The sequence below is a fragment of the Python bivittatus genome, unplaced genomic scaffold, assembly GCF_059951505.1.
Source record: "Python bivittatus isolate LINGU-HERP-01145 unplaced genomic scaffold, Pbiv_v1 ctg000250_np1212, whole genome shotgun sequence".
Taxonomy (NCBI): Eukaryota; Metazoa; Chordata; class Lepidosauria; order Squamata; family Pythonidae; genus Python; species Python bivittatus.
In genome coordinates, this window is record NW_028277057.1 from 221,836 (window position 1) to 348,001 (window position 126,166).

At 41.8% G+C, this 126,166-nt stretch overlaps 1 protein-coding gene across 5 annotated transcripts; it reads right to left on the reverse strand.

Moving 5' to 3' along the window:
• Positions 1 to 24,369: 24,369 nt before the first annotated feature.
• RPS6KA1 (ribosomal protein S6 kinase A1) lies at positions 24,370 to 120,282 on the reverse strand. 5 transcript variants are annotated; one of them, XM_088140909.1, is made up of 24 exons: positions 119,935 to 120,282; positions 103,406 to 103,450; positions 62,994 to 63,047; positions 60,840 to 60,911; positions 52,604 to 52,720; positions 52,382 to 52,463; positions 52,033 to 52,113; positions 51,170 to 51,249; positions 48,446 to 48,552; positions 46,490 to 46,527; positions 46,190 to 46,332; positions 42,638 to 42,708; positions 41,393 to 41,481; positions 41,033 to 41,097; positions 40,531 to 40,633; positions 38,996 to 39,123; positions 38,389 to 38,514; positions 37,612 to 37,701; positions 36,753 to 36,911; positions 35,557 to 35,718; positions 34,362 to 34,438; positions 31,999 to 32,116; positions 30,244 to 30,381; positions 24,370 to 28,746 (listed from the first exon to the last, which is right to left on the reverse strand). In XM_088140909.1, exons 1-24 carry the CDS (start codon positions 120,007 to 120,009, stop codon positions 28,624 to 28,626), a joined length of 2,343 nt encoding a protein of 780 aa, XP_087997035.1. In that variant the 5' UTR covers positions 120,010 to 120,282; the 3' UTR covers positions 24,370 to 28,623. The 5 variants fall into 5 exon arrangements, with proteins under 5 accessions (XP_087997035.1, XP_087997032.1, XP_087997033.1 ...); XM_088140906.1 differs by lacking the exon at positions 60,840 to 60,911 and having other exon boundaries at positions 119,935 to 120,280; XM_088140907.1 differs by lacking the exons at positions 60,840 to 60,911; positions 103,406 to 103,450 and having other exon boundaries at positions 119,935 to 120,280.
• Between the last annotated feature and the right edge of the window lie 5,884 nt (positions 120,283 to 126,166).

Consider the following 126,166-nt stretch of genomic DNA (forward strand, 5'->3'; position numbering starts at 1 on the left):
AAGCTGTACAAGAGAACTTTATCTGAATGATACAGCAGCAACCAGTAATATTTGCAGCATCTCTCTCTTTCTCTCTCAGTCACATGTTCACTTAGTGACCACTTCACTTAATCATCTGGTCATTGGAATGGAACTCAGTTGCTAAACAAGGAGTGAATATGCAGTGTTCATGGAACCAATTTTCAAAAAGAAATACAAATGTAGCACTCTAGATTTGCCAAAAGCAGCTGTATCCAATACATAGATTTCTTTCTGTAAAACATGAAAAATTATTCTCCAAATGAAACAATTTTTTAAAATCTGTCTGGTGCAAAGCACATTATACAAATTTTATGTCCTGATGGTGCCTGTGTATATACATAAACTACTACAGAGCAGGGAAGGTTCATAACTCTCAGAACTATTTTAATGGATATCTGATGTTTTGGGGCAACAGCTGAGCTGAACTGAGTTGAGAACCAAAAGCCATTGGGTAAGCTATGAAACGGAAACATACAGGAGCATGTCAGAAATAGAGACAACATGGAACTGCATTCAACTTTAAGCAGTCATTTAATTTTATCCTGGGTACAATTCAAAATACTAGTTTTGATTTATAAGACTTTGAAGAGGCCTGAGATCATAATGCATGAGAAAGAAAATGCTCTGTGAATTATAAATGCTTAGTACCATCTTGAACAAACATGTCGATGGACAGCACAACAAATCAGGCCTTCTTGGTGATATAACACCCTGATTACAGAACTCCCTTCCCCAAGAAGCCCATCAAGTTTGTTTCCTTATTACTTTCAAAAGATTAATGAAGATGCTAAAAGATAGCTAAGATGCTATCCTAGATTGGAACCGAGCAGTTTGAAGGGGTGGTATATATCAAATATTTTATCTTTTCAAGCCATGTCTATTTATTGCCAACCACACAACTAGCAGTGGAAATGTTACCCCAACTAATTTCAGTGGGAAGGGGAAAATAGCCACTCTATATTGATTGTTGTCTCCCCACCTCATCATGACATAGCATGAGATATGTAACTCTGTTCAGCACCTGACAGCCTATATTACTGCCATCTTCACATGTAGCTCATAATTCAGATTATAGTTTAATATTATATACATTGTCTCTCTTCGATCTCAAATTTCTCAATTTAAATGAAGCTCACAAGGAATATTAAACATGACACTAACAATTTAGAAAAGGATCTCAAAGTGACTTCCAGTGCAATTATTTGCTTGTTTACTTAAAAGTAAGTCCCACTGTGTTCAACAGGCTTACTCCCAGGAAATTCACACACATTTCCAAACAGAATTACATATAAAAATGCAGTTTTGTTATCTTCTGAAGTGATAGAGCATTTTAATCATATCTTATCAATTACAGTGATAACTTATTTAAATTACTAGAAAAAAATCAACATTTGTATCTGAATATATCACTTCATGATAAAACAAAGTCACATTTTGGATCTTAAAATGTTTCATGCTTTAACCATGCAAATGTATACAGAGGCCTCCATTACAAGCTTTTTTTTAAAAAAAGAGCCCAGATGTTGGTCAGAATTAAGGTTACACCAAACACATTCTATCCTGCTATATTCCAAACAAAATGAAGCAGACAGAAAATATGGACAAGAGGATAGTAGGAATGGAGCATTAGGGAAGAAAATTTTTACATAATCCTACTATATTCAGGTTTACTTCTAAGTACATACATTTAGAACTGTACCATATGAAAGAACACCTGTATTCAAAATATTAATAATAAATTTAATACTTAAGGAATTAATAGTAGCATTCCTTAGAGTTTAGAGATAAGAGCACTGGATGCCTTAAGTGAATGCAAGTGTTTCAGTTTCAAAGGTCATTAAGAGGAAGTGTAAACTTTTTCAGCAAGAGTTACTGTGTATATACACCGGCCCTAAGGCAAAAGGTGTTGAAATTATGTATTCATACAAATTAACAATAAGGGAAGGTAGTGTAGATAAAATGTTTTCAATACAAAATAGGCTGCCAGGTGCAAACTCCAGAACACCTTTTCTAGATGAGTGGAAATATTTTGTATCACTTTGCCCAATACATCCCCAAACCATATTTGCTGAATTGACACAAAGGTATAGATGTAAGGAGTAATCAGCAAGAGAGAGAGTTGGGTGCTTTGCCCATCTGATGTCAAGCTGTCTTCTAGTTTTGGAGGTCATTTTAAAACAATTTTATCCCAACCATGCTTTCTTCTGAAATGTCATAAAGAAAAAACAAGTTAAAATATGGGGGTGGGCAGGTGGGCAAAGACATTTGTGGTACAGTTTGGTGTAGTGGTTAAGGCACCAGGCTAGAAAGCAAAAGTGGTGAGTTCTAGGCCCATCTTAGGCATGAAAGCCGGCTGGGGGACTTTGGGCCAGTTCCCCTCTCTCAGCCCAACTCACCTTGCAGGGTGGTTGTTGTGGGGTAAATAGGAGGAAGGAGGAGTATTAGGTATGTTCATCGTCTTGAGTTATTTATCAAAATAATAAAGGCAGGATAACTTTTTAAAAATTAGCAAAGGGGGGAAAGGATTAAGCAACCCCTCCTACCCATCAATTGATTTTAAAAAACCCTCCAAATCTTTAGCACTATGGGAAAAAGTGAATCCATCTCAAAATGTACAACTAGAAGAGAAATTATAACTGTTGATGTATATGGCTTAAACACTGAATTTGCTTTATTTAATCATTCATACAGGTTCTTCCAGAAGAAAGGAGCTTATCACTACTTATAAAAAATGTGCAGCTTTAAGTCTTAATTTTTTTTTCTGGTAAGAAAAAAGGAAAAATTAAGTAGAAAATCATACAAGCAAATTAAAAATATCATTGTCTGAATATCCTATAAAATTCTATCACTACAGTAGACTTATTGAATAGTGAAAAGCCTCATCTTCTGTCATCTTTTAATAAAAACTGCACACATTGGAAAGGAGTAAGAATGTTCTCAGTCTGGACTTAGGGAAAGCCCTATTTTAAGGAAGAGAGCCTCACAAGAGTCACTTACTTTTCAAACTATAAATTTCCTATGGCATTAAAAAATAATACCCCATGTTTTGCAAGACATTAGATAAAGATATAAAATGTAATGGTTTAGTGTTAAAAATGCTTGATTTGGGGTGTCCTGAAGGGATGGATTCTGAGCTTTTCATGTTGCTATAGTGCTGTGACATGACACGCTATCTTCTATGAAAACTTCCTCTTCTACATTGCCATTAAAGATACAGCAATTGTAATACTGAAGGACTGGACCCAATTTCTAAACAGAGCAGGCAAAAACTATCCTGGAATATGGAAAATAATATTGTGAGGGAGGGAGGGCGGGAGGAAGGAAATTTCTGAACAGGATAGCCTAAGGCTAACTTGTGTTTATATAGATTAAACTGGCATAATTCCTCATTCAGCAATAATTAAAAGAGGCTACAATCAGTAACAAAAGACAGAAGACAGGTATGGAATCAACACAGTTCACAACTGAGCTGCAATAAGCTTCACTGTGAACACATTTCCTTTACCATGTTCCTTACATACGTACCCAAGAACATAAGCAGAACCTGGTTGCATCAGACCAGCCTTGACTAGTCACAGTGGTCAGCAAAAATACCAGTGCAAACTTTTTAGGCGAGATCCAACCATAAATAACACTACAGAACTTTTTCATCTGACAAAAATAAAACTGAATAGATATTGTGGGATTTTCTTTTTTAGTTACTAAAGGGCTGAAGGAGACTGAAAATTCAGCTTTTTCCAATTAAATGAAAAATGAAGACAGAAAATCAGCTGAAAAGATTTTAATTGGACATTTTAAAAAAGCACTAAAATCATGGGTTGCCTGTTTTATTTATTGCAATAATTAATATAGTGCCCAGTTCAAATGGCTTTGAGCAGTTACAAAATTAGAAACAGAAACAATCACAATAATAGAACTACACCACAATAGTCCTGTGCCACTCAAAATATCTATCCTGATAGTATAAGATCTTCAAAACAGCACAGAACCTTAAAAAAAAAAAAAAAAAAAGAACAATTTAAAGCGTCTCTGAATATAAAGCTCCTGAAGCCCCTTGTCTGTCAGTAAGCCCCCTTGGACACAGAATTTACTTCCAAATAACCATGCACAGAATAGGATTGAAAAGCTATCATAAATTATTTAAACATGTAAGTGATAAGGTCATGTATACATGACATCATATATGTATGGCAAATAGGTTGAGTAAACAAAGCACTACCTCTTCCTATGGGGAAACCCAGATGCTATGTTATTGAAAGCAAGAGACAAACTGCAGGCCATGGGATTTGGAGTCCTAACTCTGGAAAACATCATAATTACCCCCAATTTGGAACTTGTATTCTTGAGCAACCCACCAAGGATGGCATGAGAATGTCCCTATTCTACCTCTTCACTTAACTTGGGTCCTTCTTTTCTTTACATTATGCCATTACTTCTGTGGATTCCTGAACTGCATTGCCAACAATCTAGGATAATCAGCAAGACGACACTTTATTGGTGCCAGTTTTCCAAAAGCCAGTTGCTGCTTTGTAGCAGCTGCACGATAAACAATGCAAGCAATAACCAAAGTATTTAGAATATGAGCATGGGGTACCCATTTTCTAATAGTGGAAAAAACTTAAGGGCGGCATATACTTTTGGTAAGCAACAGAACTACAGGTTAAAGTTTCTGCAGTTTTTGTTCATAGCTCAATTTTGTCTGCAAACACACCGAGATTAATGCACCATCCCTTCATTCCTGAACATTTGGGTAGGTTTGTTTGTTTGAATCAGTCCTCTTCTGCACACCAATCCCTGGGAAAAACCAAGAACTGTGAGGATTCCCCTTCCCTTTCTTTTCTGCCAATTGGTCAGTTAATTTTACAACACTAAATAATCAATTTCATAACTTCTTAGTTCACAATGTCAGTTGGAAAAAGTCAAGTCAGCTTGACTTTCTCTGCTTTTAGATGTAATATGCCTTTTCCTCTAGCAGAATCTCTTAAGAAAAACTGACAGAATCAAGCATTTGAACAGGTTTTGGCACTGGCCCAAAGGAGCACCTTCAATGTTTATCTTTTCTCCTTGGCAAACGAGTTGTGAGAAAATGGTGGCTGAAGGATAGATTGGACTGGAGAGTGCACTCTTCTGTTTTGTGAGTGAAATGCTTGTCACACTGATAAAACACCCCCCAACATCAGCTCTTTATTTTATTTTCTAGTTTTTAAGTAGTGGTTAAACCAGTTTTCCAGTTCAGATATTACAGGAAAATATAGTTTAATAACCAGAAAAAAGCAAACAAGCAGATATGCAGAGCAAGAAGGAAAGAAAGAGGCAAGAATGCAACAGTAATTTCTTTGCCCAAAATCAACACTGGAATGAAGAAATGCTGGGTTCATACATTAAACTACATTGTAATGCAGCTTGGTAACTGTGTCACCCCAGCTACTATGGTTAGGAAACCGTTGTTTATATATTAGCATAGGAGTCCACAATCTTTTTGGCTCATAGCACATTTGGAATGTTTATTTATCATATTTATCATATTTATATAGCCGCCCATCTCATACAAGGTGACTCTGGAATGTTAACCACATGTTCTTGGCACTCCTGTAAAATGGTTCTGGGGATGGGTTTCCCATCCCCAAAGTGGCAGCCATAATTACTTACAAAGCACCTATTTGCCAGAATGCTACCTACGTTTCCTCTAAACTCCCCCTTCCGCAAAATGTTCTCTACTCTTGTTTTCCTTTTATCTTTTCCTGGAGATGTGGGGATATTTTCAAAACCAACCACTGGGCTATAGCCATTCATCATTTTAATATTTTAAGAAAACTTATGAGACCCAAGTAGGACTCTAAGGAATTCTTGAAAATAAAAATTGAAACTATAGGCTGTTACTTTGCTTTGCAGTGTATTCATTTCCCGATTCTTAAATTACAATAATTTTGACCGAAGTAAAAATTGGGTGGAGGCAAGAAGATTGGCAGACAACAAAGATGTTTGTGAGCACACTGCCACCCTAGGACACCTTATTGGAGACCCCAGGCTTAGCATAACACTTACTTCCTAAGAATATGAACCTATGAAATTATTTAAATGTAGTTAAAGTATTAGTAAGTTGATAAGTGACAGTATGCAATATATTTATCATAAATCAACATACTGCAGTATTATATCCACAAGAGAAAATGCCCTATTTCAGAAGATAACAGATGTACTAATAGAAGAGCTAATTAAAACCAATAATTTAAATTGCTTTGGTTTATAGTAATTCATTAGATAAGAAACCACTGTAGTGTTATGACGCAGCTGTAACATCACAAAGATGCAGGAATGCTACAAAATAAAACCAAAATATACTGTTGCTCTCAATTGTTAAATCCAACTAAATCACAAGAGCGCAAAGCAACACAGAATACACAAAGTGAGTGCTAGCTAAGCTGACTTATTTCTAGAATACAAACGTGTTTTTGTGTTATATAGTATCTGGAGCACTAAGCAGTTATTCTAGTGAAATCTGAGCACTGCAGCACCAAAAAAATAAATTTTGAAGAAGTTGAAACTTCAGGCATCTAAGGCCAAATTCAATGTAACATATTATTAGCTATGATTTGTCTGCTCCTCACAAATAGAACTTTCAAAATATGAAGTCCTGCTTTTCCTAATTAGCGCTGTGGGGGAAATTGAGTCTGTGGACTTATTGAGTGTACTTATTTGGGTGTTTCTTTTGAGTCCTACTATCTATCCATCCGTCCGTCCGTCCATCACAAAGCAGGCTTTCAACCTGTCAAATCTAGTACAGTTGCTCATTACAGATAATTTAAGAAGTTCAAGAATGGAAGAGAATGGGAGAATCAACCATTCCTTACCACAAACCCATATTCATAAATATATTTATACATAAAGCCATATTTATAAATATTTTAAATAAGCAAATTACCTCAGCAATTGGGGCTTAAGTGCCCTCTGAACATGAGGTTACATGCTATTTGAGGCTGCAATACTTTACCACAGTGAACTCACTGCTACTTGCTTTAGTGTAGGATAGTAAGAATTGTACTGTTAATCAATGGCTTATATTTACAGACTGCCTTACTCATAGTAACTCTGGATAGCATACAGTTAAAAACTATCTAAAACAATGCAACGAAAAGGCAATAACTTCTTCCTTGACATTCTTTCATGGATATACTTTTTAATTTCCATGGGATTTTTGTATTTCTTTAATCAGCTGTATATTTTTATTAAACCCATCATTAGCATCTTTTCTGTTACCTTATGCTGCTATTTTCCTGACAATCGCTTTTTAATTCTCACTTCTGCTATGGACAGAATAATTGTTCAGGACCAGATCAAAAGCTTATTGTGTATATTTATCATCCCCCCAATGGCTATCCCAATGCCTATGGGAAGTCCACAAGCAGGATATATAAGTGAATTCCCCAGCAAATGGCTGATATTTAGAGACACATTGCTTTTACCACTTGTGGTGGTATGCGTTATACATATCCACTCAAAGATAGACTCCCTTGGGTCCAATGAGAATTGCTTCCATATAAGGATATACTGGATTTCAGCTGAGCAGAACAATCTTTCCTGCATTTATGAAGTGCAGGAGGATGAGATGGAGAGATCTCCTGCAGGACAACCTATTGTCCTGGCAGAGCATCAGCAATTCTACTGCACTACTGTTCTGCTTTGGACACTGTGGAGGTAGCTATTCCCTTCCCACTAATTGCAATTGAAGAGAATTTGCTATGCTATGGAAGGTTTACACACATCACCATTTTTTGTAACATGTCAGATATGTAAAAGGGCGAGGGTACATTTTCACACTGCCTCTGACAAGCTCCATGCATGTCCAATTTCCCCCCAGTTGCTGGGCAGTGTAATAGTTGCTCCTTGGCTGAAGTAATGGCTTCTAGACAATAATTTCATTTACCTTTTATGTCATCTCTGCTTCTTCATATCTTGCTAATTTCAGCATACTAAGATATAAAAAAGGATCAGACATATTTTATAAAAACAATACAATTTTTGGAATGTGAAATACAGTTGATCTAGCTGAAACTAACAAGCAAATGATTCAATCTGGTAACAAAATCAGGCCATAATCTTAAACATATGTACTAAATCCCATTGAACTCAATAAAAGTTAGTTATCATTAAACTTGCACAAGATTGTATAATCAGGCTTGCAAAAAGTTGCGCTATAAAATGTGGTATGAATATCCTGCAACTGCTAAACATTTTATTGATTATAGAAAGATAGTGCAAGTAAAACAAGAGTATAATTGAAAGATATATCAAAACAATTGGATAAGAGATTAAGATGATGTAAACAGGAATGCGTGGCCAAATACAGAGAATAGCTTCTCTAACTTTAGTTTCCTACTATTATCTTTTCTACATGGGGTGCAGAAGCTTCTCATAGTTTGTATCTGGTCTATTCTCTCTCCCTCACACACACACACCACTTCACTGCAGATTTTTGCATTTACATTAGAATTGCCAATGCACTTTCTAAAGATACTATCAAACTTGTTGAGTCAGGATAGATTCAATAAGCAATTGTGGATCTTATTTTACTATAGATTTTACCAAACAATATTAGAATATCATGTTCAATTTTGCACAACAGGCATATTAAAATGCACTTGTGAGATGGAATAAGACTGATATCAATTTTTAACAATAAACAACAACATTCAAATAAGAGTTGCATTTGAAAAATGTGATACATGAGAGAGAAGTCTTGGAAAAAACATTCTATTCTAGAAAGGGTATCTGCAGAAATTAAATGGCTGAAATATGTAGACTGAAGCTTAGAAACCATAATTGCTTGTTATTTTTAGTTTTACCACAATATGTTAGTTATTCAAGGCCTATATTAACACAGTGATTAGGATAACAGGAAAAGAGGCACATCAAGGGCCATGAATATTGGCCCGTATGAGGAAGTCCTAGGCTATTTCTGCAAGAATTATGCTATACAAACTTGATTGCATTGTCATAAGATTAACATGTTCTTTGAACAATATCCAAAGCACTGTTAATATCCTGAACTATCTTGTTATTCTGCTAAACTAGAGGATCGATTCCAGCAAAGATTAGAGCTTGACTGGCCCAGAACTGAACAATCCATAGAACTCCTTGATAGGGTTATGCAGAATAACTAGGCTCTGTGCAAAAATGGATTTTCCAAATCATTCCAAACACTAAATTGATATGATTCAACCATTTGAAATAGTTTTTGAGTTGAAGCATTCCAATGTTTTAAGTCAAAACATTATGATACTTGAGTCAAAACATAATTTCAAATGGAATTAACATTTTGAATCAAAAGGACAATCTGAATTGCAGCTGATCCACACATGTTTTGCCCTCCCTCCACAGGATGCTTCCCATACTATCCTCCTATGAAGGCTTTTGGAATCTGGCTATGTTTAAGGCCGATATTTGAAATGTGGTAATTGTATGAAGGGAAGAGGAGATCGATCTAAGTCTTTGTCACTATAATGGTTTCAGTTTCAGTTTATTATTATCAAAGATCAGCCAAAAATGCAGTTCAGTACAAAATACAATTTAAAACATAAATAACATATCCCAACAAATGCCATTAGTACAAATTAAAACCCTAAAATCTTGTGTTGCCAGTAAGCAAGATAGCAACACTTTGCAACGTGCAGTTCCCCATAAGTGGGAACTCAATAAACTTTACATAAAAGAAACGCTGCCCTCCAAAAAGGTGAGATGTACTTTGAAGGCTTTAACAAATGGATCAAGTTTACTATAGAAAAACAAGTTATTTTTCAAGTGCAGGAAGAAATGTAAACAGAGAAGCCTTAAACATGTGCTAGGGATGGAGTAGGAAACGGTATCATTTATGTATTCAGTTCATATGGGCACCCACTCAACAGGCAACTCTGGGCAGCTAACAAGGCTTAAACACATACAAAGAAAAATGACAAAAGATACATAACTAGAAGAGTCAGGTCTTCATAGCCTTCTTGAAGAACAACCAAATTTTTGGGAGGAGATTGTTCCACAGGTAAAGCACTGCAGTAGAGAAGTCAGTAGGCAGTGTGATTTTATGCATGAGGTAAAGATACTTGTTAATCAAGCTCAACTCCTGATGCCTGCATCCATCCTATACATTTGGGGTAGGGAAGTTATTTTGTAGTTGCGGTTGGTACAAAGTCTGGATTCAAACCAATCAACTGCAAATAATCCAAAATCAATTAAAATATCTCCATCTACCTGCCATTCATTGCTCTTTTCTTCCATGATCCCCATTTTTACTGCATGTAAATCTGTAATTAATTTGTTAGTTTAATTTTCAAATATAGAAAAGACAAAATAAAACACAAGACTCTCATAACAAACATAAACACCACTACATTAAGCAATTAAGCCCAGAGTCGCTGGGAGTCAGGCAACATATAAATAATATGCTAAAGGAACTAATGGTCTAAGTATAAATGTTCAATAAGCATTCTGCAATAAAATATCTATTTTATCCATATTCTCCCTAAATATTTTTCTAAGACGTGGACAAGATTAACTTAGAATATATTAGCATATTCATTGAGTCTCAAATCACAAAACAATTAAGTTTACTATTACCTCACTTCCCCTATTAGATTATTGTTCCAGAGGATGTATCAGCTCCTCCTCCTCCCTTCTTCTCCCTCTCATCCTAGCGTGTGATTCCTGTGTGTCTCATTTTAAATCTCACAGCCTCTTAATTTTAAACTACATAGTCCTTATTACCCAGCTGTAACTGGAGGAAATAGGGCAAAAGCATCTATGAACCCACCTGGCCCCACATGAACCCACCTTTGCCTGTAAGAAGATATGGCCCTCTTTGTGAGGGTTTCATCACTCCTATTCTTAAATACATATATCAGATTATTACTGCTGATCACCAGTTAACAAGCCATTTTACTTTGGTGTTATGTATAAAAATAAAAAATCAGAATGTACGAAAAGTACTCTCATGAACTGAAATATATTTTGCTCATTAATACTCTTTTTCGAAGAGAATATTTTTTACAGACCATTGGGCCCTTTATTATTCATGACACTCTTCCAGCAAGATATTACATAATTGGGATGCTTTCATTGTGAGAAAATAAGCTTTTCTAACAATATTAAGATAGTTAAAAAGTAAAAATTGTCTTTAAAAAATAAACAACTCTGCAAAATCTTTTATGTAAGTGTAAGGCCCCAGTATATTTGGTCCAATGTTCAATCAATCCTATGGCTATTTAATAAAAACCTATCTTGCTGGCCATAATGGGACTCACTCCTGTGAACATATATGCATAACTAGAGGAAAGTCATTTTAAACTCAATTCTGGAGAGTCACACTGAATACTGAAATCAGTGACAAGGTCCACATGCCTAACACTAAACCATAATGAGGTTTACTAGGTTTAGCAAGTTGTGTGAATATTGTGGTTTGTAAGCCACAGTTTGATTTAGCACAATATGTGAAACCAAACAACTCTGGGTTAACTAACAAAGCACAGTTAAGCAAACAGTGGCTTAACATAACAGAGAACTCAGTAGGTTCACCTTAGACCTCAAAATTGTAGTTAGGGTCTTAACAACAACTACTGTATCCCTTAGGTAATAAATATTATAATTCTAATATGGAGCTTCATTCACATGACACATTTCACCTTGTTACTGAATTAACCAATTTTCTTGGTTCGTTCAACACACTGAACCACAAACTAAAGAAGCAGGCTGAGATTGCACGACATACTAAATCTCAAAATAAAACACACACACACAGGCAAAACCAAAGTGAATATTAATGAAGCTTAACATACTTGACCATACAGTTGTTTGGCCTTTGAATTGGTTTAACGTATATAAATACATCCTATGTATGTAACATAGAGATACACTACCAATAGCATTTGTCATATTCATCCTGACGATGTTAACAAGGCCTATGCGCTTCAGCAAATATCCACTATTTTTTATTCACATTAGCAAGACTATTTTACAGTGCAATCCCCTTATGTCTTTTCTCAAAAACAGCCTCACTGAATTCATTGGGATTTACTTCCCAATAAAGGGTTTAGAATTGCAGCTCCAATGGTGATTAAAAAATTGGTAGAATTTATTTGTCCACATGAGCATTAATGGCATGAATGGAATCTCCCACTTCAGTGTTACCAAGTGTAATCCAGCTATGTTGAGAGAAAACGCAAAACTGGTTAAACATTCTCTCTAGCTACGCATACATAACCTGCAAGCATTTCATTAACATTTATGATTCTAATCTGTGTTGAAACAACTTCTTCTGTGCTTCAACAGATGGGGGAAGGGGAAATAATTGAAATATACCAAATATGCATTAAGAAACAAAAAGCTTATCTCCTATTTCTAAACTGTCAAATTATTTTTATAAAGAAAAGGTTAAGATACATTGTGAGCCAGAAGAAATTATAAAGATAATTGCAAAGACTGAACTTTTTAGCAAGGATACTCTATACATTAACTGTATATCTGTAAGAACAATACATTAAATACAAATTAAAAACCACCACTGCTAATTATTATGAAGCAGCTATATGTTTGTTTCTGAAGCAGTGAGCAGTTGTGTGCGCAGTGAGCTGTTAGATGTGACAACAAAACCGGCTGCACGCAGGCAGGGTTGGGTCTAGGAGTTTTTGGCTGGTAGAGAAAACCAAACATAGAAAAAGCTGGGAGCCTTCTTTTCAGGGCTAATGGGAGGGAGGCAAGTCATGGGAGCCTTGCTGGGGGATGGGAATAGTGGAGGGGGAGGGGGAAATGCACAGCAAGGCCTGAGAATTATCCTCAGTCCTCTGCTCTGTTCAGCAGGACTAACAGGAAGATGTGAAGCCTTTGTAGCTACAGATGGGAGGAGAAAAACAGCAAGAATCAGCTTGAAAATTCTTAGGGTTTTTACCCTATTTCTCAGGGTTAATAGGGTAAACAAGACATACTAAATCAGTAGAAAACAAATCTTCCAATCATTTTTGCCCCTGTCTTCTAGCTAGTTTAATTGGAGGACGTGAAATTCTGGTAAAAATCCAGAGTTAGGATTTGTGGAGTCCTAGTGCTATGCAGTGGGCCTGAACAGTCTTAATTTTCTTTATCTGGGAAACACACTCAACATATAATTAATTCTGGATGGAAATAAAATATCCAGCAGAAAGTGGTACTGGAGAACTATTTTATTCAGAAAGGGAAATAAATCCAAGATTTTTTACCAAAAATCAGTATGTATAATAATTTTAACTTAGCTTGATCCCCATAAAAGAAGGATCCTATGCAACTGTATATTTCAAATATGACAAGATTGGACTCGCCTGTTTAAACTGGAATTTAATGAAGAAACCAGAAATATAAACCTATAACTTTTTTTTCTGCAGCATTAATGGGAAGAAAGGGTAAGTTCAAAAGGAACCACAAAATACATTAAATACCCATAAACTAGTCAACAAATTACAACAGTTGTGTTTCTACAACATGCTAAATCAAAATAAATATTATGGCCGGATTCACACAAACACTAAGCTGTAAGGCTATGTTTGTATGATATGTTAATCATGGGCTTACTTACCTTTTACTCAACCTAATTTCCTGAGTCCACATAACATATAAAGTAAACATGCTGGCTATCTTTGCACAAAGTGCTTGGCTAAAATGTGATTAAGCACTGTGATTCAATGCATTATCCTCAGCTGTTGTGATTTGCAAAACCATGGATTATAGTTCAGCACACCTTGTGAATGCAGTCTCATTCTTACACATTAACTATGTCTGCAATTCCCTTTAAAAACACTACCTTTTAAAAAATCAGAGTGTGTTTAAGTAAGTGAAAATCTAGGCGGCCAAATTCACCCCAGCCCATTTATAAAGTTGTCTAGCTTTTGCCCAACAAAACCTCTGAACCCAAAGACACTCACTCTTATTAAGCATTTCAGCCACTTTCTCCAAAGCTGAGCAATAGGCCAACAGCTCTGTAACCTTCTCTGGGAGTTGTGCACTGACAGAACCCTCCCTTTATTATGCACCTCAGTTGCTGTTCACAAGCCGAGATACAGGGAAACAGCAATGAGCCACTGACACACCTAAAAAACCGGGCTCTGCCAAAGAAGCCTCTGTGGGAACAATGCAAAAAGTCTCTTCCCTGCTTGGCTGGCGGTGAAAATGAGTTCAGGGGAAGTCCTTGGCTCTCTTTGGAAATCTGGCCCCCATTTAAACAAACAAACTCCTACCTGAGTTCTGTAGGACTTTTGTCTGCTGAAATATGCCCAAGGCCCTTTCGCTTTCAGCCCCCTTCCTTTCACTTTAATCTTTCTGGTTGGGTTGTGTTCAACTGAACCATGTTTTCCCGAATTAACCCTGTGGCTTGAGCTCAGGCGGCACCCTCGAGCCGCAGAAGTAGCCAATTACAGTTTCGCCGTGAGGCGGCTGTGAAGCCAGCCGCGCGCGCCGGACAGAGCCTGCCCCGGATCCAAGGGAGAGAAACGGCCGCGCGTGAAAGGGCTCCCTCAGCCCTTCTCGTGGCTTTCCCTTTTCTCCGTTCGCCCTCAGACCGAGGCTCCCCTTCCCTGCGTCCCTCCGCGGCAGGCAAGGGGTCCTCCCGCTCTCTCTCCTAACTTTTCGCCCCCTCCCCGCCTGGGCTTCATTCCAACGCTTCCTGTTCGGCAACGACCGTCGCTCTAGGCGGGCGACCTGGCTGCTGGACAACGGGGAGGCCGAAACACGGGGTGGAAAGCGCCTGAAAAGAGCCAGCCGCTTCCCCCCCTCCCCGCCCCGCTTCTCTCTCGGATCGGAAGGGTGTCTACCCTGACTCACTTCCAGGGAAGCTCCGGACGTGCGGAACGTCGCCTCCTGGGGAGAAAAATACGTTTGTTTCAGTCCATCTATGGGGCAACTCTGACGTTAGAACAGTGTTTGTATTGCGATCAGGTGTTTAGCGACTGAATGCCTGCATTGGCGGCGGGGGCGATATATATATATATATATATATTTTATTTTTTTTTTAAACCAGCTACTTCTTATAATTAAAACAAAACTCCAGGCGGAAGAAATACCCCCGAGGCGGGTGTAAATAGCCCGCAGGTCCGCCGCGGCGAGCTGTAGCTCATTATTTCCACGTACATCAGGAAGCGGCCCTCCGAGGCGAGGCCTCCTGGCCGAAAGCGGAGGGGCGCGGGGGGGCTGGAAGTGGCCCACCCTGGGGCTCGTGGCGAGGAGGACGGAGACCGCCTCCCCTGGCTCTGGGCGAAGAGGAGGGCAGGCTCCTCACCGGAGCTCGCTGGCTCGGCTGGGCTTGGCGCCTCTGAAACTCGCTGAGAAGCGCCCCCGGCGAGGGAGCGGAGGGGGGAGGGCGGGTAGGCTGTTCCCAGCTCCGAGCCGCGTTTTCCCGCTCGCTAAACGAGCTCTTCGGCTCGCTCGCTCGGCTCTCTCACGCGCCCCCTCCCTCCCCCTCTCTTCCTCGCGTGCCTCCGGATGCTTCCGCCGCGGCCGGGACTCCTTCCTCCCCTCCCCCTCCCCTCCCCCACTTCTAAAACGGGCGTGTTTCCCCGCAAAACCCCGGCTTGCGGGGCGCGCGAAAGGCCAGTCCGGCCCCAGCGGCCGTTCCCTCGCCTGGAGTCGACGGGGGGCCAAGAAAAGCCGAGTTGGGTCTCGGGAACTCTTTGACTTGGTTGCCACAGGCTCGGCGGAGGGATCTGGAGAAGAAGAGGCCGAGCGATACTGCTGCGGAGCTGCTCGGCGCTTCCTGGAAACTCCCGCTTAGGCGCGGGTGGGGTCGTCAGGCGCGGGGGCGGGGAGAACGTCCTGCCCTGTGAGGGGAGTGGGCGGGTAGTCCGTCAGGTGAAGGTGAAACTCAGCCCCGGGCCGAGGACAGTGCTCTGAAGTAACCAAGCGCGGGCTTGCTCTGCGGGGCCTGCCGTCTTGGAACGGGGGGGGCAGAAAAGCGAGCCCCCTCCATTGTAAAGGGGACCACATGGCTGACCCCCCCCAAAGAAATCCAGCCCCAGAAAGAACAGCGGCGCTGGGTCTCCGTCCTCCGAACAGGCGCGCACAAAGACTCCCCTCCCCCAGCAAAAGGCGTGGGGGGCGGCACGTCGCCCCCCAAGAAGTGTCGGGGCGCTTGGCTTCAACACGAATCTGCACCCCCGATATGGAGGCCGGGGGAGGGAAGGGACCCCTTTATGGAGAGGGAAAAGCCCCCCAGTTCGGGATTAAAAAGGCGGGGGAAAGAGTAAGCCTGAACCCCAAATTAGCCGAGCGAAGGAGCCCTTTCTCCTGCTCCGCAGGCAGGCTGGACCGCCCTTCCCAACGCGGGGATCCAACTTTTCCACGCACACCTTCATCCCAAAAGGAGTTAAGCAAGCAACACACACACACACACCGAAAAAGAAGCGGGGAGGAGCAGCAGCAGCAGCCCCGCTTCCTGCAGATTTGGAAATCTAGCACAGGAGCGCAACAGCTTTTGAAAGCGCCCTCCCCGTTTCCCTCTACATTTAGTTTGCTAGTGCTCCCTGCCCCCCCTTACGCACGCACTTTCCCCCCCCCTCAGTCTCCTTTCAGAGACCTTCAATTTATCCCATCACCAAGCTGCATGTCAGCTGGGAGGTGGGGAAGAGGCTCGCTGCAAACTGCAGAGGGTTAATGGCAGAGAACAGCGCTGGGGGAGGGGAGGCCGCCTTTGCAAATGGAAACATCGGTACAGAAGCATTTAGCACAACCGGGAGGGAAAACGGCCCAACTGCAGGGAGGGAAACAAAAACTCTCCCTTTGCTGCCCTCTGGTGCCAGGTCTTGCAAACTCCTTTCAGGCAGGAAGCGAAAAATTAGTACTGCACAGTAGTGTATATGCGCACTAACTAAACTGGGGAAGCTGGGGTGTTGTGTTTTGCTTTTGGTGGGGGTGGAAGGCTATTTGGGTTGAAACAGTCCCTGCGCATAGATCTGTATTCTTGGATGGCAAGAGGGTTAGCTCAAGTTTAGATGAAGTATGTTGCCATATACTGTATCTGTATCTTACGTGCCTATTTTGTAAGCCTCTCTATCGCTGCAGGCTTTATCTGGAGTTTGGATGAGGGTTTAAATTAGGCAAGGAAAAAGCAACGGGTGTGTTGTGAAAGTGGAAGGAATGTGTCAGAGAATCAATGGTTATTCAGTGAGAGAGGGGGCTCTGTTGGCTAGACATTATTTGATTGATTACGTGCCAACTAGTCAGGGTCAACTCTTAGCATCCATATAGAAAGAACTTCTCCAGGATGATCTTCCCCAGCTTGGCCTTTCAGGTCTTCCTGTAATCAAGTTCACCCACCTGGCTGCTGGTTGTCCTCTTCTTTTTCCTTCCATCTTTTGTGCCTATCCATAAGATTCTCAGGAGAGGCCTGCACATCAGGCAGCCTACCAAGCAGCCTTGTGTGACCAACTGCCGTTTCTTGAAAAACAATCCACTGCCATCAAATATCACCACCACCAGGAAGGATCCACCACTGCCAAGGTTTTGGCAGCCACTTCCACTCCAAAAGACAGGCTACTGAGCACCTCCAACACCTCATGGGCACTGCCAATTCCAAAACTGCCACCATATCTCTAGCTGCCAAACAGCTGCTTGGTGCGGCAGTATTCCTTTGCAGCCCACAATAATTTTTAAGGTATTAATCTGACGCTTTTCTCTCTATGAGTTGTGCAGGCGTGCTCAGGAGGCTTCTCCAAACCAAAGTTCAAAAGTACCAGTATTTCTGTTTTACTTCTTCAAAGTCCAACTTTCAATTCCATAGAGTATCACAACGAAAACCATTGCTTATGCAATTCTGATATTTGTGGTGGGTATAGACATGATATGGCATCTTTTCCAAGGCCTTGATTGCTAGTCTACCAAGTGCTAGTCTGCAGTATATTTATGGATCGCTGGTTCCTTTACTGTTTATTTTATTTATATCCTATCTTTATTTTTTTACAACTAAGGTGGTGTACATAATATTCTCTCCCATTGATAGTTGACCCTAAAAGGCAGAAGTTATTAATCATTTCAACATCTTTGTTGTCAGTGCTAAGGCTAGTTGCTGATCCATTGTCATTAGTTTGGTCTTCATTATATTTAACCGTAATCCCATTTTTTCCACTGTGCTCCTTGTCTTTGATTAGTAGAGTTTCCACATTATTTGCATTCTCAGCTATCAGAGTAATGTCATTAGTATAACACAAGCTATTGATGTTTCCTCTTCCAGTTTTAAGACCATGCTCATCTTCCAATCCAGCCTCCCTCAATACTTATTCAGCATATAGGTTGTCAGTCTGTTTTGCCATGTTCCATCTGGACTATGGCTTCCTGTCCTGCATATAGGTTTTGCATAAGATTCCCATTTTCCTAAAGACATTCCACAATTTGACATGGCTGATACAATCAAGGGCTTTTCTGTAATCTGTGAAGCACATACTGACTTATTTTTGGTAATCGTTGGTTTCTCAGTTATCCAGCATGGGCCAGAATAATGTCTCTTGTTCTTTTTCTGTTTTACCAAGAAAACAATATGGCAGAACATACTGGACTGCAAGCCAGCCAGCTACATTGTAAGCAGGTATGTTGTGCTAACCCAGTTCCAGTGTGTTGTATCAACCCAGGAAGTTGGGTTAATTAAATGAAATAAGCACGTGGTATGTCCACAGCCATTGTGAGGAAACAGGGAGGGATTCTGGTATTTACCATAAAAATTAAGTTCTGGTAGAAGCTGTTATAAATGATTTATCCATCATTCATTTATAATATAATCCAGAGGCCACAGCCCAAGTAGAGGAGAAGTACCATAAAAAGACTCTTGAAGAGAAAAAAAGCTAAAAAATTAATTAGTAATATATATAAGATTTTTGTGCCAATGGGATTTGTGGTGTCTCCCATTGACTACCTTGTACAAATGACATAAATAAGCATGAAGGTGTTTAATATTATTAGAGGTGTTCAATATATGGGCAAAGGTGCTTCACATCTGGCGCCACACTGGATCCAATGCATATTTGCCTGCTGTGGTCCAAATACTGCACACTAATTCATAACTCAAATGGTTGGCCTTGGTTGCCAGTGGATATCCAAGCCCAATTCAGAGTGCTGGTGTTAATTGATAAAGCCCCACTGGCTTAGCTCCTGTTTGCAATGAAATTTGTTCCTGTTCAGGTTACTAGCCATGCCTTTTCATGTACTTCATTACATGCTCCCCAAGTATTCCTCTGTGGCCATTACATGTATTCAGTCCTTGGACATTCCCAACCACCATCTTTTAAGATTTCTTTCCCAACATTTTTGTATTACTAGAACTCTTTGAGCTCCTCTAAACTTTCCAATACTTCCCTCTTATATATAGATTACCACTCTGGCTACATATGGATCCACACTTAGAGTAAATTTACTATTAATATGTAATATGTACTAATTTACATTCTATAATAACTTGTCTTTTCCAAACACTTTCCATTGCCTCAGTATTTTTTAGGCAATAGAATATTCATGCACACATATCCAATTATTAAACCAGTTTTCTCTCTCAAAATAAGGGGACATGATAGTAAAACTGCTGATAGCAATTCAATATACTGATATTTTTAGGCTGCAGGAGCTTCTCCTTCAGTCACTGAAGCAGCCTTAAATTTAGGGCAGGGACATTGTAAAAACAGTGTAATACATTACATTCCAACTTTTCTCTTCAGCTTCATACACAAATACATAGATACACATACAAATCTAACATGTTTAGCCTAGTAAGATGTTGTAAGACGTAAGAAAGATTTCTCTCTGTTCCTGCCTTTGTACTTCCTCAATTTAATTTGACTGTGGAAGACAATTTAATTTGGTATAAGGAATATTACTGATGCATTCTAAAGTTAGATTTGTTTTTATCTAATCTTAGAACTTGGTGTCTCTTAAATGTGGATTGGGGAAAAATATTATAAGGTTTCCACAGTGAAGGCTGAAACAAGATGAAAAAATTAAACGTCCTTGTTGTAATTGCAAGGTAAATGTGTATCTCTCTGCTTCCTACTTCATGCTTTAATCATTTTGACACCAGGCTATACAGCAGTAATTTAAAATTAATGTGATTGACATTCGATGGATAGCAAAGCCCAACATGGAGCTCCACCTCCTAGACAGGATGGCTCAGGTTGAGGTTTCAATTGGTTGCTAGACTTCAGACAGCTGACACAACACCCAGCAAAACACAGCAAACAATTAATCCACTAATTTCATTTTCTCTTTAATTTGAAACCAGAAAATTGTTAGTCATCAGCTCGGAAGCATAGCTGTCTAGTCTCATGTTTCTGTGAAGAGACAGCACTTGTTATGTTGGTCAAAGTGGGAGAGTGGGTGTCACAAAAGTAGATATGGCAAAACATTTTTATTAACTGGATTGTGCTCCTTAAATATTTGAAGCACGCAGAGCCAAATGAAGTTAGTGGGTACATTTCGAGAAACAAAGAATTTTAACGAGGGAGAGAGACAATAATATAATGTGGTGGTTAGCCTTATGTGAGGCAACCGATTAAGGATGATCTGTCTACCTTTAAAATAGTTTGAGGCGATTTAACATTGTTTTAGCAGGACAGGCTCATCCTGCGTGCAGATTAGAAAGGAGCTCAGAATGTATTTATTTTCACAGCCTTCAACAGTCCTTCAATTTCTAGCCCAAAATAGCCAAGAAATAGGCAACTGGTGCTTTTTTAATGTTTTCAATCAGCTCTAAAATGTTTTGGAATTCCTCAGCCACCATGGGTAGTGATTAGATACTGTAGTGACCACAGTCCAAAATATTTGGACATGAAGTTGTCTGACCTTAGAATTACAGGATATATGAAATATATTCCAGATGTGATAAAAGAATTCCCAAATCAGGATCAATTCCTGGTACCTTCATGACAGTAGTTGTCTTAAGAGCAGTTCAGAAGTAGTGTGCCACTGTCTTCCTTTTTTTTTTCAACTTACCTGTGTAGCTTACATCCCTAAGATTTCCTGATAGTCGCCCATCTAAGAATAATTAAGTCTGGCTGTGCTAGAACAGCTAAGTATTGCTACCTGCTGAAGACACTAGGAGGTGTATCTTCTGGCAATTCCCACCCAGTCAGGCAGAGAGGGCGTGTTACGGACCCCATCAGTGAGAGAATGTCGACTGGTGGGGCCCAGGAGGAGAGCCTTCTCTGCCATTCCCTCTGCCCTCTGGAATACTCTCCCCCCAGAAGTGCGGCTAGCCCCTACCCTCCCAGCTTTCCAGAAAGAACGGAAGACCTGGCAAGAAGAGTTTTAACCAACCCTGGGAGTGGCTGGCACCCCGATGACATTCCCCGAGCCTAACAATTTTTAGTTACCATCATTTATCTTGGAGGATACTTAATATTTAGGATAAATTGTTAAATTGTTATATTGTATTTTCAATTAATATTTATCTTTTCTGTAAACTGCCCAGAGTTGTTTTTTTTAATGAGATTGGCAGTGACAAATTTGATAAATTAATAAAATTAATTAAATAAATAAAATTCACAATGGACAGTGTTGCCTCCAAGGTAAAAGGAAGTTTTTCACCTTCACTTTGCTATGGGATAAAAGTAAAATGAGAGCATTGTCTCATCCTATTCAAGAGTAAATACCATACTAGCTGTTATACTAATGTTTTCTCAGTGATATCTGTGAATGCTTCATATGAAATTTTGAAGGTACAATGGTATCCATTGTGGCTTTGATTTTGCATTTGGTACTAGTCAGTCTCTGGGAGGTATCTAGAGGACTAACTGCTCCTATTTTATTGGATTAATTTTAGGGGGGGGCTGGGAATGAGTACAAGGTACAAGGCAGGTTTCTGCTTGATTCCTGTCTCTGATGAATAACATCTGATTGTGAGACCACTGGTTGAGACCAGAAGGTAAAAAAATCCTATTTAAAAAAGGAGTGGTCCCACCTTTTTCAAAGGGGCCAGTAGAATAGCCATTCTTGAAACAAACATAGTTGAACCTAGAAGAATTTATTAATTGTAAATCGGTGGCAAACCCCCTTTGTTGAGCAATGTGCTTAATATGGTAGTGATGGACTTGGTCCAACTTGATCCAGGTTCTCTTAATTTTGTTTGCCCAACTGGAAAGCTCTTATTGGGAAAAGACAGAAGGATGTCACACTGACCATTCTCCTTGACCTCTTAGTGCAGGGATAATCAATGTGAGACTCTTCAAATCCGTATTATATGGCCCTGGGATATGCTTCTGATAACTCTTGAATATTGGTGGCATCATTTCTTAACTTGTTGAGGCAGGAAACTCTTGAAAACTATGAGAGTATTATAAGTTTAAAGACTAAGGATTCCCATGCCCAAAGTAAAAGCCATCCTTGCTTAAGTTGCATCATTGCCTTGCTCACTCTGGCCCTCAGGCTTCCCAAAAACGTTAAGCACAGTCCCTGACTCCCAAAAGGGAACTACCTGTTTCTTAATAGCAATGGTATAGTGGAGCTGTAACCCAGGTTAGGGAAGTGTGGGACTGCCTTGTAGATACGTTGCTTTGTTGTTAACTCGTGTCCGACTCTTTGTGACCCCATGAACCATATCGTGCCAGGCCTTCCTGTCCTTCACTGCCTCCCGGAGTTTGCTCAGTTTCATGCTCATTGCTTCAGTGATGCTATCTAACCATCTCAGGTATGTTGCTCATCCTTGATCATTTACAGGAGGTGATGCTGTAGATTCAGGCAGATCCTTGGATGAGAGCTACCAAACTAAGGTTCAATTTCAAAAACGTTGAGGCACTATCAGTTATGTGGTTCCTTGGTCCAGATGAGTGACTTTAGTTAGGGGAGGGGATGGAGCTGCATTTAACACTTGGTGGTACTGTTAGGTTAGTAACAGTCATTAGTGATCTAAATAACTCCTATAATGTGGAGTGCTTTTTAAAACCAGTTTAGTGGGTATTCTAGATATGCCTATATTTGGAGAAAAATATCTTGGATGCAATAATCTGTGATGTCTAAACTGCCATCAGAATTATTGTAATACACTATACATAGTCCTGCCTTTGAAAAGGGACTCACAAGGAAATAAGTAAATACAAGGCACAGAAAGAATATTAACTGAAAGCAGGTTTCCTTGCTGTATTTCAAGCTAAATAGACTGGAGAGTAACAAGGTCACTACAACAAACATATTAATACCTTTGTGAAGAAAAGTTATTCATGTACCTGGACTTGAAAATCTCATAAAACTTAAAAGGTATAAACAAAAAATGCCTGTTACTTTATAAACAGCACTGCCTGTCATTAGTTCCATGGAAACTAATTTTGTAATTTGCAAACCAACAAAATGCTATTCAGTAACTCATCCAGAGTTAGGATTCCAATTCTAACAACGGAGGAAAACCTATTTCAGCAAAAAAGCACTGAAATCTCTAATTGATATAATTGAGCAACTGAGCCACTAGATTGATGGAACAGAGAAAGGGAGCAGGTGTCCTGATTGAGGAGGAGATGGAAAGCCAAGAGGAAATCTTGGTACAGAAAAGGTAGAGGCACACTGTTGCTATTAAATCACTTTACAACAATTGTAAACACTCATCCACCCCCACCCCCACCAGTTTATTTGCCATGTATTTTACAGCAGAGTAAGATTGACAGGTTTCATAGGCAAGTCTGTCCATGCAGCCTCTAAGGCCAAAAGCATCCAAAATACAGTTGGTAATTGAAATAATTAAAATGCTGGCTAGTACAGTCTTTCTGGCATGTCCAAACTACTTGACAATATTTTATCATATTTAATTTGAAACTAATATAGGATTTCCTCATTATTAGCTTATATATAGCACTTAGTGTGCAAGAAGCTTTTCATTCTTTCTTTTATTGGTTCTTTAACTATCCTTCAATAGACCAAAGAACCTTAATTTTCCCAGCCAAAGTATCCATGTTTTGACTAGCAAATCCGTCAGGTTAGTATCTTCTGTGGCCTCAAGGAAGTAAACTGAAAGTGATGATTTATAAATGGCAATCATGTAGTCAATTAGCAAGTTCTGGATAAAAATGGCAATCATAGTCAGCAGGTTCTGAATAAATATATAAACAAGCACATTTTAAGTTTAACTTTTATATGAGTTAATCTGTGGACCTGCCAGTTACTATGTTCTGTCAACTCATCTTCCCAATTTCTTGGTCTTAAGAGTGAAAAGGAGAATAATAATTATGTGTGTGTGTGTGTATTTGTGTGTGTGTATAGGAGTTCTATTTGCATACTATGGAGTCCTATCTACACAACATTTTTGTTGTAGTATCTCAGTATAATCCCACTAAGATATGAGGAAAGTCTCTCTGCTTGTGGAAACAGTGAATCATCACACTGATGTGATCTCAAATAAAAATTTATATCCCATCAAACTGAACAAAATTCAACTCAAGCTGATTTACAACTATTTAAAATAACCCATATAACAAATATTGTTTAACAAACAGAAAACACCTGTCAAGAGAGCACAAGCTGTAAAAACAGATCATTCTGAATTTGAACAGGTTCCAAAAAGTAACATCTACTGTAAAACTGTTTTCAAGACATGCATAAAAATGGGCAACTTTCTTTAGGATGGCAATGCTTGTAAAATATGAGGCATGGAAGATAAAATGGACTGTAATAAAATTCAGATGCTTTCTACCAGGCTTAGTTGAATCATATCTGCTGCTTGTAGCCTTCTAAAATCAGAAGCTAAGACTATAAAATAGCCATTACTTCAATACCTCCAGTTGTATTAGACTACAGCTCCCAGAATTCCATGCCAGCAGAGTCAGTTGGCATTGAATTATGTAGAAATAAGACTTCAAGCTAAGAAAATTACTCTTGCATGATCATTGTTTCCATTGATTTGCAAAAAGCAGGTGACCATTACAGTTTTTCTCTTTTGCATAGTGCTGACGAATCCCACGCATCCAACTCCTAGCAGTCCTCTACACATACCTGATGATCAGACACAAAGCCACAGGCCTATCGCTTGTGCTTCTTCTTTCCTAAATGGAAGTAAGTTACAGTTCCCCTTTGAGTGATTATTAAAATGGCTCCTTCTATGGTCATAACATCTTCTAGTTACCATTGGAGTTTACCAGGATTGTGCACTCTGGAATCAACACAAAGCCTTCTGGTGCTGCATAGCTTCCTAAAGTTGTGGATGTTGTACCGCCAGTTATGTTACATGATAGAATCATTAGTTTGGCAGGGATTTGAAGATTGTCTAGTTCAATTATCTGCACAGTGCAAATCCTCAAACGTAAGAATGTTAACTACATTAAGATGACGTGGTCCTCTAATCTCTGTTTCTAGTGGAGAATCCCCAGTTTCCAAAGTCAGATTAGTGCACTGTTAAGCAATTCTTAGAAATTTCTCTTATACTTATCTGAATTCTGCTTTCCAACAATTTCCATGCATTGTTTATGGAGGAAAGGGAAAACAATATCTTCTGTGTCAGCCATTCAGAAATTTAGTAACATTTCTCCCCTTGATTTTCTGCACCCCAGGTTTAAACTTTCAACTGTTCCTCATCTGTTTGAAATACCACAGATAGGCAAATAGTAAAGCCTTTCTGTTCATCTGGTTTAATGCTTTCTATAATTTCTTTGTACTGTATCCATGCTGGAAACTGTTTCCAAAAAGATACTACTTATGTGCTGTAGATCAACTAGTAAGAGTTCCTCAATTAGTGAGAGTTAAACCAGTTACCAAATGCTTATAGTTGACATCAAACAAATCAGCATTATTACATACCAGAAAAACTTAAAAGATGCCAGTAAGGTTAAGCCAATAATAAATATACAGGAAAATGTTTTTTTGAAGGGGAAATAGATGGTTATTGGCCTCTGTTTATCCAAGTCTTCTATTCATATTATGTAAAAAAGGCTTTTATAAGAGAGTCACTAAATACATAAAAGAGAGTCACTAATACATAAAAAGTTATTGATTCTAAACAACATAACAGAAGTGGGATTTGATATTAGGTATAAAAAAGAGATTATATATTTCATGTGGGACTGAGTATCTGGCTCCCTATTTAGAAATGTTGCAAAGTAGGGCTTTTGACTTCCATTGATACAGGGGGTCCTCATTTAGTGACCACTCGTTCTGCAACCATTCAAACTTACAACATCACAATGAGTGGTACTCATGTCTGGTCCTCAAAGTTCTGACTGTCGCAGTGTCCCCATGGTCACATGATTGCCCTTTGTGACCTCTTTACTGGCTTCCTACAAGCAAAGTCAATGAAACTGGCAGGAGGTCACAAAGGGCCACCACATGACATCCTCACTTAATAACCTGCAGTGATTCGCTTAACAACGGCAATTGGAAGGGCCAGAATTCCTGTTAAGTGGCACAGTCACATGATGTCACGCTTTATGACCATGTTGCTTAGCAAGAGGAATTCTGCTCCCAATTGCCGTCATTATCCAAGGACTACCTATATTCCATATTCTCTACTGCTGTGTTGAATATGCTCTGTCCTATTGGGCTGTTTCTTTCAGGGAGAGGCAGGATATACCACCACATCAAATTTTTAGCTGTCTCCCCATTGCAATCAGGGTACCTGTTTTTTCAGTGATAATAAATTGGAGATGATCAGCAATCTTTCTTCAATATTCCCTACTCCAGCCTTATCCTCATATAGTGGGAAACCTAGATTAGCGAATCCAGAACGGAGAAAGCTAAACAGATGGATAGAGAAAGACAGGAGGGGTAGAAATAAATACTGTCAACAGCAACAGCAGAGTATTCAGTAAAACTCAGTATAACAATATAGGTAAGGTAGAGACAATTCCAGCTAAAAATCAGTGGTGGCAAGGCAGCTGTGTTGAGACCACCTCCCCCTCTCCCCAAATAAAAACCAAGATCTTTATTAGAATACAGCTAGTCTCCGGGTTAAGAATGCCCAGGTTACAGACAACCCATAGATAAGAATGGAGCCTATTGTAGCAAAATCTGAATTAAATGCACAATGATTTGAGTTAAATTCACAATGGTGTGGGTTCATTACACAATGCTACTTATATGGTAGTATACAGTAATACTGTTCCGGCTTACATACAAATTCAACTTAAGGACAGACCTTGGGAACGGAACTCGTTCTTAAACTAGGGACTACCTGTACCTCTTAAGTAAAAAAAATGCACGTCATTTGTAAATGTAATTGGGCAGTTCTCCTTGTCACATCTTTGCTCTTCTGTCACTGTATAAAGCAACAGACGGGTTTGATTTTACATTAAAGATCAACAGAAGTGAAAGAACTTCAGCCTTAACTGCAGGTATCACTGTTCCGGCCACACTGGAAAAAGCATTGGATGGAAAGTTGTGGCAAAAGAAGGTTCCTTTCTCTCCCCTATATATTTCTTTTGATAGAACAGACCCTGTCCCGTTTATAAGCAAATTAGACAGCCACACAATTAAACAACATGTGGCACTCTATCCTTTATAGTTTGGGCCACGTTGGAAAAAATCTATTGGGACATACTTCATTTTCTACTGAAAAGTCACTAAGTAGTGAGGTTTACAAATGGCACGATATACCGGGACAAAAAAAGGAGATCATAAGAATATGACCAGTAAGAGTGAGTCATGTAAACTTACTATTAGGTGGAACTTAGGGAACCCAACAGCACAGCTAGGATGGACAGGGAGATGCAAGGTTAGTCAGTAAAGTAACTTCAAGCTGCATGATATGATTTATTTGAAAATTCAGACAGAAACCCTGAGTTACCAGCTACACAATCAGTTAAATTAAAAAAAAAAAAAAAAAAAGGAAAAGAGCAACAAAGACTTTTTTTGGTTGCACTTAGCATCATGGAGGTGCTGGACTGTGCTGTTTGGCAGAATTACAAACAAACAAACAAACAGAAACCCTCTCCCCTTTCTCCATATAGAAAACCTGGACATCTTCACCACAGGAAAGCATTTTCTTGTAGGCCCATTGCACATTGAAAAGCTAGATAGATTTCAACTGGATTTGAGGATTTAGAAAAAGCACAGTAATTCCAACCCGTCAGACTGAGTTGTCTCCAATCACATGATGTTGAAAAGGGAAAGAGGGAAGAGGTGGAACAGAGTTATGCAGAACTGTCTTGAGGAGCAGCCACATGGCTTGGATAATAAGGAGCAGGAAGTTCAGCTTGTGCACACGAGAACTCACAAATCATGTAAAAAGTGTGTGTCTGTACAGAGGGAATCCTTTAAAAAACAAAAACAAAACATCTCCACTGGAGTGATCACGGTGAGAGAAGCAGAAGAAAGCACTGTTTCAGCTGTATCAGGTTTGAGTTGCAGAGATATCAACGTGTCTAAGGCATGGCCATTTGCAGGTAGAGGTGTTTTGCAGGAAGATTATTGCATGTTCATCTTCTTACCTACATCTACACAGATTCCTTTTTAAATAGCCTCTCTGTTCATTTAAGAAAACAACAACAACAAAAAAGACATCCATGAGGAGAACAAGAGCTAATCTTTCTGAAGGCACTTGGCCCTGATGGACTTCTTGGTGGAGTGACATTTTCCTGTTCCCCTGGAATTCCAGGGGAGTTTGTGCAGAGTCACAACTTGGAGTGAGATGGGGAATTACCCTGCATTCCCATATCACAGAGTTGTAGATGGGAGCTTCTTAACCCGCCTCTGTGCCAAGAAAGAGGCCTCAATAGGCTTCAGTTGGGGACTTGGCTTTGAGTTGTTCAATGCAGAGTATGTGGCAGCCATGGCACCCTGGAAGAGAGAAGAGCCACAGGTGTTTGTTTAAGAGACAGATATATATATAAGATATATAGGTTGTGTGCTGGGGGAGGATTGATCACCAAGGTTGACATAATTGACTATCTGCTGATAACTTAAGCCTCCAAAGCACTAAACAATTCACTATCCTAACTAGCCATACTGTTCGGACACATAGCATTTTCATTTATTTACACATTCTCAAGAATCCAACCTTTTCCTGCTGATATCTGACGGGCATCAAGTTGAGGAAGGTGGTTTTAAAATATCATTCCAGAGTGTGGTCTCCCAAGATCCCACTTCAATGTGCAATGATGATAGGAGCAACTGGTAGACTTGCTTTTGCTAGTGCCACAGCTCTTATTAATGTCACAACTAACTGCAGTTCCCCACTGAATGTATCTGGGGTAGTAAAATCATTTACTGTGTAAAACAGCTCTGACTTGTTCTTAAAGAAATGTAATGGCCAGTGTTCCTCAAAGGACTGCAGCCTTCCTTTTTTTTTTTTTTTAAATTGATGCTTTCAAATCAGTCTTAACTCCTAGCACTTCCTGGACAAGTCCCTGCAGTTTTCTTGGCAAGGTTTGTTGGAAGTGGTTTGCCCTTGCCTCCTTCCTAGGATTGAGAGAGAGTGTGACTCAGCTGGCTTTGTGCCTACAGCAGGACTAGCCTGGTACCTTAACCACTACACCAACTTGGCTTTCTAGGCCTTTCATTTACAGACTAGAATTTCTCTCTCTCTCTCTCTGGCTAGTGGTTTCCTGCTAGGAGAAGCAGGTCCTGCCAATTGGGAGACATTTCCCCTAGGAAAAGCTGTATCTAGCCAGGCCCAAGATCTAGGTGGAGGTTTTGACCTAAACAATCTTAAACAGCCTAGATCTAGAGTATCTGAATAATGGTTTCCCAGGGGTTTTCTATCATGTGTAACTGCACACACCTAGGGCAGGGAGAGGGAGCAAGAGAGAGAGGGACCTGCTGTTCCTGTTCTTCTTCTGGGTTTACTCTAGTATGTTTTCATGATTGGTTGTTTTTTTAAAAAACAAAATTATACTATCAAGTAGGGTGTAGGAACACAGAAGTGCCAATTTCAAAGGACTTCTTCACCCAGACTAGTATTGTCTACTTTGTCTTGGTGGTTTTTTTTTTTAAACATGAGATGCCATAGACGGAACATGGATTTCCCGTAATCCGAGCTATGCCAACCTCCCTCTCCCATATGGTTTCTCTTTCTCTTTCCTCACCGACCCAAGGGTATTGAGAGAAAACTAGGGCCATTATGGCAAAGCGTTTACACTTTGATATGCTATGGATTGCTTTTGAGGTCAGGAATGGATGGTCTTCACAAACAAGATCTTTTCTATGCACCTGTACAGTCATTGCTTTGTGTCTCGATAGGTACTGGATGGGAGAAGAGAATAGATCTTTTCACAGCCAATACATTAAGTATGACAGAATAGGGCAGGAAACATGCATATCTCTTCAACCCCATACCTTTACAAGCTGTACATCCTGGTGACTTAATTGGCTCTGAGGCAACTTGTCCTTCTGGGTTATCCATGGGTGTTGGAGTACCTGTTTGGCAGTCAAACGCTGATGTGGATCAACATGGAGCATCTTGGATACTAAATCCTGCAATAAGTATTCAGAAAACAGCTGCTGGGTATCATTTTTCCTTTGTAGGTTTCTTGGCTACACCAAAGTCAATGCTGTTCCTTAATTCATCTGAAAGTTGCTTCTAGTTTGTATACCTGGGAGCACAATACCTAGTTAGCCAAGAGTAACTTACTTACTTCCTTCCTTCCTTCCTTCCTTCCTTCCTTCCTTCCTTCCTTCCTTCCTTCCTTCCTTCCTTCCTTCCTTCCTTCCTTCCCTCCCTCCCTCCCTCCCTCCCTCCCTCCCTCCCTCCCACATTTGGGCATTGTGTCTGAACCTAATCCCTGGCTTGTTCTTTTTTTTTTTTTTTTTAACAAAGCAGACATAAGGCAGAGTTTGTTCTCTAAATAAACCACTAAATGGCATCTCTCATTGGTTTAGGTGCTCATTCTAGCCAGAGAAACCAAGCAGGCACCACCGCATAGCAGACCCTGACATCCTTTTCATTCACACAACAAAGTGCAAACCACCTTTTTTGGGAGCTTAAGGAATCCATAGTTTCCTTCATTTATCATTCCTCTTTTTTATTTCCTTGTAACCTTTTGATCGCCTAGTCAAGTAACCCCCAAAATTAAATCAGACAAGTTAGTTTTAGACCCAAATAACCGCACGGCTATTGGAGCCTGAACTAACTCCTGGCCAGCTCAGGGTTAACGGACTGTTAACTCTCCCTGCTTCTGAAACAAAACGACCTGCAAACATGGGGCTTCACTACAACCCCCTTTTTATTTTGCACCTTCCACTCCACCACAAGTGAGTGGAAAGAGGACAAAAAGGAGAGTAAGTAAGCCCCCCCCCCAGCAACTCTGACCACAGTGATGCTTACCCCAGTTGGATCACGATGGTAATTTTTGCTTTTCTTTTTTCATTTGCCAAAAGAGAAAGAAGATGAACCCAGGCTGCAACGCAACCTTTGGAGCAGTTGCAAGCACTTTAAAAAGAATTCCTACAGAAATGACTGGGTCATTTGTGATCACGCACTGGCAAATCAGGGAGCCGAATTAATTGTTCTAGGAGGAGCAGATGTGGTCCATCATGTTGTCCCAACAGAGCCAACATCTCTGGCTTTCTAACTCAAGAAAAAAGTGGGTGCCTATGTGAGTTTGGGGGTAAACAACAAAGGTATATAAAATGATGCATGCTGTGTTAAAAACAGGTTGGAAGATGTTTTTTAAAAGCTTCCCTGTTCCCTCTCTCCTAAAATTAGACTCATTCAATTAAACTGAATTGTGGTAGAATCGGGACAGATAAACAGCTTGTTTTGTTATGCAGTGCATAATTTAACCGTGGGACTGGTTACCACAAGATGGAGTAAAGGCTGCCAAATTGGGCAGCTTTAGCATTCCCGGATGGTGAGGTTATCAAAAGCCCCTGATCATGATGGTTAAAAATTACTCTCCAGTATCAATGCTCATCGTTACGAGCATGGACAGGAGAGTGTGGTGGCACTCCCAGAGGCACCTGGCCAGCCACAGGATGAACAGAAAGCTAGCCTAGATAAGTCCCAGTGTCAAGTCAGAGGGCTCTCATGGTCTTATGACTGAAGCTGGAAGCTGCTTTCTCACTGCCTGAGCTTAAAATGCTAAACCTTACTTTGGCCGCATCAGAAACAGTGTTCCAATTTCCTCCTCTGAGGGAAAACTTCCCTCCACCTATCCGAGTAAGGATCTCTTCGGGAGTATCACTGGGCCCATTTGCAAATGGAGTATACCTGCAAAAGGAGGGTGGGGGGAGAATGACCACAACCACCTATTTTAATACATGCAATACCACAATGTCCAATGGGAGAGAGGAATAAAGCAGAACATACAAAGCAGTGGGTGAAAGTAGACATGGGTAAAGAAGACCGGAGGACTGCAAGGAGAGAGATCCTCCTCCTCCTCCTCCTCCACCACCACCACCCCAATGGCACCCAGTTCCCAGGAAACCCATTCAACTCCTGGTAGAGATTTAAGCACATACTATTTTCACTGCCCTGGTGACTCTTTAAAATCACAGAAATCCATGCACATTCTCAGCAGAAGTCGAGATTCCCAAGAGACAAACAGAGACAACTCTGAACTGGGAGATTTCATAATTCATTATAATTATGAGCGTGTAATAAGTCACAGTGCCCTATTATAGAGCTGAATCATACGGTCTAGTCTGTTAATGATTGGTTGGGAATGGAAGATTTGCTGTGGGGCAAAGAATTGGCTGGCCTGACCTTCAGGTTTGTTCCAGTTCTCCAGTTTAACAGTGACTGCTAATAAATGCCTGTAGCAGTTTGGAGATGTACAATCATTTCCTAATTCTTAAGACATATTATAATGAGGCTGGGTGGGTTTTATCAATAGCCAACTTATGGAGAATCCTGCCTGAGAAAAAGAGAGAGGCTTCAAATGCCATGCCCTATTTTAAGCAGAACAAAAGGACTTTTCTTAATGGGGGAGGGGATGTGATTCAGAATACAATTCCAGGTAAATCAATTCTTTGCTCATTGATGGGAAGGTTAGGCTTAACATGTTGTGTGAACTCACTTCTACATTATAAGCTAGTTCCCACAACTTCTTAAGTCAACCCTTCCAAAAATCACTTTGGGTTGTGTTGACTCTAACTGCTGTGGTGCATAGGACATGACTGATACCCACAGGTGATGTGAACCCAGCAATTTGGACATATTCAGCAAAACAAACTTAAGGAAACCATGGCTTAATAATAGCAAAGTTGTTGATAGCAGGGCATATGCTTTGAAGGTTCAATCTCCAGATTAAAAAGAGCAGGGAGTAGGGAATGGAAAAGATTTCTGCCTGGGGATGCAGGAGAACCACTGTGGGCTGGTCAGTCAGTCCCACAGCATCGATCCTCTACATTTCAAGGGTAGTAGCAGCGAAAGCCAACCATGAATCAGTTTACGCTTTTTGGTTGCTGCTCTTGATTTGGAAGCAACTAATTTGGGGGTCCCTGGATGCTCTCTAGGGAAGAAATGTATGTTCCTTGGTACTCACTCTAAGATCAAACTCATTCTCTTTTGCTGCCTGTAACTGAATCATCTTGCTGATGAAGAGTTCTGCTTTAACAGGCATCTATCTCTAGCCCAAATGGGACTGATTAAGAAAGTTATTGATTTAATTTTTTAACAGCTTACAAGTTTTAATCCAATAAATCCTCAAAAAGGTGTTCCTGAAAAAAGAGGCAGTTTATTATCATTTTTTGAATACAGCAGATAATAAGTACTCTTAAACAGAAGTACCTTCTTACATATATGAGGGAATCCAGTTACGTATCTCATCTGTCACAAATAAATCTATCACAAATAAAGGAAATATTGTGCATGTGTTGTTTCAGAAATTTTTTTTTTAATCTTCAGGCACATTAAAAAATAAAAATGACTAAAACTGGTATGGTCTATCAAACTGTATTAAGAATGCTCATCTGATGTAGTGGTTACACCAGGATGGCACTTGGTAAATATCGATGAACTACAGCTCCCAGCATCCCTCACCACTGGCCACATTGGCTGAGTATGCCGTGCACTGTAGTGTAGCAATACTGAGTTTAAAGTTGCCTCCCCCAAATTAAGAATGCTGCCGAATCTCAAACAGGAGATTCACTAAAGCAATCTCAAGCTAGTCGCGCCTATCAGTTGCATTCACCCCCTCTGTGCTAAGCATGGCTTGCTGGGTTCACATTGTGCACTAGACCATGACTCGTGATTCACAAACCATAATGGCTAGGTTCACACAACAGACTGAACCAAACCCAAGCCATACAATGGCTTAACTCAATATATGAATTCAGCACAATCTTTCACCCTGTCCTGCCTCACAGAACGACTGTGAGGATAAAAAGCAGAGGTTGAGGACCCACCTATCTATCCAGCATTCTCTGGAAGGAGGGTGGGTGGAATGAAAATATAATAAATAAATACAGCTGAAACTATTGTTCTCCAACAAAACACAGTATAGCCATCTTACCCAGCTAGCATTGTGTAGAGAAGGATTCCTAGGCTCCAGATGTCACAGGCCTCATCATAGCCTTGACGTTTCAAAACCTAAATAAGAACAAGGAAACATGGAGATATAATTATCAACCCTAGGAAGAAGGGGAAAAACATTGACAAGAAGGGAAAGCAATGAAGCTGGTAGTTCTCCCTGCTAATTTTTCTTAGTTCTGAAAAAGAGAAGTAATAAAAGTAGATGGGTGACATCTCCAGCAATCCAAAAATCTGCAGAAGACCAAGAGGTAGGAAGCAGCTCCATTCTGAGTTTCTCCTCTCTTATCATTCCTGCGCGTCCTGATAAGAAGATGACCAGTACTGCCTGGTCTCCTCTATCTTTACTTATCCTCTTTCCTTTTCCTGTTTGTGTCATTTAAAAAAAGCCAGTCAATTCCAATAATTTCCAGCTATTGGCTGTGCTGGCCAGAATGCTGGCAAGTATAATTTCCACCAAAGGGTGTTTTAAATACAGTATAGTTTCAAGAAAGCAATTGGTCTAATCAGCAACCATAACTATGAATAGTTTCTAAGCAGGGAGAACTACATTCTCTATACATAGCCTTCCCCATGGTGAATCTTCCAGATGAATTCAGTTTGCAAAACCAAAGATTCCCAGCTTGTTTTTTCTAGTTAAAATGGAAATGTTTCACTCCATACAAAAATGTCCTCCTTGCAACTGCAGAACATCCCATTCTTGCCTCCTAGCATCACTTCTCCCCTTTGTCTAAGTTAGCATTCTCCCATCTGCTCTTCTCAGGAGGTATGGATTACATCCCACCCAGTTCAGAATGGTCACGTTATAATCCTCCCAAACAATCTGGAGGGAGTCTGCTTGATAGAGGCCAAGACTAGTTCAAAAAGGACATAAGGGTTCCCCTAGACCTATCAGCTAAACAGAGGTAGCATTTGGAATTCCAGGTATAGAGGATACCATGAAAGTGCAAGAAAGAAAGCCATCAGAATTTTGTGATAGTTACCAAAATTCACATCTAGTTGGAAACAATCACAAGAGAAAAAACCCAGTTTCTATGTTGGCCTGCATCTCCAAGCCCAAGCATGCTGATACGATTTGGGGGAAATCTGAATGTTCCTGAAATGGATGACATTAGTAGAACAAGGATGTTTTACTTGGGAATTTGACCCCAACAAACTCAAGATTATGAGCTGCTTACCTCTGGAGCAACAAAGTTGGCAGTATAGCAAGGGGTCATGAGGAGCCCATTGTCTGCCCTCAGTTGCTTGGCAAACCCAAAGTCACAAATACGAATAGACTCAGGGTTGCTGGACTCATCTACGTAGAGGATGTTGCTAGGTTTCAAGTCTCTATGGACCACCTGTAAAGCAAAAGTGGAAACTGCAGGTCATAAGTTTGCTACTGCTTCCTTCCAATTTACAGGCAAACACTCCAGTTCCAGATGTTAAACTTTATTCTAATACAACTGCAATGCATTTATTTGCTGCTCTTTGGTTACAGAATCCCTAATAAGGATTACAAAAATAAACAGAAAAAAGGGCACAATAAAACAGAAGCCACAATGTACTGATAATTAAAGAGAAAAGGCTTGTTAAACTAATTCTGCAATGCAGGCTAAAGTCAACACTAGGCTAAACCCACAGATTTCCACCGCAAAAGTGTTCTAGAGCAGTGTTTCTCAACCTCAGCAACTTTAAGATGTGTGGACTTCAACTCCCAGAATTTTGGGAGCTGAAGTCCACACGCCTTAAAGAACACTATTCTAGAGATTTGGTGCCACCAGAGGGAAATAATCATTGTCTCTGGTTTGTATGTGTCAAATCTCATGTGACAACTGAACTTATAGCCAAGACAAAGCAGAAGCCATTGCTTTAAGGAAGGCGCGTGTGACCTCCTTCAAATTCAACGTGGCACCAGCAATTAGGTACTGACATCTGCCAAATACTTGATACTCATCTCTCCAGGTGAAGCTCCTCTGACATTTACCTTGTACTTCCTCCACAGCCTGATGGTAGTTTTCTTGATTCCACAGTCCTGATTTTTTTTAAAAAAATTTAACCCCAACCCTATGGATTTACCCTGATTTTTCCTAGTTTTGAAATTTGTTTTTGCTTTTCACACACTTCTCTTGTGCTGCGTTTTATTATATATAAGCAACCCAGGTAATTGTTATTTGCAGAACAAATTAAAATGGGCCACGCACATAAAAGTTTGATACGCATAAAAAGCAGGCAGAGCTTTGATCACACCATTGCAGCCGTCATCTTGACTTTGTGACCGTTTATATTTATTTATTTATTTATTTATTTACCAAATGCCCTCCAGACACTCCTGCCTCTTTTCCTCAAGAGGCGCAGGGAAGGGGGACAGTTCTTGCCAGCATCTCCTACTTACCCCTTGGGAGTGAAGATATTCCACGGTCTTGCAGATCGTGTGTAGGACGGAGCTCGCTTCTCTTTCCGAAAAGCACTTCTGCTTGAGAATCCTGTCCAGCAGCTCCCCACCTCTCATTAGCTCAGTCACCAGGTAAACATGTTTGCCATCATCATACACCTGCCAAATGGATATTTCTGAGTAGGTCTGAGAAAAATGACTTAACTTTCCCCAAACCATTTACAAGTCTACCAACTTCACATACTTCCAGCGTGAGGCCCGGAAACTGCACAGGAGGCAATTCTGCACAGCATCAAGATTTGCTCTACAATGTCAGGAACAGCATCTCAACAACCTTGGGGTTGGCATGTACGAGGTCCAGGCTATGAAACAGCTGCCTGCCTCTCTCTCTCTAGCAGTATCATGCTGAATCAGAATTGGCAGGCATGCCAGCAGAAGTAAGGTGGACTACCCTTTTTTAGGGCACCATACACAAAGGGTCAACTCTTTGTAACTCCTGCTTGTTTTCTGTTCTCTTCTACTTCAACAACGCACCCCCTGCAAAGAGGAGGCTCTGTTGCAGGCACCAAGAAAGAATTCAGAACTGCCTCTGAACACAGCTTCAAAAAGTGTATGTCTTCTACAAATCCTGCGAGGCCACTAATCTGCAGAGCCCATAGCTGTGAGCAGATCTAATGTGGCAGTGAAAAAGAGAGCAAAGAGTTGTTTATCCACAGGTTTACACTTTTCACTGATGAACTACAAATATTCTCATCTGCTGTCCTGCTCCAATCACGAGTGAACAAATACTTGTATTCCAACTGCTTTTTCCCCCACAAGCCCAGGCCATCGATTAGCTCTATTCTGCTATGACACTCACATCCTTCAGCGTGATGATATTTGGGTGCTGTCCGTACCGTAGGAGTATCTCAATTTCCTCTGAGGGGTCTCGCTTGCTCTTGTCTATAACCTGCAAGAAGTATATGCTTTCTTACTACAAAGTAACAGCCATTTTTAGAGTTTAGATTATGTTTGAAAGTTGAAAACACGGCATATATATTTAATTGCAATCTCTCCAATATCCCTGCAAGGTGTTATTGCTTAATTATTCACTGTACTTCTAGACCACCCAATAATCATAGTCTTGAGGCATGTACAAAGCAATTAAAACATACTATAAAATATAAATTAAGCCAATATAAAAAGGCTTAATTCATAACATTAAGTACAGCATCAATATAAAAGTAGCAAGAAAGGCAGAATGAAAAGAATGTAATTCTAAAAACTCTACAATATTTTTTTAAATTCCTGGAAATATAGGAAGGACAGTGTGATGTGTGATGCAGGCATGTAAAACATCATTTGCACAATGATGTGCACTTTATGATCTACCCCCCAACCTGAGATGCCTGTACAGTTAACGTGGCTGTGGTGAGATGTGAAATCAGGGACTTTTCAGCTCATTCAACTCTGGGGTTACATCAGTTCACACCCAAGATTTGCAAATACAGTGACATGAGCCTAAGACTTTCCTGTGTACACAATTCCAACTTTGCTCCCCTTCATTATATCTACAAGGAGGCATCCCTTTTAAACTAATTGTGAGATTTTAGAAGATTTCACTGTTCTTAGCCTCGGCAAAAGAGAAAATTCTGACCTTGACTGCGTATTCTGTGCTGGTTGCCTTGTGAATACAGCGCTTGCACACAGAATAAGATCCCACACCAATGGCTTCTTTTACCAAATAACCATCATTAAACTGGAGATTCTTCCCATGCAGCTGCTACAAGGAAAGACAATAAGGAAAATTCAGGTTTGCTAGACTATACACAAAGTTTATGAAAGTCTCTCTGTTGCTGAAGCAGGATGGAGAAACCCAGGTAAGGCTGGGTATATACTGTTTTCATATAGTTTTCCCAGACTGCTTTCCCAATTAAAGTTCCCCTCCTCACTAACCTAAATTGGCACTAAACGTCCCAGGACAAATAGCAGCTTTGGAGCAGGTTAGATCCATCAGATGCAAATAGTGTGTTGAAATTCACAGAGTTTACGTAGAATGCATACAAATCATCTTGACAGATACATAAATTGGCAACGATAAGTTCATGTACGCACGCGTGCTTGCTAAGTTAACAGACAACTTCCATGTGACTTTAGATGGCATGCAAATTGTTGCTTGATTTAGGAATAAACCCTGCAAGGATTCCAGGGAGAGTCCTGCAGCTTTTGAAGTGTTTTTCAAGAACTCTCAGGCCTTTCCTTACCTGAACTACCGAATGCAAAGGGATAGGCGGGGATTTAGCTTTCTCATCCTCTATCAATCCAGTGGCCACAAAACTGAATCCTCGGAAGAGCTGATGGGCTCCAGCACTAGGTGGAATTCCAGGGGAGTCTGGAACAAAAAAGGCAGAAAAGACTAGAACTCAACTCATTGGAACCGCAGCATGTCAGGAACTGACCATTTGCTGTTCCTTCCCCAAAAGACAGAGCTACAATAAGACATGCTAGCCCAGTGTTTTTCAGACTTGGCAACTTTAAGATGCGTGGACTTTCAAGCATGTTGGCTGGGGAATTCTGGGAGTTGAAGTCTATCACCTTTAAAGCCCTACATGGCATGGGACCAGGTTATCTAAGGGATCGCCTCTCCCCTATGACTTCAACCCATCCCACCCAATCACACAGAGAGGGCATGCTTCGGACCCCCTCAGTGAAAGAACTTTGACTGGCGGGGTCTAGAAGGTGGGCCTTCTCTGCGGTAGCCCCCGCTCTTTGGAACATCCTGCCCCCGGAGGTGCGATTAGCCCCCATGCTCCTGGCCTTCCGTAAGGCTTTGAAGACCTGGTTCTGCCACCTGGCCTAGGGTGGGGAGGGGAGGGAATACCTCAAGCATGGGGATGGCTAGCCCCATAGAGGCCTTCTGCCTTCAGCCTCAGATTTTTCATCCTCTTGGACTCTCCTCCTTTTTAGTAATGTTTTTAATTAATGTTTTATGTATTTATATATATTTATGTTTTTAATGTTTATTGTGAATTGCCCAGAGTTCCCCCATTGGGGGGAGATGGGCAGTTGAAAAATTTAATAATAATAATAATTTAAAAAATTTAATTGCCAAGGTTGAAAAACACTGTGCTAGCCAGCTCTAATATTGAGACACAAAGACTAGGATGAGGAACCCAGTGTTTTGGACCAACTCCCTTCCCCCTGACCACTGCCAATGCTGGCTTGAAGGTGAGAGTCCAACATCTGGAGAGCCATAGGTTTTCCATGTCTGCTATTTCTTCAATTCCATTAACTGTGGGAACATGAAATGCTAATCTGAGCTGTATAGAAAGGAAAGAATCATGCAGAGCAGTATTTCTCAACCTTAGCAACTTTAAGATATGTGGACTTCAACTCCCAGAATTCCCCAGCCAGTTGAAGTTCACATATCTTAAAGCTGCCACGGTTGAGAAACGCTGATCCTGATGCATCCTATTATATTTATCTTGTGAGATGCCCTTTTTCTGATACAGAGACCTTTTCTCTATATTGGGAGAGCGCACAGGATCCCAAATCTGGCTGCTGGACCTGACGTATGTAAAAAATCCATGAGCAAAGCTCCCAGAAGAAATGTGTGAAAGAACAAGTTCACATCAGGCAAGAATCTGATTCTCCATGGGTATGAATGAAATGATTTACAAATGGAGGCAAGGGCTATTTCAATGTCCTAGGAACAAGATGTCCATAGATGATGTCCATAGACCAAGAATGCATACAGGTACATACACTGTCTTGTAGTTATTAAAAGCCAAGCACAAACCTTTGGGTGTGCGGGAGGTAAATTCTTTGTCAAAATAAAAGGTATCGTCTGGGCGGCCCACAGCAGGTTTGAACGGTGGCTTGATTTCTCGACGGAAAAGCTTCTGGAGGATGAAAAATAATGCAGAAATAGGAGGGTTAGGTCAGGGTCTGGATGCACCCAGAGTGCCAAAGAGGGAAAAGCAGAAAAAAATTCAGCCACAGGCTTAGTTCTTCATGGAAATGGTGCCCAAGTAATTGGGTGGTATCAGTTTGGACATCAGGAAGACACCAAGCTGGGATCTAATTGGTCAGCTACCTGCAAAAGTTTGGAAGGCCACAGAAATTCACACATTATGGGCTCAGACCTATAGTTCCCTGAAACAGCCAGCATAACCAGAGTTGCTTCTTTCATGGTTTGCTCCATAAACAAGCCAAATCTGTATACTGTCCTGTTGTTGAAACCTGAATTTTAAGATTTTACCCAGTGAAGCAGAAAACAGACCAAAGAAGCCAATACTCACATTCCAGTCAATGGTGGAGTAGAAAGAGTGGCGCTTTATTTCTTCAACACCATCTGGACCAGATCCTGCAAGGCAAGGCGTACTCTTTCGGACAAGTTTTACACACAACACAGGGTTGGTGCATTCAGGCTGATGCATACGTACAGCAAAGAACGTGCATGTCCACCCCAGCAGCACAACCCTTCTTGTTTGGGTGCCAGGACTCAGCATCTTGATTGTTTTCAGTTTCGACAAGTTTTAACAGTGTCGCGCTATACAGAAAACCTGCTAAAAGACCCACCGAGGGCATCTGACTCCATTGCTGCGCGAGGGGGCATGTTGCACGTATGCTCAGATGCAAGGCTAGCACAAACGTCTTACCTAACCGGTTGACTGGGTTCCTCTTGAAAAGGGCTCGCAGAAGGCTTTGGGCTTCACAGCTCAGAAATTGGGGCATGCCCAGCTTTGCTCTAAATGAAAAGATAGATAGATAGATAGATAGATAGATAGATAGATAGATAGATAGATAGATAGATAGATAGATAGATAGATAGATACACACACACGCAGAAGTATGCAACCAGACATAAGTGACCAAAACAAAACCCTGCAGCACCTCCATTTTCGAACAGGCCAGTGACCTCTCTTGCTTTGAGAATCAAAGGGCCTAATAGTCACTTGGTACAAACCAAGGCTGTTGAAGTAGCCAAGAGGCTCCAAATTATGCCCCTCAAAGGCCTGGCTTTTAAGGAATGCAAAACAGGGCCCATAGTTTGTAGTCCCTGGAGCAAATTCATCTCTTAATCAAGTGATATTTTCCACCTGTATCAGGGTAGGGAGTTGCCTATTCACCTAGTGACTCCCATGGTCAGGTGCATCCAGTTATAAAACATATATATACAAAAGAGAAACCTCACCCTCTCTAGCAGCTCCAGGATGGTTTTTATCAATCTACCTCAACTTTTTTTCTCCTCCCCCTCCAAAAAACAAAGCACTGGGCTGAGGCCACCCTTCAATTTTACCTTCTAAGAAAGTCAGTACAGTCTGTAGGATCCAGCACATCCTCAGAAACAAAGATGATGCTGGGGGGTTGTTGCATCACATCAGTAGATAAATAGATTTCATGAAATTAAAGTCAAGTACAGTGAAGAGTCTGGCAGATGCCAAGGTACACTGGCAGCCATAACTACCATGATGCCTACACCTTTCCATCCTGCTGTGCCGCTGGAGAGGATTATAGCTTTTCTACACACATCAAACCTCTCTGTTATAAGAGTTGAAAGATTTATTAGTATTTAAAGATGAGTACAGCTGGGATGAATTCACCATTTTGTGGCCATGGGGTTGCCAATCAATAATTTGGTGGGAGGGACATGGGGATCATATTGGCTTCTTTTAAAGCAAACATTTCAAACTCCTCCTATCAGTTCACTTTTTCTTTTAACTATATAGATCATAAAATATATTAAAGCTCAGAAGGACAACAAAGACAGGTGTAAGTGCATAAAAGCATCAGATAACTCATCCGCTTCCACTTCTTTCCAAAGAGACACTAGTTACCAACCAGGGGTCAACCTGGGGCAAACCCTCTCCGGGGTCTGCATGCTGAGAGACCACCAGACTCACTTAAGAATGAGTGTCATTGTTTCCTTCCTGTCCTTTCCTTGGAACGGCAAGGACCCTGTCAGCATCTCAAACTGCAAAGAACAACACACAAGGAGATCAACACGCATGAACCAGGGAATTCCAGCAACAACACTTAACATCATTTTATTTGCTTTTTTTGACTTTCATGTCCAAGGTCGCTTTTGCCACCCAAGGAAGCAACAGAGCCAAAATAACTTCAGCGTTAGCATTCACCCTGGCTAGCTAGATGGGAAGGACCCTTCTTATTGGTCAGGACAAAAGATGACCAGGCCGTACCACTTCCTTTCTGTGCCATTGGTATATTTGTCTCAGGCACCAGTCTCCTTAAAATAGTTAAGGCCTAATTAACCCTAATTCTGTTTGCAGAAATTTCATGAATGGCCCTCCTTGAATTTCTCAGGGCATCCCCACTGCAAGGTTAAGAAGGAAGAGGTTAGGCAAGAAGGCCTCAAATGGCAAGAGAAAAATGAAACTTTTTTTTAAAAAAAGGAAAGCAACTTAAAACTCAGCAGGCTACTGCAGCTCCTGCTCCTTTGTGAGTACCTGCCAAGCATAAGGAAGGGATAGCTCAGAACTTTATCAGTGAATAAACTGCAGTCAAGCAAAAAATGTAATAATCGAGCCAAGGAAAAAAAAACAATTGCAGGAGATACTAAGCAATGCGGAGTTGTAGCAACGTCCACGTGAGTTATGCCAAGAGTTTGCCATCACTGGCAGCTGCTGCAGCCGAATGTGCTACAGAGCTCCCCTAGAAGCAAGCAAGCAAGCCAAGCTGAGCCCGTGAGAAAGAACGAACATCAGCAATCCTCACTGTCCAGACACAGGTGCTCGTCCTTTCCCTGCGCAAAGGAATTTAGAGCTGACTTTGGGGAAGAGAGGAGAGATCCATGAAGGAGGGACTTCAAGAAACAATTACACAGTCCAGAGATTGCAGCAAGTGTGAGAAAAATTCAAAACAACCACACCTTGATTTTGTTTAGTGTAAGGAGGGACAGAGAGAAACCTGGATAGGCTTTCAAGTTCCTGTTCTTCTACCCAGCAACAATATAAAGGCATTCCTGGAATCCTTGTGGCATCTGTTTATTGACCGGGCCTCCCTTGAAGGGCTGGCACCCTGTCTCCTGGAAACAGAGGGCAGAGGGAAGAATTCTGTTTATTAGTTTCCTGCCTGGGTGGAGAACTAAGGAGGGAGGTGGTTGCAAGGAAAGGGCAACATCCATCAAGCCTGGGAGCAGGCAGATATTTCTTGCTGCTACCACTCTCATTTGGGGGAATGGCCACAAGGAACAGCTTTACTTCACTTCGCTTCGCTTCGCTTTGCTTGACTTGTCTTGTCTTCTTCTGAGAGGAGCAGAAGATTGGACCTTCCATGCACAAAGGGTCAGCTGGGCAGGAAGTGTCCCTTGCTGCCAGCTCTTCCAGTCAACCGACTAAAGGTAACAGAAGGCCCATTTACAAAGGAGCTTCTCCTCTGCAGGGGTTCATACCAGATACATGGTGCTACAAAACTGGTACAGTATTTGTGGTTTCAAGCCAGGCCACCTTTGCAGGTAATCGCCACAAGAGGGCAGCACTTATTCAGCTAATGACCGTCCTTGCTGGCATTGCAGATGGCTTCCACAACCCAAAGGATTTCACAAGGCTACTTAGCAGCCCCACTGCTTGAGGTGATTTCAGACCTGGCGTGGAGGATCCCAGGAGGACCATTCAAGGAGTTTCAATACTCCTGCTGAAGCTGCCTTGTTGGGGACAGCTCAGGACTTCAATGTAACTACACCGGCCCTTTCTAATGTCTCCTCAGTCCAACACACTGGAAGTCTGGCTCTGAATTTAGTGTTCCCGTTGTTCTTGTGGGGCATATATTTTATGTTGTTTGTTTGAAAAAATTAAACTGCCCAGTAGCCAAAGTGCTCTGGGCTGTTTGCAATAAAACACACTGAAAAATACAATCTGAATAAAAACATATGCAATAAAATGCAAAATAAAAACACCATGTAAACTAGGCAGCTGCAAGACAGGCATTCAAAAACTAAAACAAGATGAATTAAAATACAATAAAAAGTCAGTTAAAAAACCTGGGAAAATAGAAAGGTCTTCACTTGGAGCCAAAACAATGTCATACGGGCACCAGTTGAGCCTCTCTGGGGAGAGAATTCCGTAAATGGTGTCCCCGCCACAGAAAAAGCTCTCCCCCTTGTAGAGGCCTACCTTGCCTCCTTTGGGAGGGGACCTGGAGGAAGTAGTTGATCTTAAAGTCTGGGGCATTTCCCTCTTGCTCCAGGATTACAGCCAGATCATTTCCTAGTGAAGTGTAGGCTGTAGGGTTGGTTGAGGCAGTCAATCGAGAGCAGTGCTCCCTAACCTGGAAAACTTCCAGATGTGTGGACTTTAATTCCTAGAATTCCCCAGCCAGTCCGGCCATTGCTGTGATTTCCAGGAGCTCCTCCATACATCTGGAAGTTGCCAAAGTTGGGAAATACTGACTTGGAGTCTGACATTTTTCCTGAGGGCTCTTGGGACGTTTCTGCTTAACATGACCAGCAATCTATAAGCATCATAGCCTTGTGTGCAATGCAGAAATGACCCACACGATACATAATTACTGTAAATACGTGTCTCTTGTTACAACACTCCAGATTACTGAACTAAATCTCCCCACATCCCTAGGAAGGATGACTAACAAGGAGGAGGTTTTAGACTTTGACTGCCACAGGATGCCTACACCTGGCCTAGAATTTGTTTAGCTCCATCATTTACCAGGAAGTTGGAAACAACAAGCATAGAAGTTGCAGAAGCAGGACAAGCCGAGAGCAAAGCAGGTTGTCCTAAAACCACACGACGTGACAGTAGTAAAAAAAAACAAAAAAACTTTTGTGCCCCCATTGCATCTTTACATGCCATACAGTAAACTTTTTGTGGTAATACATGCTCCAGCTTGCCTAGCAACTAACTGCCAAAGAACATTCAGAAAGGTTTGCTAAGGTATGTTAACTAGTAGTGACAGGATAAAATTGGATTCCATCTACCATCCATTTGTCAAACCACTAAAGATTGACCAGCCAGCTCTGGGAAGCAGTAAATGCCTCTGCAGTCTTTCCAGAAAAAAAAAAGCATCTTGTGACACTGATGAATGTTCTTACTGTTGACCAGTTGGTGCTTGAGAAGATGAGAATTATGCAACTCTACCACTCTTGGGGAGAAATCAATTTACTTGCAATCCATTTCAACCTGTTTTCCAACCTGGGTTTCATACCAAATTAGCTTGGGTCACCTTCCCTGAATACCCTTCTTCAAATCTCTCTTTCTCGGCAAGAGTGATCCAAGAGAGGGTCTCCACAGTGGCAATGGCCCATCTGGACCTCCTGATTCCAGTCCACTTGCCAGTGGGCATTTAGCTTCATGGTTTCAACTGCTGTGAATCTATTTGTTTTATCTTATCATTTGGTGGCTCTTACTAAAGACACAGATTCTGCTAGCTCTCTGAGAGCATCTGAGTTAGATGGTACAACAAGCTGACTGAGGGAACTCTACCATTAATACGCCGTATGACCACCAGTCTGCACTCTGGGTGTGACCCTGGCGATTCACTACTTCTGGCGCCATGTACTCCACGGTTCCACAGAAAGAATACGCCTTCTTCTCATGATCAATGGCTTCTTTGCTTAAACCAAAGTCTACAAAAAAAACAAGGGTTGGGGAGGGAGCAAGGTAAATTGATGGTGGGGAAAGAAGAGAACCAGAAAATAAGAGAAAGGAAAGGAAGGGAGAAAGACACAGATATGTTTTTTATCAAGTACAAGAAACATCAAAATGCAACAAGAAAGGGCGTACCTGTAAGTTTGATATGTCCTTCATCATCTAGGAGAATACTGTGAAAGAAAAAAACAATGTAACAGAAAAGCTAAACTAGCTTAAATAAAACCAGCAAATAAATCCAACTAAACATTGGCTTCCAAAGCAGAATGCAACTGCCTTTCTAGAAGACCAAGATTAGGGACAAGCAAAATCTCTAGTCTGAACCTAATCTTTTAAAACCCTCCTAAGAGAGCCCACACTTTCCAAGTTCAGTTGCAAGGATCTCCAGTTGGCTACTGAAGCTATCAACCTGTTGTCCAGTCTAGCAACCCAAATTAAAGCAACCCCAGCAGATGGCTGACCAGGTTCAAATCTACCCTCTGTCACAGCAGCTCTCTGGGGGATTTGGGGCCAGTCTGTCCCTCTCAGCCCAAAAGCCAAAGTGGTGTAGTGGTGAACGTAGTGTTTGTCAACCTTGTCCACTTGAAGATGTGTGAACTTCAACTCCCAGAATTCCTGCTGGCTGGGGAATTCAGGGAGTTGAAGTCCACACATCTTCAAGTGGACAAGGTTGAGAAACACTGGATGAAGGTGTTGGGCTAGGAGCAGGGAGGCCTGGGTTCTAGTCGCCTTACAGCCACAGAGGCCCACTGCATGACTTCAGACCAGTCTCTCCTCTCAGTCCAAAAGCCAGTATGGTGCAGTGTTGAAGGTGTTGGACTAGGAATGGGGACTTCCAGGTTCGAGTCCTTCTTCAGCCACATAAGGACCCTAAATGCTTTGGCCAGTCCCAGCCTATCTCACCGGATATTGTTGTGAAGACAAATGGGAAAAGGGAGTGCTATGTATGCCACTTTTAGCTCCTCAAAGGTGGAATATACATTTAACAAGCAAATAAATAAAGTTCCTGAGTATTAGGAAACATGATGCATGCTAGAAAGGGACACTTAAAATTTTAACCTGTAGAGTAAGTAAGTAAGAGGAATTGTCGATAGTTATGATCTGGTCAGGAATCTTTAGGGAGGAAGAGGGAAGCACAGCTGGAGGGCAGAAGCTTGGGGAAAGCTGAATTGTGCAGGAGCTAACACTTTTCTTCCAAAGACCCAGGCTTGGCTTGCAGGATGGAGAATTTCACTTGTATTTTCTCCAGTGGGACCACAAACTGGGGTGATCCCATAAATGTTTGTTTTGCAGCAGGGCAGACTGAAGCAGGTTGGGCAAACTGTGAAGCTAAAAGAAAGTGGCTATGACATAACACGGGGGGGGGCATGGCTGAAGGGTCAGGGCCCACCACTCGCCCATCTCCCAGAGCCCCCAAGAGCAATATGATAACATCACTGGAAGGGGCAAAATTAAAATATTTCAGCCTTTTTTGCAGAGGGAGGGGGTAAAGATGAGCATGTATGAATGTATGTATGTATGTATGTATGTATGTATGTATATAAAATAAATTTAAAAATGTATACAGTCATAGACCAAAAAGAAGTGAAGGAGGGGAACAGGAGTGGGAGGTCTCTGAAAGGCAAACCACTCAAGCACCTCAAACCCCACAATCTCCCCATTTTGGGGTCATTGTTCATGTTCTGGAGGAGCTATGGGAGAGGACAAGAATAACTCAGCCCCCTTAGGCCTATCTCTCCTATTCCCACCTTTCCTTCTTGAAAATGGAAGCAAAAATGCATTGCCAAAATTGGGCATTTTGCAGCCAAATTACAGGGGTGTAATCTCAGGGTCCTGGAGGGCCATAAATGAAATGCTGGATGAGGCCATATGAGGCCAGAGGTTGCCCAATCCTCATGTAACAGGATGGCATTGCATTCCACTAGCATTGCTACTCTAGCCTGAAAATCCCCACAGAACTATGTTGCTTGGATGAGTTAGTGGTTCCATGAGCTGTCCACTGAGTAGGACCATCCAACGGCCAATGTGAATTCACTGCCCAGTAAGACATCCTGAAGGAAGCCAGTAAATGAGCTTCTGGGCTATACATACTTCTCTGGTTTAAGGTCTCTGTACACGATTCCCAGACGATGCAAGTGACCAAGTCCCAGTGCCAGTTCTGCAAGATAGAACTTCACATCTTCTTCAGTGAACATTACCTGGGAGGAACAGAGAACAGCCAGTTCAGGTCATGCAACGCAGAAAACAAAAACAAGACTATGTATATACTGTGTGTCTGTCTGTCTGTCTGTCTTTCTCTCTCTCTCCCTCCCTCTGCATGTGAGTGTGTGTGTGCAGGGCCATATGCAGGAATGGTCAGAAATCAAGATGGCAGCTGTGACTGCAGGCTCAGAGCCCACCCCTTTCTTACATGCGCTGTGGAGTTGCAGTTGCCACCTTGACTTTTTAAACTTTTCCCACAATACCTGCGTAGACACGCAGGTGAATAAAGGCTGGTGAATAAACAAGGACTCTGTACTATGAGTTGTATTCTGCACTCAAGAATCACTTTCTTCTTTTCTTTTCTTTTTTAAACAAGGTTCTTGACTTCTGTATGCGATGCAGTGGCGACTGGATTAATCGCAGACCAGATTTTCCAGCAATGGCTCTATTTTGAGAATCCATCCCGCACAGTCAAAGATCTTTCTCCATCTCTTTTCTACCTCTTTCATTAAAGATACTTAGTCTGCTCACTTGCCTCTATTTTACAGGCATGTCATAGGAAATGCATCAATTTTAAAAGCATTGTTAGAAGTTGCTAAGCAGCAGGAAAGAAGGAGAAAACAGACTTGGAACCGACTCTTTATTAAAAGCAATTCTGGTTGTTCTGTTGCCTCCTTGCTCACATGGCACTTTATGTTACGCCATCAGGGCCTTCCTGCATTTCCCGCATCTTGCCCACCCCCCAACTCCAAGGTGGCCAGGCACTGTGTAAGAGCACAGAGACCGTTAAGCATGCACTGCTATTTCTCAATCCTTCTGCTGTGCTTGAGAGGGGAAGGTAGCTGTGTACTGTAGCAGCCTATCAAGCTTTCTGCCTGGAACACCAGAGTTTCATTCTAAGTTTGACTCAATAAAACTAAGGTTCAAAGACTCAAAGTCAACTTTGTAAAAAAAAAAAAAGGGGGGGGGATACAAGGGAAACGCAAATGGACGCACTTCCAAATAAATATACTTGGAATTAAAGGAACAATGTGATTCTCCCCCTTCCCACACACACATATACAGCACTACAACACTTCCCCAGCATTGCTGCACATTGTTACGAAAAAGTCTCTGGGCTGAAGTTATTTTTACTGTCTTGAAATGGTCTGTAATGTGAAAAATGGCCCTATGGGATTATCATGCGAGCTGCTTAGACAGAAGACCTGCCAGTTTTGCTTGATTGCTCTGTGCAGTTTGGGAGCCCATGAGACTGGGTTTGAAAACAGGCTAGACCAGGCTAAAATGCACTTAAGTTAGAATTAGGGTACAGCATGTTGTGGAAGGCTCAGCCACAAAGCTTGGCTAGATCAGGCCATCATGTGAAGAGACAATACAGTTTGTTCAGGCATTAATCATTCTGCTCTGTGTTAACCTGGAATTAGGGTTTGGACCATTGTGTGAGCCCATTATGAATAAAACATCAGTTTTGCAGGTACATGCATTTATGTCATATTTCTAAAATTTGGAGGTTGGCTTTGGACTTCGCAGCTCTGTCTATATTTCCTTTGTTTTGAGAAAAAAAGTTTATTCTATTCCTCTTATTTGTGGAGGAAATGAACAAAGGGCTATGAAACTACTTGTGATCTCTATATCATAATGTCCTGCTCTTTTCTCAGCACAACTCACATCTACACCCAGGACTAACCCCAACTGCACAGACAACCTAAGCTCTTCCTTAGGAGAGAAGTATTTTTAGAGATGCTAAATATATATTACAAGGCATTCTAAATGTCCCTTCACTGAATGTACTAGTCATCCTCATAATGAACTCTGATCGTGCAGCATCTTTATGGAATATCATTTGCTGGCCCTTTCAGCCTCGCCTTTGACACTTTTGAGGGCTGGAAACATGGAGGTTCTTTCAAATCCTGCACAGCATAGTGTGCATCATACGATTGGATTACAGAGCTGGAATGCACTGTAGGACACTATTCTGACTCTTAGGCATTTTAATGCCAAGAAGATTAGAAGATCTGATATACCCATTAAGATTAGTATTCTCCCCTGATGAGCAGTGCCAAGTGATAACTTGAGATCTGCTAACATGGAATTACATATAATCCTGCACATTACTAGACAACATCTGATCATTACCAAGGCCTCCAAAGCTTCAGATGGCACATCTATCTTATGACTGCATTTATGTATCACTCCTTTTCCTGTATGGAGCATATCTTGTTTCCCTCCCCACATTTCAGTCTCATGATGACTCTGAGAGGTAAATTAAGTTAATGATAATGACTCTTCTGGATCATTCAGTATTCTGCTGGGCTCAGCTGAGGTGAGGACCAAAATCCTCCCAGCCATCATCTGATAGCACACTTGCACTCTTTAGAACAGTGTTTTTCAACCTTGGCAACTTTAAGAAGTGTGGACTTCAGGCTGGCTGGGGAATTTTGGGAGTTAGGTCCACATCTCTTAACATTGCCAAGGTTGAAAAACACTGCTTTAGAGGGTAAACAGTGCCAGTATCCTGACAGCATTACAAAATGTCTACATTGCAGAATTTAATTCCTACCTCCAGCATCCTATAACCAGCCTGTAAGCCGTGTGGTGTGCAAAGACACTCACCTCTTTGGAAAGGCGCATGAAGAGATCCCCTCCTCGGAGGAAGTCGAGGATGAGATACACTTTCCCCTCTGTTTGGAAAGCTGAAATGCAAGGCAGAGAACAGGGATCAGTATTCCCTAAATAATTGCCTTCTCCAGTGCTGGTCCTGCATTGTGGAAGTTGTGGAAGGCTGAATTGGCTACACTCAACCAGAATCTGAGGCATCCTTCCTCAAGCTGGGTGGCTTCCAGACATATGGACTTTCATTCCCCAAATTCTCAGAAATGGCTATGCTGACTGGGGCATTCTAGGAATTGAAGTTCATAGTGACAATACACGTGCAATGACATCAACGCGGACATACGTACGATGACAACATCATGTAAACACCATCGTTATAAATTTGATTCCTGGTGCCTGAGGCAAGTATGTTAGCATTAGTGTGACCGTGTCATTATGTATGTGTCATTTGCTCCTCCTTGGCCCACACCCAAAGATGCCCATATGTGCAGTTTCTTCTTTACTTTTAATCGGTTGTTCTTAGAACATGTTTGAGACATGTACTGCTTTGGATGGAAAAGTTCCTAGCATATTAACTTAATGCTTTTAACTTTCTAAATTCTATTTCTAAAAATTGTATTAAGGCTCATGTGTGCTTGTTTGAGCAGAAAAGCAGGGCATACTAACATAAACAAACACATAAATAAATAAATGCCTCGTCTAGGAGACCAGCTGCATCTACGCTCACGCTGTTTGAGAACTTTGAGTAATTATCATCTTTTTAACTCCTCCCAGCAAAGCCCCACAAAGTAGCCTACAAAAAAGTCACCTGCCTATGATTTACATTCCTCCCCAAAATCAAGAAAACAGAGTCCTGTACTCACCATAATGGAGTTTCACAATGAATGGGTGGTTTACTTCAACGAGAATATCTCTTTCCATTTTGGTCCTTACACGATCACGCACTACCAACATAGAAGGGCCCAATTCAGGTGGAGCAGATCTAAAAAAATGCACCAGCCCCGAGACCCACATGCAACCCAAAGCCTGTAGCTTGGGGCCCACATCAGTGAGGCACAGGGGTCCTGTAAGTCAACCATTCACGCATTGGTTAAGAGGAAATTATCAAAGAGGGACTAAGAGGAAAACCAAACTAAAGGGAATCACCAAATGTCCCTCACATACTTGGCTGGCCAATAAATTTAGTTTCCTAAACACGTGGGACCACCTTACCTTTCAGAGTTGCCTTCTTTAGGACCTTCATGGCATAGAGATGGCCATTATCTGGTGGGGTGATTTTTCTGACAAGAAAGACCTGTGCAGAAAAGGTCTAGATGAGAAACAGCAGCACACATTTAGCAGAACTTTAGGAAAAACAGAGATGAGAAATAGTTTTGGAGCTGAGTGCATAGTTACATACATAGTTTACATTAACTATTAAAAATGTAGCCTCACCTTGCCAAAAGAGCCTTGTCCAAGAACTTTAAGGAGCTCAAAGTGAGATGGGTCGGCCTTCTCGGAACCTTCTTTCACAAGATACGTGATTGTATATTCTTGGACAGAACCTTCATTCTGAATGTTAAGGAAGAAAATGGGGGGGGGGGACCCCAAAACAGGGTAAGCAAGACACATATATGTGAAGATAATTGCAAATACAAAAACAACAAGTGTCCAATGATGTGCATTGGTTCTGTTTATGAAAAATGTGCAAATTCTTGTGCCACCCTAAAAAGTAGTCAGATGTTGGTAAAAACTTACCTTTATAGGCTTGCAGTGAATTAATCTAATCTGTGCATATGAAAATGCTTTGAGCATTTAAGAAAAGCAAGGCATGAATATTCAATGATAAGTGAGGGACATGCCAAGGCCAAAAGAATGCATGGAGGCAGACAGAGGAGGGGTCATCCATTAGCATCCATTATCAAACACCCCCTCCCACCCATTGGTGAACAGGAATATGGTGCTTTTTGAAATGAATTCTATTTGGCATTTCTTTAATTTCTTCCAGTTCAGGGACCAGGTGCAAAACTGATGCAAAAGCAGGTAACAGTAGAGAAACAGTAGAAAAGAGAGCACGTAGGCTTGACTCATCAAGCTGCAATTTTAAAACAGGCTTAGGTAATCCATATGTTTCACATACCCCCAAGAAAGCATTGCTATAAGGAAGTGGACAGACCTCCACTTCTGGCACAACATTTAAAAAAGGGCAATTTGGGGAAGTCTTTGCTCATGATCAGCATCAGTAAAGTTGTCCAAAAGTTTACCCTAAACCTACCACTGAAAAAATGTATTGGCACCAGATACAGCAATGGCTTTGAAGGCCTCCAGGGCTACCTTTGATTCAAGGTGGGGAAGCTTAGCCTGACAGGCTGACCTGGCAGGTAGCTACAGTTTCTGAACAGTCTTGAATAACTGGATGTCCAATTAAAATGTCCTAAAATGCCTCAGAGTAATGTCATGTCTGGGGCAGTGTGAGAAATAAAAATCAGGTCATGTCAGAATCATGTTAGTTGATCGATTATGTGCCATCAATTTGGTGTTGTCCTTTTCAATAACATAATAGATCATCCTGGAGAAGGTCTATCCCAAGCTGGTCTTCCATTTTTCCCAGCATTATGCACTTCTGAAGAAAGCTAGGTCTTTCAATAAGGTATACAAAATATGATAATTTGAAAATAGTAATTTATGCCTCAAGTGAGAACTTTGAATTGATTTGTTCTATGATCCATTTATTTATTTCTTCTTGGCTATTCATGGCATTCTCAGGAGTCTCCTCCAGTGCCAAAGTTCAAAAAAATCAATACTCTTCCTCTCCTCCTTCTTCAGCCCAACAGTCACAAGTAAAACTGTTGCTTCCATGATTATGATCTTTGAAGGTATAGACCCATCACAGCATGAGTATCTTTTGCAAGGCCTTCATTATTACCCTATCAAATGCTAGCCTGTGTAAAGAATAAGGAAGATGACCTTAATGAAAATATGCAAGAACCATTTCCTAGGTAAAAGGGGCTGAAACATTTTTTTAAGTCCAGAGCAATGAGATAACATTCAGAAGCAGCTCAGGGAGAGGCCTCCCTGATTTGCTGGAGTATAAGAAAGGGAAGGAGGTACACCACAATCAGACTTGCAAGATTCTCTTATTATAGCCAATGTCAATAAAGATAATTTTAGCCTTCCTGAGTTGATTTCTGGTCTGGTCTACCTAATGGGACTAACAATCTGTGCTGTATTTCTTGACTGCTAGTTCTTTTCTGCTGATAGTTGATCCTAAAAGGCAGAAGCTATCTACCACTTCAATTATCTTTATTGTCAGTGTTAAAACTGGTTGATGGACCTGTTGTCATCAGTTGGGTCTTCTTTATATTTAATCTTAATTCCATTTTTTCACTTGCTCCTTTACTTTCATTAATAGAGCTTCCAGATCATTTGCATTTTCAACTTCAGAGTACCATTATCAGTGTGATTCAAGTTACTGATATTCCTTCCTGCAATTTTAAAACCACGCCAATCTTCTTCCAATCCAGCCTCCTTCAATCTATATTCGGCAGAGTCAACTAATAAATAAGGAAAGTTATACAGCCTTGTCTCACTCCTTTGCTGACCTTGAGCCAGTCTGTTTCACCATGTTCCATCCAGGCTGTGGCTTCCTGTCTTGTAAATAGGTTTTGCATGAAGACTATGAGAAGTTCTGAGATTCACATTTTCCGCAGTTTGACATGGTCAATACAATCAAAGGCCTTTCTATAATCAATGAAGCAGACAATGACTTTTTTGTATTCTTTGGCTTTCTCAATTATCCAACATGTATTAGCAACAACACTTCTTGTTTCTCAGCCTTTTCTACAATCATCTTGAACATCTGGCATTGCTCTTTCCATGTAAGGCTCTAATCTGTGCTGGGTGATCCTAAGCATTATTTTATTAACATGTGAAATTAAGGATATTGTATGATAGTTTGCATATTCTAAGTCTCCTTTCTTTGGTATTGGAATGTAGATTGACCTCTTCCAATTTGTTGGCCACTGTGTTGTTCTTCAGATTTGGAGCATACTGTAATTTGATCAGAACCTTTACTGATGCTTCTTCTGTTGCTTGCCATATTTCTGCAGATAATCAATTCCTGTAGCTTTTCAACTTGGTAATTGCTGGAATGCTGATCTAACTCTATCTTCTGGTATTAGATATTTTTTAAAAAATAGGGCATATCTTTCAAAGTATCTTGGACGCTGAGTATAGTCCTTCCATCTTCATTTGATCTAACTGGCATCCTTTAAGGTACCAATCCAAGGTTGAAATCTCCTTCTGAGTTCAGAGATCTTTTGGAAGACTTTCCTTGGTTTTCCATGTCTATTTCCATCTTCAATGTCTTTACAGATGTCGTGGAAATACTGCTTCCTGTCTCTTCTAACATTTCTTTGAAATTCTTTATTAAGGTCCTTCTTGAGATCTTTGTCTTTCTTGGCTTTGGCTTCTTGGCAAATTCCACTGTTTGTTCTGATATCCACTTTAGTTTCTTCTATTTCTTGGTCTTTGGCAATCTCTTTCATATTTGTTCTTAACAACTTCTTTAATTTCATTCTATAGTTCCTCTGGTACCCTGTCAATGAGGATCAGGACTTCAAAGTGATTCCTGATATTATCCTTGTAATGGAGCAGGTATATGGAAATTGCTTGGGCTTAGCTTGATTTGGAACTTGTATGTGAGCAGTTTGTGATCTGTTTCAAGTCAATGTGCAATCAATTCGTTTCATCTTTCACTATCCTGATCTTTCCTATGTTCATGCTTCTTATGCACAATTTCCCACTCTAAGTCTGTCTTTGCAGCTTCAGAGTTTCTTTTCCTGCATGGCAACATCAGCAATTACACATCTGAAAGGCTTTAATCTAGCCACATCATAAACTTCATTACTATTCTGAAAGATCCTTCTCTCTTCCTCAGTAACACGTTGAGTGCCATCTGATCTGAGAGGCCCATCAGCCAGAATTATATCATCACTGTCTACCTACATTGTTTTCTTAATAAAATACAGGAGTGGGTTACCATTGCCTTTTCTGCACAGTATGGAAACATGCTTTTGCCATTGTCAGTAAAGCAATCAACTGCCTCCAGCATCTTCCTATATTGTTGCTGCCCAATATTGGTTTAGCAGGACAGCTGGGATGGCCTCCAAGCTTTGTATGACCCTGCAGGAAATATATACCCTTGGCATCCTTTCCTGGAGTTATTTGCTCATCCCTTCCAGGAACACCCTCCTGCCAAGATGAGGCATCTATTTGGGACCAACTCCCAATGGCCCCAGCCAGCATCGCCAATGGCAAGAGAGTATGAGCCCATGTTACGGGAGGAGGATGCATTTAACCAAATCAGGAATGAGCTTGGATTACTATATAGGTCAGAAATTATTTCTGTTATGATTAGTTGATCACAACAGGTTATGTTCAGAATATTGCTTTCAGTCAGGGAAATCCTTGGAGATGTTCACATATACACACACCTCATTCAATTTCACTTCATGCTAAATTTTGAAGATTGGTAAGAACACTGCTATTATTTATAAGACTTATATCACCTCTTTCCTCCAGGAATAATTCAGTTCCACAGTCCCAGACATGTAGAACGAAAAGATACCAATTTTGACTTCTAAATTCCTCTAAAGAATCTCTGCCCTCAATGAACAGTGTAATATTTGAAACATCACAAAAATCAGAATCCTAAGAAGAGCCATGCTGGAAACTTCAAACCAGATGTAGGGGGGCATAAAATGTTTCACATTACTGGGGTTTAGAGTTTAGGAATACAATTAAAACCTGTTTATTTCAACAGGCTTTGAGGGGTGGGGGGATTTGAGAGGGATTCCTCCTAGGTAAGAATCTATGACTATATGAGATTATGATTCTTTGACATAATAATAGTTATTATTTGTAATAGTTTATAATGCAGTTGTGACTGTTGGCAATTTTTGCTGTTTTAATCATGTTTATACATGGTAGGATTGTAAGTGGCTTAGACTGGTCTGATAACTGGAACACCATATAATGTAGAAAAATAAATGAAATAGTTGTATTCTTGCTTTGAGAGTTTTATTCATGAAAAGCCAGAAAGAAAATTTAGAAATAAAGACGTCTCAGAATCTGATATAAACCTAGATTTAACCTTGTTTTATGCTCCTCCAGTCTTCTGAGTGCCTTGCATCCAAAAAGCTTTAAAAAAACACTCCTCTTTCTTCCTCTCCTGAACTGCATTTATGTTTATCCAGTGGGTAGTAATGATGTATACGGGTTTTCTGGCCTCCTTTCTTTGACTGCGTTCCCAACCCCAGGCCTTCACAGAAGTGTGCATTTTGTATACATACATCAACTCTTCACATCACTTCATGTATCTGCAAAGCAATCAATACACCGTCAACCCTATGGCTCTTTTCACCCCGGTGTCCTGATCCAGACAGTTGGAAGGTTGCCAAATCCACGGCTTGGTAACTTGCAAGCATTTGCTGTTTTCATCTGATCCCATATGTGTGTTTTCTGCTTCCTATTCCCCACTCAAAACATCACTTTTTTTGCCATCTTCTTCTAATACTTTTGGGCGGGTGGCAAAGAATGTGAATGTTTATGCCATCCAAATTACCCACTGTACTGCAAATACAGGCTTGAGTTTGTTGCAAAACACAGTTTGTGTGGCTGGCACAAACACCACAGGCCTCTTGCCAGCATCCCCAAGCCATCTGTTCAGCCTCCTGAGCTGTTCGGTAGACCCCCACCCCCACCCCGTCTCTTGGAAGCCTTTGGTCCCTCTCTGCCTGCCTCCCACCAGCAATCCTTCCTCTCTGCTTGGGGGAGATTGAGACGATGCCAGTGCCTGCAACTGGCACAAGCTGAAAATGCCTCGCTTCGAATCAGAATCCAGTCAGAAACACACTTCCTATTAGAATCCCAGAAGGAGCGAGTATCCTCAAACTACACTCACTGACGATGATGGGGGACAGTTTTGCCAATGATCAAAGGATGATGGACATTTTGCCAAATATCAGTTATAAAAGTATGGTGCAGTGTTGGAGCAGGGCCAGGTAGACCTAGGTTCAATTCCAGCCTTAACTACAGAAGCTCCCTGGGTATCTGGGGCCAATTACCTCTTCTCAGCCCAACCTGGCTCATAGGTGGTGCTTATGGAGAAAAACTGGTGGAGGGAGTATTACATTTGTTTTCTTGAGCTGCAGGAGGAAAGGCAGGGTATCTATCTAACTATGATTACTATTATAGAAAAAGAAAAAAAAACTAAGGGACTTAGCTCAGCTGGGTCAACAAAGGCCTCTCTAGTTCAGCACGCTTCAGAGAATCAGACATTTGGAAGCAGCCATTGGAGCCACCCTCTGCTCCAGGCAGAAATCTGAATTACAGCACTCCTGAGAAATGCCTCTAGAAATCCCACAAGCAGGACATGAAATTAAGAGCTCATTCCTAATGTGATATACTGTCCCTGATCAAGCCAACATCTAGCCATCATGATTAGTCAGCTATTTATCAAGTATTACTCAGACATCAAGTCATGGTTTATTTGACTTTGCTGATCAAACTAGATTCAACCCCACAGTTGATTAAGGCTTGTTTGCCCAATTCCTGGTGTGATTCCTTTCATTTTGGGGGGGAGGGCACTGTTATTTTGCCCCCTTCCGAATTGATTAGAGGCTTAGGTAGAGCATGAAAACAAGCCAGGAAACAAACCAGAAAACTACAACCATGAGCTTCCACTACATAATTACTCTTATCAGTAAGCCAAGAACAACGTATGGTATCAAACTGTGGTTAATTGTAATGAAAACAAACCATAGTATAATTACTGATTGTCTTCTCACATTACACTGAACCAAAATCAAACTATATGATAATTTAATCTCCATTTACTGTCAAGTCATACTCTTGAATGAACTAGAATACTCTTTGACATGAGCGTCTTCTAGATGCATAGACTACAACTCCCAGAATTCTGAGCACTGGCTATGCTGGTTGAGGAATTCTGGGGGCTGAAGTCCACACAACTAGAGGGTTCCCAGACTGGGGCAAAGCAGTTTTAGTCTCTGGCAGAAAACAACTTTTTCTCAATCTTTGTCTGATGTCACTGCAGACGGTGAATGTTGGCTGCATTCCTACAGAAATGTCCCTGGGGGGCCATAGAAAGAAAGCTTCCTCATGCAAGCTACTACTCTGATTTCCAGAAGTATGATGTTTGTTTTGGTCAAAGACAACAGTCAAAAGTTAAACAGACTTTTCTAGCACCTGTTGCACAGAACTCCTTATTCCAAAGACAAACAAGGTATAGTCCTTTCAGGCTATGGCTGAACTACAACTCCCAGCAAGCCCAGCTAGCATGGTCAGTGGTGAAGGATAATGGGAGCTGAAGTTCAGCAATATCTTACAGGACCACAGGTTGCCCACTCATGTTTTTCTCAACCTGGCTGGAAGCTCAACCTCAAATATTTGGGATGTATGAGCTACAAAATCAACTTCTCAGTAAATCCTTGGTATCCTTTAAGCCAGATGTTGCAAACTGAAAGCATCAGTGTGGGGATAAATCACCACTGAATGGGGAGTCCATGAGTAAACATACACTGGGAATTAGCTGAGATCCAGCTTTTTTTTTTTTTTTTAACTGCTTCAAATACCACGCAACTCATCTGGAGTTGATCCTGATAGGCAAATGTTAGAGCCAGCTTTAAACTGCATTGCTTCTGGATCAAGGATATCCAGAAATTTTACTTGAGACAGCAAAAGAAATCCATGGTCGTGCATAAACTACCTGCATACACCAGCTCTCTAAGAGGAAAATAGCTCCAGCTTCATCCTGAATCCTTCAACAGTTAAAGTTGAAGGTGCTTTGAGATTCCTACAATGATAATCCACCAAGCCATTCCCACCAGTCAAGAAGACTCTTTCTTAGGAAGCTGCCTTCTACTAAGCCATCCCAGGAGTTCATCCAGCTCAGGATGATCTGTTCCACCTTCCCCAACTAATAACCTCCAGATGTTAGACTACAGTTCTCATCATTGGCCCAGCCACCCCTAGGCGAACTTAGGAATGAAGGCAGCTGCCATCAAATATATCCAGATGGCACCAGGATGAAGAAGTCTGATCCAGGTTCAACCCGGAAAGTTTTCCAGTCCCACATAACTGAGAGAGTAATTACGTTTATTGAAAGTGCTATGCCACAATCCAACAAAGCTCTACTAAAACAAGCCACAATAGCTTGGAATTACAGTAAGGATTTCCTGGAGCAAGCTCTAATTTCCTTATCAAATCAAGTCAAGGTGGCATGGAATGAATTCTGTAGCAACCATGGTCCATCTGACCCAACTGCTCACTGAATTCCAGCACCCAAGACTGGAATGGAATTTTAAGCTATGTTCCCCACCACTATAGCCTTTCCCCAAACTGGTATCCTTCTATTACACTAGCTGAGAAGTCCCATAATTTCAAGCAACCTAGCTAAAGGGCAGCAACTGCAAAAGTTACAGGTCACACTATCTGGAGCATGCCAGCCTGGAGAAAGCTGAGCTAAGGAACCATCTATGGTGCTGAGAGAACTACCCAAAAGAGGAATTTTTCCAAGCCACCCCAACATTCATCCTGAAGCTGCCACTGCTCATGAGCAAACAAGCACGCCTGCGCAGCCAGAATGGAGTTGGCCTGCACTACTGACCGGGTTGCTGACATTGCTAGCAGAAATCAAGGACAGGCTGCAGGCTTCGGCACGGCGTTTCCCCAGAGCCAACTGCGCGAGAAAGGCAAACAGGCAAGGAAGCCTGGGCTGCTTAGCCATTTCCACTATCCCATCCTGGTCCAAACAGCCCATCTCCAGCTGCAAGATCCCTACGTGGGGAACGGGGCTGGAGGCTACAGGCACACCATCCGATCGTGCATGCTTGGTTTCACAGAGGACTAGCTACCACCACAGGTGACTAAAGCAAACCAGCCGGAAGTGCGGAGGCAGCTCAGCTCTGCATGCAAAGGAGGTTCAAAGCACAGCTTCCTGCCTGCACCTGTAGCCAAACAGTTGTGGTATGTAAACTTTAAACACTTCGACTCTCTCACGTCCCAGTTTTATTTTTTATTTACGGCCAAGCTTTTACCCACAACTTCAGAGGACTTTGCTTCCTGAAAGAGTTAATTTCCTCTTTAATAACTGCAAGATATAGTAACTTATTCCAGGGTTAAGCAATGGGATGAACCTGTTACAATGGAATGGGAGCCAAGTTGCCTGTCCGATCTTCATTTTTATTGTGTTTCTTACATATTATTTTTTATATATAAAAAAGCATGGGAAGCTGGCATGCAGAAAGGCCTATTTGTGACTACTCAAGCCCCTGAGATTGCTCCAACACTTGGCATTAAACCAGGCAGTTTTTGGTTGACACCATTTTTTGCTTTCTGTTTTGTTTTCTTCTTTTAAGCATGAAAGTGGTCCTGAAAGCCCTTTGAGAGTCCCGCTGTTATTTTCGAGAATGCCTCTTCCCTTCCCCCATGGACTCCAGAAACATCTGTCGAAAATAAAAATAATACAAATAGGGAACCATGGCAGCACAGACAAACCATAGAGAGATTCTCTTCGGCAGAGCATTTAACTTCTTGGGAACTCCAGCTTCCCCCTTGCTCTTTTAAAGGAAGTCTTCTTTTATTTGTCAGTCGAGAAACTAAGCTTGAAATATTGTGGGCGAGACCCGGAGTTCCTCCAGAATTATGACAAGCTGCCCCTGAAAAGGCAGGCTGCTTCTGTGATGTCTTTTCTACCTCGGTGGGCTTTTGAAGGAAAGATGGAAGAAGGAGTGGGTGGACAGGGGACAGACACAAGAGGAGGAGGTTGGTGTTGGGAGCCTCCCATAAAATTCTGCTATGGAGTAGGGTCACTGCATGACAAAAGCACCTCCCAGAAAACCTCAGAATCTAGGAATGTGACGTTGTAACTTGACACATCTAGACCAGGGTGTAGGAGATGTGGCAGGGGGACTGGGGGCAGGAAAGGAGGTCTTGATATCTTAGAACAATTCCATGTTCCAGTTCTCAAGGCTCTCCCCCTATGCCCCTTTATTATTAACCACCCAGAATCGTGTGTTCAGTGGGTGGCTGTATAAAGCTAACTAACTAACTAAATACAATCTAGATCTGCCATTCAGAGTTTGGGGTGTTCTAATCTAGTAAACACTCAGAATATACACAGATGCTATAGGCTTAACACATTTGGAGGACACCAGCTCATGGAAATGCTGGGTTTTTTTTGGGGGGGGGGGATTTTTTAATTTTTAATGTTTGAAAAGGGAGCTACAATTTTAAGTGGCATCCCCCCCCATACACACACACACAAAAGCTCCTTAAAATCATTTCTTTTAAAGTGCCCATTTTGGCCCATGCTAAGATCTTCCAACAGCTAAAATCACAAGGAATTTGGCATAGGTCCTAAAATTGCTATCTGCTTCTTTCGTGAAACAGGAAACACAAATTTTTAGCAATATGCATCAGAATAGTAGATTAGCCACCTCCCTCCAGGCTGACTGGTCCTGAAAAGCAGCATCAGTCTCCTTTGCTTTTGGGATGAGGCAAGAACTAAAATCCTCATCCTACTTTTTTTTCCCACAAATGTATCAGTCTTCTGCATTTCCAAACTTGGGCTCGGACAGAGCATCAAGAGAGCCTATAACCTCAGAAGGAAAGAATGTGAAATGGCCTGTTAACTCAGCTCCAGTCCAGGGTAGAATTAAATCAATCACCTCTCAGCATCTGCCCTCTCACAAAAAGTGAGGATGCAAAACAAAGAGACTTTCTCAAGCAGTGGATCAGAATGTAACCAAGGGTGTCTTACCTTCTTCTCTGTGGTTTTCATGTCTCTCTCAATCCAAGTGGGCTCCCGTTTTGCCTGCAGAATGAACAGGATTTAGCATCTGAGCAGCCGAAACAGCAACAGGTAGCCAGACAAATTTCCCCCAAAATGTTAACCCTCTGAACTTCATTCCCAAATCACCAAAGAGAAATATGGTGTAGGTGAATTCTTGTGGTCTTCAGAATTGGCTACGTGGTGCAGGAGGCAGGATCTGTTCCATCTTAAGCTTCCATCTTGAACATGATGTTTCTGGTTTGTATTGATGCAATCAAAAGAAGGGAAGGAAAGCAAATTGCTCTCCCATGTTTTCTTCCTTGCCAGAAATGCAGTTTGAATCTTAGAACCAGAAGCTAATGAGCAAAACAGGAATCTGGGGGCCAAGGTATCCACAGAGTGGGATAAAACAATAAAGATGGCAGGAACAACTTTGCAACTGAAGCTCTGCCTGGTTTTTATGTGGGTCATCCAACTTTGATTGCACTGTTGCAGTTGCCATCTTGACTTTTTTGACCATACACTACAGACATTCCTGCTGGGGGCACCAGAAGCGACAGCACTGGGAATAGGAGGTTAGCTAGATACAGCTCTTTCATCTGGCCACAATTCCCATGTAGCCACTTCACTATTTGTGAAGCCACCAAAGTTTGCTTTTGTTTTGAGAAACCCTGCACACAAAAATGGAAGTAAATGTCCTCTCCCCAGACCTGAAACAAGTATTTGCCATCCTTAGGAAAAAAGAAATTTCTTTTCTTCCAAATGTTCCAATTAGCATGTTTGCAGTTTACAACACAGGGAACAGAGAACTCAGTTTTGTTTGTTTGAAACGTCTAGTCCTTCCAGAGGCAGAAACATGCAAGTGACTCTCTTTCCACATTACCTTCTAAAATGGGAGGGGGGGGGATATTTTTGCCAATTGCTTCAGGCTGCAAAGCATCCTAGGCCATTCCTAGTATCATCATTGTTATTATCAAAACTTAAGGTCAGAGCAAGAGGACTCCATACATATATGGTGTAGAACGCTCTGCATGGAGGCAAACAGATTGTGAAAAGTGCCCACATCTCTTTAGATGCTGGAAAGATGCAAAATCAGTGCACGCTGAGTTTCCTTATGCAAAGGATAGTACTATCCTCTCCCACCCCCCTCACCCCAGCAATTTGGAGAGGGGGCACCAGGTAACAGGAATGGAAAGTAGCAGAAATTTATTCTATGAATTGTTAACTAATGTTTCAATAGAAGAGAAGAAGACTAGCAGAGCGCATCCACGAACATTAACTAGCAGTCAGGAGACACGATGGAAACTCCTTAATGTCACAACGCATGGACAGACTCCACCATAGTTTCAACTAGGAAACTGTGAACATCCTAGACCAAGCTAAATCCAAAAACGCTAAGGAATTCCTGGAAGCTTGGCATTCAGACAAATCAGCCATCAATAGACACATAGAGATTTATATACCATTCAAAAGAGAAAATAAAAAAGCTAAGAAGGAAACCAAAAGACCAGAACACGTCCTCTCCAGCAGCCAACACCCAGATAAGCAAGGATTAACACCAGACCAACAATCAAGCAGAAAACAATACCCTAATCAAGCAATTATCAAGGAGAAAAGCACACCTGACCCACACTGGCAGAGCAAGCTACTGTAGATAAACAGAGAGCAAACCCATACTCACTAGCACTGATTATATTACCTAGTCAGGTAATGAAACATCTCCAAGCAAACAACCAAACTCAGAGAGCACCAAGGACTCCATAACTAATGTTTTGCCCTGTTAATGGGGGCAGAAAGCCGGCTCTTCTGATGAAGCAGAAGTAGATAAAAATCACTTCCACTGCCCCCACCTAGTCAAATTTACCACTATTCTACCTATTTTTAAGCCTCTGAAGCATCTCTTTAACACTCTGGATGTCTATGAAAAATTTCCCCAAATGGAAAATACTAGTTGCTTTGTACTATTTATGGGTGGGTGGGAAGATGGCAAAGTGGAGGTGAAGAACTACAGCTGCTTACAGCCACACTTGTGAACTGTTTATGAAATATCTGTTTTCTCTAACTTGGGGCGGTTAAATTGGCTGGGAATTACGGGAACTGCATTCCTACCACCCCTGAACACACCAAGTTAAAGAAGACAGTATGAAGAGCGTCTGGAAGAACTAATAAGAGGGAAGAGCAGAAACCCTAACCACTGGCAATAAACTGATAATGGTTTCTATCCTCCCAGTTATGTATAAAGACTCAGACCACCATCTTCAAAACACAAAAAAGATCAGAATTCTCACTGTCCCAGTCCCAAATTCTACATATTCTTCTAAACTGTTCTTCCTTATGGATTGTTTGTTTTAATATTCCCAATCTAGTATGTTCCAGAATTCCCAGCCATTCTGTCTATAGTTGTAAAAAAAAAAAAAAGCTGAATAATTTATTGATTACAAATTTCTTTGTTCCACTACAGCAGAGCTGTTTAACCAGCCATCTATGAACTTGGGTGGGAAAAAACATCACCTTTATTATACTAACCTCTAACTGAAATTTAGCTTGTCTTGTTACTGATTTAATGGATTGATAAAGAAGCACACGTATTACATTACTTTTTTTTTTACTGTTTTGATAATTGTATTTGAGCATAATTGGTTTCCTTTGTAATACAATCTATAGCTATGTATTTTAGTTTACGTTTTTCAATACATCCTGAAAAGGGGTCTGTAGGTTTCTCCAGACTCTCAAAGGGGTTCAGACCATAAAAAGGATAAAATGAAAATGAAAGGGGCCTTTTCCTACAGGACATTTTGGAGTTAACTTGCTTTTATTTGTACTAATGCTAGAAGACCTGCAACAGATTTTTCCCTCTCTTTTAAAAGTATCTTTTCTCCTCAACTTCTGGAGCAAAAAAGAGGTTTTTATCTGCAAGACTTCTCTTCTCAGAAGGTCTGATGTAACAGGAATCTCAAGTCTATCTTTAAAACAAAACAAATGACAGGACAAGACCTGTTTTTAAAGCAATGGGTATTAGAAGTTTATCGTGCTTCTTTTAAAACAATCCCTCTTCTAAGAGAAGCAATTAACCATGCTCAGACAGTAAGTATTCTTTGAGCTGAGTTTTAGAAGCAAAACATAAATAAAAGGCCAAATGCATGCCTACATCTTCTTTCCATCTATAACTTGCTGTTTTCAGAGGATACAGACTTCCTGAAGAGAGGACAAAAAAGAAAAGTCACCAGCTTTGATCCAAGAAACATCTGGGGATTAAAAATTTGGATTTTGCATGGAAAAGAGAGAGAGAGAAAAGATTAAGTTCTTATGTCCAGGAGAGCGCAAAACAGTTTGTTGCTTGAGACCAAGGTCTAAATCAGTGTTTTTCAAAGTTGGCGACTTTAAGAGGTCTGGACTTCAATTCCCAGAATTCCCTAGCCAGCACGACTGGCTGGGGAATTCTGGGAGTTGAAGTCCAGACCTCTTAAAATTGCCGACCTTGAAAAACACTGATCTAAATGGTACCACCATGCCTTCATTTTGCAGAGAGAAAAACAACCATTAAAAAAATTTCAGCACTGGTAAAGATCTCCAGCATATTAGGAGGCAGGCAGGTCAACTGGGCAGAAAGGGAGAAAAAGAGGTTTTGGATCCAAGAAGCATCTGGAAAAGGCTTCCAAGAGACAAAAATGGCTAACAGGCTTGAGCAGAAAGGTTACTGCCACCCTTAGTTCCTGTTGTGTGAGGAGGAAGCCTTTTCTGTTCTATAACCCTGTCCCGCTAAAACTAAACCAAGAGCCTCAAATCTCTCTGCTTTTCTTAGCCAGATGTTTTCTCTAACATAATGCTGTGGCAGAGACAGGGGCACCCTTTAAGAGAGGCTGACTACAACTCCCAGCAGCTGCAGCTGGCAGGGCCAATGGAGAGGCTTGCTGGGAACTGTAGTTGTTCTCTTTGTAATGTTTCTGCTCCACTTTTCGCCGATAGGCAGCCCCAGCGCATCTTTATTCTAAGGCACAGTGGGCAATTCTTCACATTTGTCCTATTTGTGGGCATAGGATGGTATCAGGATGGTAGGAATGTAAAATGTAAAGGTGAGCTTGGTATTAAGCTAAGCCTCAGACGTATTTGGGAATTAGCCTGCTTCATTTTTCACCTGGTATGTATATTCATATTTTCCAATGAACCACTTGATAATAAAATGGATTATTTGCTTTTCAGGAGTGTTTATTTTCAGTTTAAGAGCAAATCCATCATTTTCGGTCAATGGACTGTACTTCAGCTTTAATCAGAAAATGGTATGATGAAAAATTGACCATCCTTGTATGAAGTCCAAAGCTCTGTTCATTAATCTATTTGTACCTTCTGCAGCAGTGCGTGGAGATGGGGCAAAAATTCAAGGGTTCAATCACATGGTTGCAATCTCAACTTTTTTATACCTTTCCACCCACACAGATGTCCCTGATGATATGAACAGCATTCTGGCAATGCTGATTAAATATCAGTTGATGCTTCCAAGAAAGAAGATTCTGATACCTATAGTAATTATTAGATGTTTTCCCAGGCATTTGGGTCAGCTGAGTAGATGAGCTCTGTGGTTATTGATGTGTTTTTTTGGTGGGTGTGGCTACAGGTAGTCCTCGACTTATGATCCATTTGAAGTTATGATGGTGCGGAAAACAGTGATTTACGACTGGTCCTCGCACTTACAACCACTGCAGCATCCCCGCAGTCATGTGATCAAAATTCAGGCGCTTGGCAAACAGCACGTATATACGACAGTTGCAGCATCCCAGGGTCACATGATCGCCATCTGCGACCTTCCCAGGGGGCTTCTGACAAGCAAAGTCAATGGGGGAAGCTGGATTCACTTAACAACTGTGTGATTCACTTAACAACTGTGGCAAAAAAGGTCGTAAAATTGGGTGCAACTCACTTAGCCACATTGCTTAGTGATGGAAGTTCCAGACCCAATTGTGGTCGTAAGTCAAGGACTACTTGTATTGTTTATCTTTTGGGCACTGGGGGGGGATATGTTTGGTGCGATGGGTGGCTACTATATATACTCATGATAAGCTGAGAACTTTAGGTGCCAAAATACACCCCAAAAATTGGGTTCAGTTTATCCATGGGTATATATGGTAATACTTTTTAAAAGTACCTGGATATCCCATATAAATTCTCATATGAGCCCATCTGCAGATATGCCAACCCTCAAATTTTTAACCAAAATATCATGAAAAATGTGGGTTGGCTTATCCATGGGTGGCGCATTTTTCATGATATTTCCTTAAAAATTTGAGGGTCGGCTTATCCACAGATGGGCTTATACGAGACTATATTCAGTATATAAATAGTATAAACAGAATATAATAGAATCTACTACCACATGGTATGAAGAAATATTTAAGGCCCTTGGCAAGTAAAATTTACAAAAAAACAAAAGTGATTGAATTGAACACCAACAAGGCAAATACTACTGTTGGTGGTAAACTAATTAGAAAAAACTGTGTTATCTGCAGACAGAAAGACACGACCCCCAAAAACTCTTTAACTGGAATGAGGTTTGCAGCTCATGTTGTCTACAATGTATAAACTAGGTCATTTGTTATCAAGTTTTACAAATATTTCCATATTTATACCATCAAAACCACACAGTTGAAAGAATTTTGAGATTTGGACTATCAGCTGGTTCCCAACATAAGCAAGTAGACAGGGTTTCTCTGATCAACAGGGTGCTAAAAATTTTTCTCTCTCTCAAATCTGACTTCTCCTCACAATGGGTCCCAACAACAATTCACAAGTTCTTTTATGACTTTTTTGGTGAAATGTGGCTCTACATTCTGCACAATCCCTTCTCTCTGTTCAAGAATAAAATAAAAGCTATAGAAAAACAACATATCTATGTGATAGATGTTGTCATGAAACTGAGAAACCTGAAAGAAAAGTCTGTCAAAGGAAAAGATGGTAGGTTTCATGAGGCTCAGGTCAAAGGTCTTCTTAAAAAAGCAAGGAACATTTGCACTCTTTCTATGACAGTTGTTCAACTCATATAGAGGAACAAGGGACATCTTACAATGAATTGTATACATTCTCATGGACCCCACTAGGTAAGATTCTCTGTCATACCCATTCACTACAGTTTTTTAATGCAGAATTGCAAAATCAATGAAACGGGTGTTCCTTGATCAACTCACAAAGTGAATAAATATTGTGCAGGCAAAATAGCAGAACTGAACAGAGGAAAAAAGCTAGAGAGGAGCAACAGCTAGAAGCATTCGCCCATTTTGGAAATGTGGACATTACATTGAAGACCTTTAACCTCTAGTACAGGTTGTTGTGTACCTGTTCACACAAATTCACAAAGTTTTTTTTTCTATTATGAATATTCTCTGGACAAGTGAGAAGAACGAAATGGAATAAGCAACTCTATAATCATTGCTTATCTTGAGAGTCAACTGTACTCACAACTGTGCTGAATTCTACAATGTGCTCTTTAAAAGAAACAACCCAAAGCTATTTGAAAATTTAATTCTACCAAAAAAACAAAAAAACAGTACTTGGCAGGGATATTTGCCTAGGACTCTCAGGAAACTGAATTATGAATGAACATTAATAAGTATGTGAATTTATACAAATTAGTGTATCCTGATTTTGAGTCTTGGACATCTAGTCACCCTGCATTAGCCACAGTGTCATACATGTCACCTGACTTCATTGGACCGGGAATGGAATTAAATCACAAGTCCAAGATAGAAAAAGAGAGACTCTTCTGTTTATTTGGTCTTAAGTTTCCCATTACAAGTAAAGAGCTTAAAGGAAAATGAACGGCACCGTTTTAACAGTTAATGGAACCCACAGCACATTTTTGTGTACACTCGTGAATTCTGGGGCATAGGAAGGACAGAGAAGGACCACAAGTATTAAAGCCTGCTCAGATATCTGTTGAGATAAGCCGTAGCGGAAGGGCATAGCGAGCCTAAATCCAGGCTTCACCAATCTCAAAGTTTCAAGCATGGAAGAATTCCAAACTCTGCCTGCTCTCCTCTATACGAGCACCTGCACAGACGCTCAAATATTTTGGCAAGAAATAAGACTGCAGAAGGCAACAACAATTATCTGAATGCCCCCACCCACCCCCAGGAAAAGACAGAGGCACTACAGTTTGTTAAAAAGCACTGAGTGTGCTTCCTGTCAAGTTACAAATCTGCTCTCAAATGGGTGCATTCAAGAGATACTGCCCACAAATCCTCTTTCCTGCAGAATAACGGAACGACGAGAACAACAAACCCGCATTTTTTTCCCCTGCTATTTTCTTGCTTTTAGGCCTTTTGTGTAGTTTTAGAAACCAAAGTTTCCTTTGCATTTCAGATGAGGCCATGCTAGGTGGGCTGCTAAGAGTTTTTGTCCCAACTATTTTGGGGTTATTTCTTCAAGGGGAGTGGATGAACGACAGGCAGTTTAACTGAGAAATACTTGCTAAACCTCAGAAACAGACACGTTAAGAAAGAGTAGCAACTTCCTCCTTTGCTGAACTAAAAAAGAAAAATTGCAGCAATGCATTGCGGAAAGCAAGCAGGGGTGGAAAGAAGAAAGAAGTTCAGCTGGCCAACTGGAGCTCCTGAGATGACATTTTGTGCTTGGAAACAACCGTCTGGTTACAGGAACTCAACACCCACGTTTTAGCAGAGCTTCCTTCTAGGAAGAAGCAGAAGCACCCATGCTTAACGCATCTCAAATAAGTATAGTTAAAGGACTCTGCTCATCTGGCTTGGACCAGGGAGACTAGGATTTAAACGAGTATTTGGCTCTGAACATAGCCTACCTTGGAAGGCTGTTGTTGGGCAGGGGCAGAAGCTCTTTGGAAGAAGAGAAGCTGAAACTATTACTATCATCATTTCAGTGATATTAACCTCTTCTTTATTATCCGCCATGGCATGCCATGCCAATGCAAGTAGGCATTTGTTTCTGACATGTGCCCCACGTTCTCTCCACAGTGGTCTTCTAAGGGCCTTACGTGTGTGCCACAATGGATATGGGTGTCTGCATGCATGCAGAAGGCTGTGTTAATTCAAAAACGATGAGGGATGGGTAAGCTGTGCAACATCATAGAACGAACTGAAGATATGACTTTGAAGGCCATTTATATAAGTAAATGCTGAAAGGACCTGGTGCTAACTTCTCAAACTACCTGGGTAGTTTTATGGGAGGTCATGAAACAAAATGCTATATGCCGTTGGGTATGGGGGTTCTACATGAGAGCTGCTGAAAAGCTCTACAACCCAAAATGTTCTGCATGAACTTTGAAAAGTGCTGCTGAATTGTTCAGATCCCAACTCCAGCTCGGATCCCTTGTCCTCTCCCATCCCCTCCTCCACGATGCCCCCTGGAGCAGGTTGCTTCCTTGTTGTGTGCCAGTTGAACATTGTGAAGCTCTAAAGCAGACCTAGTGCAGTGCTTTCAAAGCCAGCACCTACCACACTTCAAAAAAGGAGCAGGGTCAGATTCCTTCCCAACTCACTGCACTCTGCTCCTGCAAATACTCAAAACATCATTTACTTGCTAGATTCATATCTTGGCTTTCCCTCAGGACCTCACAGCAGTGTCCATAGTTATCCATTCTGTCACAGAACAACCGCCCTGGGAGGTTGGTTGGGCTGGGAGAGAGAGATTGGTTCAAAACTTCCCAGTGAGCTCCTGGAGCTAAAGAAGGACTAGAACCTGGCTCTTCCCAGTCCTTGTCCAAGAAATAGAGGTAAGCATGTTCCATCTATGGGATATAAATCAAGCAAATCAATCAATGTTATCCATAGAACAAGCCTGTGGGGTAGGCTGGGCTGAGAGAGTGACTGGTTTAAAGGCACCCAGTGAGTTTCTGTACCTCATGGTGGACCAAAACATGGGACTTCCCAGTGCCAGTCCAACCTTAACCACACCACCACATACTTGGGGTTGTGGATCCTGAATATGTCTGGCTCAAATCCTAATTTCAGCTTCTGCATAATTAGATAAGAAGTGAATAAAATTATAGGAATCCAGTAGAGATTTAAAAAAAGGATAAATGCAGCAAAACATTTGTTCTTAGCCACTACATTAATTCCACCCTTGGAACTCAAGGTGCATGCAATGGCATTACTTCCACTTAGTAATTACAAGAACATTGCAGTAGATATTTGTCTTCTTATTTAGGAAATCTGCCTTTCAAAACAGTATAGAGGTTTGATTTCTTGTGAAGCATTGAAGAAGTAAGAGTTCCTGAACTTCATCTGAAATACTCTGGGTTTCACACATTTTCTCTCTCTCTCCCCCTCCCTCACAAAATTATCTGCTCTTGTTGTGCTATCTCCTGCTCTGCTAGTTTCCAAATGATATCCCCGAGACATCTAAAAACATTTGAATGAACACACTAACGTACAAACAGTCATGTGAGTCTACTGCAACAAAAGCAACCGTGAATTTTGTGGCATCTTAAAGACCACTGTAGTCCTTGTAGTGCTTGAGAATATTACCCTGAGAAAAGAGTATAGATACACCCATGGATGGAAGATGGGTAAGATAAGATCAGAGACAAGTAGAAGAGAAAGCATGAATAAAAATATATTCATCTGAAAAGAGGATGAACCAGGATTTAAGATTATTTTCCTTCTCGAAAGAAAAGTTAGACAGAAAAATAAAATCTGCCTATCTGTTTTCCTAGTTAATCTAAGATAACTCCTCCCTATTTTACAGTTTAATGAATTGGGGAAAATCCTTGCTTTTCTTCAGGAAGGAAGTACAATTCTGATAAAGAAATCCATCCCCTACAAATTCCTCTTACAAAAACTAAGTGAAAGAACAACCAGAACCAAGGGAGGGAACACATAGGAAACCACTAGTTTCAGCCCCGGGCATCCTCGTCAGGTAGTAAGCAACAAAAGAGAGTCCTCCCCGCCACGCTTGCTAGACAGCCGTAGCGGTGCAAAACAGATCTAAAGGGACAACATCCATGTAAAGAAGCATGGTGCAGCCTTGTGACTTCTTTACTTAAAAACACATTTACATCAAGATTATGGTCCAGGATCATCTCAGAGCAGGTTCCACACTCCCCATGACACTCCTCCCCAGCCACTCTACAAAATGTGTAATAATCCTGACTAGAGAATGATCTCCTTTCACTGGTTCCTCTTTACACTCCCATTCCTGGTGGTTGCACATTGACTAGCTAAGATAGGCAAAGCTTCTTGTCATCACTCCCGCCAAGCCAAGCCAAGCCGAGCCAAGCCAACTGCAAAAGACAGTCGCACTTGCCTTGGTGCGAAACAGCAGCCTCATCATTCTCTCCACAACTGCCAGGGAGCTCTTCTCCCATTGCTCGCCTGCTACCTTCTCCAGAGCCTGGACATCAAAACAGAGCACTCCCAGGCGAAGCTCTCTGTAGGTCATTTGGATAGCATTCAAAACTTTCAGCAGAGAGGAAATTGTAATTTCCCCACTGATAAACCACAACAAGACTTTCCAGCACGCAGCCTGGCTGATGAATCAGATAGGTAACTAAAAAGACAAAACAAAACATGATTTTGGGGAGTGGAGGATGAAATCCTAGCACACCCTATTTAGGGGATACTAACCAAATATACTTTTCCTGCTGTTTCCTGTAGAGCAAAGCTTGAAGCAGCTAATGCTAAAGATGCAGTGCGGGCAACCACAAGACATTGACTTTCTCTCTTCCTGGTTCTAGCAGGCAGTTCTCATCAGCCTGCTTTGTTCTCCAGGCAGGAGCTCCGAACGCCACCCTAACTCTGTTGCTGATGTTCAATGTCCTATAGCAATGGAGACTGATCATTTGTGGCTTGGGGGCAAGGGGAAATGCTGTAAGGTTTGGAGTGTTTATATATCTATAGCTATATATTTAACAGATGTTTCTCATGCCTCCTCTTTCTATGGCTTCACTTCTCTCAGTGATCATCGTCTTTGTTTGCTATTGTTCATTCATCTTTGACTTTTTCCTTCCAGGAGCTTAAGGCTGCATACATAGTTTCCTTCCTATTTTTCCCTCCAATGACCTGCGAGATAAGTTGGATTGAGAAATACTGAGTGGTCGAATGTCACCCATTGAACTTCTATGGCTAAAGATGGACTTGAACCTGAGTCTCTCCATTCCTAGTTAAACATGCTGAATGTTACACTACACTGGCATTGTTTTTTTTTTTAATTATTGCTGGGCCTGTATTTCATGCTAAGCTTTCAAATACGCATACATTTTATGAAAGATGACTTTTCACAATAGAACATAATTTGTTAGACTTTGGCTTCAAGGCTTTGTCTGAATCTAACTACCATACAGGTAGTCCTTGTTTAACAACCATTCGTTTAGTGACATTTTGAAGTTACAACAGTGCTAAACAAGCAACTTACAACCAGTCCTCGCACTTATGACCATCACAGCATTCCCTGCAGTCACATGATCTAAATTCAGGCACTTGGCAATCGGAATGTATTTACGATAGTTGCAGCGTCGCAGGGTCGCGTGATCGCCATTTGCAACCTTCCCAGCCAGCTTCCAGCAAGTAAAATCAATGGGAACTGTGTGATTTGCTTAACCACCACCACAGAAAAGGTTGTAAAATCGGGTCCGATTTGCTTAACAACTGCCTTGCTTAACAACCAATTTCCTGGTCCCTGTTGTGGTACTTAAGCGAGGACTACCTGTAGTTTATAGATTAGAGCACTACACAAAGCCAGGCACTAAGATTTATTCAATAAGCCAGTGTTTCTCAACCTTGGCAACTTGAAGATGTATGGACTTCAGCTCCCAGAATTCCCCAGCCAGCCTGGAAGTTGAAGTCCACACATGCTGGCTGGGAATTCTGGGAGTTGAAGTCCACACATCTTCAAGTTGTCAAGGTTGAGAAACACTGAAATAAACCAGTTCAGTACAAAGCATGGCCTAACATGAAATGGGAACTCAATCATTCTATGATGAGCCTGATCTCAAAAAGGTCTCAAAATTGTGGAAAGCAATAAATTATAGGCCAGTGTAATTCTAGTTAATTAATTGCAGTGTACTATCTGGTTTTACATTTCTGGGCAAGTCATCTTGTTACTTGGTTGATGTGATTTTTGCTCTGTCCTTCCTACCCATAAGGCTCCCAAGGTCAGCCACCTAAAATAAAATAATCACCACCTGGACAAACAACTAAATTTATTGTTACTGAAACTCAAAAAGCCCTGGCTGAAAAGGAAGGTCTTAACCCCTTTCCTCAAAACCAAAAGAATTGGGGCTAAATATAGCTACACAAGGAAGGCATCCCACACTTTGGGACCAACAGAGGAGAAGAAGAGAAATACAGCTTTACAAGTAAACTAGAGGTTCCTTATATTTAGGGACAGAAGGGTAACAGAGAAGACATTAGGCAACTTAAGATTAAATTAAATCTTGAGAACCCCCCATACGCCTGGCTGGTATAATGCTAAGGTTTTAGGAACCACGTTCTTAGGAAAGCTGCAGTTTTTCCAAAGCACACCAAGGTTTCTCACCAGAAATATGAGAAGACAATTTTCCTTGAAAGAGACATCTTGTCCACTGTTACTGATCACCTACAACATTAAGCCACTAGAAATACATATGTACAGGAGCATGAAATAAATGTCACTCCAGATGTTGCTGAAATATTACACCCAGCATCCCTAGGAAGCCATTCAGTTTGATGTAGTAGTTAAGGCACCAGGCTAGAAACCGGGAGCATGAGTTCTAGTCCCACCTGGCACGAAGCCAGCTGGGTGACCTTGGGCCAGTCCCCCTCTCTCAGCCCTCAGAAGGAGGAGGCAAGGGCTAACCACTTCTGAAAAACCTTGTCAAGAAAGCTGCAGGGACTTGTCCAGGCAGTCGCCAGGAGTCTAAAACTGACTCAAAGGCACCAAAAAAAAAAAAATCCATGGGAAGCACAGATGACTGTGATGAATGCTGGGAGCTGTAGTGCAGTAACATCTGGAGTGCGCTCAGTTCTACATGGTGCCACACCCATTTTAAATGGAGATGGCCCTGGCATCTCCACTAAGAGGCACCATCAAGCCAACAATAAAGATGAACTTTCTCTCGCTCAGTTCCTATGTAGCTGCTGCTAATCAACCAGTAAATCAATCATTTAGACTGTGAAGTTTCAGACCCATATATGGCCCTCTAAAACTTTAACTTCCCTTATGGAGGTCTTGGAAAAGTTGTGACTGGATGATAATTAGGCAAAACACGAAGAGTGATAGTGTTAACTGTACGTGATGAAGTTATATAATCTTAACAAACTAAACATGCATAAAATCCAACTGAGGGATTTTGGGCTCCCCTCCATTTTGCGGTCTTGCCCTCACCCTTTTTGGAGTGAGACTTCAGCACACCACTCAAAAGCCCTGAATCCAAAAAAGCTGAACAGATCTGCAAGAAACAATATTGGGCCTGGGGAACACAGTGTCTGAGTGCTGTATGTTCACTCTGGAAAATTTTTTTTTATACTTTTATACTTTATAAGTGTTTATCATTCCCTGCAGGAATTCTTCAGTTGCTGTATGAATGGGGAGATTCTCTTAAGGTAGACGTAACTAAGAAGTAGGCGGAGTGCTGTCTTGAAGAAACACAAGTTATAATCTTCTGTTTATCTATACATCTATCACAGATGATCTTGGATCAGTCATGGTCTCCTAGCTGAAGCTATTCATCTTCAATCTGGTGCCCTCCAGATGTGTTGAGATAGCAGCTTTCAAGAGCTGGCTTGGAATTCTGGGTGTTATAATCCCAACACATCTGGAGGGGAACATCTTGGGGAAGAATGACCTAATGTATCTTATAGGAGCGATGGGATGATTTAATAGGCTAACTCCATATATGAACTCCTTGGAAGAAAACTGTGATGACCCAAAACATACTTAAAATAATTTAGGGAGTATAAACTTCATCAATTCCTGGACCAACAGCACACAGGCACTACCCACATTTTAGCCCTAATGCAAGCATTTCCAGTTTACAAGTAAGATTTAATCTCAAATCAGTCTTGGCTAGGGCGATTCATGCACAGGACCAGCCCTACCATTAGGCAGAATGAGGTAGCACTTGAAGGAGCTGATTTTAGCTCTCATAAAATTGTTTAAATGTTTTATAGCACTTGATGTATTACTATTATTTAGTCCCTTACAGAGGGACTTCTGCAATGTTCATTCTCAAAAGCCAAAATAACTGAGCCAGCATTAAGCACTGTGCACCTGACATGGGGAGAATTATGGCTGCTCCATTACAGCCACAAAGCACCTTGCCGCCCTCCAAGATCTGCAGACACAGAGATGGCAAGCAGGGATGAAGACGACCACTGAACCCACATTACCACCAACCACTTTTCTTCAATGGGATCAGCTGGTACAAAACTAGCACCCTGCAATCACGCCAGTTCAGAGGTTTGGCTTTGAAACGGCATCTGTGCTGAGAGGATGAGGCCGCTAGGTAAAGGAGGTGCCCGGCAGTCCCAGCAGAAGGAGGGGGCAGAGATGCAAGTCAGCTCTCTTCCTATCAAATTATCTTGCAGATTAAGCCACTGTACTAATGTTGGTTACGAGCTGAGTTGCAAGTACAGATCAGTGTTTCAAAAACAGGAAGCTGACAGTCTGGTAAAGAAACTTCAGAAGAGCAGCTGTTCTTACCTGATGTGAAAGAAATGGTCTCTGGGTTTCACAGTGAAGGCTGCAATAGAAGAGCTGTAGGTACATGTGCCTTCTTTGACTCCCTCCCCCCCCACCCACAACATGCTAATCCCCCTGGGAAGGTATATGACAAACTAAGGTTTTGTTTTTTTTTTAAGGATTTTCCACTATGATATCCTGATTACAGAATATCCTCATCGAGAGATGAATCAACTAATTTTCTGGTGCCAAGTAGAATAATTTTTATTCCCCAAGGCATTTTAACAAAATAATTTACAAGTCACTCTTGATCCATCTGGCTTAGAGTTTTCCACACTTACTGGCAGTGTTTCAGACAGATTTCCTATCAGTGACTGCCTTGCCGATGGCCTGGGGCAATTTATACAAAGTTATAATAACTTGACAGTTGAGTCTTCAGAGAGCCAGTTTTCCATCAAGGGCAAGCCTAGAAACGTTAACAGTTTGCTCACGTCAAAATATGCCAGGTCTGGAGAAGTTGGAGATGGCTTAGTTTGCACGCAGGAAAATCTCGGAATCAACATTTCCAAAACTCTGGAGGAGTTTGGCAGCACCTTTTCAGACTAACAAGTGTTATTAAAAGGCAAATGTTTTCATGATGTTTTTATGCTTTTTAATAAAATGTGTTAGTCTGAAAAGGTGCTACCAGACTCCTCCTGCTTTTGGGTATCACAGATTATTATGGCTTTCCTCCTACAGAATCAAAGTATGTGCTCTAACCTTCCTCGTATAAATAGCATACCAACATTCACCTAGGACACCATGCATTCATCCACTAGGGAGACTGACCCCCCCAAGCTCACCAACCCACAGCTGTTGTTCATGGTTTCAAGCAGCAGCCTTGTGAAATCTTTCCAACTGGAGCTCGACCACCAATGGTCCTTCCCCTTTTAAAATATACTTCTAAAATGTTCACAGCTTAGATATATACAACCATCAGCTTATATATTATACTACTATAGTAGTTGCTTATGACTTTTTTTTTTTTAAGAAACCATTTGTACTGTAAACCAACCTAAAGTTCATGGGAAGGTGACATTAAAATGTTCTAAACTGGCCAAGTGGAAAGATCACATTCCAGGGATGGGCATGCTCCAAAGTGAAAATGTCCGCTTCTCATACCTCAAAGCCACATCTTGGACAGTTCCCAGCATGCCAACAGAAGTGAAGCAACAGGTCTGGAATAATGACTCAGAGGTAAGTAGGAACTGCCCCTGCAAAGCCCATCCCTACGTGTTGTAAAACCTAAAGGGAAAAACATATTGAGACATGCCTTGAACACCCTTGTGTGCTTTAGGCCACTGTTTCTCAAACTTGGCAACTTTAAGATGTGTGGACTTCAACTCAAAGAATTCTTAGCAATGGCCAAGCTGGCTAGGGAATTGTGCGGATTGAAGTCTGCACATCTCAAAGTAGCCCAGGTTGGGAAACACTGCTTTAGACGATCACATGCACTATGTAATTAACACATCTGTAGGCATCTATCCATCTAGAGTAAATAAAGTCTTCATCACAGGTGTCCACAGAGTACTTGAACTTCATCAAGTCCAAGGTTGCAACTGATGTTCCATCCACATTTTATGTGCAACACACATAAAGAGCAGATGGAGCTTTGATCACACTGGGAGAGCTACCATCTTTATTCTGGGACCATACTCAGTGAACAAATTTGACTCCTGGTGAAATTCATGGACACATCCATGTAGTTTTCTTGGCAATAATATGGAAGCGATTTACAACAGCCTTTTTCCCAGAACTGTTTTTCTGCCAGTTGCTGAGATATATAAATCTATAGATACACAAAGATACCGTGTGGGCAAATGATCTATTTTATTTCTGCAGAAGCAATGCATTTGGCTCTGCACAGCTGAGTTTTAAAATCTGCATCACTCTCCCCATATTACAACATGTAGAATATCACTCAGAGGATGTTTGACAGAAACGTGGAGCACTCATCATTCTTGGCCCAGTTTGTTGGGCCTTGCAGTAATCCTTCTGCACAAAGTACCTCCTACAAAAATCTTCAGCATCTCTGTATACTGCAAGAGATCAGTAGAGATTAACTGCTTTTTCCATTATGACGTTTTCTCAAACACTTAACTAGGTTCAGCCTTTGTGCTGTGTAGGAATCTTTATTTCACGTCTAGCACTCTGGGATGATAGGTCATAACCCTTTCTTGGTGGCATCTCTCCAAGTTCCGGAAGAGCACCAGCTTATCCATTTCCCGTTTCTAAGGCTAAATATGCCCATTTCTCCCATTCCTCCCAACAGGATTTCTTTTCCAATTTACAGATCATTCTTATTGCCTGTTTTGAATCAGAACATCTGACCAGTACAGAATAGTTTTTTTCTAATCATCAAAGCCACAAATCCTAAGTGCATTTTTTCCATTTCATGCAAAAAGTCTATAAGGGGTTTCCAGCCAGCCATAAATGGAGATACTGTTTTTTCCCTAATCAAAGAAGCTAATTGGGAAATTATACTTGAATTAATAATGCCTAAATTATCACCCAGAAGTGCCCTTCCTCTGAGAAGGAAATCTCCCCTAGGCAAACTTCATGGCTTCCAGAAGAATCTGAATTTTAAAAACAGCCTTAGACACTGGCACCATGACTCTGTGTTAAAAAGTATTCCATTTCTGCACAAGTGCAATTGTTAGAAATACATTAATTAAACTTGCCCTTGGCCCTAACTCCACACTGAAATAGTTATGCAGAATTAGTTAGTTATTGTACGCTGCATGTATATATAAATACACAGCTTTCAAAATCTGCCTCAGCACACTCTCTTCCATTTTTTTCCTCACAACAACCCTGTTAGGTATCTTGGACTGAGCGTAATTTGCTCCAAGTTGTCCACTAAGGTCCCATGGCTGGTTGGGATGGGTGTGTGTGTGTGTGTGTGACTTAAACCTGGAGTTCTCCTAGTCAATCATCGCTTTAACATTAGAGCAGCCATCTAATTCCAGAAATTCTTGGAGAAAGTCCTACTTTATTGTTAGAGCAACAATTAATATAAAAAATATTCAGGATTCAGAAAAATGGAAGATGCCACTTCCACTTGAGATTAATCCCCTTTTACTGATTGGTGTGAAGCTTACACTTGTCTTCAGCGGATGCAGGTTCAAAAACCACCCCTCCTAAAATGAACTGAGCATTTCCTAGGAGAACGTGTTAGATGCCTCTCTGGGCAAGGAGCAAGGATGGAATTTCCTCCCACAGTAGTTAATATTAGAAGCTTAGCCCATAGCTATGCTCTATTAGCCCATAGTTTTGCACAATTAGCTTTTCTCCCTTGGCTTTTATTAGTCTGGGATAACATACGTGTGACCTTGGTGGGCTTTTTAAACATTTTTTAAATAGCTGGATATTGGAGGAGGAGGAGGAGACTGTTTTGGTTGCCTTGAGGCAGGAAAACAGGAGAAAGTATTATACATACTAAAAAAAGATTGTCAGTGATGGGAACAGCTTCAGTGCAACTGCTTGGGTAATTCATGTGGCAAATAATGGGGGAGTGTTAACTGTACATGTGGGTGGCATGCAAATAAACATGTCAATAGTTCCTCCTGCAACTTTCTGGGTCCCTCAAATGTGTGTTTGTGTGTGTGTAACATGATCACCTCTATAGTCTGGATGAGCAAATAAGATCTGGAAACTCACCATTTTCTGGTGAGCTTTCTGCATTTCAGCTGAGAAGGGGTGGGAACAATGTTACAGAATGAAGTGAGAAATAAAAACAACGAATAAATGAATAAAATTAAACAGGCATAAACACCAGATTGCCTGCCTTGTGACTATGTAACTTTACAGACAGCCTATCAAGTTGAAAAGCTTTATGTAACAAAACTGTGTTACATCATATACAACTGTTCATGACTGAAGTGGCTTATAAGCCCAATAAAACAGAATTAAAATACTGTAACACCAAATGCAAGACTTTAGATCAGTGTTTCTCAACCTTGGGAACCTTAAGTTGTGTGGACTTCAACTCCCAGAATTCCCCAGCCAGCATGGCTGGCTGGGGAATTCTGGGAGTTGAAGTCTACACATCTTAAAGTTCCCAAGGTTGAGAAACACTGGTTTAAATCCTTACTACTTGGGGCAGTAATCAGGACATTTTATTAAAAGGCATAAGCTTTCATGAACTGCAGTTGCCTTTTAATAAAATCTGCTAGTCAGAAAAGGTGCTACCAGAATCCTCCTGATTTTTGGCTACCGTAAACTAACATGGCTCTCCTCCTACAATGTCTACTTTGGACAGAGTGTCTGTTGTCACAACACTTCTGAGTGGCAACTCTCAGCAGTGCCAGCCAGTATTGCCAATGGGACCAGGCTGGGGATTAGGGCTTTGCAACCTTGGGGAAGCCCCAGATCCTTTATTCCTGTTTCTTTCTTTTTTTTTCTTTTTTCAATATAATTTTTATTAAAAGAAAAATTTACATAAGATTAGAAACCGATGGAAACATAAAAGGAAAAGTAGAAAAAATAAATAAGAATAAAAGAAAAAGTGAAAAAGATAAATAAGAAAGAATAAAAGAAAAAGTGAACGAGAAAAGAAAAAAGAGAGAGAAAGATATCTAAAGAAGCAACTTCCAATCTTCTTTGCAGCAGTAACAAACGTAGTAATTACCATTTCCACCCTCCCAAATTACTCTTTATTCCTATTTCTGTGTGGCTGGACAGTGGCTGGAGGGAATATGAAATGCACATGAACAAAAGAGGTTATTTATGTCTCGATCTCTTATTACCAGGAAGATAATGTTGCCACAGGAAAGAAGCATTCTTCCCAAAGGTGTGAAGTCCAGCAGATCATAAATAGCATCTGTCTGTTGCTGAAGAGGAAATTGGCAACAGTCTGATAAAAATGTGGAAACAATTTGGGGGTAGAAGTGACCAATAGGGAGTCAGCTCTTGAAGGGCTGGAAACTTGGTTCCATATGGGCTTATTTTCCCTTTGTTGTTGTTGTTCAGTCGTTAAGTCGTGTCCGACTCTTCGTGACCCCATGAACCACATCGCGCCAGGCCTTCCTGTCCTTCGCTGCTACCCTGAGTTTGCTCAGTTTCCTGCTCACTGCTTCAGTGATGCTATCTAACCATCTCATCCTCTGCCGTCCTCTTCTCCTTTTGCCTTCAATCCTTCCCAGCATCAGGGTCTTTTCCAAAGAGTCCTCTCCTCGCATTAGGTGACCAAAGTATCTGAGCTTGAGCCTCATTATCAATCCTTCCAATGAGCAGTCAGGGTGGATTTCCTTTAAGATTGACTGGTTTGACCTCCTAGCAGTCCAGGGGACTCTTAAGAGTCTTCTCCAGCACCACAGTTCAAAGGCATCAATTCTTCGGCGCTCAGCCTTCTTTATGGTCCAGCTCTCACAGCCAAACATTACTACTGGAAAAACCATAGCTTTGACTATGCGGATCTTTGTCAGCAAGGTGACATCTCTGCTTTTTAATATGCTATCTAGGTTTGCCATAGCTTTCCTCCCAAGGAGCAAGTGTCTTTTAATTTCATGGCTGCAGTCTCCATCTGTGGTGATCTTGGAGCCCAAATAAATGAAGTCTGTTACTGCTTCCATTTCTACCCCTTCTATTTGCCAGGAATTGATGGGTCCAGATGCCATGATCTTAGTTTTTTTAATGTTGAGTTTCAAGCCAGCTTTCACACTCTCCTCTTTCAACCTCATCAAGAAGCTCTTTAGTTCTTCTTCACTTTCTGCCATTAGGGTGGTATCATCTGCATATCTGAGGTTGTTGATGTTTCTCCCTGCAATCTTAATTCCAGCTTGTGATTCTTCCAGCCTGGCATTTCTCATGATGTACTCTGTATATAGGTTAAATAAGCAGGGTGACAGTATACAGCCTTGTCGTACTCCTTTCCCTATTTTGAACCAATCAGTTGTTCCGTGACCAGTTCTAACTGTTGCTTCTTGGCCCGCGTATAGATTTCTCAGGAGACAGGTAAGATGGTATGGTATCCCATCTCTTTAAGAATTTGCCACAGTTTGTTGTGATCCACAATTGGCAAAAGGCAGGATTTTAATATACACGTTTTGCGCATGCCTTTCCTGCCCAAACAAAACTGATGGGAAACATCAGAAATAAAGTTCCTCATAATCTAGTAACACCACAGATGTCCCACACAAACCATGATTATCTCATGGGCATCATGAGAGATATGCATACATTATGCTAATTATGTAATCTGTGCAATTTGCATCATGCAACTAATGCAAATTATCTCATTCGTTCATTGCACTATAGTGATATGGTGAACACATGACGTGCCTCCTCTTGTCCCTCCTGTGGATAGTTACAATTATCAGACTCAACACAATGGACCTGTAACCACCATGGCCAAAGACAGGGATAAGGATCAATGGGTTGACTTGTGGTTCATTCGCAGCAGATCAGCAAGGGCAATCCAACTGTCAAACATTTAACAACTGCAATATTAAAGAGACTCCCAACCTCTAAGATTGCATTGCAAGAATCCAATCTCTGTAATTTAGAGATCTGCAGAAGATTCCAAGGCTGAAATGCTCCACAGTCACCAGAACTGTTCCACTACTGGAAAGGCGCGTTCTGACCTTACTGGAAGTGGTCCCACTTGAAAGCAGACTGCTCCAACTCTGAATAGGAATCTCAGTGGTCCAGCTTGAGAGAAGACGACTCTGGGTAAAGTCAAAAGACTTCCAGTGAAATTGGAACAGCCCATTTTAAAGATCTGCACAAAATGTTTTAAGATCAGATGCAAAACTGCATGTGTATATGGACAACCATCCAGAGACAGGGCTTAGTAGGTACTTGGCTCCACTCAATTACAGGCCTGGGTCCCCACAAGTCGTCTTTTATATTCGGTTCAAAACAACAGTAAGAACAAGATCAAAAATAAAGACTGAAATCCATATATGCTATTATGGAGAAAAGGCTGCTCAACTGTGATAAAAGACCAACTACCTGTTCCAATGACTCACTCATATAAAACTCACTGGTTGTTTTGGACCAGTCACTATTTTGGAGCCTAACCACCCTGCAGAACTATTCCAAGAATTAAAAACTTGGCGGTTTTGTAAAAATTAAACTTAAATCTCTGTACAGGTAGTCCCCAGTTTAAGAATGAGTTCCCAAGGTCTGTCCTTAAGTCAAATTTGTTTGTAAGCCAGAACAGTAATATTGTATAATACTGTATAAGTAGTATTGTGTAATGAACTCAAACCACTGTGTATTTAACTCGAATTTTGCTACAACAGGCTCCGTTCTTAACTATGGGTCATCCGCAAACTGGTCTTTCTTAACCCAGGGACTATCTGTATGATGATTAAATATTTTTGATGATAGTTATCCAAATTGTTTGGTCCAGGATAAAACACAGAATGTGAACAGGGATGCAAAACAATGCATCTGCACAACTTTTTCTTGTGCAAAACACACCGAGAACGAACTATAGCTTGCTTATATGCATGAAGCCAGCATTGCCAATGACCCTGCTTGGGTGGAAAGCCCTATGCCAGTGTTGTCCAAACTTGGCCACTTTAAGATGAGTGGACTTCAACTCCCATGAAGTTTTACATGACCAAAAGCAAAGAAGGATCCCCAGGAAGACTCTATAACCTTGAATGCAATGAGTTTTCAACATATATGTAAAAGAGGTGGTTCCTTCTTCAGCAGACCAACCCAGCAGATGAAGGACAGGAAAGAAAGCTGGCTTTAAAGTCACAAGGCAGAGTTTCAGATTAGCAAATAATTGCAGCCGGAAATGAGAACACAATCTACCACAAGCCCTCTCTTGTACTTCTGCTTTGTTTTTAAAAGTTGGGCAGTTCCACATTCCTGACAATTTTCTGTGCGCAAAAAAAAAGGTTGCTCAAGAACTCTAGCCAAGTCTATACATGCAGCAGAGTACGGAGCGTACCACTTGAGATGCAGGGGGAGAGGGAATGGTCATATTTTCAACTGCCCTGTGCATAAGCTGAAAGCCAGCAGACCCAACTGGTTTTATTCCAGTATTCCTCCTTGTTGCACTAGGTTTTGTTTTTGTCTGAGGGGAGCTTTGATTTGCAGTAAGAAAGAACATTCAGAACTAGAATCCTGCATCTTCAACCGAAATGGTACAGCCTCAGCCCCACCTTGATTCCTTGTACATGGAGGAATAGCAGATGAGGGCTACAGAAAAACAATCTGGTTCACCCAAAGCGTCTACAGACAATCCCACATTGTCTTCTCCCAATACCCAACCGGATGATTCCAAGGCAGTTCACAAGGAGGAGAGAAAGGTGTCCACCCTTGTTCCAAAATAACTGATATTAATTTGATAGGGCAACACTGTCTCACAAGCCAAAACTCTCCCACCCCACACATCTTCCTTGGTCCTTGCTATACTACCTACTACAGTTTCTGTTTAGATTTTAAACTAGAAACAATAAAACCAGCTACACAGGACCATTTTTCCCCCCCAAAAAACTTCTCTGGGCCTTATAGGATCTCTTAGGAGAAAAAATGGTGAATGGTTGCAGTCTGATGCTTTTTGGACAAGAAAATGGTCAAAAGTACACTAGGAGCCATTGATCATCCTGGGGGACAGAGGGTGGATCATCCTGTGGAGCAACACTACAAAATTGCCTTCTGCATTAGAAAATGGCAACTGTTTTGTCAGAGCGCCTACATCAAGCTCTTCCAAATTTGCTCAGATTTTCCTATAGATTTGTCTAATCCCCACGGTGAAGTCTATGGTCATCATCATCATCGTGCATAATCTTCTCCACCTTCCCCAACCTGATGCTCTTCAAATGTGTAAGACTGCAATTCCCAACATCCTTAACTGGTTTATACAAGATATCCAATTAATTAGTGCTCATACTGGATTGGGCAAAAGTTGATTAACCCCAACTTTCCAAAAGAAGGGGAACTTCCATTTCTTTACGTCGCTTGACTCAAGCGATAATGAACCAGTGCGGCGACAGTACAATCCTCTAGAGGGCAGGAGAACTCTGTCCACTAAAGAAAAGTGTCTGCAAACTTGGTTTCAAAGAATTAGCTGTTTCCAACTGAAGATCCCCACAGCCCCCATCACTGTCATCAGGGGAACTTTATGTTGGGAGAACAAAAGCAGAGACTCGCAGATGAGGGGGGGAAACAATAAAAAGGAATAAATAGAAAGTCTACACAAAATTCAAGAGAAAACCAGCTGTGCTTAGAATGGAATCTAAAAGTGGAAGAAAAGATGTCCCCTGATAGGGACAACCTAGCAGGAAGTGTTTTAGATAATAAGTACTTCACCCTGGCAACATCTGCAATTCTCCAGAAGTGCCTTATCCCTATGGTCCATATCTCCCTAACATATTGCTGCAATTTTGTTATAATTCCTAATACTACCATCCCTTTTGGCAAAAAAAAAAAAAAAATGTGTAACATCACATCCAGTCATATTAATCCCAAAAAAAGGAATTTAAACATTTGCTTATTTCACACTTAAAAATAAATAAAATTATACCTGCAGACTTGAATTTTATTTGCAAGAAAATAAAGGGCATAAGACATAAAAAGGCAAGGAGGAGCTGTTGAAAGATAATGCAGTGGGGAGACAGAAAAAGACTGTGTTGTGGGACAGAAAGGAAAATGGGCAAGAAGTCAACGCAAGTAAACAGTTGGCTGTAGCAGATGGTGATCCACGGAATCCGTCTCCCAGTCCTCTTTCCTGCCCTGAACAGCTGAATTGTATTTTTTCTAAGTCTTCCAGAATGCGCCAATAACTGCAATGCTACGAGGGGACTCAGGATAAGTAGTGCACGGTCACAAGCTTTGGAAGACATCCCCAATTGCATCATAGGCTACTGAGCACCTTTTATTTGCCCTACAAAAAGCCAAGGCTGCAACTGCATGTCAATCAATACAACTGACTGCAAGGGTACCCACAGGGTGTGGTCAGAAAAGTCAAGATGGTGGCCCTGATGGTGCAATTGAAGCTCTGCTCTTTTTTTACCTATGTTGTATGTGCAACACACATAAGCGGGTGGCGTTTGATAGCACCAACACAGCCAGCATCTTCTTGCGACCATACCCTGCAGACCACCCTGATTGATTGGATTAATATTCTACCTTTCTACCCCAAAATGGTACTCAAAGTGTCTAACAAGAAAATAAAATACAGAACAATAGCATGCACTCACTTCATCCTTCAAAAAAGGTAACTGCCAACAAAAATAAATAAAAATACCAAACAATAAGTAAAAAAGCCAAAAAATATAAAAGCTATGGTCTATTTAGGTATTACTATATTTGCAGGCCCCTTGCATCAAGACTCAAAGCAGCCCAGAATACCATAAAACACTAAAGCCATACAACAGTAAAAGGCAATAATCCTGGAATTTTAAAATCATCATATCACAAAAGCTCCTGAAAACTTTTCTCAGCTATCCTACTGTAGGAAACCAACTCGGAACCAGATACTCCTCGTTGAATCAATTTCTTCCAAGTGTTTGAGCAGGAAGGCTCTCTGGATCGTTCACAATCCTCTCTAAATGTCTACAGTAGTGTTTCTCAACCTTGGTAGCTTTCAGATGTGTGGACTTCAACTCCCAGAATTCCCCAGCCAGCCTTGCTGGCTGGGGAATTCTGGGAGTTGAAGTCCACACATCTGAAAGCTGCCAAGGTTGAGAAACACTGGTCTATAGGGAGGGAGTTGAGCTAAAGTCAGGGGGCGAGCAGAGTGAGGGACCTCTGGCTCCAACCAACCTGACATCCTGACGGAAGGGAACCCGCAGCAGGTCCCCTCAACTGGCTCATACTGGAGGGGCACCTTCTACTTGGAAAGGGGAATCTCAAATATAAGCAGGACTTGAGTCGAAAAGGACTTTAGAGATAACAGCCAACATCCTGAATTGGATCTGAAAGCAAACTGGCAGCCAATACAACTCCCACAATCTTGGTGTCATCCTGCAACAATGACTCTCACCCCTTAGCAGCCAGGCAGCTGCTCTTTGTGCCAGCTGTAGTTTCCAAATCATTTCCAGGGGAGCTCCAAATAGAGCGAATTAAAGTAGTCCCAATGCGAGAAGATGCCCAACCACAAGGTCAGAGAGGCCTGAAGGTAGTTCTTCCAATCCAACATTCTGTAACAGGGTCTGGGTAACCTTAAACAGTGTTGCTGGACAGCGTTCTGTGGATACAATAAAGGTGGCCTGAATCTTGGCTTGCACCCACATATTGTTGCACGTGCTCTTTGTCTTTGAGAACACTGCTCTCAGCATCTTCTGTCATTTCATCTCCTGGAGCTCCTCAGTTAACCAATGAGAACCACTGGATCAAAGAACAGGGAGAGGCTGCTGGGTACAAGTCCATCTAGTGCCCTTGTTGTGTCTATATTCCAGGATTCAAACAGACATGTGGTCCAGCTGCCTGCCAAATTGCTAGGAAAACCCCCAAGCACCTTCTAAAAGCCAAAAGCATCCAGGAAGCACCTAGGATACACCCTTCTCACTGGTCCCATCTCCTAGAAGAGGTTGGTGGTGCCAACAAACCTCATGGTGACCAGAAAGGGATTTGCTCACAACAAAGGAAAGACTGATAGTAATTTACTTCACTCTCAGATCATGTCCCAAATACTACAAGGTAAAGGCTTGATCAAATGTATGGCCCCCTATGTAAACTGGGTCTGAGATGATCTGGGATAAGCCCATGGTTCTCCTAGTGGCCATGAACTCCTAAGCCCAATCTGACTCCACTCACAAGTCATGGAGGTTGAAATCCTCAGAATGAGTAACTGGGGGGATCAACCATCAGCCTGGCAATGAGGATGAGCAGTTTATTATAAGGATACTGTCTACAGAGTGGACAGCATGCAAGCAGTATCCCCAGTTTGTCCTTGGAAGTGCACTTCAGGTACGTGGCCTCACATCTAGTTACATGCAGAACGGGGCATTTGCTCCCCACAAATTCTCCCAGGGGATCATTGCAACCACCTCCCAGCCTTGGAACTGTGGCTGCTGGAGCACTCAAAATCCAGATGGACTAACTTCGGATGTTGTGGAGCAGTCTCATTACAGCTTTTCAACAACAGCAGCCTAAGGCCACAAACCAGGTCTTACAGTAAGGACTGGAAGAAAGAACAACACAAAGCAAACGCTGGAATGTGATAGCAGAACCACAGATAAGTAAAATGAGGCTTGTTATGACTCATGTGGATACACCCAACACATTTTAATCTCTTAGAAAAATGGATTTTGACCTGAATCACAATAAACCAGCTGAAATAATTAATGTACAACTTTGTCACGCCTTCCAGTCGCTAACATCAGGCCACAGTGGAGTGCCAATCTGAATGAGATGAAAAATGTGCACCCAAAAATGAAGCACCCCCCTTTTTCTTTAGCTCAGTAAAGTCACTGGAACCACCAAAATACAACAACAAAGCCCCATCTGTTTCTTTGCCAGAGAGCAAAATATTCTCAAATCCAGCCTCAGAGCCACTGAGGGACTTTCTTCCAGGCCCAGACACAATGCAAGATGCAGTTTCTTTCTCCTCTAGGAGTTAAGGTATGCCGTGATCTGAAAGTCTGGACAGTGTGATTTCTGCAGGTGAGAAGGCACTCTCAAATCGAGGAATAATTCACTATAGTAGCACCTATTTCTGCAAAAGCCACTAATAATGGTTGAAGGCTTACATGGAGCTCCACCCATTTGGAAATCTCAGAAATTAGCTCCCTAACACAAGCTATATGGGCTGACTGATGCCTTTATTGAAGGAGAAAGTACGGAAGATTAATTCTGTGCTTAAAAAATGAAATACTGGAAAAGAGGGAACATGAATTACTATGGCCTAGTGACAGTTTTCGATTAAGAGAAGGGCTGCACAGAATTGAGAGTTGTAGAGCCCAGGAAGAGGGGAGAATTCAGAAAAAAACAGGAGGGGGGAGAACAGAACAGAAGCGGGGGGAAAACAACTTAGCACCTCTGAGCTGTCATATATCCATCCAAAAATCAGGAGTCTGGTTGCATCTTTCCCGACTAACAAATTTTATTAAAAGGCATAAACTTTTGTGAATTCACCGAAGCTTATGCCTTTTAATAAAATACGTTAAAAAATGCGCTACCAGATTCTTCCCGATCTTCCCTGCTACCATAGACTCTTCCTATAATGTCTATATAACGATCCACAGTCATTCAGTGAGTTACAGAATACACTGCAGTAAACCCGTGCAAAATCCTGAGCAAGTTTCTAGTCTTTGTTACAGAGGAAGAGCCTAAAAGCCAAGGTATGCTGGCTGGGGAATGCTGGGAGTTGAAGTCCATGCATCTTAAAGTTGCTGAGGTTGAGAAACACTGTGCTAGACCAGTGATTGGCCTGCAATCTCTGGCTTTGTTTCTGTAAAGTTTCTGCTTGCCTATGTTCAGTGACCTCACGTATGTACTCTTGCTTGATTTAAACCAGTAAAGACCCCAACTAACATGTAGCTTCCATCCGCAGGTGGGACTAAAAGCACACATGACAGCCACTACAGAGATCTAATCTGGCCGGTGAAAGTAGATTATCTGGAGCCGTGATGTTTGCAACCAAAGTCCCTAGCCAATGCATGTAGCCACAAATCAAGAAAATGGCTGTTAAAAGCCTTCTGGCTAAAAGCTTTCTTTTTTAAAAAAGGAAGAGACTGGACACATTATCCTTCTAGCCCTCATTGCACAGCCAACTAGCTTGAAAATAGGACAGTAGAATTAGACACCAGGGGCCAAAAAAATAGCCATCACACAACTTAAGAGTTCAAAAGCCTAGGAAATGGCTTTGGATCACACCAGGGCATTGACCTCCTTTGACTCACAGAGGTTCTCAAGATAACCGGGCTGCCACATCCGGCTTTTTTTTTTAAAGTCAGAAGGCCAGAGATGGGACTTTGGACTTGTGTGAGGCAGATCTCCCTCTTTAAGCGCTGGAATCTCACCTTGAGGTGTTCCAGTGCTTAGAATGGCCAGGGGCAGAAGACAGCTGGTGCAGAACGCCACAGCTCTGCTGCTCAAGAAGGAAGCCGATGGAGAACATATCACACCTGTCCCGAGGGCACTGCACTGGCTGCCAGTTGGCCAACATGCAAACGTCAAGGTCCTTTCACGAAGCCCCATAGCTGAGAACCTGGGTAGCTGGCGGAGTGCCTGCTCCCTTACAGAAGGGGGGGGCCACATCGGCCAGCCCTCTAGGGTCACCTGAATAGAGAGCCTTCTCCATAGAAATGCCCTGGTTGTGGAATTCCTTCCCTGTTGAATTACGGTTGTGTTGGACCTCATAAGCTTCCAGGGTCCCCAGAAGTTACTGGGTCTTCAGTTCCCAGGTACTGCTGTGTGGAGGGGATTCCTGCCCTGAGATCACACAGTTTTAATAAGAGCATCCTTTTAAAACACACTTTATGGGTTTTACTGAATCCTTTATTTTCATTGCAAGTGTTCTTTAAATTACAGGGTTTTATTTATGTATTTTTAAATTCTTCACAGAATGGTACCCTTCCTTCAGGACCATTAAAAAAAGGCTATGAAAATGCAGGCTGTGCAATGGAATATATAAATAAAAGCTGGTCTATCAAGTAGAAATAGGCCATAATGGGGGCAGGAGGCAGGGGGGAATATTCCAAAGATATTCTAAGGCAGAGACAGGGAACCTGTCATGCTTCAGGTATTACTGGAATGCGGCTACAGATTGTGAATCAATCCTTACGATTGGCCACTCTGTGGTTAATGTGAACCGCCCAGCATCATTTAGGGGTCACAAGGTCTACCAATTAGGGCATCTACTAAAAAAAGGCTATGAAAATACAGGCTGTGCAATGGAATATATAAATAAAGGCTGGTTTGTACCATAGTTAAGGTACAACGTGAAGCCTTAAGTTAGTAACTTAAAATGTATTTACAATAAAATACCCATCATCCCAAATCGTGGCTTGGTTCTGAACATGCCAAAGGAAAACAAAACCAGAATTTATCAGCTTCCATGAACTGGGAACACAAACTGTTGCACAACGATCAAAAAGGAAAAGACGCAAACAGCAGCTCAAGCCAAGGCAGATCTTCCCAAACACAAAACTCCCAGGGCACATTTCATAACTTGGCATCTTCCATATGTCTTGAAATATAATTTCCTAGAGGATTTGTTCCTGTCAAAATCTGACATTTACGCCTTCGCCTGGTGATTCAATGGTAGGTGAATTTTCAGCATGGCTAGGGTAATTTTATGAGCCTGTGGAGAGATTTGGAGTTCTGAAAGCTGGCGATGGGCAAACTCTCAAAATGGCGACTGTGCTGGGCATGAATAGCCATTTATTTTAAGGTGAATTAGCCCCACCCAAGGCATTCCCATGATAAAGACGATTCTAGAAGCTGGCATTCTGCTTTATTTTTTTATTAAATAACTTTTAAAAGATATGTAAGCTCGAGAGTGACTCCCATTACTCTAATATCTTATTTCATAGTTAAGGGAGATGTTTGGGATACACACGCCTTTGCCCTTTTCTGATTTATTAAAGGGGGGGGGAGAAGCACAATTTCCTCTTATATTAAAAAGAAAATCTTATGCATGTACATCCTAATCTTTTCATGATTCTGTATTTAGCTCTGAAGTCTTTCTAAGACAAAGCCAGACCGAAGAAAGTAACTGCAGCACTCAAAGTACCCAATAAGTACATTAGTCTGCATTATGCTCAGCAGATATACATACACACACAAGCCACAGTCTCATGCAACGTTACTCACATATTATCATCCAAAATGCTATCCAAACTCAGTTCAACCATGTTAGGTAGAAACCAGCCACTTATATCAACTCACTCACCTCTCCAGCCCAGCGAAGATTCTTCTTCAAAGCCAGATATAATAGTCTACCCTTAGTGTTTTATATGGGAGATTTAATTAAACCCCCATGATTAGCCAAGCTTGTCCTTGTGGTGATGGCTCAGATGAATCTATTCTTCACATGCTGCTACGCTGCTTTTACAGGGATATCCAGAGGAAACTCATATTCCCTCTCTTGCTACATGCACCAAATTATTCTGAGGAACTTCACATTGACGTCTTCTTATCAGACAAGAAAAGTTTTATCACCCACAATGTAGCCAGGTTCTGCATATCTTCTATGAATGTGGGCAAACAACTGACTACCACACATAACTGGTATCTTCATACCTGATTCACTTATCTTCTGTTATGTAGGAATGAAAAACTGACTCCCATTACCCTAATACCTTATTTCATAGTTACTTCAATGCTTTGGACTACAGAATTCATAGTATATACAATATTCACCTTTTCCATTTTTGATGGTTAGGTGGATTATTTTTGTTGTATTCAGTTTATATATATATTCTGTTTTATCTGGTCACTGACTGAAATAAATATTATCTGTCTATCATATCTATCTGTCTGTCTGTCAATCTATCATATATTAAGAGTTTGTGGAAGACTAAAGTTTCGATGCAGAGTCTTCTTTCACAATACAGATATCTTCTGTGAAAACTACAAGGCCTAACAAGGGTTGAAATAACACAGATGCCATTTCTAAAACCCTTAGACCCCCTGCAGTGGCTCCCCCAACCTAGCTACCTCCAAAGGTATGGAGGTAACTCCCAGAATTCCCAGCCACCATAGCCATTGCTGAGAATTCTGGGAATTCCAGCCCACACATCTGGAAAGTGTTAAAGTCAGGAAAGGCTACCCTCCAGTAAAACATGAATCTGCTGAAAACAAAAGGCATCAGCAGTTACCAAGCCAGGGAGGTATACATTTTCTTTGCACTCAGTATTTTTTTGACCTTGAAACAGCTCAGAATACATGACAGGAAACAGCGTGTTCCACTATTACCTTTCAAGACTGCAGGAGGGTTTTACTTCTCATTCCTTGCTCAGTAAATGCCATAATGTAATAACTGCTCGAACATTTTCAAATCACCACGTTGGTCTCAAGCTGGAGTTGCTGTCACAAAAGGAATGGAAGCCTTTCCCACCCTGGTGTCATGTTTCAGGTGATAACTTCCATCATCCTCTGCCTGAACACCTGCTGACTGAGGATGGGAATCATAATCCAACACAAATTTTAAAAACATCCAGGGTAGCAAAATGGAAAACAGACCACTTGCCTCAGACAGACTACGCAGTGTTTCTCAACCTTGGGAACTTTAAGATGTGTGGACTTCAACTCCCAGAATTCCCCAGCCAGCATGGCTGGCTGAGGAATTCTGGAAGTTGAAGTCCACACATCTTAAAGTTCCCAAGGTTGAGAAACACTGGCCTACGGTATCAGCTGTATCAGACAGATCTGGTAGAGCTATGGCTTTATTAATAATTTTCAGAAGCAATTTTATCACTGGCAATTAGAAGGATCTTAACTGTCAGCAATTAGCAATTACTGGAAGCACTTTTTTTTTTTAAGAGCATATAGGAAAGAGGAGCTAAATTCCATATTCATAGATCAAAAGTACATTGGAACATCTGGGGAAAATTATTTCTGCACAACATTCTTGCAACTTTTTTTGCAATCTTTCTGGCTGCCACATGGTTGGGCAGGTAAGGGCTGATGAAAAAAAGGCATCAGGAATTAGAAAACAGGAAGACAGCCTATAGTTGGAATTTGTACAGCCTGCTAGACTAGCAAAGCAATTCATCTTTGTAGCCTAAAACATCCCTAAAAACCTCTCTCTTTCTTCTTTACATGTATCCTAATTAAACATATTCAATCCTAATTAAACATATTAAGAAGGCAGTACAATAAATTGTAAAGTGCACAGTATGTTACGAAATGAAACAATACCCTTGAATATAATATTTATTAAACTCAGCTAAGTCTTACAAGGAAACTAAGAGAAGTCAAAAAGAAAAGTAGTCACCCTCTTAGTAATCCTAGGACCTAGATTAAATACAAATACAGTTGATTTTCTGGAATGCAGTGCAAGCAATCCAAGGATTATCATTAAACTTTAAAAATACAGCAGAATGCATCTTGGTTCTCCTTGCTTAACCTGCTCTTGCACACTTCTGTACTATAGGCAGGCATGCAATTTAACACATGCGAACGCAGTGGAGAAGCTGGTACTATGATCCTACACCAGCTTCTCTCCTTACACCCCACAGGAATGTGGCCTATCTCACACCCCAACTAAGAATTGTTATTGATTTCATTGGGGCATAAAAGAGGAGACACAGCTGGATTGGAACCAAAACATCCCTCTCTCAAATCCAAATTGGCACACACACAAATGGAAATGTGGGCTCCTAAGATTAAGATCTGAAGTAGAAAAACCGAAATCAAAGCAATTCCGTCTTCGCACTCCGTCATTTCATAAAAAGAGCTTGGACTGCTATATTACACATCCACCACGTGCTGAAATCCAAGTCACGTTGTTGTTGCTCTCTGAAAATAGGGCAGTTCTCTTGATGCTTATCCAATATTCTTAACAGGTAATGAATTCTTATACAACCCTCTTTCTTTTGGCATCTAACAGGTAACACAACTTAGAAAGGCTCCTTGATCTGTCACTATTAAGATTTGTCCCCAGTGCAATAAAAATGATATACTTCAGTAACTAACTCAAGTACTGTGTTGACTGAATTTGATTATCTGAAGCCAGAACTGCAAAATTTGTTTTTAACCAGGAATGCCAACTCCAATTTGCTGTTGAAAAAAGGGAAAGTGGGCATGAGGGTACTGTATGCGTTGGGGGAGCGGATCTTAGTATGATACATGAAGGGAGAGCAGATCGCCCCCTCCCCCACAAAATATTCCTGATTTACTAAACACGTCCAGCAAATTGGCTGGAGTTACAATTGCACAGGCCTCTGAAAAGTGATTATTTGCTTGCTATATATAATCTGGCTGGATTTACAGTCAGGCTGGATTTATAGCCAGGAACACACTGTTTTTTTTCCAGCCACAGGTTAAAAAAAAGTTCAACAACAATGCAACAGGGAAGTGGCCAGTGATGCGTTGATATTAATGGTGTGGGCAGGACCAAACATTAAACTTGTTTAATCTCAGGATGTGACAGCACCTGTCCAGGCCTGAAAGCGAAGCCAGGTTGGGCCTGGGCAGTAGTGACATAGGAGACCCAGAACTACAGCCTGGACTGGAAATTCAGAAAACATCCTGGACAATAACAGTGGCCAACCAATTCCATATGGTTGCCAAAGAACTACATGAACTTGTCCTTTTTATTTTATTTTATTTATTTTGTGCCTTCAAGTCAGTCTTGACTCCTGGTAACTGCATGCACAAGTCCCTGCAGTTTTCCTGGCAAGATTTCAGAAGTGCTTTGCCGTTGCCTCCTTCCTAGGGCTGAGAGAGAATGACTGGCCCAAGATCACCCAGCTGGCTTCATGCCTAAGGTAGAACTTGGGGTTCTCTGAGGTTGGTTGTTTTCCTGCAAACGTTTCGTTACCCAGCTAGGTAACATCTTCAGTGCTAGAATGGAATGGGGTTTGCACTGAAGATGTTACCAGCCGGGTAACGAAAAGTTTGCAAGAAAACAACCAAGCTCAGAGAACCCCAAGGACTCCACAGTTCAAACCTGAGCTACACATATTTGCTTCTATTGCTAAGGTAGAACTAGAACTCACAGTCTCCCAGTTTCTAGCCCAGTACTCTAACCACTACACCAAACTAGCTCTCAAACTTGTCCATAGATCAAGCTTAACTTGAGGGCATCTCTATCTTCTGGGAAGCTGGGTTTTTTAAAGAGCGAAATGAGTAACTTAAGCTTCTACATGGCTAAGGAATCCACTTGCTCAGCCCCAAAAGGATGTCCCAATCCGCAACAGAAAGAGAAATGCAGGGCGCGGCGTGTAGTTGATTTCTTCTTAAATACGCTTTGCGGTTTAATATGCATTGGGGTTTATTCAACAAACTGTGGCTAAAACAAAACCATGGCTTCATCTAATGTGCAGAGCCAACCTCTGACCCTCAAACACTTGCTATTTTTCTCCCACCAAAATATCTTTAAAGCTGCAGACTTGTTCCCCAATTGTTATGAACAGGATCTGGGAATCAGGAAGAGTTTCTGTTTGCTTTTTTAAAAAGAATCTGAATGCCGTTTTACCCAAAACAAGACAAGAAACCTTAGAGATTCCAGAATAGGCAGAAGCTGCCCAATTGTGCAACTAAACTATTTCTACAATGTCAGGAAAAAGAAAACAAAACAAACCCAAGCTGGTTATAAGGAATGCAGTGCTTTGAAAGCTGATCCTTATTCAATTATTAATTGGAGCCTGTAGCTCAGAGAGCACAGGACTGAAATATCTATTTAATGGCACTGAAGAGTTTACCATTTCATGCCAAGGATTAATGGCAGAGAGCTCTGGGAGGGAGGGGTGTGCATGTCCAAGAACACAGAAAACATTAAGGGAAAAGAAACCAACTGCTTTGTTATGTACATATTGATGAGAGTTCTAGTGTTGACTCTATTCAGGCCTAGAAATATTGCAAAATTCCTTTTTTTCTACCTCCAATTTAGCACCAGGGTTTACTGAGCCATGAACTCGTAGAAGGTTGCTGCATGCTCCAGGTAACACAATGCAGCATCTTTTATTTCACTCACGTGATTCCACGCACAGAAAAAAGGGGCATTGATTCCACAATTGCAAACACTTTCTTGACTTTTCTGGCACACACACAAGCCCTTCGCAGACAGCCTGTCCACCAGAACTCAGTGGGAAAGTATGCGCTTTGCACAGAAGGAGACGTAAGTTTCAATCTCCAGATACTGCCAGCTGCAAAAGAACTCTGGTAGCAAGGGTCAGAATAAAAGCTAGTGTAAGCTAGTGGCTGAAGTGTGGGAGACTCGGGTTCAAGTCCTCACTGAACCATGGAGTAACTTGAGGCTGGGCCCTCAATCTCAGCTCAGCTTCCCTTGGAGTTCTGTTGTTATGGGGATAAAATTAGGACCCTCCCATGGAAGCCGCCTTGATTTCCCCAACAAAAAGTAGTATATGCATATTGCACTAAGCCATAATGAGGGGTACTGAGAGAGAAGATGGCTTAGCATATCATATAAATCCAGCCGTTGTGCTTGTGATCTATGGGCCATGGCTTAGTGTGTTGTGTGAATCTGGTCCCTGGAGACTGACTTTCAGTTTAAACAGCACAGCAAGTGTCCAACGTGTGTGCCACCAGATGAGCTTCATCACAGCTTGGTGATGGTGGCTTAGAGGACATTTCTTCCCTGTGGGTGGCTGAGACTTGGAGATGGGGCCAGCCACGTTCCCTGAGCAGAGTTGACATACAACTTTGCTACACCAGACTCAAAAACTAACATGGCGTAAAAGCTGATCCAACAGCGCAGCCTAATCATATACAAAATATGTATGGACCAGCTATTACTAAGTATATTAGCACCTCCATGGTAATGGTAACCAGGGTGAGAGCCAGTTGGAGTAGTGGCTAAGGCACTGCACTAGAAACTGGGAGATCATGCATTCTAGCCCTGCCTGAGGCACAAAGCCAGCTGGGTGTCCTTGGGCCAGTCACTCTCTCTCAGCCCGAGGAAGGAGGCAATGGCCTTCCGAAATCTTGCCAAGAAAACTGCAGGGACTTGTCCAGGCAGTCGCCAGGAATCAAGACTGATCTGAAGGCACACGCGTACACACACAAAAAGATAAGCCAGGGCTCCCATTTTCAAGTGGTGGAATTAAGAACCAGACGTCCAGGGGAATACCTGATAAATCTTGTCTTAGCAATTTTGCATCCTTCTCCCTCTTGAAGCAAATCTATGTCATTCTTATGTCCCATCACTGTGATAACTGTCTCACTCATGGAATACGCAATGCATGTTTAAACTATCTGTCCTCTTGTGGTCATTTTACCTAAAAAGGGGTTGCTTTCATGACGGGTCCTTCTGGCAGTCATAGCATCTGTACCCTCCTGAGGCCAATATCTTTCAGAGTTGCAGTATTATCAGTTTAGTATGGGGGATTCTGCTACGGAAGTAGGCCTTACTTGACCATGCCAGGAAAATCAAGCCAGGGAGATGTCCCACTGCATTCTGAAATTGGCTTCATTGGGTCTCTGAGAAGATCGGATTGCGAAACTGAGGACAGGCAAAGCATCAAATGAATGACAGAAGGAGAGGATGCCCTGGATCCTCAAGGGGAAAACTGATGCAGAGAAATGAAGACATTTTTGCAAGAAAGTGAACTGGATCTTTTAGAAAATGGCAGCTCTTGGAACATGTACCTGCAATGCCATTTTTACCCCCCAGGCAAAGAGCCTTTCTAGCACCTTTTAGAAATTACAAGATATGTGTTCTTGTGTTCTCATTATATATACAGCAAATACTATCTTCTGTACTTCATCATATCCCTACTGAGTAGCAACTGCATTCTGGAGAACGATTGACTGTGTTGCTTCACTCCCAGAAGATGTGCCAGATTTTGCTGCAGTACCCTCTTCAGTGTGTTCAAGCCATCAGAATTCCCAGAGAGGAGAGCCAACAGCTGTGTCTGTTAGGAATTCTGGGAGTTGTAATCCCAATATCTAGAGGGCCTCCAATGGGAATGAGCATCTTCTTGGGAAGTTCAGAGAGAGGGAGGGCAGCTAAGCCTGGAACTTTGTTTTTAAGTCAACCCTCCCCCTGTCCCTTGTCTAGGAGTACAGAGATGATCTTGAAGAAGGAAGGCAACTCTTCCGCAAACATCAACTTAACCCTGAAAGGGAGGAGGGGTTGAAGAAAAAGCTCAAGATTACCCCGCTCTGATTCTCTTTAGCATAAGAGGGGAGAGAGAGGGAATTTGTCAGACTTTCCAGATTCTGTTATTACAGCCTGCAACAATAAACTAGGGAGACTTTCTTGGGAGACTCCTGGGAATGCTGGCTAACCAACAGGGTTGGCCAACCAAAGAGAGGCTACAAAGGAAGCGAGAGGCACAGGTATACTCCCCATCATCAACTAGGAAGAGCAAACCTGCTACCTCGAGGGCAGCCTTCTAAATGGCTCATGAGTTCATAAAAGTTTTTTTTCTTTTTAAGTAGCCAACATTACAACATCTATTGGATAATGGCCAGAGATCAAGTTGCAGGAACTTCTTGCTCTTCTGTCAGCAGATTTATGCTCTGGCTGCAACTTCAGAAAGACTCAGGCACTTTATCCCAATAAAAGGCAGATTTGGATGTTAATGTCCAAAAGATGTATTGCCATTTTTTAAAAACATTGTTTTTGTTCGTTGTTTTCTGCTTATCTTTTCTGAATGCAATGAACAATTTTAAAAAAGATCTTAATGTTGATGCCCATGGTTGGCACAACTTGCTACTCTTCCTCTGATTAGCAGCAGTTCACTAAGGCTTCATGGAGAGATGGACTTTCCTCCTATTTAGTCCTTAATTAAAAAAAAAAAAAGGTATAGATCCAGAGATTATATGCCATGGATTTATGCTGCTGGATTACAGATCCAATGGCTCCAGGGCAGCCCTGACCTATCAGTGGAAGAACCATTTGGCAGCCTCTGGCAGGAAATCTGAGAGATCATTATGGACAAGAAACAGATCTGTCCAATGGAGCAGAACCCCAAAAAACTTGGCAGCAACCATCTCCTCAAGATTTGTACCAGCATCTTGAGTTGATCTGACTTCTTGACAACTCCACAGGAAGCAAAATCCCAGCACTTTGTCCTCCCACCCCGCTTCCACCCGTCTGCTGGGCAGAGGGTCAAAAAAAGTCAAGGTGGCAGTCCTAACCACGCAATTGAAGCCACTGGTATTAAAGGGGGGTGGGGCTACATTGCATGGTTTTGGCCACCATCTTGACTTTTTTGACCTCCAAGATGTACAGAGTCATCCCTGGGAGGGGTTAAGAAGGTCAGCATGCTTTCCTTTCTTTCATGGCCTCCTTCCCAATTTGCAGAGGACACCTACACCTGATCTAGACTGCATATTACTAGTGGAATACTTATCATGGGGTGAGAAACAAGTTTTAGAGAGGAAAAAATAGAGAAGATAAAATCACTAGGACTACCCTTCTGCAATCTGGTCTCTTGTTAGAATAAAACTACTACTACTACTACTACTACTACTAATAATAATAATAATAATAATAATAATAATAGCAACAACAATAATAATTTGTTGAATTTATATGACACCTGACTCCCATCCACTCTGGGCAGCTTACAATTGTTAAAACCTTTAAAACCAAAGAATACAAAAAACGCAAAAACAGCACAAGATTAATTCCTCATGTGAGGACTAACTATCATCCTCATGTGAATAGCTGGAGAAAATAAACGAGGAATATATGTTATTGTAACTTTCATTAAACAATGGGCATTTTAATTATTCTACTCTATATATCCAGGGATATCCACAGGGAAGTCAAGCCCACACAATCAAAGCCTCACTCCTTTTTCCATGTGCCATACATGAAAAAAGGGCAGGGCTGCATCAGGTCATAACCCCCCCTCCCCAGAATGCCCCGGCTCAAATCTCCCAAATCTCACTGATCAGCCCTGCTCTGACATACAGCAAGATAAGCTGCCTCTGCTTCTCCCGAAGGATCAGAAGCGCAGTTGATCATACCGTTTTCTTATTTTAGAACAAAGGGGTTAAGCAACCTTTACAAGAGAAATGAAGGTATTTGTGTAGGCCAGTGGAATCTTGCAACATCCACAATTTGTAGAATGAAAGCTCTAAAAAGAAAAGCAATTTCTCATAATCCTGACAATATTTAAGTGGAAGAGGAGAGTTACAGACAAGTCAGACAGTTTTTAGCAACAAATTCTGATGGAAAACAGACCCTGGGCTTAGCACAGCTGCTACAGAAAAAAAAGGCCACGTAGTTTATGTACTAAAGCAGTGTTTCTCAACCTTGGCAAATGTAAGATATGTGGACTTCAACTCCCAGAATTCCCCAGCCAGCCAGCCAAAAAAGTTCACATCTGGGCTCTTAGCTTTGGCAAAGTCTCTTTTCTTTCTTCATGCTGGCTGGGGAATTCTGGGAGTTGAAGTCCACATATCTTAAAGTTGCCAAGGTTGAGAAACACTAGTACAGTATGAAGAGTGCAACATTCTCAGGTAATCCCAAACACTCTCTCTGATCTCCTGCAACCGGGCCTGTCTTCAACTTTAGAAGACTGAAAGGCATCTGAACATCTGGATCAGGGAAATAAGAGCACGAGGCAAGAAAAGAGATGGACAGGGGCTGAGCTGGCATTCAATTTTACTCAGACTGCAGAATACAAAAAGTTCTGATCTGTAGCTTACAAAGCAGAAGCAGATTTCAGCTGGCAACAACAGACCCCCAAAGAACTTTTTCTTGACTTTTTTCATTCCTTATCAAGAACCCATTAGCATTCCAGGCCTGTTCACCATGCTGTGTCCATGCTGGGTTGTTATTTTATTTGGGAGGGGGGCTTTTTCACATTTTTGCAGAACTTGGCATTACTCTAAGCCTGCTGGTATAACCTTTTTGCACTGTGGGTTAGAACCCTTTTGACTACACCAAGATGTACACGAGGAAATCGGATTTTTGGAGTACATACAGAGGATGATTTCTGCTTTCCTCCAATCAAGACTGGGAAAAAAAAATCAGCATCTTTTAAACCAAAGTTTAGGATACTTTGTCCCTCCAAATAAGGATGCTTGGCCCTTCTCTCATCTGCTGATGGAAACTGGAAATGCAAAATATATGGATACTACATTTGATTCAACCCTACCAGAGAAGCAAACTCAGGCCAATTGTACTGAGCAGGAAGTACTGTGCTATAATGAGCAGAAAAAAAGTTCACATCTGGGGGTCTTACCTTTGGCAAAGTCTCCTTTCTTTCTTCTGGAGCTGCCTGTCCATTCTGCAAAGCAAGAGAGCCGCGCATCCATTAGCAAAGGGCCTAACATTAAAAAATCAACACGATGCCTAATCCTTTTTTGGCCTCAACCCTAAAGAAAACATCCACAGTTCAAGTTCTTTCTGTAGAAACAAGATGCTTTACCTATCACTGGTTTGAACTGCCAACTTTAGAAACGTTATCCATTTTCTTACATAACTATAAGCCCCAAAGTTTGATTTATTGAACTAAAATGGGAACAAGCACCACAGCGTCACATAAAATATCTTGTTTCTTCCTTCACCTGAGCAGGTAAACAAAACATGAATGGCCAAGAACAGTTTCATGTGGCTTCCAAATATAGAATTCCTGTTGACTAGGCTTCAGCAACATACGATTCTTAAAGCAACAAAGATTATTATGAATCCTGGCTTGTTTGGGTAGAATAAACCATTAGCCTGAATTCACACTGAGCTAATCCTCCCTGGTTTGTTTAATGGTATTTCAGTGGAGTCCTTAGGGTTCTCTGAGCTTGGTTGTTTTCTTGCAAATGTTTCATTACCCGTTTCTTGAAAACGTTTCATTTGCAAGAAAACAACCAAGCTCAGAGAACCCCAAGGACTCCATAGTTCACCCCTGAGCTATACATATTCTCTTCTATTGGTTATTTCAGGAGCAGGCTATATGCATTAGCCCAATGCTAATTCACATCCTAGCTAAAAAAGCTAAACAGTTTGGTTCATTGTTACATATGAATGGAGTCCCTGGGTTTCGCCAAGGCTGAGATCCAATGCAGGATTGTAGCCCCTGGTCACCGTGCAGAACTGCACTGCTAAAGGCTAGTTAAGAGAAACAGGTGGTTATTTCGGCTTCCTAATAAGAGTTTTGCCCACTAGATCTACCCAAACTGCTCTGAGGATCTCTCCTTATCAGGGAGATGTATTCATACTGAACCAGAGTGGATGAGCTCTTCCAAAAGCTACTAATCCTATTCTTATCCAATATACTCATACGGAATTCATTCTCCAGGCGTGGTCATGAAAGTAGCAACACCCATTAATAAGAGGCAGAGGAAACCCCAACGTTTCTAGAAGTATTGCAGAAGTTGAAAGGAAGGAGAGAGCCACCCTCAAAATAGATCAGTGAGTTGTCCATCAACATTCTGTACCCATTAAACAAGTCCAAGTTTAATGGGTACAGAATGTCAACTGACAGCTTATGAAAAGGATACAGGAAGTATCTGTGAGAGGTGTGTGTGTTTGTGTTTGTGTGTGTGAGAGAGAGAGGGAGACAGAGAGAGGGAGATTACATTTGCAGGGATCCTGAACAAACATCCAGCAAACTCTCATTTCATTGCAAGTCAGTTTTATAGCCTGGAATTTATCCAAGAGTAAGTGACTGTCGTACCAGTTCAAGGGAAGGGCAGGAAACACATTATCAGCTGTGAGAAGTTTGTGGGGAGGGGGAGGGAGATTCTGTGACATTAGGGTTTTTGCCATTTTAACATGACCTTTTCCTTATTTTGAACCTGCTTTAGGAGGGGGAAAAAACTTCACTGGAATGCAAAAGGCAATGTCAGTGTTTGCTAGTGAATCCTAAACCAGTGTTTCTCAACCTTGGCCGCTTTAAGATGCGTGGACTCCAACTCCCAGAATTCCCCAGCCAGTATAGCTGGGAGTTGGAGTCCACGCATTTTAAAGTGGCCAAGGTTGAGAAACATTGTCCTAAACAGTGCAAAAAGTGGGAAATTGCTCCCAGTCCTTTGACATCATGCTGTGTTTCCTCTTAAGCCAGTCCTAATTGCTCCCAGTCCTTTGACATCATGCTGTGTTTCCTCTTAAGCCAGTCCTAAGACCAATTTGGACCACATCATGAAAGGCAGAAGCAAAATGTGAAAACATTATCTGCCGAGGAGCACCACTGTGCAACATTCTGGGCAAGATTCTCCTTTGTTAGTTAACAGAGTTAAGTATGTCATCCCAAGAATGCTCCAGCAAGAGGTCATCTAGGCAGGCAGGTGGGCCAGAGATCATTCAATCATAAGAAATCCTTTACAAGAGGAGAGTTTGATCTCCCAAATCCTTGACCTACATGGAGAGACCCAAAATCAAACTAGAAAATCCAGCACTAACCAACAAAAAAGCAAACTGGGTTTTAATCCAGTTCTCCGGCACATTCATACCCATACCCTCTCACTTCAATGCAAATCCCTCTTTGTCCCTTGGGGTTGGAATAAAAGGTTATAAGGCTTAAATAAAATCAGGTTAAACATTTATATCCTCAGAGAGTAGGAAAGCAATATATTCACAAGAATGCCAACCCCACCAGCAAGGAAGCAGCCTGTTTCACCTTTCCTCCAACCCCACCAAATCTTGTTTAACATCAACTGTTCCTTTTAGCTATTAGCTCACCTACCATCTGGCCATCTTTCCCCAACCTACCCTCTCTAAGAGCTGGTGTTCTTGTTTCTCCTTATCCTAATTTACCCTCCATTAACCTGAGCTTGGTAGAGTAAAGTGCAATCTCGGCAGAAGCCAAGACTTTGTCCTTGTTGATGCAAGTTTCTCATCAAGCCCTTGCTCATATAAACAGAAAAGACAGACGTCCTGAACACTGCAGTTCCAAAGGCTGGCAGTGGAATTTTGTTATAGCGCCGGGTGGAATATTTTCAAGCCAAGAACCAGGACTGTACTTCAGCCCAGGGTGGGACCAGGTTGAAAGCGAAATCTGACTTATTTAAATGTAATTCACATGAAATGAAACAAACTAAATACAGTTATTATGAATACAGCATTTTCCATGTATTTAATTGGTTGCTCCTTTAATCGGATAACAATTACATATTTGGGGAGAGGGGCTCTGTGGCCATTGGTTGTCAATTTCTATATTACAAGAATTATACATAAGCCATGGAAGATTATTTTTATATATGATCATTGTTGTGAGATTACTCTATGTGCAAAAATGGAAAGATTCTGAAATACCCGCAACGGAGGAATGGTTGGTGAAGATGATGGCACTAGCAGACATAGCAAAATTAACTTGTTTGCTTAGAGAAAGATCAATGACTACATTTATTAATGACCGGAAACCTCTCATGAACTTCTTGCTGAAAAAGAAACTGGTGATTTATGGATCTGATGATTATAAAGGGTAGATTATGGAAAGAAGGAAATTATGATGCAACATTAGAGGGAGAAAATAAAATATAAATGTACTTATAACTGCTGTTAAGAAGATCCGAAGCCACTTTTTTATCACTTTTTTCTTTTTTTCTTTTCTATTTCTTTTGCTTTATTTCTTTTTCACGTTCTTGGTTCTTTGTATTGTTTTTATTCTATTGAAAACTTCTTTAATAAAAATAATAAAATAAAAAAGAATTATACATAAAATTGCTTTTAGAAACTAAGGGAAATTTCCAGTTACTTTGAAGTTCTGCAAAGCAAAAAAAAAACTTCTGTGCAATTAGTTATATGTTGCTACAAACAGGCTTACTCCTTTGTGCTATGTAAGGCTAATAAGCCATTCCCCCCTGGAATTATGCTTCAATAAATCTGTTAAATACACTGTAAGACTCTAATATTCATTTCAGTGAGCGTGTGTAAGAGGGCTGGAAGTGTTAGTGAAAGAGAAAATAAAAATGGAAAGTTTCCCCTTTAGACTTCTCTAACTCTGAAGGTGTACAGTAGAGGTATTTTGTTTTTTAAAAACATACCTTTTCTTCTGTAAGGAAAGGGGAGGGGGGGAAATTAAGCTCCTAATAAACATACACATAGCCCTACAACTCCAAATATGGAGTATTAATTACCCCTCTGTTGAACTAGACTTGAAGAACCAGTGGCATGATGTCAGAGATGCAGCCTGTCTTGAGGTCTGTGGAGAACTTAAGAGACTTATAGACAACCATTCCATCTGTAAAAGCCCCTCAAATGACTCTTAAATTGGGCCTTCCTTGGATCCTGTCCTCACCAATTTGGGGAATGGACTTTTTGACACACCGTATAAAATTGAGTGCCAAATGATGGAGGTTGTACTCCTGTGCATTTAGAGGTCTGGTGATGAGAAAAGATCTCTACCCTCCAAGAAGCCATTTAAGCAAGATAACTTTAATGTTCTGACATTGTCCAGCAAAGTTCTTAATACTCTATGCCCATATTCCCTTTCTCCAAGAATCTTCAGACAGAGCAACAGATTATCTTCCTGTTTTAGCCTTACAACAACCCTTTGAAGAAGAGGAAGAGATAGAGAAAATGTACCGCAAATTACTTAATAGCTAAGAAGCATTAATTTGAGACTGCAGCTCTCCAATAGGGCTGTCAAAGGGAAGAGGGTTTGAATTTGCTCTGCAGTGTTCCTGAGGATAGGACAAGAACTAACAGATCAAAACTTTTCAGAGGGAGATCCAAACTTGAAATACTATAAGGACAAATTTCCTGACAATAAGAGCTATTAAGCTTCCTGGAGTCATGGGGGCTCCGTTACTGGAGGTTTTCTAACAAAGATTGGACAGCCATTTGTCTGACAGGGTATGAGAGTCCCTGTCCTGGATGGGGAGCTGGACAAAAGGATCTTAGGGTTCCTTCCAACCTTCTAATTCTATGATTCTAATCTGTTATTGCAACCGCTCACAAGATTTAGTAGTTGGGAAAGTGGTACATCAGGTATGGGTTCCTCAGCAAGAGCAAGACTTATGGACAGCCACAAAACTCGTACAGTATGGATGGAGGAAGATTTTGCTAGATGGAGGAAGAATGAAAATGTGAACTGGATAGGACCATTCTTTCCAGTTTGGGAATATATGTAGAAATGCTTGCAGGCTTATTTTAATAATTTAAACTCATGTTAATGCTTAGCAGGATTTTTCTTTCCATTTAAGAACAGCAGAATGTTCCATTGTGGATTTTGGAGGTAACTTGCATCCATTTTTTACGGGGTAGCTGGAATAGCACTGAGGACCACACAAAACCTGTGTACTTCCCATCTTTGCATTAAAGAAGGAGAAATATTCACAAATGGAATGAATTTTAGCATGCAGAAAAAGATTTTAAAAACTGATATATTAGAAATGAAAGTTCTGCTATTGATTGCGGTTATAAATTGGTATGTCTATTCTTCCCTATTGCCATCATAAATTAGAGATTAACCATACAAAGTAGAATCAGGAGCTAGAAATAGAGCAGGAAATACATGCATACACGTGGGTGACTGGTCTTTAAAATTAAGTTACTAACACTTCCAAATACAAATATAACATTTTCCCACCTCCACCATCCATACAACTTTGATAACACCCTACCATGTGATTCAGACACCCAAAAGGTTTGAATATACTTTTTAAAGGCCATCATGGCAAGGTTTCCAGAATAATTCATATAATCAACATTTCAGCCTCAAGCTGCTAACTCCTTGCCCACTACAGATTATCCATGCCTCTGCCCCCCGCACTGTAGACCAAAAGTCAACAGGCAATGCCTTAACCAACATGGAGATGCAGACATCAGAAATGCAACCATTTCTGCCTGCCACACATGGGAGTTTTGGCACAAGAGTGAATGTGGTGCTACAACCAGTGCTACATGTAGATAGAATATACATATACATTCAGAGAGACAGACAGGACATATACAGAGAATCAAAGCAAACACAGCAAACACCCCATCATTTTTGACCCTTTGTGGGTGGAGGCATCCATGTGCCATGTTGGTTGGAAAACAGACCAGAACTGAAGAGGAGACGTGTCCCACAGACCATCCCCAAGTCAACCCAATTCCCAAACAACCAGGGAAAGATGCCCCTAGAGCCCTGGGGTGGGGGGAAAGGGGTGTTATAGATACAAAAGTATCTACAAGGTAACAATACTTGTAGAACTAAAGCAGAGATTGGTAATCCTTTTACGGCTGGAGATGCATTTTTGGGGGAGGGGGTTATTTTTGATGCAGGAGCCACAAGGAGGCAGAGACAGTGACACCACATTACATCACTTCTTTTACTATTATTTTCTTTTTATGTTATGTCATGTCACTATGACCTGCAGTCACAACAATAAATTTATTACGGCCATACTTTAAAAAGTGGGTGGGATCATTTCTTCCCTCAACTGGAAGACTGGAGAGGATGTTTTAGGTATGCAAAACCTTCGTGAAGACTTGTTTCCTTTTTCTCCAGCTTGAAAACAGGAGGAAATTGCATTGCCAGTTTTCAGCAGTAGGGTCATAGAAGGGTAAATGGAGTTCCAAATAAAGGGGCTACATTCAGTCCACGGGTTGCCTATCTCTGGTTTAAACAGAGATACACTATTTTTACTTTGCCCAAATTGTGGATCTAATCAAGGTCACAAGGAAACAATACTTTGAATGCTTTGAGTTTATAAAAGCAAACCTGACTTAGTGCTGAATACTCAAAGCGGCCCTCCAGATGCTGATAAGCTCCATCAACAGTTCCCAACATTCCTCATTACTTGAGACTGCAGGGAGCCATTCAACAACATCTTGCATCTAGAACCAGTGCCCTATTTAATCCAAGGGGAAGAAACCTGGTACTCTTCTGATGCTTTGGACTACAGTGTCTACAATCTCATGCCACTAGCCACTGAGGCTGAATCTGAAAGGATCTGAAGCCCCAAATATTTGGAAGGTACCATCTTTCCTACTCCTTAATTAGGATGCTAATACTTTACAAGAACTTCTCCATCTGCTTCAGAGTCAAAGAGCAGGTGTGTCACCCAAAAGGATCTGCAGAAGTTTGAACAGTTGGCTGAGAGAAAATTGCATTTAGGGTCAAGTCTCCATACTAACTGGAGAAACAGTTTACATACAGCTTAAATAGATACTTGGTCTCCTGTGGCAAGGAAGAATCATCTCCAGACCATCATCAAGTAAAGAAACTTTACAGAAAGTAGGCAGGGGACATCAACAAACAGCGGTGTGCATTGCTTTTACAGACTTGTTGCAAAGTTGTTTTACACACAACTTTTTACTAGGTTGATAGGTTTAAGTTCTGCTTTTTGGCATATCCTCCTGCAACTCTTTTGACTTCTTGTATCAACCTGGAAGTGTATTTCAGCAACATAAACACAGTCTGATCCAGGACAAGTGAATGGGCCCATGCATTAGGAACAGAAACTCATAAACACCTACACTAAAGCAGGACCAACATCTATCAATCCTGCCCATGCAAACAAAGAAAGCGAACTCCTGTAGATCTAAAACACAACCGTTTGCACGTACAGACCTAGAGGAATCAAGCCGTGTTCCAATGTCCCTGGAGACTGAGATATTAGGCCGTATGAGGTCATGTTCAGAGCACAGCAGTTTTCGTTAAGTGTTGGTCCAGAGGGCACAACTGCAGACCAAAAGAGTTCATTTTATGTGACAACTGAATTTCCTAACTAAAACAACTACAAAGATAAAGGAGGGGAGTTTAAGGATCTGTAAAGGAGGATTTTCAGCATGTTCCAAAGACATTGCCCAGAGCTCTTTGGGAGAGCTTATGACAATTACAGGAGCACAAAACGGATACACATTACAGAGGAAGTATGCATCAAGGTCAACAGTATAGTTGCGGCATGTGATTTCCTTCTCTGTAAGTGTGTGTGTGTGTGAGAGAGAATGTGTTGCTCTTACACTAGCCTGCTCTTTAAGGGGGGAGAATGTTGAAGGAAGTCAAGCATGTTCTACTGGGGTTTCTTTGGAGGAGGGCAGGTACCAATATAAAATTGAAACCGGAAAAGGGGACCTCAAAGTACCAGTGCAATCCCTTTCAGGCAAAGTTTACTGCCAAAAGTTTGTTGTGGAGAAAACAGGAGGAGGAAGGAGTATTAAGTATGTCTGCCACCTTGAGTTATTTATAAAAAATAATAAAAGCGGGATAAAAAATCTAAAAAGACATTAAAAAACACTTCTCCAAACGTTGGATTAGAATACACCAAGAGACTTTATACTGTCTATCCAACACATGATTGAACTTGCCAAAAGAAAAAAGCTTACAGGTATTCTAAATATAATTAACATATCATGAACATAACTTAACCTGTTTGAAATATTTAAAAATGTTTATTTGTTTGAATGAGGAAAACAGGAATTTCTCCCTCATTTGGACCAAGAAGTATATTAAATGTTTCTTAAACAGATCAATAGTGTTGTTCTTCAGGCTCCTGCGTCTCTTATTTAGAATTCTGATTATTTGCTTTAGGAAATTCATTACTAAAGTATCTATATCGGCAGGTATATATGGGACTGTTGCTTTGGAAAGGCCCAAAGTCTACAGAAGGCAGCTGAAACTCAGAGTCTGTGGAACCGGGTCTCTCTCCTGCCAAAAACACACAGTCCTCTTGTCTTCTGGGATTAATGAATAAACCCCAAATGTGTCAGGATTAACCTTTCCTAGGGCTATTTACTCTCAATCATAAAAGTAACACAAAACAATTCCACTGGAAGGGAAAATCAAGCCACTCACTTAACCTAGCCACTGGAAACAGTCTCAAGCCAGGGTAGAGATACAGGGTTCGCCCAACCAAATACCGTTTTCCCAGGCGAGCAGGGTCTTGCTTGTGATTGGAAGTCTGTTGTCTGATATAAGATAATTCTGAGCTGGAGATGCTAAAGATCAAATCTGCACACACGGGAGCCTAACATGGTCACTGTCAGGCTTCACCCAGATGATTTTCGCACAAAAAGGCTTGCAGCCCAGAGATTCAAGGACACAGCTCTGCTGAGACGCTTTCACTGCAGATACTAGAAAAGCCTTTAATAATGCAGGAAGCCAATTACAGGTAGTCCTTGACTTATGACCACAATTGGGACCGGACCCTCCATTGCTAAGTGATGTGGTCGTTAAGTGAGTCCCACCCAATTTTACAACCTTTTTTGCTGTGGTCATTAAGCGAATCACCATGGTTGTTAAGCAAATCACATAGTCATTAAGCAAATCTGGCTTCCCCCATTGACTTTGCTTGTTGGAAGCCCCCTGAGAAGATCACAAATGGCAATCATGTGACCCTGGGACACTGCAACTGTCATAAATACATGCTGGTTGCCAAGCGCCCAAATTTTGATCATGTGACTGTGGGGGGCATTGTGACGGTTGTTATTGTGTGAAGACCAGTCATAAGTCACTTTTTTCAGCACCATCGTACTTTCGAACGGTCATTAAATGAATGGTTGTAAGTCGAGGATTACCTGTACTGCAAATTCTAAGGAGTCAAGTCATACCTACAGCAGTCCCAAATTTCAAATCCTACTCCTTTTTCTCCCACCTTTAAGCTATAACAGACGAAGAGCCACTCATTTTTCCAAGTGAGAAGCGGTATTGTAACGGACCTGTTTGATCTCAGACCCATGGCTTCTAACCTCACCAGCAGTTATTTTTATTTGTTTATATATTAATCCATTTATAAGGCCACCCTTGTTCCAAATCCAACTCTGGGCAGCCAACGACACATAAAAATAATAAAAAACAATATTAACAAGCTCTTACCCTCACAGTCATCATGGAAGGAGCCAACCGCGGCCCTTCTATAAAGGAATGGACTGAAAAACAGTAACACTGGGATCAAACCAGCAGACACTTGGCTGAATTCACACACTGCACCAAACCATAATGCAGTTCTTTTGTCTGTGGGATTAGTGCAGTGAATAAATCCAGGCATCATGATGTATAAACGGTGGCACATGGCTTGCCATCTGCATGGGCCCAGCCGCTGGGTGTATTCAATGCATCATGATTAAAACAACCCACAGCTTAGCGCAGTGCACGAACACAGCAATTAGCTCATTTGATTGGGTTGCTCTTTCCAACAAATGTGAAGAAGATGATCATGGGCAACTACCTTCACAGAGTCAGGCCATTCACTTGGTATTGTTCTCATTGTCTGCATTCAGAGAGAATGCTAAGCCAACATAGGTAAATCCACCCATCTGGCTAAGCTAAAACCAAACCAGCAAACCAAGTCAGCACATGGTAGGGTTTCAGATCAGAGTCTTTCTAGGCCCTATGCAGAGATGCCAGGGATCAAACTTGTAGTCTCTGCATATAGTGCAAATGCTTTGCTCTGAATTTTTTTAGGAACTACTCATAGTCCCCATTAAAGCTGTTGCCTGATACCCTCTGCCCTTTCCGGCAAGCGTGGATAGTATGCAGGGAATGAACTAGTGCAAGGGAAAGCAATTAAACATCTGAAATGAGACAAGGAGAGAGGTGGAAAAAGATACACAATGAAGCTGAAAAGGGGGAGGGGGATTTCAGCTTCCAAACTGTTTGGGCAGAGAAGCACCTGCATTTCAGGAGGAGGGAGACTCTTTCAGCTCACCCACTATGCACACAGTCTGAATAAGCTGGAAGACCCTACAAATATGTTGACATGGCAAAAGGAAGAGTTCATTGCTATTTTAGGGCACTGAGGAAGCATCCCAGAATGTGCTGTGGCATAAGGAACATTGAATTACAGGATATGAGGGTGGGCTGGCTGGCACAGTAGATGCACTGGATGACCCTGAGATGAACTGGGACTCCAGTTCTCACCTTCATCATCGTGTCCTCAGCCTAGTCATGGCTGCTTAATCGACCCCTCTTGGAAAGCTTTTGGCTGGGCTTCATATGAAGCCATACTCAGCTCCAATTACTTTTTCCTTAATGCAAGGAAACCAGCATGGTTTGAACATCATGATTTCTGGCTTAATATGCTGTATGAATACAGCCAACTGTAGCTTAGTCAACAAATTATGGTTTAGCATTATGGAGAAAGCCAACCTCCAGATACCACACATTCTAATCTAACTTTCAGAGATGTTCTAAGAATAATTTATACTTGATCCTCCAATTACCACAATTTTCAAGCTCTTCAGGCTCTTGCATCTGTTATTTAGAATTCTGATTATTTGCTTTAGGAAATTCATTACTAAAGTATCTATATCGGCAGGTATATATGGGACTGTTGCTTTGGAAAGGCCCAAAGTCTACAGAAGGCAGCTGAAACTCAGAGTCTGTGGAACCGGGGCTCTCTCCTGCCAAAAACACACAGTCCTCTTGTCTTCTGGGATTAATGAATAAACCCCAAATGTGTCAGGATTAACCTTTCCTAGGGCTATTTACTCTCAATCATAAAAGTAACACAAAACAATTCCACTGGAAGGGAAAATCAAGCCACTCACTTAACCTAGCCACTGGAAACAGTCTCAAGCCAGGGTAGAGATACAGGGTTCGCCCAACCAAATACCATTTTCCCAGGCGAGCAGGGTCTTGCTTGTGATTGGAAGTCTGTTGTCTGATATAAGATAATTCTGAGCTGGAGATGCTAAAGATCAAATCTGCACACACGGGAGCCTAACATGGTCACTGTCAGGCTTCACCCAGATGATTTTCGCACAAAAAGGCTTGCAGCCCAGAGATTCAAGGACACGGCTCTGCTGAGACGCTTTCACTGCAGATACTAGAAAAGCCCTTAATAATGCAAATAAGTTATACTTGATTCTCCAATTACCACGATTTTCAAGCTGCTGTTGTGGAAACTGCATGTTGAAATGCTCTCTAACAGTCAGACAAATTATCTGGAGGTTGAGCCATGGCAACTGGACTTTCCTTTTGGTTTGATACGTTTCGCTGCTTGTCCAAGCAGCTTCTTCAATCTAGAAAGTTGGTTGGGGGGAGAAGAGCAGCCACCCTGGAAGAAATTTATGGGGTCCCCCCAACCAACTTTCTAGACTGAAGAAGCTGCTTGGACAAGCAGCGAAACGTATCAGACCAAAAGGAAAGAAGTCCAGTTGCCATGACTCAACCTCCAGATAATTCCACCTGGATGCCTGAGAATCTTCATCAACATACAGTCAGACAAATTCTGCTCTCCACATCAGTACCTATAAAAGGAGCCTAGGTAAGATCAGGTGGCAGAACGAAGTGATAAACATCTTGGGCTTTATCAGTTTCAGAAAACTCCATCAGCAAAGCTTGTAATCTCTGAAAGTCCACTCTATTTTCACAATGCTTTCTTTTAAAAATATAAATCCACTAGGAAGAGGAAAAGGTCTTGCGCAGTCCGTAACTTAATATGGGGTTTATTTAATGTGGCGAATATTAAAAAGATGTGTTCATGCACTGACAACCTAAAATCCGATTATCCCTGCAGAACTCCAATGGTTCTTGCAGGCAAGCAACTTTTTCCTGTCCTGCTAATCCCACACCTGTTATCTGCTGAGCCCCAGAGAACACATTCATTTTTTGGCTTCCCATCGTTACCTTACACCAGGCTCACTGCCACAGAGTTCAGCTTCTACCTAACTGGGAAAGCAGCTACTGGTTCTTGTGTCACATGGGGAGGCAATAAACCCCTTTGAGTGACAAGGCATTTCAAGAGCATATTCAGTCCCATTCTGTATAAAGACCTATTCTTGCAACTTCAGTTATGGAGAAAGGCCAGTTTAAGGGTCAAGAAGATGACCCTCACCCATCAGCTCCTACCTGACCAGGGTATCATTACATTGTTTACTGGGCAGTTGTTGGGAGGAACATATCTTTAACCTTCATTTTGAACATTCTAGGGTATGTTTGGATATTTATCATACATCAGTTAGTTCCAAAGTATGTTTCCTTTCTTGCTTCCTGGTTGAGTTTGTTTGCTTTTGATAAAAGTCAGCAGATTATGGCTTTACTTTGGTAGGTCTTGCCATTCACCGTAAGGCAACCAGCAGTGCAAACCTGATGGTGGGGTGGGGATGGGGAAAAAGTAAAGAACTTTTCTCTACCACAGAGTAGAAACTTTGCTACCCGCTCTTCAATGTGCAGAAAACTATACTGAGATGAAATGGGCTCCCCTATTTTATCTGGTGACAAAGCCTAACAGATTTATACACTTTGAGTTGCCTTGGATGGTGCTAGAACCAAGAGAAGAACGCTATTTCAGCCAACAGTGAATTGAGCCTGTCTCACGTGTGGGCTGGGGAAGAGATGAAGGCAACGTCAGGGGATTACAGCAGAAAAAAGATGTTGCCAGACTATGGTTGTGCTACAGGTACCCAAGGTAGCCTGAAGGTACTCCTCATCCAGGGCGAGCTCCAATGGAAGATACTCTAGTTCAGTGTTTCTCAATGTTGGGAACTTTAAGATGTGTGGACTTCAACTCCCAGAATTCTGGAAGTTGAAGTCCACACACCTTAAAGTTCCCAACATTGAGAAACACTCCTCTAGTTTGTAGTACACTTAGCCCAAGGCCTAGATCTCTAACCAGCACCTGCCAGGTCCCTTGACTCCTCTGGCTTTTTATTTTAAACAATGTTTAAATCAAGCACGAGAAAGCTTCCAGCGTAGCTTTTATTTGCAAAAGTGCTTGCGTGCTTCAAATGATTGCTTAGAAAATAAAAATGGCAGGTAATTGCACCCAGGATTCTCTTGGAAGTGTGCCCACCTGCCCCGAGAAAGAACAAAAACAAGGGAGAGGCATGATTGGGGGGGGCTGGCAGGGGGAGGAATTAGAGAGGGTGGCAGGAAGCATTCTGTGTTAATGATGGTCTGTGTCCCGTTACAGCTATTTTATAAATGGGCAAGCCTTCCTTCTGCCCCCCCCGGACTGGCACTTTGCAAGAGTGCCCACCACACTCTCCCAAATTCGAAATCTAATCCCCCAGACCCAAAAGGTTGGGGACCCCTGACCTAGGGGTTAACCCAGCCTTCGGGAATATTGTTTTAGAAACAATTAATAAAACATGCCCTGCCATGAAGACTGCCAGGCTCTCTTTGAAACATTTGAGGGGATTGAATGCTTTAATGAGGCAACATTATTCTTTTCAAGCACAGAAAAGAATCAGAAGAACCCCCTAGGAACAAAATATTTTTGAGCGGGACAAAGGTGGGGTGAGAACCTATTTCTTTTCTTCCCTTTTATCCAACAGGAAGTTTAATAACTCCTTTGATTACTGCATTGAGCTAGCTAGCCATGAAGAATAAATCACAACAGTACACACAGAGAGAAAATAAAAATGCCATTAGAAAGATCAATAGCTGATCCCGGTGTGCGAGCACACCTACATACGCATACAGACACACAGGGTTGTATAATTACTCCACAACAAAATGAATGATTTCTTTCACACATACCCTTGAAAGAACTGTAATTCACCCTTTAAACAGCAGCTACCATGGTTGAACCATCAACCACGGTTAAAACGCTCCAGTGTCTGTGGTTCATCTCACAGGCCTCCCCAAATGATTAGCATAATGGCCTGGTTCATATACAAGGACATAATAGGGTTGTTTGGTTTGGCTGAGATACTATAATTTATAATGCTTGATTTACATTTAGCATGTTAGGTACACGTACCTAAAAGGGTTTCTTAAAGGGAAAGCCTTGAACATTATTTTTTAAAGCCTTCCAGTTGCGTGGGACTACAGACCATTATCCATGGAGGATGGAAATTACCACATTTGGAGTTGAACACCTTCACGAGCGGCTGTTCCTGTTCTACCTATTCTACATCATAGTTAACCTGAGAGTTAATTCTGACCTTGTGTTACTGTTTTAAAAGGAGTTTCAGAGTACATGGGGACAAAGCCAACATTTACTTCCATCGGGTCATTACCTCTGTCTTCCAAAAGGCTCATTAGTAGGAACTGGAGCTGTTTTTGGAATGGAAAGTGGACTTCCATCAGCCCCTGCCAACGTGGCCAAAGCTTGAGGGCAGCATTGTCCAGAGAGCTACAAACCCTTGTTTTGGCTGATTATTGAAATTTAAAGAGTCAGGGTTATCCAGCTCCCAACAATTTCCTGCTAGCACTGCTGGCTTCCTCCGCTTGTCACAGAGAATACCACCAAGGGGATGCAGATGTTTCCCAGGCAATCTTCTCACATCCCTACTTATGCACTACAAGATGCCTATCAAGAACTTCAGGGCTGCTGTTTGGGACACAGCCCAGTTCAGAAAAAGGCAACCAGATGCCTTCCAGATGCTTGGGTCTACAACTCCCACAATCCCTTCCTACTAGTCATGACAGTTACAGTACAAAGCATCTGGACGAGCCCCGATTGTTTTCCCTGCCTAGATTTCTGGACTTTGTATCTGCTATAAGTCTCAGGCATCCTGGCACCCAACTTTCTCATATCTCACCACTCCCTGCAAGTCACTGTTCCTTATCAATGCTCGTCCTCTCTCCACGTTTGTCCTCTAGGATGAGTCTGCACGGCTGCAGCTTGCTAGCCTGCTCTGTGGCACCAAGCACACTGCAGTTGTTAAACCCAGCACACCAAAGGAACACCATGGCCGTTCTGTGCAAGATTAATCGCGCATACCGTCTGCAGGTCTGGGGAATCCAACCCTGCTTTGCACAGGGGAGAAAATGCACAGTGGATAACTTTACAGCAGCGCATTCATCCATCTCACACTTATGGTCATTTACATACATTATCTTGTAGAACCAAAGGTTTTCTTTCTCCCTTTCCTACCTGCCTGGACAATTTTACCTGATCCAACCATACTTTATTTCAGACATTCAAGACACTCGGGTTTGGGCACATCCAGGAACTCCACGGGGTCCAAGACTAGAGCTTTACTGAAAAGCAAGCTGATCTAAAGGGCTAGGTCTAGATCTCCAGAGGTGCAGCTGAGATCCAAGAACCCTCCCCCATGCCATTCTTTGCAGCCTAATAACCCTGCCTCACCCTGCAGGTGGGGTTCCCCCCTTCTGCTCCCCTTAAAAAGACCTCCGGGCCCTGGCAGCACACTGCTCCTTCAGCCCGCAACCAGGAAGAGGAAACCTCTCTCCCCTCGGCCAACACCACCCAGCCAGGTTTCTCAACTCCCTTCCAGAGAGGAGGAGGCAGGCAGGCAGCCAGGCCCAGCCATCCCCAAGGAGCGAGGCTCCCCAGCGGTCTCAGAAAGCCGCTCATTGATCGGATCAACGAGGAGGTTCGGATTACTTTAATTAGTAGGAAAAGCTCTCTAGGACGGTGCCCTCTAATAGCTTCCAGGAGAAGGAGCCGGAATGTTGCTTCGGGCCAAGGGCTATTATTCCTGGGCACGATCCAAGTCGGAGCGGGGCTTCTGAGAGCTCCATAAACATCTCTTTCACCGGGGGGGAGGGGAGGGGAGGGGGACAGCAGTCCATCTCCGGTGGTTTCCTCCGCCTGCTGAATGGCGCCCTGGGGACGGGCTGGGGACGGAGACCGCCTCCGCTCTTTCCGAGCCACGGCCGGTCGGTCCGTCCACCCCTCGGCTGGGGTCGCGCATCGCGCGGGCTGCTCGGCGCTGGCTGACTCGGTGGCGTGACCGCCAGGTGCGGCTGCCGAGCGACCCGCCGGGGCTTCGCGCGAGGAGGGGTGGACCGAGCCCAGCCCTGGCAGCCGGAGGCTCGGGGCTCCGCTCCGCCAGCCTTCCCGGTATGCGCAGCGGGCGCGCCTGGAAAGGGGCGCCCGAAGCGGCGCGTCGCCCCCCTGCAGGTCAGCTCGGGCGAAGGCGCGATGCTGCGCTGCGCTCCCCCCCGCAGGCGCCGCCGGGGAACTCCCGCCCGCCGGGCGCCCCGCCGCTCACCTCCGCCGCGTCCAGCTCCATGTCGACCAGCTCCACTTCGGGCCAAGGTTCCGCTCCCAGCTGGGCGAGCGGCATCGCGGCTGCTTGGCTAACGCTGCCGAAGGCTGCGAGCGCGGCGGGCAGGGCGAGCGGGACTCTCCGCGCGCGGCGCCGGCGGACTTCGCGCGCCCCTCTCTCGCCCTCCGCGGCGTGGGGCGCCGAGCAGCCCAGGAAGGCGAAGGCGTCCAGCGCCGGCCCCTGGCGCCCGATTGGCTGCTGCGCGGCCTGGCGCGGAGCGGGAGGGAGGGGCTCCGCGGCGCTCTCCGGCCGGCTCTCCGGCGCTGCCTGCCTGCCTGGCTGCAGCCCGGGCTGGCTTCGCCCCGGGCGGCACGGCTGGCTGCGCCCCGCTTTTCGAGGTAGCGGAGTGGTTGGTCGTGGCTCCGCCTCCGTCGCCACCGCCGCCGCCTCCTCCTCGCCTGCCTTGTTCCCAACCGCTCTTGCTCGGCTGGCGAAGGTGGCCCGGTTCCCACGACACCGCGGCTCGTGATTCGCTCTTTAACCCCGTGTTCCGCGTGCACATACCCGGCATACTTGCCCGTGGGCTAATTGTGCCCCGTGAATGGTCTGTGATTGCACGAATTCACAGGACACGGTTAACCGAAGCGCGGGTTACTCGTCCCAACGTTCTAGGCTGGCGTGACGGACTGCACCATTAATCCGTCACAGGGGTGGGAACGCCCAACATGCGGGGCTGGAAGGAGGCTGCCTCGCCCGCTATTCGGAGAGTTGGGTGCAAACCCAGCCGGTGTCACGCGCTGTGTATCCGGGATGAGGGATGCTAAGTGGGAGGATTCAGGAGGAGGGAGATGGGGGAAGCCTAAAGAGAAAGACGCTGAACGTCCTGCTGCCTTGAATACTTCATAGTCCATCCTGGTTTGCTTCACAGCGTATCCAGCATGTCCAAAGCTCGTCAGGAAGTTCTAAAAAATAACTATTCTTGGTGAGCCATCTTCAGTCAAGTATTTCATCAAATTGGCACATTGACAGTATGCCTGACAATGATAATGGGAGGGAAGATACTAATGGCTTTTTAATTTAAATTACAAATGAAATGTTACCAGAACACGATGTGTCAGAAAGCCTGGCCAAATGCAAGATGGAAGAACATTAAAGACTCCCATGTTCACACAGCTTGCTATCCCAGAACAAAAACCACAGCAAGGCTTTGTGCAATGTCTGAATCAATCCCACGAGGCTGTGAGCTTTTTAAACAAATAACTACTAAGGACATCTTCTAAAAACTGGAACGCAACTAACCAGTTCCTTTTTCCTTGAATGAACTCGGTGCTTCTTCTTGATTCTGCAAAGCAGGTACAATATAGGCAATGTCCCCAACTTTTAATTTGGGGCAGGGGGTTGTTAAGAAATGTCTGTGTCTTTGGCCCAGGGATTTTAAGTACGGTGATCCACACATTCCAGTATTTTGCTACTTCTCAATCTGTTCCACTGTTATTTGAATTATTAGCATTTGTGTGCTATGTTGCTATCAACAGGATGGATACTCAGATAATGAATTCAGTATTTGTATGTAGGTTTGTCAAAAGTGGTACTTTCTGCCATTATTTCCAACAACTGAATGGGGTTACCAACCCCATTTTTCTGGCTCTTGTGGCCTCCCCATCATTACACCGTCAATATTTCATTCCAGATTGCTGATTTATTCAGCTACCACTTGACTTAATCCACCTGTTTGAGGGGAAAAAGCTCAGCCGTGGTCCTATAGCCCTTTTTTAATGATTTTACTGACAATCAATAAAAACAGTAAATCACACCTGATTCACATCAAGATCCAACCAGAATTCTCACTATCTTAGGCCATGTTGATGGGACAGAGAGTCTATGACGTGGGGAGTTCGAGTTTGTTCTGAGTGTTAAGGATACGGCTTTGTCTACCTGATAGAATTGTTTCTCATTCATCAACAGCTTCTGCTGCAATTAAGCTGTTAATCTGCGAAAATGGCATGACGTTTCTTTGTCGTATTTGCAGTAAAATATTCCTTTGGCTATCCTTCCGAAGCAGGTTACTGTGAGCTTGAAAATGTACTTTTGGCCAGTTACATTTACCTGAGTTTTTATCTTATTTGCAAATGTGTAAAATATATATTCCCGAAGAATGTCGGTGAGAATAGTTGCCTAACAACACAGAGAGAAAAGATGAATAGCATTTCCAATCATCGAGGGTACCTGCGGTGGCACCTTCTTCCCTTCCCTGAAATAAAGGATTGATATGCAGCGAACCCCCGTGGAGCTTGTTTCTACAGACTACTACAATCGTGCTTTGAGAGAGAAAGAACACGACGAGAACATTACTCGTTCGTGCTACGTTACCTCCTTTGATGGGGACAGAAAGGAGAGAGAAGAACACGTTGGCGCATCCGTGAAAGCAAATACAACATGGCAAGCAGCATCCGCTGTTGTCCCCAGAGCAAAGAGAACTGAATGCCAGGCTAATTTTCTCAGCTCTTGATTCTCTGCATTTCCAAACAGCCATAAGGACATGTATTTTGCTTTTTTTTTTTTTTAAATCTAAACTAAAACTAGGAATCAAAAGCAAAAAGGTTAGTGTGAAGGGCCAATTCAGGTAAACCGTTACATTTGGGCAATGCCTATAACATCTGGGCAGATGGATCTGCATGGTCAGAGAGAGGCCTGCCTGACTCGCACGTGATGCAGTCAGGGCTCCTAGTGCTGTTTTCCTCAGACCTCCCTTTTTCTTCTGATTGCTTTAGGATGAAGCTTTGGACCTACCCAGCGCCCACTGCCAAGTGGAATGTGTTTCAAAGCTGGGAGCTCCTAAATTTAACTCACCGGGTGGCTCCAGAATTTGGACACAGAGAGCAAAATTTGGTTGTTGGATGCTATGAAAGAGCCGGAGGCGGAGAGGGGAAAGTGTACGGCACAATATTGGGACAAGCGGGGAAAACCAAGCTGTGACTATGTAACTGACTGGAAGCTATTATTAAATTAGTAAATCGAACTGTGAAATTGTTCTGTAACGAAGCACAGAATTCATTTTTAAACTTTAAATTCTGTTACCGTACTCTGCAGAATTGCACTTTCAGTAGCCTAATGAACTTAAAAATAATAGAAGGCCCTGTGATACTGGGTTTGTTGCCTGATTGGTTTAAGGAAGGCAGCCCAACACCTCTCCACCTGCAATTACAGCTGTATTTGTCTAACTTCACACAATTCACTTGTTGATTTACACAGACTAAAATAGACTGCCGTAGGTAAGGTATTGCATTGTCTCCTCCCCCATGCTCAGTGGTAGTTAGCAAACACCATAATCATGAGGAAGAATATGGTTGGCATCAAAATCAAGGTGTTCTCTGGTTGCATTGGACTTCAGTTTCTATGTCTCTCAGCCCCTTGGGGTTCAGTTAAGGGAGTCAAAGTCCAGTAGGTCTGGAGAGCATCAGGCTAGGGAAGACTGATGTAATATTTGATGGCTACTGGGCTTCTCACTGAAAATTCAGGACTGAAGGGCCTTGAGATCTCCACATGGCAGAACACATCTTTCCTGGATGTCCACTATCTGTTAGTAAGATTGGTTAAATAATTCTGGCATATATGATCTTGCTCTGAACATTTGATTTGATGAGCCACAGAAATGGCAATTTGGTGAGCCGCAGAAATTCTGGGAGTTGAAGTCCACACATCTTACAGTTGCCAAGTTTGAGAAACGCTAGGTTATAGCTTCTGTTGTCCTAAGCTACAGCCCCATGATGGCTGGGGATAATAGGAACAGGAGTCTTTCAGAGTTAGCAAGGCTATCTTGAAAACAGATAAAGCCTCAAATTCTCCATTCCTAAAATGATGGAAGTGGCTGGTTCATCCAACATGCTAAGTAAAGATGGCTTTGCTGGGTTTGGTCATAGTATGTTGTGCGAATCCAGTCCTGACTTTCAAGCAGACAGTATATGAAATTAAAGGGCTATCTTCATCAACTTGGTTGCCCACTTCTTTCCTTAAAGTCCAATTTTACAGTGATTTGGGGTATAGTTGTCAAATTAACTTGTGCTAAATTCATCTGGGGTCTTTAAAAATACATTTCCACTGTCTGTCTTTGGTTTAAAAATGCACACTGTTGATAGTTTCAGGAAGACGCATTTTCATGCCTGTATTCAGTGGAAGCTGGCATTCGAATTTCCATGCCCCTCTTAATATTTATCACAACTGAAACCACCAGGAAAAGTGCTTTCACAGGAGACAGACTTCTCCTTTGAAGTACTGCTTTTAGAACACTGCTTCACAATATCAATTTCCCTGCAACCATATAAGCGTGTGATTATATTTAGATGCTTTTGTTTGTAAGTCTTTTATCAGAGGAAGGAAATACATGAATACAACACCATTATTTAAATGTAAAATCGGTTCATTATCCATGAGGTTTCATACTGGTGGAATATAGAAAGCTGCAGGTAAAAGGTTCCAATATAATTCAGGTTAGCTTCAAAACCTTGCAGGTGTTTCTCATGTCATTTAAATTGGTTGGGTAAATTGGAGAATCATAACTCATGCAATGGGATTCAAAACCTGGAGAAATATATTTAATCTTTCGATTCCTAGTTTTAGTTTAGACTTTTTTAAAAAAGCAAATTACATGTCCTTATGGCTGTTTGGAAATGCAGAGAATCAAGAGCTGAGAAAATTCATCAAGATCTCGAGAGTATTCTCAGCTCTGGGTCCTCTGTAATTTCAAAACTTGTTCTAGCTACTTTTAAGAGAATATTACTGATATTTCAAAGTCTCTATTGATGATCTCCTGGGTCTATAAAGAATCTTCCTATCATTAAAGACACTCCTAACCATGGATGCTGGGAATGAATTAAGATTCTTTCCATGTGCGCTGTATATTCTAATACTTAGAGTAGTGAAGATGATCCTGGGAATTACACTCCTAGTACTCCCATGGCCAGTGGTGAAAGATGCTGGGAGAGTAGTTTTGGAGTGCCACACATTCTCCATCTCAGTTAACATTGTAATCCTATGCATATTTTTAACCCATGAGCCCAAATGTATCAGTGGGATTTGGCAATCTGTACCTAGTCCTTAAATTAATTTGATTAGAAAGGTAATTTGAAAACCCTTCTTCAAGCAATTTGTGAAAACATCACATTAATTTAGATGATGTACATGTTATTTAACCTTGCAATAAAGCTTTGCCCAGTTATGAATTTTGGGAAGTCTAATAATTAACACTGCATGTATTAATTCCTGCTCCGGTGTCCTTAATGATGACAAAAGTCACATTTTGCTAAATTAAGAAAATATACGCAAATGTCTCTGGCTCGTACACATCCTTTATCTATGCAGAATAGGAGTTGTCAAGTTATAGAGATAGAATTTTTCAAGGTAGAAAAATTCTACAGGTAGTCCTCATTTAGTGACCTCAATTGGCTAAGTGAAACCATGCCTGTGCTTATGACCTAACTTCAGTTTTCCTTTGCTTTACAGACTTGCAAAGGTCGTAAATGCAAGAATCGGTCACAAAGTTATTTTTTCATCACCGTCGCAACTTCAAACAGTCACTAAACAAGACAGTTGCTAAATGACTATCTATACTCAACTTTTTTTTTTTTTTTTAACAAATAACTTGTTTCTGTTTTTATTTCCCATTCTAAAGCACAGACAGCTGGCCAGTGTGTATATGCATAAGAAAATGTTGGCATGAACTACATCATTAGTCTGATCCATAAATCTTGTTCACACAATAAGCTGGTACATTCTGAACTACAACAGGGTGTATGTTGTACTATTTGAAAAGAAAGGAAGCAGAGCCCCTAGTGGTATTTTCAGCTTAAAGCATTCTATTCAATGACCTCAGCCTGCAGATTTAAAATAAATGAAACTTATTTCTTAAGTTACTATAGAATAATTTGGTTTAGCTTCTTGTAGAAATTCATTGTGTTAGAAATAGTTGCTCTCACACTCTCCCTTCTTAATTTAAACCCATAATTTTCTTAAGGTGGGGTTTTGCAGATGCTGCTGAACTACAAATCCTAGCACCCCAATTAGCATTGTGTCTATTTTCTAACAAATAGTCTTGGAGGATCATGGATACTGAAATGCTACACTTTTTTTATATTTCAAATACAAACAATGTGTTGTGTGTTGTGATGGAATGGTTTGATGAAGGCCGCGCTCAGGGAGATAAGCGTTTCCTTAGCCCCCAGCAGGAGCGTGGGAAGAT

Excerpts from the sequence above, each read along its gene's own strand:
- RPS6KA1 (XM_088140909.1), bottom strand. The coding sequence starts at position 120,009 with ATGCCGCTCGCCCAGCTGGGAGCGGAACCTTGGCCCGAAGTGGAGCTG. Across the intron at positions 36,912-37,611 it reads ATATCATCACGCTGAAGGAT|GTGTATGATGATGGCAAACA; the intron begins GTGAGTGTCATA and ends TCCATTTGGCAG. Across the intron at positions 28,747-30,243 it reads AGGATGTACAGCTTGTAAAG|GGTGCCATGGCTGCCACATA; the intron begins GTATGGGGTTGA and ends TCTCTCTTCCAG.